The sequence below is a fragment of the Python bivittatus genome, unplaced genomic scaffold (assembly GCF_059951505.1).
Source record: "Python bivittatus isolate LINGU-HERP-01145 unplaced genomic scaffold, Pbiv_v1 ctg000480_np1212, whole genome shotgun sequence".
Lineage (NCBI taxonomy): Eukaryota > Metazoa > Chordata > Lepidosauria > Squamata > Pythonidae > Python > Python bivittatus.
In genome coordinates this window covers 75,152,216-75,274,000 of record NW_028277075.1, presented here as the reverse complement: position 1 = coordinate 75,274,000, position 121,785 = coordinate 75,152,216, and the positions used below count along the sequence as shown (strand labels likewise).

The 121,785-nt window shown below is 42.4% G+C and overlaps 4 protein-coding genes across 8 annotated transcripts; 2 read left to right on the top strand and 2 right to left on the bottom strand.

The window, feature by feature from the left end:
- The first annotated feature begins 7,098 nt into the window (after nt 1-7,098).
- On the top strand, nt 7,099-28,988 carry LOC103050266 (dnaJ homolog subfamily B member 2-like). Of its 2 annotated transcripts, none has more exons than XM_025168487.2 (9): nt 7,099-7,385; nt 10,935-11,026; nt 12,569-12,678; nt 13,132-13,191; nt 13,909-14,025; nt 20,042-20,146; nt 21,795-21,897; nt 22,695-22,765; nt 27,152-28,988. In XM_025168487.2, exons 2-9 carry the CDS (start codon nt 10,962-10,964, stop codon nt 27,661-27,663), a joined length of 1,143 nt encoding a protein of 380 aa, XP_025024255.1. In that variant the 5' UTR covers nt 7,099-7,385; nt 10,935-10,961; the 3' UTR covers nt 27,664-28,988. The 2 variants fall into 2 exon arrangements, with proteins under 2 accessions (XP_025024255.1, XP_007419858.2); XM_007419796.4 differs by lacking the exon at nt 7,099-7,385 and adding an exon at nt 8,867-9,216.
- A 9,882-nt stretch (nt 28,989-38,870) lies between these two features.
- Nucleotides 38,871-51,160, top strand: LOC103049852 (dnaJ homolog subfamily B member 2). 4 transcript variants are annotated; one of them, XM_088146347.1, is made up of 10 exons: nt 38,871-38,984; nt 40,818-40,927; nt 41,983-42,036; nt 42,993-43,109; nt 43,501-43,584; nt 43,835-43,940; nt 45,833-45,903; nt 46,873-47,115; nt 48,790-48,844; nt 50,204-51,157. In XM_088146347.1, the coding sequence occupies exons 1-9, from the start codon at nt 38,920-38,922 to the stop codon at nt 48,816-48,818; spliced, it is 879 nt and encodes a 292-aa protein (XP_088002473.1). In that variant the 5' UTR covers nt 38,871-38,919; the 3' UTR covers nt 48,819-48,844; nt 50,204-51,157. The 4 variants fall into 4 exon arrangements, 3 of the variants coding, with proteins under 3 accessions (XP_088002473.1, XP_088002474.1, XP_088002472.1); XR_015797162.1 differs by having other exon boundaries at nt 46,873-48,844; nt 50,204-51,160; XM_088146348.1 differs by lacking the exon at nt 48,790-48,844 and having other exon boundaries at nt 50,204-51,156.
- A 1,255-nt stretch (nt 51,161-52,415) lies between these two features.
- Nucleotides 52,416-92,485, bottom strand: PTPRN (protein tyrosine phosphatase receptor type N). The gene is made up of 23 exons (XM_088146345.1): nt 92,260-92,485; nt 76,790-76,840; nt 75,931-76,044; nt 75,194-75,299; nt 73,580-73,763; nt 72,101-72,416; nt 71,882-71,974; nt 71,343-71,380; nt 70,264-70,583; nt 69,546-69,632; nt 68,749-68,828; nt 68,121-68,185; nt 67,363-67,575; nt 66,573-66,788; nt 65,508-65,655; nt 64,826-64,899; nt 63,663-63,740; nt 62,928-63,047; nt 61,849-62,015; nt 57,048-57,101; nt 56,465-56,529; nt 53,783-53,856; nt 52,416-53,389 (listed from the first exon to the last, which is right to left on the bottom strand). Exons 1-23 carry the CDS (start codon nt 92,396-92,398, stop codon nt 53,318-53,320), a joined length of 2,874 nt encoding a protein of 957 aa, XP_088002471.1. The 5' UTR covers nt 92,399-92,485; the 3' UTR covers nt 52,416-53,317.
- Nucleotides 92,486-95,613: 3,128 nt separating this feature from the next.
- DNPEP (aspartyl aminopeptidase) lies at nt 95,614-118,201 on the bottom strand. The gene is made up of 15 exons (XM_007419793.4): nt 118,045-118,201; nt 117,809-117,887; nt 113,725-113,813; nt 113,437-113,550; nt 113,006-113,131; nt 109,271-109,401; nt 107,343-107,427; nt 107,068-107,172; nt 104,489-104,566; nt 99,862-99,945; nt 98,861-99,021; nt 97,930-97,969; nt 97,047-97,148; nt 96,280-96,447; nt 95,614-95,751 (listed from the first exon to the last, which is right to left on the bottom strand). The coding sequence occupies exons 1-15, from the start codon at nt 118,048-118,050 to the stop codon at nt 95,701-95,703; spliced, it is 1,419 nt and encodes a 472-aa protein (XP_007419855.1). The 5' UTR covers nt 118,051-118,201; the 3' UTR covers nt 95,614-95,700.
- Nucleotides 118,202-121,785: the final 3,584 nt, after the last annotated feature.

Below are 121,785 nucleotides of genomic sequence, written 5' to 3'. Positions count from 1 at the left end.
CCAATAGGTTCATAGCATATTCTGTCTTTCTGGTCTTTTTCTAACCATGCTCTAACTTGTATTCTGCTTTGTGGGGCAATAGCTCTGAAAAGCAGCTAGCTAATGCCTCAATTTTTGGTCTGAGAATAAGCCCTACATTGGCCAGAATGCTTATTTGCATTATAAATCTATCTTCTGCTGTTCTCTTCTTGCTGACCCAAGATTAGCATATTTTGCATGAGAAGGGCTGAACGGGTAATTTAGTTCCACATGTGAAAATGGTGTATGAGAAATTAATGAGAAATTAACAAATGCTATACAGGTAGGTTGCGATTAGCACGAGTTCGAATAGTGGGATATTCCATTTAGTGCAAATTATAAATTGATACCAGGTCATGTTTAATGTGAGCCAAAATTTAGTTAGTGTGAGGCTAACGTGCACACAGTTGAGACTAGCTCATGAGCAGTTGCCACTGGGGTTTTAGACGCTAATCATCAAGTTTGCAATATGGAGAAAAGGAAGGTTCCATTTGAGGAAAGCTCAAAAAAGAGGCTCATTTTGAAGAACTACAGCAGAATACAGGAGATAGTAGGTATGCTTTGGATATGAGTTTATCCCCTTTTCCTGTCGTACAGTATTTCATTCATAAACATATACAGATTTGTGTTTAAAAATTTTAATGGCCTATTTCTGTCAAGCTGGGAACAATTACCTGATGTTCTACAGAAATATCACGTTGAATAGTGCAAATTTGAATAATGCAGCCATTTCGTGGCATTCATGAACTGCACTAATCGAGGCCTACTTGTAAATTACCCACTGAATAAAAGCAAGAGATGCTTTAAGTATTATACTTGAGAGGACCCATTCAACTCAGCAACATAAAAAGTTAAAAGAAACATCTATTCGTTTAATCCACAAACATGGTGCAGCCATACTTTTCATATGACAAACGCTGCAAATCTAGATCCTTTAATTTTATAATTAATGCTGAGAAGTACCATTTGTACCCACTCGTATGTTTTTCAAGTAATATATTAGACTAAATCCCAGTTTCAAAAGAAATATTGTCTACCTAGTCATGAAATCCTTTTAAACACTGACCAACATTTTGAGCACTCCTATACTTACTGGAAAGATGACTCTGCTACACTGGTGAAACAACTGCCATAGCCAGTGTATGTTTGGCCTGGAAGGGAAGTAGAAAATAGAAAAATTATGCAAAAATCAGACAAGTGGACACTATGCCTGAAAATTCAGCCATAACCTAGCAGTCACGTAATAACAGTCCTATGTCCCTCCCGCCCTACAGTCATGCACAGAGAAAGTCAATGTATGCACAACCACAGGGTTATGCATAGTTGCCAAGGTTGAGAAACACTGCTCTAGCATCGCTACATAGTTGACCCCTAAGACCGCACTCTAGAAATGATCCTTCCTGGAAGGGGTTCAAACCCTTCTATCTTCCTCACAGCCAAAATAACATATGCAAAGAGAAGAAAGCACTCAACACATTACCCACTTTACTTATCTAACACTCTTGCCCGATACCTGCAGAATTTCAATAGACGTTCAAGACTTAGGAAGGGGAAGATTCTTGATAAGCACCCAAAGAAAGGGAAGGCACTAAAACATGTGATATATATTGATCTCACTCCAATGGAGATGGGATTGGGGAACAGGAGACTGGAGTTCTCCAGATCAGAAGAGGGGCAACAATCACCCCCCAGTCTGATTAATGACTGGCTAAAAAAACATATTGGGCCAAAACAAAGCACATTCCCAAGACTTCTACCCACACACTGCAAACTCTCCTTCCCTAGCCATTTGGCTTCAGGAAGAAGTAGCAGATAAGCAGATGCATCTTGTGGCTTTTTCTCCCCCTCTAACAGAGACACCAAGGTCCTATGGGTTGCAAAAGGAGTCCTGGTCTGTCTCTAGTTCAAGTCCAAACTGTTACTCTACATGGAGTCCTTGGGGTTCTCTGAGCTTGGTTGTTTTCTTGCAAATATTTCATTACCCAGCTAGGTAACATTTTCAGTGCTCGAATGGGATGGGGTTTGCTCTCTGTTTATATACTGTAGCTTGCCCTGTCAGTGTTGCTGGGGGTGCGTTTTTTCCCCCCTTGGTAGTTCCTTGATTTGGGTATTGTTTACTGCTTGATTGTTCACCTGGTGTTAAACTTGATGTTAATCTCTGCTTATCTTATAAACAGAGAGCAAACCCCACTCCATTCTATCACTGAAGATGTTACCTAGCCAGGTAACAAAATGTTTGCAAGAAAACAACCAAGCTCAGAGAACCCCAAGGACTCCATAGTTCAACTCTGAGCTACATATAGTCTCTTCTATTGTTACTCTACATCCCCACATCTGCCACACTTGAACCAACCAGGGGTAGTGATGTGCAGATCAGTAGACCGGCTCACTTCATCTCACTGGCAATCCCTGTGAGCTGTCTGTCCCTCATGCTCTCCGCTAACTTCTTCCTTCTGCTCTCTCGACCCACACAAACGTACAACTGTGCTCCATCCCTGTTTTGACCACAACTTTATCCCATTTCAGCCATTTTGCTACAGTTGAATGCCTGTGCAACTCGTCTGTCTTGGATTCGCTTGAAGAATGCTGGTAACATTTCTTGCCTTCTACTACTGGAATGAGGCTTCTGCCAAATCCTGGAGCGCTTTATACAACAGATTTTTCAGTCTAATATTGTGTCCCAACTTCTCATATGAAATCTATTTTTGCTTAATGCTGTTTCTGCTTTTTAAAAATGTTGACTTTTTAATGACATTAAAGTCATAACTTAGATGTACTGTATGTTCAGAGCATGTAGAAATTTATAATTTTTATTTTTGCAATTGCCTCATTTTTTAAAGGGAGGTTAAACATCATCTGGGGGTACAAAAAAGAATATAAACTGAGTGAATAAACAGAGTGTCTGTGTGACATTCTGTACGCAGAAGCAAAGCAAGGCAACTCTAGGACGTCTTTGTTAATTATGACTCTCATAGCTTCACTACCGAAATTAGTAGACAAGGCATACACCACCTATTCATTATATTCTCCTATTTATTACATGATACCATCACTTATTGAAGTCTACAATAGGTCTTGAGAATATTTATGGATTTTCCACCTAGACACAAACAAGAATAGAAAAGAAGGACTGTGTTTTGTCCTTGCTTAATTTATTGTGACATAAGCTGTAATCAGCACAAACAGGAAAGACGTGTACGATTCCAATCCAAACTTAGTTTTCTGTAGCTCACAATGATTCAATGTCTATATACACATTTTGGAAAACAGATATCCCTAAAGAAAGGCCGACAACTTCTGAACACATTTTACTACTTTCCCAAAGCAAGTATTTGCACATAAATGCACATTTCAGTACATTTATTAATTTATGAATGAAACTCTCCAGCTATTGTCAGAACATGCATAAAATATTCATTTAAAAATCCAGGTGGCACGGATCACAGCTGGCCTTGAAGCTGCTTGTTGGAAAGTCTTGCCCCACAATTCCAAGTGACAGTACCTCAGCTGAAAGAAAATAATACTTTGCACAGGCTCAGAGACAGCTTTATATGTTCTAGGTCCAAGTTAGGTCTAAGCTTACTGAATACTAGCAAGCTTGGCAAACAATGCACAAAACAGCATCGCTCAGTGGCACATAGTAATGTGCCACTGTTTTGACTGTTTTATAGTTTCATTCATTCCTTTTGTTATTTTGAATCACAGAGAACATCACATATTTCTAGTTCCATTTCTAGGTTGGTGATTAGGCCCTGAATGTAAACTCATGATTAATGCAAGTTTGAATAATGCAATATTCAATTTAGTGCTAATTGTAAATTGATACCAGGTCATGTTTAATGCAACTCAAAATTCAGTTTATGAGAGGCTAGCGTGTGCGCAGTTACAGTTTGGGTTTTAGATGCTGCTAGGGTTACTGTTAGTTAGGTTTATTGGCTGTTATATGTACTTGGCCTCCTGTGAATAGAAGGACTATAGAATATAGTTTCTCTATTCTAGAATTATTCTATTAAATATATATTCTAGAATTATTCTAGAATCTAGAATATTCTATTCTATTCTATTCTATTCTATTCTATTCTATTCTGTTCTGTTCTGTTCTGTTCTGTTCTATTCTATTCTATTCTATTCTATTCTATTCTATAGAACAGAAACAGAATAGAAGGACTTCTGGTGAGATGGTGACGCAAGAGGCTGCACGCATGTGAGCACCAACTGATAATTTTAAATTTTGTACCATAAACATCGAGGAGTTTTTTTTAACTGAAGCACATAGCATCAATATCAACCGTGGTTTGACTGTGACAAGCTAAGTTATTGCGGAAGTGATATGCCGAGAACAATGAATGTAAACTAAAGGTGGAACTCCAAGCCTCTTATCTCACAAAACCTATTTTAGCTCTCCCAACTATAATACAGGCAGCCAGTTAGTAAAGCTGAGAATACTTACTGCAGGAGGATGGAAGAATGACTGGGAACATAATGAGAAGGAGGGCTGTTATTATTATTTAAATACTTAAAATGGTCCTCACAAGAAGTGGCTATCATCAAGTAGGATTACAGCCAGAGACTGCAGTAGCAGAAGATTATAAAGAGGGAGGAAGCCAAGCCAAGATCTCATATTTTTTCCCCCGAACAAGACCCTCACCTAACTCTTCTTTGGACAATGGCTCCAATACCCCAAATGAAGGCCCTATAGTGAAGTCATTTCATGACTGGTCATTGGGCCTCACTGTATGTTTACAACGGAGCCAGTTGAAACTGGAGTAAACCTAGCCAAAGAATTTGCTCTCATGGATCAACAATCTTAGGCACTGACAATAAATGATACTCCTATAGAGAGGAATTGGACTATGCCGGGAGGTGAGGAGGCTGAGGATATAAATAACTCTCCAACTCCAGGCTTAACAATTGGAAATTCTAATGAATCATTAAGATTAGGTTTGCTAACATTAACAAACATATTTAGCAAACAACAACAGGATCTAAATAGCCTAGCCTACACTTGGGCGCAGGATATCTCCACAATGAAATCCTTTTTAGCAGAGTGTAAAGACCTACTACCGAGTTGATGGAATTGACACTTAAAACAATAAATGAAAAAGAACATAAACCAAAAGACACCCCCGTGGAATATCTACCAGCACAGTCGGCCATATTCTCAATCTTGAAGGAGAAGAGATAGAAATTATAACGGGGAAACAACAAATAAAAATACCAAGGGAGGCATTAAACTCAGGAAGAAGGCTAATACAAAGGGAAATCAAGTCAAGAAAAGTAAAAACATTAAAAGCCTGGAGTCTCGCAGATCAACAAACAAATTCAAGCTAAACAAGCTGCGGCATATCATGGAAACTGAATGCAAAAAGGGGAAACAATCAGAAAAGTCTCTGAATAGTTCAGGGAGAAAAAAGTGCAAATACAAGGAGAATAAAGAGAACCAGGTATCACAAAACAAATTAAATACAAAGAGTTGTAGGGGCAAACAAGTAAGCCCCGTCCAATTAGAAGCAGACAGTAAATGCATAGAATTTAATAAACACACAAGTTGATTCCAGCAAAGCTTCCTCTTTTAAGAACTATCCAATAAATATTGAGATTGAACAAAATACTTGGCATTTATAATTGATCCCCATTAAACTGACCTTTATTAACTATCCCAAACCTAGGGGTTTGCAGACCCAGTTTGATTGAAAAATACACGTTGTTCATCTGATGCAATCTTTAGATGTAATTGGCCTCTCAACAAAATATATAAATAAAGTTGAATATCTATTTTATAACTATATAAATGCCAGCGCAATCGTGACTTTTGAATCTATAGCAACGGCTAGTTTGGTGATGAAGAAAAAAAATGCATTAAATGTTCGATGGGGGTAATGAGAAACTTCCAAAATTACACACACTATGAAGTTTATAAAAACAACCTGAACCAATTAACAAATGGAGGATATTGAACATTACAACCTGGCTAAGGATAGTGAAAGAATGGAGCTGGGGAAAGGCTTAACTAGTGCAGAAGTAAACCTCCCAATAACACATGAATTGTCAAAAGAAAGATCTCTGGCAAAGCAACATACAGTAAACACTGTTAAGGATCATGAAGGGAGTTATACAAACTGACATAATCTGGAACAGCCGGTGATTCACTGAGCATCACGAAATCCCTCGCAAGCTGAGATGGGTAAAACAATGAAGATGAGTAGTGCAGGAGTTTATAAGACTCCTGCAGCAGTGCACAGAACAAAGCAGCCAGAATTAGAATTGAACTCAAGATACTTCAAGGAAGCCCAGGATGCAACATACAAGTTTATACCAAATATCCCTGGGTTAAAAATAATTGTGTTTACAAAGATACACAAGGAATGTAACACTTAATAGAACAAGTGAAATGGCCAGAGGATGATTCAAACACTTCAAAGAAAGGACCAGAGGCCAACAGATATGTCATACTCCAACACAACAACAATTTTGCAGGAGTAGTAGACAAAATAGTCATCAGATCCAAATCCAAATTGAGGTTAATAAACAGAGTTGACAAAAAACTAACACGAAGACATCTACAATCAAATGTACTGTATATCCTAGAACATTGCTGCATGGGCAGGTAAATGCACAGATGGGGATTTTTTTTCATTTTCTACAAGATTATGATACGATTTTTCTCCAAGAAACTTGGTTGATGGGAAATAATGTGATAGCATTACCTGGCTGTATGTGTTTTTATAAATGGGCCAAGAGGGACCAAAAGATGAGTCATGCTAAAGGGGGTTTAATGAGCCTAATTGCAGTACATCTTGATGTGCGAATAGAAGAAATTAATCCTGGAAATTATGATATAGATGAAATTCAGATACTGAGGCTGAAATTTAGAGGAGAATGTTAATGTGTGGTAACATCTACCGTATTTTTCCGTCAATAAGACGCCCCCATGTACAACACGCCCCCCACTTTTCCAACCCCAAATTAAATCAATATTTTAAAGACAGTGCAGAACACATTTTTATTTAGTAATTAGTTAACATTTACTTGATTCACTCGGTGGGAGGAGGTCCAAACCGTCTCTCTGCAGCTCTATTTCCAGGCTCTTTTGCATAACTGATTACATTCAAGCACGAGTGAAACTGCCGATAGCTTGTCTCTGCAAACAGCCTTCCTCTAATTGGTTTGTTCAGCATCAGCTGACATCAGTTACATCAGGCTCATGATTGGAGGAAGTCTGTTTGGGAGACAAGCTATTTCACTCGTGATCGGAGGCTAGCAATAGGAAGCAGCCTCTTTGCAGAAACAAAGTATGGGCAGTTTTGCAACCTCGCGGTTCTCTCCTTGGCTGACTTCCTTGAATAAGACGCCCTTCAATTTTTAGGGTAAGGATTTTAGAAAAAATATCGCCTTATAGTCGGAAAAATACGATATGTGCCACCTAGACAACAGGTAAATTGGGATAACCTGGAACAGGCATTAGTGGATATGTTACATCATCCCACGTGTAGATTTAATTATTTGCGGGGATTTTAATGCTAGAATCAGCCCAGGTTTGGAAATACTGAACTCAAAGGATAAAGGCTTTTTTTGAAATGGAGGCCATTTTCCCTCTGGGTCATATGTCACATGACAAAATCCAGAATAAGCGTGGATTAGAACTACTTAAATTAATATATAAATTACAAATGGTCAGTTTACATGGATCACAATGGGATCAATCTGGGGGTTCTTATATATCAGTCAGCCACAGAGGGGGGCTGTGATTAATTATATATTCATATTGCCCTCATTGATCCCATTAGTACAGTGTTTTGATATTATAGATAGACCAGAGAGTGATCACTTACCACTTGGTTTGGAAGCTTAAATTGGCCAAGTGGTATCGATCTTTTAAAGATGGACAAGGAATGTCATATTATTTACAGTCTCTTACATCCCATTCCCTGAGACAACCTTTCACAGAACTACGTTTTCAAACAATGCCAACAGCCTATTTGGATGGAAGATATAAAGGATGACCCACTATACACCATTTATACATTTGTATTAACTCACAGGTGGAAGATCTGATCCATTACTTATTACATTGCAAATTATATCAGGAACCTAGAGCTAGATTCATCATGCCTTTGTTAATCCAACTGAATCAGTCTAGTTTAGAAGAAAAAATCTATTTTCTGTTGACTGATGTAGACGAACGTGTAACAAAGCAAGTTGCATTGCTTGCAATGGCCACAAGGAAGATAGGAAAGCAGATGTTGACAAATAGTGCTGTTCATATTGGGGGGGGGTATTGAACTGATATGGATTGTTGTAATTTTATACGAATTTTGCTAAAACCTATGGTTGCAGATAAATGTATATATTATACTATAGATACTGCTATGTTTTGTGTATGCAGAATGGAGAAAAGCAAGATTCTGCCAGAGAAAAACAGTGACGCTCAAAAAAGAAGAGGTTCATTATTAATTAGAGCAAAAATTTGATGTAATTGAATGACATGAATGTGGTCATAGCAATGGTAAAATAGGAAAAGATATTGGAATGCCTGAATTTATGATGTGCAATATTATAAACTGTGCAGGGGAAATAAAAGAAAAAGGTAAAGTTGCATCAGCTTCTTGCGGTTTGCAAACATCTCCAAGGAGATTGAGAGACAATAAAGATGTTTTTGTCGGTGTAAGCTCACTTTTAGGAATGATATTTAGAAGCTTTTTATTTTTATTTCGCTTTCTATAACTATTCTGTGACTTTGTTAACAGTAAATGTAAATTATAAGTATATTCTTTTTTCTCCTTTACTGTCATATTTCATTAATATACATATACAAATTTATGTTTTAAAATTTTCATTGCCTATTTCCCTCGAGCTGGAACCAGTTACCCTGTTTTCCATAGAAATATCATTTCGAATAGTGTGAATTAGAATAACGCAGCCATTTCATGGGATTCATTAACCACACTAATGAAGACCTCGCCGTAAAACACTGTGGGAACCACTTCCTGGTCTGGAGTTCCCCTCTCTGCTCCCATCTCCCTTGACCATGACCAGAAGTCCCTGGATCACACCCCTGACATCACAATCTGCACATGCTTGCCATTGGCTGCAGCACCTGCTGATCAAAAGAAGATAAAGGTGAAAGGATGATGGAGTGCTCCCACTGTCCTTTCCTATACCCAAGGCAGCCAGAGGCAGAAACAGAGGCTTTTGCAGGTATGAAGAGCGCTGGTACTGAAGCGCAGTGCAGATAACATGCACACATTTTCACTTGTTCTTTCTCCTAAAGCAAATACATAAGTTGAATGAATGTAAGCCATGGCTTAAATATCCAGGGCGATAAGTGGAAAAAAAGTAGGAACTAGAGACATTAGAATACAGGGTTGAAAAGGAAGGTTTGGTTTGGTTTGGTTCTTAATAACTGCATTATTTCACCATATATTAGCAGTTCCATGAACGGTGACTGTGGCTAATAAATCCAGATATTTGCAAAGTAGTTGTACAGGTCTTCAAAGCATATCCTTGATATTGTAGCAACTGAACCTGCATATTTTTATGTAAAAGAAAACCTTACTGATTTTAGCAAAATTTACTTCACAGAAATACTTACAATCAGTGCATTAATTTCTAAGAACTCCTACCTGACTTTGCAGAGATTCTGAGCCTGTTATTGTATCCTGCTATTTCTCTAACAGCCTCCCTCTTTGACTCAGTTCTTTTAGCACAAAGCCATAGGGCAACTGATCTAGCTCAGCGATAGGTCCCATGTTTCAGTGGTAGGTCTCAGAGTCAGTCCTCAGTACTTCCAGGGATGGTTGGAGAAATTCCTGTCCTGGCAGCCAATCAGTGTTGTCAATACAGCGTTAGATGAATCAATCTGATTCAGGGTAAGACAGCTTCCTATGGCGTGTGAATTGCTTATTGCTGATTCTGGATATGGGGCAAAGGTAGGCTGGACGTGTGCTGCCAGCAAAATAGAATATGGAGGTCAACAAAGATATTCCCCCTACTTTGTAAAAGGTGGCAGCTTTCTTGCAGGTCTCATCTCCGTAAGCAGGGGGCAAACTATCACAGTGCACGAGGGCCATAAATTGGGCAAGCCCGTTCCCTTTTAGTGACTCACTGCCATAATTTTTGGGACTTTCTTTTTTGTTTTGTATGAAAAGAGGCCTCAGCTGGGGTTGGCAGTAGATGACAGAGGTGAATGACGCTAGGAATGCTTAACATGATGTTGGGAACTAGGAACAAACTTTCAGCATTGTATGCTTGCCAGCCACATACCTGCTTGTCTAAAATATAGCACGTAACAAGGAACTGAGAAGCAAAGATGCACTGTGACGATGTATGAAACATTTTCAAATCGGAGCACTTCAAGCTTGAAATAACCTGCCTCAAATTCAAAACAGTTATTATGAGTGTGCAGTGGGCTGTTCTGACCATTGCTGAGAATTCAAAACAGGGGTTCCTACAAGCTAAGAACACTTCCAGAATGGTCGGAGCAACTCATTCTGAACTCAAAGTAATTGTTTCAAACTCAAAAGGGAGCATTTTGAGTTTGAAATGTTTCAAATTCAAAATGTTCTCTCCACCCCTAGCGGAGCTTCAAGACAGTGGTGTGGTGCTTCATGATGGAAGGCTCCAAGAATTGTGGTGCCTGCCCTAATTTTGAAGCCGAAAATGAAAAGTAGTGCCCTGCCTTGAGAGTCTTTGCTGCAGAATTTTGTTACACCTTGGAATTGCTATCTGTTCTTCTATCAGCTCGATTTCCATTCCGTTTTCCTCAGGGAAAGGACTGGTGTTTTTGGCAAGGTCTCCCGGTACCAAAACCCATTTATTTAAAGTGTGAGTGTGTACTTGTATACCTGAACTGCCAGACAGCAGTGTAAATCTATGGCATATATCACAGCCCCCTCATTTTCTCTCCTGATTTACAGCTGGCCTCACCCAAAAGAAACAGCACCATGGTTGATTACTACCAAGCACTCAACGTCCCACAAACTGCCTCCTCAGATGATATTAAAAAGGCGTAAGTAGCCCTTGCTCCGAGCTCCCTTTGCCCGTCTGTAAGGCTACTGGATCTGCCTTCCCCAGTCAGATACCTTTCGTTTGAGTTGGGCTACACAATTACAGCCTTTGTTACCTAAAGCTAATACGCATCACTCTGTATGTTGTGTTTGTTGAGGGTGGTAGGAATCCAACACATCTGGGAGAGTTCCAGGTTGGAAAAGACTGCGCAAAACCTTTTCAGTTCTAAGCATTCTGAATTAAAAGCTTGAATATGCATCTATTCTGAATGTGCATCTATTTCAAGTGAATGGGTTGCTTTGAATGTTTTGGAAGTGTTTTGAGATTAAAACAGAGATGTCTCAAGCTCAAACACTTCCAAAGTGCTCTAAGTGGCCTGTCTGATACATGAAATAGCACTCATAGTGGGGCAGAGTGTTTCAAACTCAAAACAGTTCAGATTTAAAACAGTTTGCACACTCCTACTACATTGTATTGTATGAGACAGGAACTATAGCATACAGTTAAACATTCTTTACTGTTCAGATTGACATTTGGAGTGAGATACAAGGGAGGCTAATGTTTAATCTTGTCTTTTTGTGGGGATGCAGAAAACTTGATCTGTAAGCTCCAAGAAACAGTAATGTTATTTAGCCATACATATGAAATATGTACAATGTGATTATTTTTTGTAGTGACTCTGCTTGCTGTACTTTCTGTTCTGTTTCAAGGTTGCAGGCACACACACACAGACACAGTTACTAAGGAGCTGAAGTATTTACTACCATTTATGCAGATAACAGCAGACAGGATCATAATTCAAATGCCTAGCAAAGAGCACTTGCCTGAAAAGTGCCTATTACAATCCAAGAAGCAGGAGAGTAGTCCAGATACATTGTAAGAGTCACAGATTGCCAAATCAGGTAGCCAGCCGGTCCAAGGGTCACAAACAAGAAGCAGGCACAAGAGTCACAAGCTGGAATTCTGAACGGTTGTTTCCAACAAAGACCGAAAGCAAAGCAGCTACATAAATCTGTCTACAAACAGCTGGCTGCAATTACTCATGCCTCGCCCTTTGCCTAGTGAGGAACCTCACTGAAGAGCATTGCTCTGCTCGCTGCTGCCTGTGTCTAGATCTGGGGCTTGGGAGTTGTGCCTCATCATCTGACTGCTCCAGCTGAACAGGAGATGCCTGTGGCTGATCAGCCTCAAATGAACCCTGGCTTAATGATTCCTGAGGCTGACAATCCTGAGGCTCAACTGGAGCAACATCCTCAAAGTCAGGGTCAGAATCAGATTCTGAATTGTGGCTCATAACACTGTCATAGTAAGCATCCTTTAACAAATGTACGTATATATTCAGATGAAGTTGGACAATTAAAACCGGTGTAGTTATGAGCCATTAATACCTTCTGGGGAAGATTATTATCAGAGAAGCTCTTCAATTTTGGTTTATTTGGCTGCCAACTGATGGCTGTCACACTGTCTGAGACCAGAGAGTAAGCTCTTGGCTTAGCAATGAAATGGTTTATCATAATCAGCTTTCTCCCCTGGAATGTTGTAGGTACAGGAGGAATGCGCTGAAATGGCACCCAGATAAGAACCCAGGGAACAAGGAATATGCTGAAAGAAAATTCAAGGAGATAGCAGAAGCATATGAAGTGCTGTCAGACGGTAAGAAATCAGGAACCTTCTGTGTGCCCCATCCTGCTTTCAGTCCTTAGGATTGTTCTTTTCTGAACTGCTCCCTATATACTTTAGGATGGCTTCTAGCTTTCCTTCCTTGCATGACACAGTAGCCTCTGTATATATAGTAACTCATAACTCACTATGTTGCTGTGCAACCCCCATTCCTTGATCTTTCTTCTCCCAAGATACCCATGGAGCTATCCCTAGGTCTTCTGCCTTCCCTTTGTCTCTTGCTAAGGAAGGCCCAGAGATCTTTGCCAAGGAACCAGGAGTAGTTCCAGGTTTTCTGCTGCTGAATGTTGGCTGCTGGCTATAGCTGTTGGGCCTCAGCATTGTAGTGGGAAGGTTAGATACCCTGGTGGGACTGTGCAACTCGTATGGTGAAAGCTGAATGTGTTTAAAATAGAAATTGTGTCCCTTTGCATGTCTTTTTTCCAGATTATAAACGTGACCTTTATGATCTCTATGGATTGGAGGGCCTTCTAAATCTAAGTACAGGTAAGGATCCTATTCTGAATGTTTCAGAGATAGTTGACATGAGGCTATATTCTCTGTGCATGCATTGGATGTGTTTCGTGTGTTAGTGCTGGTGGTTGTCACAATTAGCCTCCTATGGAACCTATGCTTTCCCCTGCCACCCTGAAAACATGTGAGTTCATTTAGCACCCCAGGGCAGTATTCAAACTGTGCATGACATCCCATGTTTTTCCCATGATAGGATTTTCTATCCTATCAGAGATAGAATTTATACAGTTTCACAAACATTCCTCTGTCGAAAAGCCAAACTGTTCAAAATGACAAGGGATTTAGTATTTGATCAGTGCTTCTACAACTGTCCCCTTTGTGTGTGTATGTGTGTGTGCGTGTGTGTGTGTGTGATGCTCTTATTTTAGAGCATCTCTCCTGTCTTGTCTGGCATGACTCTGCAAGAGACACTGGCAGGAAAAATGCCCTTTTTTGAAGAGTGAATCATAAATGCTAGGAATTGTGATCTCTTAGAGTTACACTCCTTTATAGTCAGGGGTCTTCTTCCCACCGTCCAATTCAGCAGAGGACTCCCCGCTTCTTCTGGGTCTGCTGCAGACTTCTGTGGGCACAGGGATCATTCCCAGCCTCAGCTGTCTTAAGCAAATCTTAAGACTCCTTCCTCTTTCTTCCTCACTTTGGGAAAACTGCGATTTGTGACGGGCAGGTGTCTGATTTGTTTTCTGCAAGGAACGGGAATATTCCCCAGCACAACAGGGACCCCTGATCTCATGTTCACCTTTCGGGATGCAGATGAGGTCTTCAGAGAATTTTTCGAAGGACAAGATCCCTTCACTGAAATCCTTGGTAGGTACAGCTAGCACATAGGGGACGTGATGTAGAAATCAGCTGTCTTGGAGACTGCACTTTCAACTCAATGCTGTCAATACTGACAGCAGCAGATCTTCAATATTCCAGTGGTGAGGTCTTGGTCAGCCCTACCACTCAAGACCCTTGTTTATCTGGAGATGCCAAAGACTAAATTAAATGTGTTCTGTCAGAAAGGTATGTCCCCATTTTTATATATTAAAACTATTTATGCCATAGGCATCTAAGGTATGTAAGGGTAATTGGTAACTTGTGCATCATGATGTCATCATGCAAATGCCACCACTTAGATAATTGTGTCAGATGTCATGACACAAGTACATGACTGTAATATTTGTATGATGACATTATATACTTGTCATTTTGATGTCACTGGGATTTGTTATGGATGCCTTTTGTTTTCTTAAAAAAACAGGAAGCATCCCAAGCATTGAATGCTCTTCAGCCATTGTTCAATATTTTCCAAAAGAAGAAATAGAGAGGATTTAAAAGTGAGCATGCAAAATGAAGGTGATTAGGCAAAAGTCTTATTAATGAGGAAGTTGTTACCCAAGAGTCACATACTAAGTATAGATCAGTTGTCGAAACTTGGCCACTTTAAGATGAGTGGACTTCAACTCCCAGAATTCCCCAGCCAGCCATGCTGGCTGGGGAATTCTGGGAGTTGAAGTCCACTCATCTTAAAGTGGCCAAGTTTCGACAACACTGGTATAGATAGTCCTTTCATTAGTCAGGCGGTAGCTTCAGATAGCAGTTGCCAGGGCAGGGGGGAAATTTGTGGTGTGTAGAGATAGCCTGCTCTCTACTCAAGACCAAGTTCTGTTCTTGAATGCAGTGGGGTGGGGTGAGAGCTGCCTTGCCATCAGTTTTGAAGCAAAAGCTTGGTATGGTGATAACAGCCTCCTTCAACCTTGGTGCCAATTAGGCCAATTTTAATTTCCAGAATTCTTAGTATTGGCCATGCTGACTGGGAATTCTGGAAGTTGAGAGCCCCATTGAAGAAGTATTGGACTAACCCTGGAGAAATCCAGCTTAAAGTCCGGGTTTAGCCAAGGAAACTCATGAACTTGCAGCCCAATCTATCTTCCAAGGTTACTGTTGGGATAAAAATGAATGGAAAGAGTGTTTTGTGGGCCTCAAGCTCTGAAAGAAAGACGGGGTATAAATATAACAATTGAATAATAAATATATCAACAACCAGTCCAACTCTACCTAACTACATGGGGAAAAAATGGGAAGCTCCAATTTGTCCTTTGCTTTGGGAAGCAAAACATTTAGGGCTGGCCTTGGAACTCAAGCAAATAACAATCAACAAACAAATTGGAATTTTAGTGAAAACTAGACAACCCGCAACCCGTTGTGTCAATATTTTTAATGGAAAAATTGGATTTGACTTTTGTAAACTAAATGATGATTTGATTTTAAACTTGATATAGTATTGCAGCTTTGATTATAACTATCCCCTCTCCTGCTTTCTTGGATAATATCCAAAATATTTCACATCCAGCTTTTGACTTGTTTTTAATTTTCTCTTCAACTGAACATACAGAGGTACAAAGTGGTATGGTATATGATCTAAATTCATCAAGGCCTCACAATCCAGAATATTTGATCAGGCAAAACTTTAAGTATTATACTAAAGTGAGAGGAAGAGACTGAGATAGCAAGTGTGGACCCACACACAGATAGATATTGTTTTATTCATTTGCATTAAAATTAAATGTGTACATTAAAGCCCCCCAGAAAGCTTAAGGTAGTAATTTGTCTAATGTTTCTAATTAAATTCTATTGTAGAATTGAAACTTTTTTTTTAAATCCTGCTTTATTCCTCCAAAAATGAGAGTTGTTGAATGACTTATAAAACATCAGAAGCATATATAATAGCCAGTTCAATGAAGAAAAAATATATTAAATTTGCAGATTGGAATGTAGGATTTTGGGCACAGTGACATATTTGAAATGCATGTTCATTATACTTAGTTTAAATCCTGAATAGCAGAAATAAACTGCTAGAATTCATACAAACTGTTCCTACAAACACTGTCTGTATGATCTAATAAGCCTGTAACCACTTTTCCATAAATTCCATCAAATTCAGTGAAATCGACTGCTGAATACTTATTTATCTTGCTTATTGAAAACATTTTTATCATTCATGCTAATTTTTACAGAATTCCTGGAATGGCTTAATCCGCACACCCCTTTTTAAAGAAAAATGCTTTGATTTTGGCTTTTTTCAGCTTCTCTGACTGAAAAAAAAAGAGTTGCTGTTTACAGTACAGCAACTGAAAAATATGAAGGCTAAAACATTAGTTTTCCAGTTTTAATATTTTTGTTTTCTTAATTGTTGTTATAAACATGTAGTATATGCCATTAAGTGCCATTCCCTTTCTCTCTGACACATACAGTCACTTGTGTTGTAAATTATATTTGTATTCTGCCCCTGAGTTTGGCTTGGTGTGTTGTACAGATAACCCTGCTGCAGGGGTCCCACAGTGGAGGAAGCAGAGGAAGTCCCAGGCAGGGAGTGCGGGGGTGCCGCAGGGGGGTGGGGGGCCCTGGCAGGCTGTACGTGAGTTGGAGTGGGGTTGCTGCAGTGCATGTGGGGAAAGAGGACACGGGGTGTATGCAAATGGGTGGGTGCACATGTGTGTGCAAGCACAGGGATGTGTGTGTGTGGGGAGCCCAGAAAGAAGAGTGCTCGTCGGTGTGTGCGTGTGTGCGAGCACAGGAATGCCCAGGAAGGAGGGTGCTGGTGGGTGTGTGCATGTGTGTGTGTGTGGGAGCACAGGAAGGCGGGGAAAGAGGGCAGAGGGTGCATGTGAGCACAGAAGCCCAGAAAGGAGGGTGCTGTTGGGTGTGTGCATGTGTACAAGCCCAGGGAGACCCAGGGAGGAGAGCACTGGTGGGCACATGAGTACATGTGTGTGGGAGTGCAGGAGGGCCAGGGAAAGAGGGAGCAAGGTGCATATGAACACAGAGAGGCCCAGAAAGGAGGGTGCTGATGTGTGTGTGCGCACAAGCACAGGGGGGCCTGGGAAGGAGGGCCCTGCTGTTTGTGTGCGTGTGTGTGTGGGGGGGAGCGCAAGAAGGCTGGGGAAGGATGTGCGACCTTTCCTGCTGGCTTCTCCATTGACTTTCCTTGTGGGAAGCTGACAGGGAGCATTGGAAATGATGGTCATGTAACCATGGCTGAGTGTGGCGGCGCAGCAGCACTTAGGCAGCCACAACTTTCCCAAATTTCAATCCAAGGGGAGTCACGGGTCCTGGATTTTGGACACATTAGGTAAGCTAGCCCATTTGAGGTACTTTGGTTGAAAAACTGTTGCCCTATGATGCACAATTGAAGGTTACAGACACGAGAGTTTTAGTGGTATATAGATTAATCAGACAGCAGGAAATCTCCCTGCTGAACAGAACTGGGAGGATGCTATTCTTTTCCATCACACAAACCTTTGGACGATGCCCAGCCACTGCATGTGATTTCCAGCCTGGCACTTAAGAATAGTTACTTAAAAATGAAGAAAAATCAAATGGGAGAGAAGGCAGTGGCATTACTCTTTCATTTACCTTCTTCTTCCTTGCCTTGAAGAAAAGAAGCATGAATCTCTGCCTCTTCTCTACTGCAGGAAGAGGGAAAAGGGGGACAGAAGAATGGCAGGAAAAGAGTTGCTGCGCTTACCTTATTGTATAAAGAAAGGGAGGATTTGTGTGCCGTTTTCCACGTAGAGCAGGATTTCTCAACCTCAGCAGGTTTAAGATGTGTGGACTTCAATTCCCAGAATTCCCCAGCCAGAATTCTGCAGAGGTTGAGAAACCCCGATGTAGAGGCTCATAAACAAGAACAGCAACACAAAATCTGGGATTCATATCATTGCAATAAACAGTGCCAATTCAAAAATCATACAGCCGTTGAACCAACAAGCCATTCTGATTATAGCAGGGTTCCCCAAAGTGGTCAATATTCATTGTTGTTGTTATTATTGTTGTTACTATTATTATTATTCATAGTACTGTTATAGTAGTATTTATTAAATTATTTTCATATAATAAATGTTTGGGGGTTGATGAACATTTTGAAACTTCATGAAGGGATCAATGAGCTGAAGAGTTTGGGGACCCTTGGATTATAGTAGCACCCCATTATTTTGCATAGGTTACAATGAAGATAGCACCAGTAATTAAAATATAATATCAGTTGTTATTTACACATTATTGAAAAATACAAGACAAGGTTGGAAGCAACTTTATATAAGCAACTTTTTACTATAGTCAGCTATTAATAAGGAATGCAATTATTAAAGGCGCCAAGTGCAGGAAATTACAGCCAAATTAGTTACAACTACCAATATATCAAGTGTTATCAGTCATAAGGATAGCAAAAGAGTTATCTACATATCATATATGTAAGTTCATGGATCACACTAAACCACTGTAGCTTATCAATGATATTTTGTGAATCCAAGCAGTTATTTAGTGAGGCCAGCTTCTGTGGTTTGTAAATCATGTGCAAACTCACCCAAATTCTAGTTTATTTGATAGACCATGTGTGAACATAGTCATGGTTTGGGCTATTCCTGATGGAAGCTCACCTGAATGGGTTTTTACAGCCAATCTGGCCCCACCTTATCTGGGGTTCTGTCAGGCCTCCATTTAATTAACAGACACTCCCATGTTAGATGAAGACTTGTTGTATTGCAATGTATGTTGCAACTATTGTTAGAGCATCTGAAAACATAAAAAGGTCTTTGATGTATGTGATCTCATGCACTCTTGCAACAATCAAAATTGCCTTATTGTAGCTGAGAAACAGAAGCTTAGAGAACGCGCCTTGCCTAGGAACGGTATTCACTCTTTAACACATACTGTAACCTTAAAACCAGGTCTTTCATTTATTAGGCTGCTAAAGTTCAACTTTTCTATCACTGGAAATCTCTTTTTATGCAATGTATCTATTAAGGAAACTGGCCCTTCACACCAGGATTGTAAGTCTTGAGGGTTTTTTTAGGTGACTTCTCAATTTGTGCCAAATTATATATGAGTTCATGCCTTGATGTTACTTTGCATAAACCATGGGTGTGTTTTAGAACACACCCAACATACTTTAAGAAGTTGTATGCTGGAGTTGTAGTTTGATAAAAACAGACAAGCTGCTTTGGGGGCCATTTGATTATGGGTTGCTAGTTCTGTGAATCCAGATAGCGACATGTCATTCAAGCAGTTGCAGATAGTCAAGAGCTGGAAAAAAATGAAACTTTCTGGAAATATCCTTGATCAGTCCTTGCAAATATGGGATTACCTCTGTTACATAAATACTTCTGGATTTATTATTTTTATTTATTTAAAAGTTTTTGGATTTTGCATCATCAGTTATGAGTCTTCTCCTCTATCTAAAAGCCCTGTAGAGGCATATGGGAACCAGACAGATGGCATCCAAAAAACCTGATATCTAACAGCAGAAGCCTAAAGATTTCCCCCTTATTGTTCAGCTTTGTTAACCACAACTTATTTTACTTCTCTTTGGGTACAGTGCTTGATCTCCTTAGCTATAGGCTTCTTTCTTTTATGCCTATATCTGAGCCCCATTCCTTCTTTGAAGGATGCATTTTATAAACAACTTTCTTTCTCTGCTCAAGCTTATTTAATATCATTGCAGATTCTTATTATTTATATATCACCCAGAATCGTTGAGAGTTGGGTGACATACAATAATAATAATAATAATAATAATAATAATAATAGTCAATTGCAAAAGGCAGCTTTACTTGGAACAGCTTGTATCCTGCGACGATATCTTTAACACCATTAAATAACATCTGCCTATCTCAGGTCCTTGAGAAGGACTCAATAGTGGGTAAAAATGCCAAATCCAGTCTGGCTGACTGTGCAACCAACCATCATCATCATCATCATCATCATCACCACCTAAGCCTTTTGCTTGAAACAACCACATCTAGTATGTTCTTGTAAAATCTTCAACTTCTTCTCTTTACAGAAGACTTTTCCTCCTATAATGATCTACCAGGAGGGGTACCTACATGGACCATGCCAGGAAGTGGCACTTTCTCCTATTGCTCCTATAATGCTCCAGGCCAGACAGGTAAGGGTATGCATTCCCCCTTCTCTTGGTTTCTCAAACAGCAGAACAGTCCTCCTCTGTGCCCTGGTTGTTGCACATGGTAATTCCACAATTTGTCAGAAGCCATCATTGGAGGATGGGTTCATATATTGCACCGGGCCAGGGTTTGCTTAACTTGATTTGTTGAATAACTTACAGCTGATTGAGTTTATGTATCACACTAATCCATAAACCATGGTTTCAAAACCACAATGGCTGGGCTCATATAATATGCTGAGCCAAACCAGGCAAACCACATTATGGCAAAGAAACCAGTTTCTGCTTTTTAAAGCTCAGTCTGGCTCCATCTACCCTTAGGGACCTGAGTCCTGTTTTTCAATGCCTGAGATTCTCAATTCAAGTAAATTAAATTAAATTAAAAAACTAAATGTAATTCTCCCATTACATTTGTATTCCTCTTTGTCTTGTTCCTTGATTAGCAAAAGATATTTCCCATTGACTTGGGAAAGCTTCTATCAGCTCTTAGGGGATTATTCAACATTTTATTAATGACCTGGATGATGGGATTGATGGACTGCTTATCAAGTTATGGAGAATAAATAAGTGAGAGGTCTGGGTAGATGATAAAACAAGATTGCAATCCAATCTAGACATGATGGAAGATTGGGCTGAGAGGAATAAGATGTTGTTTAATAGGAAGAACTGTAAGGTGTTACATTTGGGGGGGAAAAATACGGTATACCTACATGATGGAGAATATATGGCTAGGAAACATATATTTGAGAAGGACTTGGGCATGGTTATTGACAACAAGCTGAATGTGAATCAGAAGTGTGAAGCAACTGCTAGGAGGGCTAATAATTCTGGACTGCATCAGAAGATGCATCATATCAAAGACAGGTGAAGTCATTACTCCTCAATACTCTAAAGTGTTGAAACCATACCTGGAGTACTGTGCATGATTCTGGGCACCACATTTCCAGAAAGATATAGACAGATAAGAGAGGGTTCAGAGGAAAGGCAGCAAGGATGATCCAGGAATGGAAGACTTAGCCAATGAGGATAAGTTGAAGAAACTTGGGATGTTCAGTCTGTAGAAAAGAAGGCTGAGAGGATACATGATGGTATGTATCCTATATTTTCCTCTGAACCCTCTCTTATCTGTCTATATCTTTCTGGAAATGTGGTGCCCAGAATCATGCACAGTACTCCAGGTATGGTTTCAGTACATCAGGTACATAAAGGGAAGCTACACAGAAGATGGACAAGAATTATTTTCCATAGCCACAGAAACTAGGACCACAAATAACAGATATAAGTAGCAGCTACCTACATTTTGTTTATAATATTTATTTCTTCTAAAGTATTTGTTTTCTTTGTTTATAAAGAAAAACTTTCTGACAGTAAGAGTGGAACAGTTTACTTATGGAGGTTGTAGGTTCTCCATCTCTGATGGTTTTTAAGAAGATGCTGGATAGCCACCTCCCATAGATGGTTAAATTGGTTTTCCTGCACATTGCAGAGGGCTGAACTAGACAATCTTTCTGGTCCCTTCCATCATGACAGTTCTATGATTCTATATCCTCCCTCTCCCTCTCTCTCTCTCTCTCTCCCCCCCACCCCCCCAGCAATAACGTTGATCCTCCTCCTCCTCCTCCTCCTTTTTCAGATTTCTACACTACTTTTGGGCCTGGTGCTGAATTGGGAATAGGATTCCGCTCCATCTCCACTTCTACAAAGTATATCAATGGCAAACGGATAACCACCAGGAGGTGAGGTAGTGAGGATGACCCTGTGATTCTTGGGATAGCCAATCATTTCTGCTAAGCATAAGTAACTTTTCAGAAAGAGTAGTAGTAGAAATAACGCTAAAGATTAGAAGCTCAAAGATACTTCTTACCCACAGGTAAGACATTTGTTCTACTGCTTCCTTCCAAAAGATAATTATTTTTGCCTTGCTTACTCCTATACCTTTTTTAAAAGGATGTTTTAAAAAAAATATTTAAAAGTTATCAGCATATTCAGGGAAGCTTTTTGTGTAGGTGAATATTCTCCCATTTCAACCTTTTATCTTCTTTTAGTTTATTTGAAGATTTCTGGATGTGGACTGTTTTCTGTAACAGCCAGCAGGAGGACTTTAGATGTTCAGATTTATCCTTGTTGATTTTCATGTTCTTTAAAAACAACTCAATAGAACTTATGTTTTTTTCCCCACAGTCAAATTATTTATTTAGATTACAGCCCCTCCATCCGTTCTTGGAATATTTATATAATAAGTATGAGGTATAAACATGAATTAAAACATTACATTTATATGTGATTATAAATACATTAAAACCATATAGACTGTGGCCACATAACTACTGTAGCCACATCAAACTAATAAGCTCTAGAACACTTCTGAAGAATGCTGAGAATTGGCTGATAGTTCTTAGACAGAAAAAGCTATAGATGAAATCACCAATATTGCCCTTCTGCATGGACAGCCAGGGGGCTCACAGTACTTGGCCAAAATATATTGGGGCCGATGTTTCAGTTCCTAAAAAGAGTAAACTGGGCTCTTTTGCAGGGTTCTTGAGCATGGACAGGAGAAAGTAGAAATTGATGAGGATGGGGAGCTCAAAGTGGCAGAAGTACAAGGTAATAAAACTGATTTGGGGGTAACCATGAACAGACATGTATTAGGAGGGAAAATGAAAGGGGTTTGGTGCAAATGCTTGTAACGGAGGAAGAGGAGTTGCATACTTCTCTCTAGACAAGCAAATCCATGGAGACAAGAGGGCACCCCATCTCATTATCTGGTGATAGCTATGCAGGGACTAGACCAGGAGTGGGCTGCATTCTCATCCCCTGGGGCCACATGCCACTCCATGCCCTCCTTCCTTTCTCCCTCTGGATCATCATATTTCTCACACTTTCATATCCCTGCCTGAATCTGGATACAAACACACACGGCTCATCCCTCACATTTTCCCCATAATAGTTGATACTGAAAAAGTAGGACAAACTGAAGCGCAACAAATAGACTTGAAAGCTATAGGTTACACATTTCTGGATTATATTGTCATGAGTCAGGTTCTCTTGATACATGTCTTTCCTGCAGCAGAGTCAGGGCATCCTGTAATGGTATGTGTATCCTTCCCACTTGCTTCAGATGCAGGTTTAGAGCCAGGGTGGGATAGAACGGATGAGATACAGATAGTTTTCTAAAATAAACAAACCTGTTTTAAAACCTATCTCTTTTAGTTATGTAATGTGTTCCTTCGTTCCTATGTTAACCAAGTATTTGTGCTATCTGATATCTTCTCCAAGTTCCACCTACTTACCTGAGAGACTTAAAGAATTTCTAGACCCTCAAAGGGTTTAGTGGTGTCAGAATAAAAGGATAATAAAGGAAAAGACCTCGCATACAAGGAAGATATGTGACAGAGGTATGGTAGTCAATGTGGTCATGAGGAGGGGTCTCTAATGGAAGCACTGGAACATGGACTCAGGGTCAGATTCAGTCCTCATATTAGGCCTATTCAAGGGTAGAAAACTGTTTGGAAAAGCCCCAGACAATATCTTAATACAGATATAGTATAAAAAGAAATCTCTATTCCAACCAACAAAAGATATGAAGGAAAGGGCAGCAGGCCATCAGGTTACAGTATGCCTATCCTGTGTCCAAACAGATCTTCAGATCACAAAGGAGATAGACCTTCTTGGAAGGGGCAGAGACTTCAAAACAAACCACACCAACCTCACCCCCAACCCATGGGGACACCTTCTCCCACCCATTAAAAGGAGACACAAACAGCAATGACTTTCTCAGGCTTCTTGTGGGAGGGAACTAGAAAAATTCCCTAACCTGCAGATCCACATGTTAGATACATGGGTTCTAAGGACATCTCAGTAGATTACACAATAGATTTGACATACGCACATGAGATTACTTCACCCCATTCCAGGTCATTGATTAGTCCTGAAGATTATAAATTACCTCCTGAGCATAACAGGCAATCAAACAGATCCCACAGCGCAAAGGGTTTTCAGGCTTATTCCCCACTCCATATTTTTCATTAGTCCTAAGAATGACAAATCCTGGCATGGCATTCTGCATCTGAATCAGTCACCTGCCACATCAAGTATCAGAGGTTCTAGATGGAAAGCTTGAGATCTATCATAGAATGCTTCCAGAAATAGGATACCCTGGTTTTACTAGACCTACCCAATTTACTCATTATGCAAGAAGTTCCTGAGATGCAAGTATCAAAGTTCTTGCTACTTTGACCTTCCAATAATAGACCTTCCATTTGGTCTATTATTGTCACTCAGAGAACTCATGAAGATAATGGTTATATCTTCATGAGTTATAATAGGTTATAATAGGTGGCTATTATAACCCACCTCAGATCCCAGGGAATATACATATACCCTACCTGGACAACCGACTGATTTGATCACCATCAATCAAACAACGAAAGGAGGATGTCTGGTTCATGATACAGATCCTCTAGGACATAAAATTCTTGGTCAACACAGATGAGCATAGCTTACAATACCTAGGTACAGTTCTGAAAGCTCTGATCTGCCCACCAAAGGAGAGAAAGGAGACCATCCAGCAACTAGTCCTTTCATTTCTATGGACCAACCTATTGGATCTCATGATATAGTCTCTAGAGCCAGATGATCACCTGCATCCATTCAAAATTATGGGCAAGATTCCGTTCATACTTCTTCAATGGAGACTTTTCTCTTTTCAAAACCTAATAACCCAAAGATTCCAGGTGTGCTTAATGGTCTCAGGGAAGGTAAGGGGTTCCTTTAATTAGTATATCTCAGAAGCCATCTCTAAGGGCAGGATCATGTGGCCCCTGCACCAATCTAACCCATCCAGATGCCAGCCTTTAGGGAAAGCAGGGAATTACCTTGCTTAGGCTGAGTAGATCAGGGAATCTGGATGAGAGATGAAGCAAAATACAGAATAAATTTCTTGGAGCTATGTACAGCAATGACTCACTCCCAGGAAGCTCCAGAACCTCTTAAAAGGCCAGTACACCTAGCTCCCAACAGACAATATGACCACCAGGCCCACATCCATAAGAAGGGGAACAGGAGAAAGAGGTGCAGAATTTGAATCTTGATTTCACTATAAAAAAGGCTTGCATTCAATACGCAGCAGACACTGGAACTCTTTCATAATGGCTTCATTAGATTTGCTACAATAAACCTACTTATCAGAACCTTGATGTCATTGGAACTCTATTCTTTGAGCTTCTCACCTAGCTGACCAAGGAAGTCTGACAATGCTCTGGTTACAGCTGTGGGACCTCCTCATCTGCTTAGGATGTGACAATGAATCCATACAGACCATCTTAGCTTTCTAGATTTTTATATGTGACTGAATGGTGAGCCTTTTGCAGATGGGTCAAAAAGAGAGAAATCTTGGTGTCAGCCTCAGCCTCCAAATTCTGGCCTTTTTACAGGAGGACTCAGCTTGCAGTCCACAACCATGCAGTCTCTGAAGATAATTTTCAGTCCTCTCATCAGTCTTAACACTAAGAAGCAGCAAGAGTCTACCAGTTCTTCCTGACATCAAGAGATTCCTAAGCGGGGGGGGGGGGATAGCTCCCTAAGAAACCCATTTTATATCAGTATCTATCATGGGACCACCAAATGGTGCTTCAAGCCCTAACCCCAGCCCCATTTGAGCCCTTCTGAGAATTATCCAAAGAGCTCCTAATATGGAAAATGGCATTCCTAGTCACCATGAGGTGGGTTTCAGAAACAGAACCACACTTTGCAAGGAAGGAGTTCTGCATCATCCAGCTGGGCACCGTAACTACTTCTACAGCACCACCCACTTCATGAGGTGAACTCCAGTTTTCCACTGTGGCAACAAGTTGTTCTTCTCTTCCTTCTCCAACTCCAAAATCTAGCTAGAGAAAGGATGACACAAGCTGGATGTCAGACAAGCTATTAAGATCTTGTAAGCAGGGCAGAAGTATTCATAGCCTCATGGTATATTTTCTGACAGAATAACCTGGGTGGCACAGCCTCGCTGATTATGATTTCCAAATGAATTAAGGCATACATCAAACTAGCCCAAAACCACAGGATAAATTTTCCTCACAAGGAATTGTGGCAAACTCCACTAGAAGCACAGCTCCTTTGGTGCTTTTGATACAGCTAATCTCCTGGGAGGCAGCCACATGGTCTTCTTTCATTAGACACTAGAAGTTTAACTCTTATACCTTGGCCAAACTATCCATCAGCAAGAGTGCTGCAGAAAATTGTCCCAGTAAGGACTAGCGGCCCTCCTGCTAGGAGGTTCCAGAGACAGCTCTGGTGTATGTCCCACTGCAGAATATCCTAACTACACTGTAGAAAACTGGTAGATTAGATTTACCATGAAAGTCCATATTCTATAACAGAGACAGGCCATCCAACCTACTCAAATAATACTAGAAAAGAGGATGGGAACATCTTGGGGCTGCAGCAATATATGCAGCTAATTATACATAGTTTTCACATGCCTCTCCTTCATTCTTACCTCTCTCAGGTATACTTTACAGTATTTAAGATGGGGAATAGCTTGTTATTCAAAAACTGGTGAAGGGGCTATTCACTCCCCCCATCAGAAGAATTCTAAGCCCAGCCTCTAGATTCTCTGTTTGTACTATAGAAAACAGACATATCATATTGGTTCAATAGAAAGATCCAATGGGAGCAGGATTGTTTGTTTACATTGTCTGAGTCCTCCTCGGGATCAAGAATGGATGGGCTACTGATTTGGTAATTGGAAAAAATCTTCTCTTGTTGCTCCAATTATAAATACTAAAAAGGAATCCCAGTTTCTCTCACTGTTATATAAATACTACTTCTGTAACCCTATATAGTTCACGAAATCCTTTTTTTCATTTAATACTGTACTGTAGAGTGCAGTATTAGGGGGAGAAGGGCTTCCTGAACCACATAGGATAAAACTGAAGGGAATATGAAGGGATACTGTTCTTTTCCTCCCTTTGTTTTTTTTTCCTTTAGACCCCACCAATGACTTGACAGCCACAGTAGAACCTATCCAGCAGGAGCAACCTGAGGTCTTAAGCTCTGCAGTAGACATCTGGGCCCTACCACGGCCACAGAGTGCTGGATCCTCTTTTGCCTACCCTGCCAGTGAAGACAAGCAATTGCATCGGGCCATGGCCTATAGTCTGTCTGAGATGGAGAACGTGGGGCAGTACTTAGCACTTGCCCATGGCTCCAAGAAGAGACGAGGTACCAATCGGCGAACACACACAAGAATTCTGGGACCCAGTGAGGAACTGGCTGCTGCTCCATTGGCAATCAAAGCCAAGAGTCCAGGTGCAGGAGACAACATTGAGAAAGAGAAGGAACACAAGCCACCTGAAGGGCCAAAGGTAGAAATCATTGCAGAGGTACCGAAGAGCCCAGCAGAGAAAGACCACACTGCCCTTAATGATGTGCAGTATATCTTTCCTGAGATTGTTCCTTCCCGCAGAGAGAGGGAATCTATCATGTGCACCATTCTCTGAACTCAAGAATGCAGGAAGGGAGCAACCTGTGTCCATTAAAGGTAACAATCTGGCTGTTGGTCTTCACAATTGCATTATTCCCTGGGGAACACTAGATGTTCCTCTGCTAAGGTCCTTCTAATTAGGAGGTACAGGAAATGCCCAAGCTCAGTGGAATGTATAAATTTAATCTGTGTAATTTGCCCAGAACATAGGAGTTAGCATTTCTCAGTACACAGATCTAAAGAATTCTCAGAAAAAATGGTTCAGAGGGAATTAAGTTAAATCAGGGAAGAGTTGAGGAGTCTGGTTTCCAGAAAATTTTGCTAACAAAAAATAGCTCTGCTGGATGGAACCAAAAGCCTGTCTAATAGAGCATTTTAATCACACTCCCCCCCAACTTATACAAGGAGAGGCATCATCCCTTGGCTGAAATGCTGTATTTACCACTGTAATGCATCTCTTGCATTTACCCCAAAGTACATTTCCCACCAATACTTTAAATAAAAAGGTTGTTTTAGATCCACAGAGAATATGGTAGTGAAAGCAGGGAATTCGTTTCCTGTATGATCTTCTCTTTTTTGCAGGGGTCTTTAATTCAGGGTCACCTCCTTTTTTCATGTAAATTCTGTAATTAAATGATGCAGAAAATATGCCTACTGGAAACAGGCTGAGTAAAAACTCAATGAAATTAAGGAGTCTAGCTGAATTTCTAATCTAGAGTCTGGCCTTCCACCGTTTTTTCACAAGTAAGTGCAGAGTCTATGGACCATCACAGACAGCAAGTATTGTGTCCAGGTGTACAACTGGGCAGAGTTTATGCTTTTTTAAGTAGCTGGATAGAAAAGGAAATAAAGTATGATAATTATGCCTGCTAAATTTCTTCCACACCACTATTGCAAATGCAGATTCTTTCTTTCTTTCTTTGTACATCTAGCCACTCTAGAAACAAATAGGATAAGTAATTTCAGATGAACTTGTGTATAAAAAACTCCCCTATAAAGCATAAGGTAGAACTGTGAATGCAAACCGAAAACAAAAAAACATCTGTGTAAAGATTGCATAAACTACCAAGTGTGGTTTCTATTGTGGCTGATGTGCTATAATGGGGAAATCTGATCTTTTATCCATCTGCTTAAAAGAAGGCAATAGCAAACCATTTCCATATTGTCAAAAACCCAGAAGTTGCAATCACCTTCATGGAATTTTTACTTTTTATCTACCTGTTAGAGACACCATAGTCCATTTAGCAAAGAACCATAATTAAAGGCTGAGAATAAAAATTACCTCACATTTATCTTGAATGCCATGAAATTTGTTCCTATAACTGTTTCAGGGAGATTGTTTTAAAAATAAAAAGAGGCATGTAAGTTTATATGCTGCTAAACTCCACATTCTTTTACTAAGTACATGGAAAAATTGTCAGTGATACAGGGCTTGATCCTGTACATGTGTAATTACTGTTCCATTCAAAATATAAATTCAAGGAAGGATTGTCCTTGCTGATATATGACACATCAGGTCAGGAAAAGATAAATTTGTTGAATGAGTTGATAACTTAATTGTGCTCAGGAATGAAAACAATAATGGAGTTAATACTCCATTGTATTCTGGAATGAAAACAATTGTAAAGGCAGTAGTCCAGCAGACTTGATAATTTCTAATTATGCTGCACTAGCCAACAAGGCTAGGGTATATATTGCAGATTGATTAATGTATCTGGCACTAACAACTGTGCATCATGAGGGATCTATCATTTATATGAGGCTTTCCAATTCTCTCAACATGCAGGTCAGACTGCTGATTGAATAAACCACAATTGACATGTGAACCATAGCTGGATTCGTTCAACATGTTAAACCTTCAAGAACTGAATTGTCTTATGATTGTCTGAATCCAGGCACTGGTTTTTCTCCTACCTCCCCAGTTTTCTGGGGCATCACATCTCAGCCCTTCTACTGCTGATTTCAGTCTTACTGTGGCACACGCTCCCATTTTCCATATCCATTTTTTAAAAAATTTCAAGATTGGCAACTCTGACACATCTCTGAGAACCTGACAATACTATCATCAAAAGCAGCAGCAGCTGCCGCCGCAGCAGCAGAGTAGTAACCTAAAATGCTGAGTCACTAGCTCACTTCTGCAGCCCAATCTACTACTGTACTCATATACTTGGCAACTAGCTCTTCATCTTGTTTTCACACAACCCTATATATGTTCTTAAGATAAAAGCTGAAGGAAAGAGTTTAAGGACTCTTTCAGACTATCCTGAAAATGTCGTTCTCTTGATTCAGAATATTAGACTTTGCAGGGCTGTTTGAATGTAGGGGGTACTATAAACATGCTCTAAACCCTGCTCTCTATTCCTACTTCGGATTAATGGAGTCCAGCCACCAGGCTTTGGCGCTGGGCAGCAAATTCAGAAGAAAAACTAAAACAGAGATCCGTGACCGCATTCCATCAGTTTGGGGGGGGGGGGGCACCTAATAAAAGCTTGACAAGCGTGCAGACAGTTTAATCGGGTTTTTTCTAAAGACATCGCGGCTTCCGACTGCAAATGTTTAGACACGGTGATGCAGCAGAGATGCCCGCGTGCGGCGCCAGGTGGGGCTTTGCGTGCCCAGTCGAGAGAGTTCTAGTGGGATCTTAACCAGCTGTTGTCTGTGTTGAGTTGCCTTACCTCACCAGTTCAAAGGGCAACGTCCTGACGTCACAATGGGCTGCGCGTTCTATTGGTGGCGAGCCCCGCCAATCCTCGGGCGGGCCCGGACAGGAGCCGGCCTCCCGCTCACTTGACAGCGGCAGATCGAGGCCAGCGCGTAGAAAAAATCGCGTTGGGGCGCGTGGGGCTGCTCGTGGCCATGGTGGAATCCGGACGGAGCCTCCTCCAGTGGTAAGGTGTGTCCCGGCGTTGATGCCTCCTGAAAGATGGGAAAGAATCCGCTGCCCCCCTCTCCCCCGCTGTGCAGTAGCGTTAGACAGAGCGCCCTCGAGACCTTAGCAGTATGGAGACCCCTGGAAATGCAGATCTGGTCCCCCTCCCCGAGATAGGAAAGCAATTGGAGCAGCAGCCCGGCCCCGAAGAGACGGCCACCAGCCAGTAGATGGGAGAAGCTGTTCCTCTTACGTGCAAATCTGCTGGCGGAATGACTCAAAATCACACATTCTGGATAACTGAAATGATGGCGCCCCGCCTTCCCCCCTTTCGGAACAAGGTAGTGGCAGGGGGTGGCTGGAATTCGGCTCCATTTGATGTGCTCGCCAGTGGGTGTTTACTATTCCGGGTGCACTAATTCGGAGTATGAGGAGCGTCACCCACTACGTACTAAAGGGGAAAATCCTAAGCGGGTGGAAAGGGGCTGTGGGCCCGGGTTTGCGTCCATCCCCAAACGCAAGGGCAAGAAGCCCCTGCGGCCCAAAGTAAATGCCCGGGTGTGCAGCGCCCGGCCTGGCTGGCGCGGAGAAAGGCGGGATCCATTAGAACCCTCGAGAAGCTGAAACGCGATCCGTCTCCGAGGCCGGATGTTGTGTCTTGGTCCGCTGAAGCAAAGCAGAGCAGAGCAAAACAAAAGGCGAAGTAAGACCCGCATCTCCCTTTTAAATATGCATTCGTCAATAGGGAAACTCCCTGCAGGAGGGCGCAGGGAGTCTCGGGTCTTTCCGTCCGAATGCAGCAGGTTGCTACTCCATATTGTAAACTGGCACGAGCACGATGGAGCTGCTGCGGAGTATTTGGGTTAAAAAATATACGCTCCCTGCAGTGAAGAGTTAATAAAAAAAAAAAACTTTCCACTGGGAGGAACTGGAAAGACTCTGTATTCTTACTTGATTTGGAACATAGGTTTGGTGAGATTGGTAGAAGGATTTAATTTCTGTTTAGCAATTTGATAAGATTTGCTTAGACCATGATGACTGGTGAAAAATGACATTTTAAAATTTACATCCCAAGAGGTGGCATTATGATCATGCCTTTCTGGGAAGGCAATGTACTTGGTTAGAGAAGCTGACAGTTCAGCATTTCCAGATGTCACATATTTGAGCCTGGAAAACCATTCCCTTGGTTCTAGAGGTAGATGTCCAGACTGTCATTAGAGCTAAAGTATCCATGGAAGGAGGCAAGACTGGATCCTAGTCATATTTCTTTGCACACTGCAGGATCCTGGTCATAAGCTCTGAAGCTCCACCTCAATTAGAGTGGCCCCTGTGGATCCTTGGTGTGTTAGGAGGTGTCATCAAGGTATTAATAGTGCAAAGGGATGCTGGAGGAGCAATAAAGGATGGCATTGTTTCTGCTTCTTTCCAGAGGAGAAAGCCCCCTTTCTGTTGTCGAAGCTGGTTCTGCCTCTGTTACCTCATCACAAGAGACAAGGTAAGGAAGGAAGCAAAGTTCTGGGGAAGATTGTTTGGTTATTGCCTACCAGTATCACCATCAAATAATGAAAGACTTCTATATCTTTGTATGTCATGGAGAAAAAGAGTTATATTCCTTTTTACCTAGACAGTTAATAAAAGTCCTGGAGCACAATCTGCTTTAAACCATTATGTTAGGCAGAGTGAAGTAAGAGAATGCAAAATCTAGGAATAGTCTGAAATATATAGATAAGATAAGGTAAGATAGGGTGGGAGCATTTTCTCTTGTCCCTTCCATCTGTCCAATTTTTACTTATTTTGTAGAAGACACATTGATGGAAGAGTGGGTAATCATAAAGGAAATACGAGCAAAGAAGAAACAACATATCTTGTGTCAGATGTATTAGCAAAGGTGCAAATGAGCTAACTCTGGTCAACTTTTTTAATCAAGAGATTGTCTTAGTAGCTGTACTGCAAGGAGTATGAAGTGAATATATATTCTGAACTCAGGAGTAATCAGTTGTGTCCACATGAGACTTTATTGCAGGGTGTAACTTGTTTGCACACTTCTGATTGTGAGTTTAAATGATGAGGCTGGAAGAGTCCAAACTGAGCTGAACTTCAGAACCAGGCTGCAACATTGCATAAACAGGTAGTCCTTGTTTAGCAACCCCAGTTGGGATCTTAAGCAAAGAAATTGTCTTGCAGCCCTCTAATCTCTTAAAGATCTAGGTATAGTCTCCTTCTCGTCCATAACATGATGTTATGGACACATCCATGTAGTAATTTTCTTCCAGAAGTTCTAGCTTCCCAATTTAGCCTGCAGCTCTGGGATTTCCTGGAAGCCTCCTATCCAAGTATTAAATAGGCCCAACCCTGCTTAGCTTCCAAGATCAGCCAGGTGCTGCCATCTGAGATTTTAAAAACATAATGATTGTTAAACCACTTAATGATACTTACTGCAGAAGATCTGAGCCACTCTGAAGATGCCGGTCACAGGTGCTGGCGAAACGTTAGGAAACAAAACTTCAAGAACACGGCCACACAGCCCGGAAGACCCACACCAGCCATCATCCTGAGTTCTTTGTTTTGCCTTTGAGTTAGAATGGGGTCACAATGAGATCTGGGATTCCCCATCTCTGAGGTCCAGGGCAGAATTTGACTGGGGAATGTGGGGCTGCAACTTCACATAACAAGCTGTTTTTTGGAAAGGAACTTTCATTTTAACTGAGGCAATTCTGTGGAGTAGATGTTAGATGGCAGTGGCTGAAGCAAACAGAAGCAGCTCCCCGGGTGGTGCTAGGTAACCCCATGTTGCTGGGTGTCAGGGAGCAACTGATTGTGTGTCTGAATTGGGCTCAAGGCACAAATTGCAGGTAGAAAGACCAGCTGCTAAATACAGGCACTTTTAGTGTGTCCAGTAGTATCAGAGAGGATTGTTATACCCTTCATTTTTGTAGGAGCTGAGACTGAAAAGTAGTTTTAGATCCTGATATAGGCCAAGCAGGAACCATTCAAAAGACCTTGTGATAAACTTCATTTTGCCGATATTCATTTGCATAGGTTTGTCAGAGCCATTTGTTCTGAAAATTAGGGCTGACCTGCACTTCCTCCTTGCCCCAGCGGAAGGCCAGGAGGGCAAGACAGGTGATGTGCCCTCAGCCTACCCCTGACTTGCTGGGAAGCAGCTTCCCCTTAAATGTCTTTTCTCCACATCGGAAGTAGTGTTTGCTCCTCCTGCTGATGCAAGCTGTGCAGTCCAGTCTACCTGCTGGGCTTCCTGCTCTCCTACACAGATCCCTCTATTCCTATTGGTTGCTGTGCCCTGTAGTGGGCATGCCCACCCCCCAGTCTCCACTGTCTGCCTTTGACATCCACTGCCTGCTGGGCTGCCTGCAATAAAAACCACTACTGATTGGTTGTTCAGTAGTGTTTTTTTCCTTTTTACCTGGTGGAAATTGACAAGAGTTGTGCCAAGTTTCCCCTTCTAGCCTGAGCGACAGGAAGAAATGAAAGTCGTGGTGTTTGTTTCTTCAGCTGATTTATGCACAGGATTCAAGCACTTGAAGGCTGCAGTGTGAAAAAAAAACCATCTTAAAAAAAGAGGAAGTGTCATATTATGACTAACTGGGGCAGAGTGGTATATTTTTCCTTTAGAAAAGCAACAACATTTGGGCCTCTGTAATTGGAGACTCCGTGTTATCCTCTACCTAAGCCATTAATCCCTTGTAGAGTGGCTTCTGGCCCTACAGGAAATTATGGTTCTTTCACTTTACTGGTCAGATCCAGATGGCATGAGAAGAGATCAAGAGTGGAGTTGCCCCAGGCTTGGTTTCATTTATGCATTTATGGTATTGTGTGAGGAATAGTTACTTACAAGTGTTATGTACTGTATTCAGTGAAGTCCAGATGCATGGATATTTATGGCTGGTGTAGGCAATGTGAAGGGGCGGGGAGGAATATGAGCTGCAACTGAACCATGGAGTCTTCTGAAGGGCTTCACAGGTCGCATGGTGACTGTGGCCTATCACCCAAAATGCATGGCTGACATTCAACAACTTCTGTTCCTGTTCTGAGGGTGGGGATTGGAATGTGCTTGGTTTGCCCTTTAAAGCCACTTCAACCCCTGAACCACAAGCTACTTTTCAGCTTTTGGGTGAGTTTTATGGGGAGGACGGAAAAGGGGGAAAACCCTTTTCGGAAAAGGGGGGAAACAAATTGTTCTCATTCCCACCCTTAAAATCACCACCAAATGCAAAAAAAAAAAAAGGACAAAAATTGTGCAGTTGAACTCAGTTGCTGTAGGAATTCAGCCATGCAGTCTCAGGATGATGGGAGAAAGTATGAATGGTACGAGGTGGTGATATGTGGCCTGTGGATTCTAGTTCCCTATACTTGTTGTATTGAATTATAATTGAGATCTTATACATCTGAAATAGGCAGTCTGGGGCATCACATTTTCCCTTTGTGCTGTATCCAAAGCATCATTACTGTAGCTTTTTGATTTAAAGGTTAAAAAATAAACAAGATCTACATCGTTAGGAGTCTGGAAAAAAAACCCTCTCCATTGGAACATATGTATGTTATGTAAACCTGAAGTTGTTTGGATCAAAGCTTACTGAGGTGGTTAAAAGATAAGTTTATACTGCAGCCCTATTTACCCAAGAAGAATTGCTGAACATAATAAGTCTTCTGGGTAAGCATGTATATTTGCTTTAAAACTGCTGAGTTGGAACTTCACCCCCCAAAGAATGGGAAAAGAGATCAAAACTCAAACATTTTTTGCAGTAGTGGAGAAGTTGCACCTGCTAAATTACACCTGCTGCAATTCTCTCTCCCTCACAGCTAGTAAAATTTCAGGGTTCCTGTCCTCTTGTATCTAATCACCTTATTTCATATGTGACAGGCTATTGAGCTGTTCTGTTTGCTTGTGTTTATCATGTGAAAGGAAATGAAAGAGACACATTGATGTAGAAATAAGCATCTCAGATATGCGGGTTTCATTTTCACTTTGCAAAGCAGTTGAGCTATTTTTTTTTTAAAAAAAGGTTCCTGTGAAAATAACCGAATACTGCCAGCTTACTTAATGGCCTTGGAACTGATCTGTTGGCCTGTGCCATCTTCCCCACATCGGGTGTCTGTCAGGCATATTAGACTATATCTTCTGTTACCTGTGAGATTTATGAGTTGTGACACTATCTGGGAGCTACTGGATTGGGGAATGTTAGCCAAAAGGAAAGAGTGCCATCACTGGGACAGCAAATCTCGCTTAAAGAGTATAGTTGGTAGTGTTGAATTGCTAACTTAAAATGAATGGATTACTGCCCTCTCCAGTGGATGACTAGAATATTTGCCTAATTTCATTCAGGTAGGTTAAGTATTGGGGATGTAACAGTTCTTAATATTTAAAAACCAGTTCATTAGAGAAAGAGGTGATGTGTACTATGTCCTGTTGGAATGGAATTGAGAATGATAGATGTCAGAGTTCAGTCTTGGAATTACTTGAAATCCTAATCTAAAGTTCTCCATTTATAAAGGTTTTTTTTAGGAAAATCTCAGATTTTTAGGTTAGAAAAAGAAGTAGTAGCTTGAGAACAGATAAATTGAATGACTTTTTCACATAGTGGGTAAACTGGAATTCACTATCATTTTAAAAATCCCTTTTATATTTAAATTTTGAATTTCCCCCTTGAAAACTAGGTTTTTCTCAGTTACTTATAATACGCTAACGTTATCAAATAAAATAAACAATTCTAATGCACAATAATTAAAAATACACTAAAACAATAAAATAATGAAAACAATCTGCATAATTAAAATGCTTCTAAGTAGTACAAATTAATAAATCAATTGATTAAGATGCCTGGGAGGATACAGGTAATTCTCGCTTACTGACTGCCTCGTTTAGCAACTGTTCAACATAGGACGCATTTGACAGCTATTATTTTTGCCAAAGGAGGAGTTACAGATGTTTCCACCAGCCATATTCACTATTTTCTTCTTTGAATCTGTAAGCAACTACACATACAGTGGGGCAAAAAAGTATTTAGTCAGCCACCAATTATGCAAGTTCTCCCACTTAAAAAGATGAGAGAGGCCTGTAATTTTCATCATAGGTATACCTCAACTATGAGAGACAAAATGGGGGAAAAAATCCAGAAAATCACATTGTCTGATTTTTAAAGAATTTATTTGCAAATCATGGTGGAAAATAAGTATTTGGTCAATATCAAAAGTTCATCCCAATACTTTGTTATATATCCTTTGTTGGCAATGACAGAGGTCAAACATTTTCTGTAAGTCTTCACAAGGTTTTCACACACTGTTGCTGGTATTTTGGCCCATTCCTCCATGCAGATCTCCTCTAGAGGAGTGATGTTTTGAGGCTGTCGCTGGGCAACACGGACTTTCAACTCCCTCCAAAGGTTTTCCATGGGGTTGAGATCTGGAGACTGGCTAGGCCACTCCAGGACCTTGAAATGCTTCTTACGAAGCCACTCCTTCGTTGCCCGGGCAGTGTGTTTGGGATCATTGTCATGCTGAAAGACCCAGCCACGTTTCATCTTCAATGCCCTTGGCTGATGGAAGGAGGTGTTCACTCAAAATCTCACGATACATGGCCCCATTCATTCTTTCCTTTACACGGATCAGTCGTCCTGGTCCCTTTGCAGAAAAACAGCCCCAAAGCATGATGTTTCCACCCCCATGCTTCACAGTAGGTATAGTGTTCTTTGGATGCAACTCAGCATTCTCTCTCCTCCAAACATGACGAGTTGAGTTTAGACCAAAACATTCTACTTTGGTTTCATCTGACCATATGACATTCTCCCAATCCTCTTCTGGGTCATCCAAATGCTCTCTAGCAAACTTCAGACAGGCCCAGACATGTACTGGCTTAAGCAGGGGGACACATCTGGCACTGCAGGATTTGAGTCCCTGGCAGCATAGTGTGTTACTGATGGTAGCCTTTGTTACTTTGGTCCCAGCTCTCTGCAGGTCATTCACTAGGTCCCCCCATGTGGTTCTGGGATTTTTGCTCACCGTTCTTGTGATCATTTTGACCCCACAGGGTGAGATCTTGCGTGGAGCCCCAGATCAAGGGAGATTATCAGTGGTCTTATATGACTTCCATTTTCTAATGATTGCTCCCACAGTTGATTTCTTCACACCAAGCTGCTTGCCTATTGCAGATTCAGTCTTCCCAGCCTGATGCAGGTCTACAATTTTGTTTCTGGTGTACCTTCAACAGCTCTTTGGTCTTGGCCATAGTGGAGTTTGGAGTGTGACTGTTTGAGGTTGTGGACAGGTGTCTTTTATACTGATAACAAGGTCAAACAGGTGCCATTACTACAGGTGCCATTACTACAGGGACAGAGGAGCCTCTTAAAGAAGTAGTTACAGGTCTGTGAGAGCCAGACATCTTGCTTGTTTGTAGGTGACCCAATACTTATTTTCCACCATGATTTGCAAATAAATTCTTTAAAAATCAGACAATGTGATTTTCTGGATTTTTTTTCTCATTTTGTCTCTCATAGTTGAGGTATACCTATGATGAAAATTACAGGCCTCTCTCATCTTTTTAAGTGGGAGAACTTGCACAATTGGTGGCTGACTAAATACTTTTTTGCCCCACTATAAATAGTAAATGTGCATTCATGTTTGCAGAAAAATGTTGTCTTTGTTTCATATGGAAGTTGTATCAGCTTCTGTTCACTTAGGGATTCATCGAAGCATGCAATTTCACCACAGCTGCCTAAACTTTTGCATACAACTGCATGTGGTGTGTGTACGCATACCTAAAATGGGAATAAGAACACAAGAGAGAAGTCTGGGTTTCACGGATCACAAAGAATATAACAGATATATGTAATACCAACTTATTTCCTAACTTGTGAAGAAGCTCTGAGATAAATTGGTTGAAGAGGAATACTGCAGTGCCAGAATGGGTATAACTCCGTGTGCTGCTTCTAGGTTATTCACAGAATTCCCTCTTGCGTGGCTTTCTGGTCCTCAGATGAGAGTTGCCAGTCCGTCTATATCAGTTTTGTCCAAACTTGGCCACTTTAAGATGAGTGGACTTCAAACTCCCAGAATTCCCCAGCCAGCCATGCTGGCTGGGGAATTCTGAGAGTTGAAGTCCACTCATCTTAAAGTGGCCAAATTTGGACAACACTGGTCTATATGAAGTGCAGAATCGACTGAGAGCTACATTGGGTGATACTATGTTAGGCAGAGATGTTAATTTGGGTATTTTATTGGGTTGGTGTGTTTCTAAAAGGCTCAGGCGGCTGTGATAACTCATTCTGCTTGGCTAGTTGCAAATTATAAATGTTATTCTTTGTGTTAGCCCACTGCAAACTGTAAGAAGTGCCTTGTATTCTCTTCTGTCTCCTAATCCAGTTTCTCCACCTAACATAAGTGGACACAATGGTGGATTACTATGAAGCACTGGGGGTGCCCCACAACGCCTCTCCGGATGACATAAAAAAGGCGTGAGTTGCATTCTTTCTATTTCTACCAGAGGCCATCCACACAAGTGCCAAGATAACACTTTTCATAACGTTGTGCCTGGTGACTGAGTCTGTTCCAGCATGGCCTTGATAAAATCTGATCACAAAGGCACAAGATAGCCAAACAGTAGATTATACCTTGTGTCAGCTATGAGGTTCACGCTGGAATCATAGCAGTGTGATGCTCTTAGATGGCATCCATTGATCTCCCAAATTACATTGCTGCTGTTGTTATATTAAAACTTCCCCATACCTGTGAGATTGCCAAATTTTGTAAAATCTCTGTGTTCCTACATGAGATTTCATGAAACCTTAGCTTTTAGATTTATGTATATACATTTATTCCCAACACATACACACACATGTACACACACGTAACCTTTTTAAAAAATGGCATAGTGATGCTGTGCAAAATCTTCACTCAGAAAGGTGGCTGACCTCTGCACTAGATTAGTAGACTGTGGGAAGCTAACCAGAATGAAAAGGGTTGGGAGGACCCTGGGAGGTTCCAGGGCCAGTAAAGAGAGATTCTGCCAATGAATGCCAGTGAACAGAGGAACTGTGCTGTGTTAGTTGCAATGCTAGAGTGTAACAAAAGCCTCTCTGGTTAGAAGGACAGATCTAACTGTTTCTCTTGGTACAGGTTGAAGGGTTCCTAAAGCAGCGCTAACAGGTTGGAGGTATCCCACCAACTGTTAAAGTAGATTATCAGATGAGCAAATAACCAGGCTGCTTGCCTATCCCCTGTATAGCCCTGTTCACCACAACCTTTGAGAAATGATGAGCAGCTCCTTCCCTCTCCTGGCTGCACAAGTGGTTGAAGTGAAGGCTGGTAGCAGGGTTATTTACAGAGATAATCCTTTGGATACATGCACATGCTTTTACATGGAAGTGATTGTGTGTAGAGCTAGGATGCCTACTGCAGAGAATTGTGATGTAAGGCTGGAGACCGGCTCTATGCTTATAGCACTGGGGCAACTAGGAAAGGGATAGGGAGAGGCTGCTCACTCTTGCTTGGATGTTGAATTGAACATATGAGTGGGTACCTGAATAGGACATATGAGAAGCCTTGATGGAGAACTGTGGCCCTTCAGCTGTTTCTGGACTGAGGTTTCTATGATCTCTGTCCTTGACCATATTATCAAGTGGATCCACTGGGAATTGGAGTCTTAATAGCATTTAGAGATTCATAGCTTCCCATCTCTGCCACAGAAGAGCTTTTATGAATCATCTCCGGAAGTGCTGTATTTAAGCAGTGGAAGGGGATGTAAATGGGAGTTTATTATCAAAGACTGGCAATGGAGTGTTAACTTTTTGTTCTCTTATGGAATGAAGTAACCTCTAATGAAAGACAATAGTGTAGTGATGGAGAGTTGGGCTGTTTGGACACCTCCCTCAGAAGAAAGGGTCCAAAGATGCTTCCAGACAGAAGTCTTCTGGCACTACCAATCAAAAGGCCCTGTGGAGCCATCTACTTCCTGAGTTTTTTGTGTCAAGAAAAGAGATGAAAGCAGCCATGGTAAAACTTGGGAGAGTTACAGACAGAAGACCGTTTTGATTTGACCCATTCTCAGCCTCAATAAAATGGCAGGTTTGAAGCAGAGCAGTTGCACAATATAAGCTTCAAACAAGCAAGGATCGGCTCATTCCACCTAAAGGGAATGTCATTCTCATACAAGTTGAATGCCCATGACTGCTAGCAGGAAGAAGTCACAGAGAGCTGCAGCTGGGATGGGATGATTTTCAAGCCATTTTGAGTCTCATGGAATGGGATCCCTCACAAGTATATACTACCCTCTGTCTTGTTATCAACAGGTACAGAAAGAAAGCCCTGCAATGGCACCCGGATAAAAACCCAGATAACAAGGAATATGCTGAGCAGAAGTTTAAGGAGATAGCAGAGGCCTATGAAGTGCTATCTGACAGTAAGCCAATGCTTTTTGCTCTCTTCCCTCATTCCTCAGCCATGTTGACTGCTTTGGTCCATCCAAGATATGTGGGACCATTTCTGCAGCATAAGGAGATCTTAATTTTAATTTTATCAGTGAAAAACAAGTTAGAAGTTAATAGAGCTTGTTCCCACATCTGGTTTGGGGACTCCCATTATTAAATGAAAGAAACAAGTGTGTGGAGATTTTGAAGGAGAAAAATTCCCCATGACTCAATTTACTAGTGGAGACATCGCAATCTGCTTGAGCCAAGTTTATTTGAACAGTGTTAGGGATAGACCACAAGGTTCTGCCCACTGAAGGAGGGCACAAACAACCTTTATATAGTCGTATAAAAGATGCTGGCCAGTAATGATGTCAATGGGTTAGATTTTCCGCTTATTGTGAGATAAGTAGAATAATAAAGTGGAGGTCGGCGCTAGTCAGTGTTTGTGGTTAGTTACTTCCTAGTTCCTGTTTAAAAATACAAATGCTGATTTAAGATAACGTGAGCCAGCATTTGCAAATGCCTAAGCAAGCTATTAAGGAGGCTTACTTGAGTTCAGGGACCTTGGTAGTTTGGAGGTCTTGGTCCAGGTATTTGTTTTACTCCTCCAGTTTTAAGTGTGCTCATACTCTAGAAGACCTTTGACTTTGGGCAACGTGACTGAACAAACGTGGGCTTTTTTTAATGGAATGCTTTTACATTTAAAGCTCCATCTGACCAACTTCTCTCGGTTTCACTTCTTGTCTGCACTATGGTTCTAACTATGCTGGCTTTTTCCAGGGTTTGATGTAAGCAGTAAGGTAGCATAAATTCTCTTAGCACTATGTGAAAAGACCATAATTACTTAAGACAACTCGGCTTCCTACTATTTCTTGAATGAATATCTTGGCTTTGGCAAGAGCTCAGCCAAGTTTAATCTCAGTAATATTCCTTGAGTTGAAAGTGATATGTTTGACCAGTGCTCATGTTAAGGGAAGAGACCCTTGTCCCAGCCCCACACCCTTCTACAGGAGTGATTGTTAACTCAACTGCTTTCTTCTTTCAGAGAGCAAGCGTGAAGTCTACGACCGATATGGCAAAGAAGGGCTCATGGGTGCAGGTAAGGACTGGGGTTTTGTTGGACTAAGACGAATGCAGTCTGGGTGCTTCAATCCCTGGTTGATTAAATAATAATAATAATAATCTGTACTGCCAAGAAGGTTAGAGATTGATGGGATGAGAGTTCAGCTAAAGTCGAAGTAAGAAAATTGTGCGCCTCTAGTGATTTGCAAAATCTTTCAAGTCCAGAATGTTTGGAACTCAAAACATCCTGTTTTAAGTTTGAAATGGGTTGTTTGGAGCTTATTGAAGGTGTCCAAATGCTGTTCTGACCATTCCGGAATGGCTGTTTTCTCCAAACGTATGCATACCCAGACAGTACACGTATGGCAAACAGTTATTCATGTGCACTCGTGGAGGCAACCGGGGAAAACCTTCAAAGCAGCTGCACTGAGCCTTCTGGTGGACGCAGATGCTCTAGCACTTCAAGGAAGAATCTTCATTTGTACAGCTATGTTTGCAAAAGCACGCCTTTCAAATGTCTTGCGTAGTTGTTCTACATGGACCTAGCGGGTTGGAGAACAATTTTCTCAAGCTGTGCCTGAGTCTGAGCCTTGGGAGCGTAATATGACAGAGATCTTGTTTGGCTGCTGGGACAAAACCAAAGCAGTTTGGTTGGCTTTGGAAAGTTTGGCTAACTAAAATCTCATTGTGCCCAAGTGGTTGCTGTGGGTTATTAGCTCTCCATTTTGTGTAAAATGGATTTGTCCAACACTAGGTTTTTGCCTTGCTCTTGGCCTACCAGCTACAGGTCACTGTTTTTACAAGCTATTTACCTGGGCCTACAAAAATGGCAGGCTGCAATCCACTGCTGGTAAACGTGTGGGCCATGGTGTAATGATCCTAGTTTTCTGATACTTCAGCATCTCTGCCTTGGTAAATATTACAGCTTTGTCATCATCTTTCTTTGCTTTTTAAACAGACGTTAATACTGTTTTCCACTTTCATTTTTTCCAGCTGGTTCCGGTGGTTCCAGGGCTCATCCAGGACCAGAATTCACTTTCACTTTCCGGAGCGCCCACGATGTCTTCCGGGAGTTCTTTGGAGGGCGAGATCCATTTGCTGACTTTTTTGGTAAGTGCTATTTGTAATTTTCAAGCTAGTATTGAATGAGAGAGAAAAAGCCTCCTATTTAATTTTCTCTTGACTACATGGCTGAGAGGACAAGAAGCCAGTTCTGAAAGAAGACAAGGGATTATAGCAAGAAAAGAAAAAGAAATTGACTGGATTACACCAAGAGCATTGAGAATACTTTTCTTGTTTCCTTCCTGGATCACTATTATATAGGTTACTTTTTCCTATAGCATGGAGGAATTCTCTCACTCACCTCAGCTCTCATAAAGCAGAGGGCTGAGCAGTTAATTCCAGGAAACAGAGGGTAGAGTTATGTATAGGTTGAGGAGGCTGCTCTGTTGTGGAATATCCTGGGAGCTATGGATGAGTCCACCTCTTTGTTTCATTCCAGATGATCCATTTGCAGACTTACGTGGATCTGGACCCCGGCATCCTGCAGCAGGGCCTTTCTTCTCCTCTTTTCCTGCATCATCGGGTAAGAAAGAACAGCTGGAATAGTTTCTTTCCCCTTCTCATCTCACTGGGTTCTCCAGTTGTCACTTAATGGCTCTAAGCCCCATTTGTCTCTGTAATAGCCCCAGCCTTCCTGTTTGCCTACCCTGGAATCTCAAAAGAAACCTTTGTGTATCATGTACCCAGAGTACTGGCTGGAGTGCTCTGTTTTCCCTGGTCCCAGTGACAGCTGTATCATCCCTTGCACGTTACTCTGGCGCTCTCTCTTGTAGAGTTCTTCTCTTCTTCGCTCGGACCGGGGCTTAATGCTGGAATGGGCTTCCGCTCTGTCTCCACTTCTACAAGGTTCATCAATGGCAAGCGCATCACTACCAAGAGGTAAGTTTAACTTGCCATGTATGTATGTGTGTATGTATGTATGTGTGTACGTGTCACACTGGTGGGCCACCCACTCTGGACAGTGAATCTCATCGTGTCCTAGAGTTTGTGGATGTTTTAATCTGGTTTGCTCTTTGTCTACCTTTCTGCCATCTTCTGATCTTGTAGGACAGATTTGGGGTCCTCTTCAAGGATGTTCAGGCCCATTGCTCCCATTATGTTCCCGGAGCCTAGCCATCTCTGCTTCATTTCTACTGTTTTGTATCTGTTTATCTGTTTTCTTTTTATAGAGTCTCACATTACATAACTCATCCTTTTTTCATAGTGGAGACTTACTGCTCATCCAGTATAGAAAATTAAACCTAAATTGTTGGGGGCCCAAACAAAACAAGCCACATTACGTTCACCCATTCTGCTAAGATGTAATGTGGCTTGTTTTGTTTGGGCCCCCAACAATTTAGGTTTAGGGTGCTATACTGGCCTATGACCATAATAAAGATTTGATTTGATTTGATTTGATTTGATTTGATTTGATTTGATTTGATAGACTTAGGGTACTTTGTGCATAATAGTTTACATTGTAAGTCATTAAATAAACCCTGACTTAGTGCAGTTGTGGAATCAGGTCATATTGTACATGTTTTTATTGACTTGGACCAATACTGTTGGATACTGGGATATACAGTAGCTGTATTTCAGAGATGGTGTGTGACACTTGCCTTGATCAAGAGCTGCCTGCAAATATCTTACTCTTTTACTGTCTCATGGCCTTTGTGTTCAAACATTTCAATATTTTGGAATTTAAAACATTATGGAGTGGAAGGAAAGGGGAGACAAGCAAAACAATGGGGACCTGAATTGTGCATAGCTTCTTTCTTACGTGCCTCAATTTATATGTAATGTATACTTAGAGGTGTGCAGCATTCAAATCCAAAATGACAAAAGTACTTGGATGTGGTGTGGGCCCACTCCTGTCTCGTTAGTTGCTCCATAAAAGAGCCATGCTGAAAATGCAGCTGCATGGGCTCAGGAAGAAATACATTTGAGTTGAGGCACTTGCCCTGTTTTAGATCTTAGTACTCCCATGTCTCTAATACAAGTGTGAAGTATTATGACTTTTTCCACATTGTGCCTGGGAATACCATTCTGTATTGGGCTGCAATTGCTCTTGAAAAAATTATGTTTACAATTTGGGTGTGCTCCTGGATGCTGACATGACAGCTGGGACCAGGAAGGCTTTTACTCAGCCCAGCTTTTCTCTTTAAAAACAACTGCATGGTCTCATTATATCAGAGGGCAGAAGGTAGGATTACAAATGATTACAAGGCATTCTAAGCTTCTGAGTAAGTTTTTCAGTTAAGACAATTGACCCTATTAGCCAGCTTTACAAGGCAAAGAAGAAAACATTTTCCAATGCTGTACAGTTTTGACCTCGGTCACATTTTTAACCAGCAATTAGGAGGCAATTAGGAGTTTTTGAATCTTGTAGGGTTTCAGTGGTGTGTTGTGCCACTGGTGTTACAAGTTCAAAGTTGCTTCTCTAATTTGAGCAGACAGGGAGGAGTAATCTCCTTGGGCGATTGTATCTCAAGATCTGTTTCCCAGGTCTGCTGTTGTGTGTTTAATTTTTGTGTTGGATAGATTGTATGTTTTTTCTGTGTAAGTTGCTGAGAGTCCATTTGATTGCGGCAGCACAGAGATATGGTTTATTTAACTTTATTACTAAAGTTTATTCATTAAAAGTGAAGTTACTTAATGAAGACAGCACATCAACCATTTTGCACCATGTTGAGTTTATTTGTTTATTACATAGACCCAACATGGTTCAGAGCAGGTTGATGTGCTGTCTTCATTAAGTAACTTCACTTTATAGCCTCTCCCCTATTTTCTAGGATCATTGAAAATGGACAAGAGAGGATAGAAGTGGAAGAAGATGGGGAGCTGAAATCCATCCAGATTAATGGTGAGTAGCTATAAAGGAAGAGAGCTCTGAGTATCTTAAGAATATGGAACCGCAGAATATTTCTGGCCTCCAGGGGCTACAGGAGATTGATTGATTTAAACAATTTATATGGCTACCCATTTCATAGCAGTGACTCTGGGTGGCATACAAAGTTAAAACAAAGTGATCCCAATAATAAATGTCTGAGGTTGCAAACAACAGTTCCAACTTACAGTAAAACAACATCAACCAGCAGAGCAAACTTAACCTCCTGGCCCAAATGCCTGGGGGAACAGCCAAGTCTTTAATGCGGTGTTTCTCAACCTTGGGAACTTTAAGACTTGTGGAATTCAACTCCCAGAATTCCCCAGCCAGCATGGTTGAAGTCCACACGTCTTAAAGTTCCCAAGGTTGAGAAACACTGCTTTAATGCCTTAGGAAAGGCTAACAGGGTTGTAGCTGATGACACGATACCACCAAAATGAGCAGGACTGGAATTGTCCTTTGGGGTAATTGTATGGGGCAAAAGGCTTCATGTTAATAAAAGTTTTATTAAGCTTTATGTTAATGTGCCTGTTTTGCCCCTTATTTTAGCCTCCCCCTTCCCCCCAAATCAGTATTTTTGCCTCTGAATCTGGAGGTGTGCTCTACTGGAGCTCTGGGGAGCGCAGCACAGGTGCTGGGGAAACTCCCTGGTTAGCTACGCATGTAGCAGCAGCAGCTTCTGCCGTTTCTGATTCTGCAGATCATAGAATTCAAGCCTGCCTCTTGCCCAAATCTGGGGCCTTTCTGACAGATTGGATGTCAGCTTCCATATCCTCACATAGCTATACTTGCTGGGGAATTTCAGGCATTGTAATCCAGCAAAGATTTCCTGGGCTTCTGGGCAATGCTGTGTCAAGGTGGGCACGTTCATGTCGTCATATACGGAGGGAAGGGGATCCTGGAAGGTGGCTTCCCCAACTGTTGACTGAAACACCTCCCTTGCAGGGATTCCAGACGACTTGGCACTAGGCTTGGAGCTGAGCCGGCGTGAGCAGCAAGCGCTACAGAACCGCACATCATCGGCATCTCCTCCAGTGACGCCACCTCAACACCCACCGCCCAAGCGCCCATCCCCGAGTTCCTCCCCTGTGATCTTGTACACAGACAGTGACGAGGAGGATGAAGATCTGCAGCTGGCTATGGCCTACAGCCTGTCTGAGATGGAGGCCAAGGGCCAGCACAGAGCAGGTGCGAGAAGCCCCACAAAAAAGCAATCCAAAGGAAAATCACAGTTGCCACAAGGGAGTCCTGTCACGGACAGCCAGGCGGGTGGCCCATCCAAAAGCCCTGCAGGGTCTGTGGGAGGGGATGGACGGGGAAGGGGCAAAACCAGAGACCCTTCACCTAAGAAGAAGAAGGACACGCAGTGCCACCTCCTGTGAGCCCATCAAGACTGCATTTCATTGGCTGGTACGCTCAGGACCTTGGCCAATGGAGGTGCGGGTGGGTTCGTGAGGATGGCTCTGATTTGTTGCTAACAGGATAGCCTGCAGACCCATCCAGTCACAGAGCTGGTACCGCTGAGTAAAGGGCAGGAGCAGATTCTGTAACTTGGTATGTGTAATTTGGCACCGAGGGGGATTGTCCAGGCAGCTCCTGGACTATAGAGCCCTGGTTCCTTGTGCAGATTCAGGTTGCACCCTCTGCTTTGCTGTTTTATCGCATGGCTTAACTGCATGGTCTAATTGCGTGGCCCTGCTGTTCTGCTGTACCACAGAGATTTGTCCTGGGGCGTTGTTATTGGCTGCTGCTGCTTGATTACTGGTATAGTTGATTCCTGGGCAACGTGGGAAGAGAATGTGGTGTTTCTGCCCCAGGGTTTTGTAAATTTGGTGGGAGTGACCCAGTTGGGGTCCATCCTAAATGAGGATTCTAGGGCATACTTAGGGGTTGGGGATTTTTTCTGCCACCTTCTCCTCACCCCTACTATCAATACTGTGCCTTCCTTAACTAACAACTGTGTGGTTGTGTTTGCACAAAATGCTTAACCAGGTCTGTTAAGGACCTAGTGGCTGCAGTAGCACATGGCAGACTTGATTAGTTCTAATTGTAGTTTCTTCAGTGCGTCATGTGCGAACCCAGCCCATTTCACTAGTTCATTGCGTGAATCCTGAAAATGGATTAAGTTTGTCATCATGTTAAGTGTGTTGTGCAGACAGAATTGTAAAGTACAGTATACAGGAGGTAGAAACTCAACAGAAGTTTGCTTCAAAGGCCATCAAGGATGTTATAAAATCAGAGCAAGCATTCTCTGCATGTTCTCTGCAGTCTCCCCATAGCCCAGTTTGTGCATATTTCTGCCTTGGACAACCAGAAGGTGTGGTGCTGGTGGGAGCCAAGGCAAGAAATTTGTCATGCAGATCCATTCAGGTTGCTGGTATCTCCCACTGCAGTTCACAGTCCCGTCTCTTCTTATTTGAACATGGGACAAGGAATCACAGAACCTTCACTGCTTGTGTGACCTTTCTCCTCAAATTGTAGTCTTCAAATCAAACCAGTAGTTGAGGAGGCTGTATTTCTTTTCTTTTATTGGCATGACATTTTCTCCTGCAGACACCAGTCAGTCACTGCTCTCTCTAACTCTGCTTGTACCCCAACTTGTACTCTAGCCTCCCATCTCCTCCTCCTCCCCATCATCTGTTGCATAAGGGTGCGGTGAGGACATGGGATCTGGTGGGTTTGCAGTCCTTTGCCTTTCTCTCTCCTTTTGTCTACCCTTGGTGGCAGGCCCTGGAAAAGGCTTCGGTGGATGCTTGATGTAGGAATGTAACTTGTTGGTGCCCTCTTTCTTTCTCTGCTGCTGCCGTCGCCGCTTGTCTGCTCACCTGCCCATCCCTCCCTTCTGTGCTTCCCATGCCACAGACCCTGAAGGACAGGCATATTCTGTCTGACACCCCTCCATGCTGCCTCCCTGCAGGTAACCCTCAAATGTTCATTTTACCTGATCAGTTGAAACAGCAGGGCTGTGTATATTTCTAATACCCTTGGCTTTGACCATGCACATAGGCCATGTGATCCTCTTCTCTCAAACATTTAAAGAAAATTTCAGGTTGCAGGACCTCTATGAACTTTCCTTCCATTCTTTTTTCACTTACCCCTGTTTATGATTTTAAAACCTGATTTTGAAAAATGCCTTGTAGAGGAAAGGAAAAAAAATACAAAAAGAACATTTGCAGAGTCATTTATTTGTATTATTCTGGTTGCAGATATTTGCTTGGGGAAAATATAAGAATATACACAACCCTGGTCTTTTTGATTTATGGGACTCAGCCTTGCTTGCCTCTGTGCAACTACCCTATGCATGTGTTCCCCTCTTCTTCGCTGTCACTCTGACAAAGAGGCAAGAGGTTGGGGGAGGATGACAGAGGGAGAACAAATGTTTATATTGGCCAGGGCTATCCTTTGCTATGTTAGGCCAGTTCACACAACCCAGACAATATGAAGGCAAGACTAGAATATATGTTTATGGCAAAATAAATATTTCATTAAATGTTTCTGATATACTCAGGGATGCACAGAAAGTAAATCAGGATCTAGCGAGTGATGTTAAGACATCTGCTGTAAATTGGGAAAGATTTCTGACCCTCTTCCAAAATAGCAACAAGAATGGCTCTTTTATTAAATGATATAGCTAAGATGAAAAACAAAAAAGCTTGAGGTCAGTAGTGAGTAAACAGGAGGGTGTGTGTAAACAAACTGTGAGCTCTGCAAAGGCAGATAAATATGGGTGGGTGGAGTGAGCCTGTTTCATTGGCACGCTCATTACAAGGCTCTATGCCACAAATGCAGCTCCAACCAGCATTCTTATTTCTATTTGTTGGGTAAATTGCATCTACAATTTCACTCATTTGGAGAACGCCAGTTGCAAGAATTGGAGGCCTTGCTGTCTTCCTCCCACTCCCATTGTAACAGAATCTTGGTAGAGCACTATTATAATCAATAATAGACAAGGATTAGTAGGAAGAGGTGGGAATGTTATTTACCACGAATAGCTCATTAATACGAGCTCTTCTGGTGTACACGTTCCCTGTTCTGCATGCTCCGGTGCACTCCTTCCTTGCCACACACAGGTTGAAGCACAGTGGTTCTTGCATGATGTTACGGGTTTGCAACAGCTGTCTTGATGCTAAAGTATCTGCCTCCCCTTCTTTGGGGAATACGTCACAGCTCAGGCACTGCTTGCTGCCCCCCACTTTTCACTGTTGTCTAATTCACGCGGTGTCTGTATTTTTCTCCACCCCTTCCCCCTATTCTGTCTCCGTGCTTGTCTCCCCAGGTGTGTTCTGATCTGGAAGAGCCATGGGGATTGCCTCTCCAGCATTCGTGCTCGATGAAGGCTGCTCAAGCCTGGACCTCACTTTCTGTTCTCTCCCTGAACCTGTGGGGGGGACCAGCAGGTGCTGAGTGTGTGTTTTTTCTCCCTTCTTTCTGCTGCGTAGCATGTAGCGCTCACTGGCTCGTGAGGCTCAGGCAGGCTACAGCCTCTTTGTTGTAGAAGTAGCTATCCTGCTGTTCCAGAGTTAACACTAGAGCCAAGGCCTTTTACACTTGTTAACCCCCTTCGTTGGTGCTCACTGCCCTCTTAAGAGAGCCTGGCTAAAGAGTGGGGTAGTCTTGTCTGTCAAGAGAGGTAGTGGTTGGTGGGTCAAGAAAGCCAGAAGCTCCTGGGCGGCATAGGCTGCAGCATCCTCTTTAACTGGCCAGGGACATATTGGTCTCAAGAAAAATACCATTTGCGTTTGGAGAGTTGTATCAATGGGAACAAAGGAGGAAAGTTTTGTTCAAGAGCCAGGGCAGACTCCCTTGTTGTGCAAAAGGCAGCCTTGGCACCTTCCCCATCCTGCAGTCATGTACAGCTGGGCTGAACTCCCAGAATTCCTAGCCAGCATGATGGCCGCTGTGAGAGAATTGGGAGAGTTGCAGTCCCAGCACGTGCGCAAGGCTGCTCTAGAGCCAGGGGATGGGCATCAGTTTCTCCCCTAGAGCAGCAGGGACTCTTCCAGACCAGTCACTGCAGAGAGAGTAAGTCAGACTCTCTTGGTAGCAAGGAGAGGGGCTCTAGGCCTGTGGCTCCAGTCCCCTCCCCCCCCCCCCAGCAGAATTCTCTTCTTGAAATAATGGCTACAGTAAACACAAACCTGTTCAACATGTCTGTAACTTGGAGTGGATCTGGTCTCTTTTGTAATGCAGAGTGCTGGCCTGGTATAAAATGGAAGACATTTATCAATAAACTTATTTGCAATTAATGCTGTCTCAGAAACGTCTGGAATGAGGTTAGGGAGGAATTATTTTGATCTTTCTCAAACTCTGTAAAAAGGCTGTCAAGAACAGGTAGTTCAAATTCTCCCATTTGGCAGAAATAATATCCTGCCTGCTTCCGCACAGGACGAGTGTTGTATTTCACCAAGTTGCAGTGGTATTGAGGCTGTTCTTTTTTACCTCCTCTAATTTATTATCCTCTGAACAGAGGAGAAAACCAAGCCTGGGTTGGATATTTTAAAATATCGTTTCCATGGTGTTTAGGGTTACTGTCTCCTATACGCTTACCTTTAGATAAATCTTACTGAGAGCTACTTACAGCTTCACGGTTGCAGAATAAAATTAACTAGCTGCAGGAACTGCCTTGTGAAAATACGTGGAACATGCTGAAGTCTATTAAAGAGTTTAGGTATATGATTTTTTAAAAAATCACTTCAACTGGTGGGATCTAGAGTGCTTGGAAAACTAAGTGGTATCCTTGAAAGGCATCGACCCGTAGCTGGCTATGGCAGAGGGACATTGATGGGTCATGGAGAGCCTGGTGACTCAAGGGCCAAGAGGAAACCCACTCCCATGTGCACACCCCCCAATCCTGACCACAAGCATCCTCCCCAAGATTATAATCCTATGGATGCATACGGGGGGCAAACCTGAATGAATTCAACACGACTGATTTCTCATGGGACCTACTTGAAATTATGCTGCGCTCCAGAGGGAGAAAAAAGTTCCCCTGTAAACTTAGATACATCACTATTTAGATCATGAGTGTCCATACCCATGCAGTCTGGGGGAAAAAAAATCAAGAGAAGGGGGAGGAAAAGATGGCAAGGCTAGTGCTTAGATGGGATAAAGGGTGAGCAGAAAAGGCTTAGGCACAGCCAGACTAATGCTTGTGTTCTCTCTGCTTGTGAAAGAGCAGCAGATAGAAGGGCAGGATGTATTGTATTTTTAAGCATTTTAAAATTAGCCTTGTAGATACAGACATGATAGATAGATAGATAGATAGATAGATAGATAGATAGATAGATAGATAGATAGATAGATAGCAAGGGGATTCTACCTCGGCACCACGAAGGCAACTCTGGATTCCTCTGTATGTAAGCCCTAAGCAGCTATTCTCCTACCTCCAGGAAAATACCTGGCATTCCATGTGGTTACCTATAAAGCTCTTGGCGTGAGCAGACAAGGCATTTTGCTGCCTGGTTATACACAAGATGGGGAGGCTGGGCTGCAGCTGCACAAACGCGACACAAAACCTTTATTCACATCAAATACAAAATTAGATTCTCTAGAAATGTCTCTTTGTGATAAGTAACACCCAGGAGAAAGTAGGGAGACAACACAGCAATTAGCAGCTGTAGGGCCATCTCCCTGTGACGTACCCTTCCTCCCTCTGGGGAAGGGAGCAAATGGCTGTGACTAGGCTTGGCTCCAGGCCTGCAGGGGACAGAGAAGGGGGACAGACGTGGGACGACAATGAGTGCAGAAGCAGTTTAAACTCTTCCCCTGCTGTGGGCACAGGATCAGGCAGTGAAATTTAGGGAAGAATGGAAGAAGGATGAAAACGCAGTTGACGTGACGTAGCTTCTGCTGAGGCATTACCATTTCTACTCATTCATTTGGGCACTAGGGCTAAGCAGGATACTGAGGAAAAAATAGACATGGGCCCACAGCCCTCCCACTGCAAATTCACTTGCTTTGACCAATGGCCATAAACATAAAGTAGGCACTTCAGAAAACTGGTCTTTAATGTATCTCACAAGGGGGCTGGCTCTTTTTTGCACTACAGCCCCGGTATTGCTCCGTGGCACATCCTCTCATGTTCGCACTCAAGGTGACTTGGCTGTCTAGAAAGGGACTCACTCTTGTATCCACCAAGGGCTGCTTCCAGAGAGACCAAGGTGGAGTAGGCCTAGCAGCATGAGGAGGGTTAGGATGTTGAATGGATGAGACCCAGTTGGGCAGGTGGGCAAGGGGCCAACGTTTCCACAGGGCAGTTAAATGCAGCCATGGTGAACAACATGGAGATGAGACATGGTGAAGGGAGAACACCCCAGGCAAGAACACGGCAACAGCAGAGCAAAGGGTCAGATTGGGGAATCACCACGTTGGGGTACACTGAATAAGGGCTTCATTGTGGCAGCGCCTTCAGGATGGCATTCACTTCCTCTGCCACAGCTGTCAGTGCAAACTCAAACTGGTCCTGGGAATACAAAAACAATTGTGTGAAGTAGCACGGGCATAGGCAAAAGTACTAAAGACATCTGTGTCCCTTTTTTTCTCTGCCACCCTGCTTCCCTTCTTAGAAGAGAGAAGCACTATCCCCTCTAGGAACTCGACTGTTCTAAAAAAGCCCAGCTTCTTTCTAACTTTAGTCTGAATCCTTTAGACTAAAAATGTAAGCACCCTCTCTCTTCTGACTGAGAGGCTCCCCCTCCCCCCAAAAATAGTATAATGCACTTAAAGACAATATCTGACATTTATAAGTAGCCAGGACATTGATTTGTTGTCTAAGACTACGTTCCCTTGAGTAGTCAGCTCTTCCATCAAGAGGACTGCACAGAATTCTTGTGAGCAAGGAAGCATCAAGAAATACCTTGGTCTGCACCACGCCTGGCCTCTGGTCTCTCACATGCTCCAAGGTGGCTGCAATATCTATCTCCTTCACACCTAGCATGGAGGTGAAGCGGTAAAAATCAGAAATTGGTGAATAAGAAGAACTCTTCTTTGTGTGCTTTGGGGGTACCTGTATCCGTGCATAAATTCCACATTCTCTTAAGCAAAGCAGTCAAATTGATCATTTAATAGGAAAATATCTGAGTAGACACAGAAGAGATTAAAACAAATGTAGAGTAGATGTGTGATGGAAGACATGAGCAGGGAGGATTCTGGAATGGAGCTTCCAGGTTGCCGGGAGTGGGAGGAGAGGTTTCAGGGAAAGCACCTCCTCAGCCCCCAGCCAGTGTGTGGGTAAGTCAAGAGAAGGAGACCAGCCCCTCCCTAAGGCATCATAGTTATAGTTGCTGTTGTTGGGGATTAGATTTAGTCTGGTGAGATTCTGTCCATTAGGTGTAAGCTAATAAAGGAGCTGAATTGATTCTGGACTGTCTCGCTGTTCTTGGGCTGAACCTGACAAGATGGCAGATGGAAAGGATGTAGCCTTCAAAGCATAATTTGAAGGGACGTGATCATTTAATGATGGTGTATAATATCACACTTGCACTCCTTTGGAATTGGCATGATAAACTCTTGTGAAAAAGAGTCACAGTAACAAGAAATTCAGCCTATATACAAGGCCTTCAGTTAGTAAATAATTTTTCAGCTACATAAACCAATAAATACCTACTTTATGAAGATAGAATGGTATAGGGGCTATCCAATATATTGAGTGGAGTGTTACATTGCCTGTTGGACACAAGTTATGCATGATCGCTAAGGAACAAGTTCATTTCTAACAAGATTGCTGACACCAAAAAGTTGAGAACAGCAGAGGGGTTTATGGCAGATGCCTTTCCAAGGTCTTTAGAAAGTTCATTTGCTGTTACAGAGAATTAGCCTCTTGTGAAAGAAAAATGTTAGTCTGAAAAAGAGGAAAATAATCAGAAGGAATCAATATCTTGGGAGATAAACTAAGAAAGGATTATTGAAGGAGGTGTTTCTATTTCAAGAACACTATATCAAAATAGACATTTCAAAAAGAGCAGATTCTTCCTAGGAATGAAGCTGGTGCGAATGCCAAAAATAATCTGGTATTGAAAGCACACTACTGTTTGGGTGCTCTTATATTTATTTTGTGTATTTATTAAAATTGGGAAATTTTTAAGGACATTGAAAACAAAAAGTTCTCTAGAGGAGCATGTTGAAGAGGTGACTTCAATTCTTTTCATATAGACTGAACAAACTATTCTGATTGTGACAAGTAGGTTATATTTCTGGATTTCCTAAATTGGGGGCGTACAATTTTCTTTGGGTTGAGGGTTTAGACTTGACCTTCAAATGGCACATCAGGAGCTGCACTCCAAAAAGTGGATGGGGCCAGGAAAAAAAATTAAATTGATGTAACTGAAATGTAAAGAATTAGGTGCAATAATATCACTCTGCAGTGTGACAGTTTTCCAATTCTGTCAAATTAAAAACGACATTTCCCAGGCAACTTTTGAAGGGCCAAAACTGTGAAAGGCACATGCAGAGTGTGGCTAGCTGGTCATAGAATCAATCAGTGGGAATGTAATCTTTCACTGTCGAAATAATACCTCTACTCAGGTACTAGAACATAACATTATGAATTTTTTAGACTTTATATGACTGTAATGCCCAGTATTAGAAAGAACATAAGAGGATTCAGAAAAATCTTATATAGCTACCCTAACCCTAATCCAACCTGAACATCTGTTTGGTAGTAAGCATTATTAAATGAAATATTATCAGAAACAGAGGAGGACCCAAGCTGAACAATATTCAACTTCTGAAATGGGAAACCCATTTTACTAACCTTTGAGAGGTCTTTCACAGTATGTGAATAGGGAGGAAGCAAATGAAGATTAATTGGATTTTCAAATGTTGTTGGTTTTTTGGTTTTTTGTCAACATTCCTCTCCAAATTCTCCTGAGCAAACTTAGCAATTAAAGAATAAGAGAATGTTCATAGTTATGGACCAGCAACTGGCTATGCAACATAAAATATAGAATAGAAATAAATGACCAGCTTTTGTGATTCAAGGATGTCAGCAATGGAACCACAAAGGATCTCCTGCTGGAGTTCATGTGGATTAGTCTTAAATAACCAAATGTGAGGGAACGAGCAGTGAGATTGTAAAGTTTTTTTTGACAACCACAGATTATTTAGGATGACTGAAACAAACAAACAAAAAGCTCTGGAATAATATTTTTATGATGTTAGTGAACGGAGATTTTAAACTTAGAAAAATGGAAACTATGATAGAAATATACATATATATGTGAGGAAAATACAGAGGGAAGCTTTTTGACTCTTATAATACTAGAATTTGGGATCAGCACTGAAGTTAAGTAATGGAAGGACAATTATTGGAAACATTTCTTTACATAATTAAACTATTATAGCCCATTAATTGGAGTAGCCCTAAAAAGAGCTGGAATTAGCAATCTTGCTTTGGACTTCTCAAAGGCATCAGGCTGGTTGCTATGGCAACAGGCTAGGTAGGCCATCTGCCTGCTGCACCAGCCTGGACCTTCTTAGGTTGAATGGACAAATTGTTTGCAAGAAATGGCCCTGTATGAGTCTCTTCTCACCATCTCACCTTTCGCCATTCGGTTTAGAACCATGTCAATAAGAATGTATGTTCCAGTTCTTCCTGCACCATCACTGTAAAAGATAAGGAAACACTCACACTTGAGGATTCAAACAACGCTGGGCTACATAATCTTCACTCAGTTCAACATAGGGAAGATCTGCTCACAAAAATCTGCTGATCTTTTGTAACTTCAGTTATCAGCCTTCAGTTTTGACAATGCCATTTAATTCTTGGGTGGGTGTCTGTGAAGCTGAATGACAGGTTAACCTGCTATCCCTTTCCTGACCAGATTTTTGAACTTCTGGAGCACACCTGGCTGTTTGCTACAAGGGACAAAATGCTGGCTCTTTGTCTTGCTCTTTCACAACTCTTGTCATAACTTATTTTACTTATTGATTTGAATTTATTAGCTGCCCAACGCCAATGGACTCTTATTCTTGTCACACTCCCCTGGCAAAAGATCTCACATTCCTCATCTGCTTGTAAAGTCAACCACCACCGCAGAGTACTTTTTCCCATGACACCTATTCAATCCTCTTCCATTGCTCCTAGATGCCTTTCCCATTATTCCCCCTGGACAGGTCATTACCTGCAGTGTACGACGATTGGGCACGAGCGGCCCCGGTAGCATTTGTTCACCTTCCTGCCGGAACAAGGAAAGGATGGGATCAGACAGGGTTTCAAGTTTGCTCTTAGGGAACAGCCACACAGATTAAGCCCCCTTTTTGTCCCTGAACAGCCAAGCAGGAACAAGTGGTAAGGAAGACATCCGGGAACTGAAAAGTATGTCATTTATAGCCGATGGCTGCAATCTAACATATGAAAGTTGCATGCATGTGGAACATTATAAAGTCACCTGGAAGACATTCCTGCATCACCCAGATGGAGCAACTGGAACAATATCTAAAATGGCCAGATAACGTATGGGGTGGAAATCCAACAGGAGGCTAAGGAACTAAGGCAAAATATCCCAGTCTTCAGCTCCTTTCCAAATATACCCAGTGTGGATTTTCAGTGCAGTTTATCACACAGGAGATCATGTTGTTCATATATAAGAAATACTTAAAAATGCCAAATTGTCTACTGAATCAGGGGTAAATGATCCATGTGTGAGCCAACCTTATTTTTGTGAACCCTCTGAAATTTGCCAACAAGCTGAATGGATGTGTGACTTCCCATTCATTCTCAGAGGAAAACAAAACAAAACAAAACATATCTAGGAAAAATGTGTGTGTGTGGTTGCATGCATACAAACTCTCTAAAGCAGAAAAAAGGGTTGATAATACCATCCCTTCCCTTGGGATGATTCATTATGTCACTTCTTGTTTGCAGGTTTTGGCTACCAACATCATATTAAAAAGAAAATATTGCTCTTGGCTACCAATATGTAACTTGCTCCTGTGCTAAATGACAGAATCTACAGTAAAAAACCCTGTTCTTTAGTCCACCTGTCAATCCACTACCAATCACCTTTTAAGTTCCTATTTTCAGGCATGGCAGCATGGTGTCCCCTAAAGAATTTGGTGAGCTGACTCCATGCCAAGAAGCTTGAAGAGGCAGAAGTCATATTTTATTTCCCTGAAAGCTGATCTGTTTAATTCTTTCTATTCAATAGCTTAACTGGTGAAACCTGACAATGCCTTCAACAGGGTGGGGAGGGGTTAAGCCACCAGATATTGGCATCAGAGATGGAATATTTTTGCTTGATTGACTGTTGCACTGCCCAACGTCCCAAAGAGAACCTCCACATTCTATAAAATTGGGAGCTGGAAGAGAGAAACAAGAAAAACCTGCCTATTAACGTTCAAACAGAAGCCTAATTTAATTAGGCTGCCTACACTAATTTTACTTGGGATTTGGTTTATATCATTGCTTGCTTTCCCTCATTTTTCTTGTACTCCCTCTCCTAATAACCTTCTTTTCCCTATCTAGAGAATTGGCTTCTTTAGTTGAAAAAGTTTCATTGGTTTCCCACTGAAAGCTTTCTTAAATGCAAGACCGCCTGGGGGGATAACTTTCTCTGCTTTTCATAATGTTCCCAAAATTATGTTAAGATCCAAACTAGACCTGTTTTCCTTGGAGTTGGACTGAATGGAGGCCCTTGGAGGAAGAGCTAAGAACCTACCTGCTGAACAGACTACAAAGCAATGCATCAGGAAGAGTTTAGTCTGACCAGTTACAGCCTATTGTAATTATTTTTTTGCAAAACATGATGTAATTATTTTGGAAGAGGTTTATTTACCATCCCTCCCAACAAATGTAGCAATATGAAAATTAATATGCTCCTTATTATAATTTATACAATTTGATACAACTCAGAGAACTATTAAAGCTGTTGGCATAAAATCATCTATTATAAATAACAAAAATGTTTTGTTTATGGACACAATTTAAGTGAATAGTGTTCCATTTCAATATCAGAGTGCCCATGATAGCGCTAATGATTTATTTGTGACATACTCTGCAGGCTGTCAGAATATCTAAAAACTCAGTGGGTGTAATCAGGCATGTGCAAAACCTTTTATAGTTGAATCACTTCCAGAACACTCAAAATTGCTTGTTCCAAGACCAGAATGGTCCATTGTGAAGTCAGAACATTCTCTGACAGAACATTCTGTTCACCCCAGGGGCGACTCTGCTGATACCACATGCCCTATATTCCTATCGTGTTCTTTGCTAGCAGGCTGAAAAATTCTTTACCTACTGAGAAGGATCTTCCACACATGCATCTGCTGGGAATTGTCAGCTCACCTTATCAAATCATATGAACAAGAAGGTATATATTAAATGAATCTCAGAAAAATATATGAAAGTGATATTTCAGTTGTTTGACTGCTGGTTATTCTGGGACAGTGGTGGCAGGGATGAGAAAGGGATGCTTAGTTCTACTGTACATTGTTTCAGCAGTTTGACATCTTTTGAGCAGTCTGATGTAAAAACAGCACTGACATTCTGGTGTAGCATGCCATATTTTAAATCCAGAGATGGTCTTCTGAGATATTTGTAGAACTATTATCCACAATAGCTGAAAATATATGCAAGCTTTTGAATTACCTACATTGCTGGTAGGTAGGCTATAAGAGCAATGGACCAACTCCATGTCACTTGCTTTTATAGGGATTCAGAGTTGGGTTGGTGGAGAGTCCAGGGTTCTTTGCCCACACAAACACACCCTAGGCTTCCAGGGCATCTGCTGCTTTATGGCTTTGAACCTTCTTTCACCCCCAACTGTTCTCCAGTGGAAATCTGCATGAGGGATAGTACCAGGATCTCCCCTTTGGGCCCTGGTGGACAAGGGAGGAGGTGGGGGACACAACAGCAACCTGGGCCCTCTCCTGTTCCATGCCGCTGGCACAGTGGCCAATGATCACTTTTGTGACTATGCAACTGGGCCAGGATTACTAGCTGCAAATCACAAAAATGACACTGGCAGCTGTGAGAGAGAGAAAAAAAAGAGAGGAAGAGGAGGAGAAGAGAGGAGGCGGTGAAGGGGAGAGAGCATGGTACAATGCAGGCAGAAAGAGCTAAGACTGCCCCACAGAGTATGTCCCACAAACCAAGACTTAAGAGGAAGAAGCACCAAGAACTTGTGGAGGAGGGATGTAAAAAAAGCAGCAGTTAAATGAAGATCCTCTGATTTCAACTTGCCAGGTATGTGCCCTGGGCTCCCCAAATGCTCAGAAGGAGCCGTTGCACCTCCCATGCCACAAGGTCCTCTCCAACCTATTATATCCAAACCTTGAAAGTCACACACACAGAGAGAGACACAGAGCATTTCTAACTTGTTGCAATGCCCAGAAGTGACATTATGTTCCAGAGGTACTTCTTTTAACAGCTGCCTGATAAAATAAAACAACCCTAATCCTCGCCCAATCCCAGCCTCTGCCCGCCTAGGTATCGAGCCAATTGCTGGCAGGAGGGTGGGGGGGAGAGGGAACAGGTGAATCCAAGAAGAGAAGGAGAGTACCTGGAAAGGACAAGATAGGGAATAAAAGAGATTAGAATAGTTTTGAAAACATAGGAAGCTAATGAGAGACCAACCCTCCGGCATTTTGTCCTAGGTAAAAAAAAGAACAAACCAGGTCTCCAATTCCTGATCGTGTTTTTTCTACCTTCTTGTCTTATATGCTTCTTGAAGGTAACACAATTAGAGGCTTCTTGGGCAATGGGGACCAAGATTGCTACTACTGTGATCTTGCAGGAATCCTCATTGGTATGTTACATAGCCCCTCACCTCACCATTCCCTGTCCTCCAGACTCTTGAACATTATATACAAAGTTCAAATTATACCTCCCCACATGAACATATTCTGAGGTTCCTTTTCTCTAGTATGACTGTGGTGGAATAGCATCTATATCACATTAAGAGTTGTGTTATTGAGTATGTTCTTTAGTGCCTTTGTTTAATATGGTGTTTTGTGAAGCCTAATAGCAATAGCATAAACACTGTTCAAGTGAGCAGTCAAGAGTTCTTCATCTGGGAGAAAAGCCAACACCAGCTCTGACCTCCCTGCAATAAAGCATGAGGGCAGTACATCTACCCACCCTGCAGGGGCTCCAGCCAGGAATTCACTCAGCTCTGTAGCAATTGCCACTTCTAAGCAGAACTAAATTAACCACAAGGCATGGTCCCAAGGGGCCTATATGTTCTGGCTATTACTGGGGCTTCCAGCAGAACTGATGATCGCCCAGTTGGTCGGAAGATTTTTTACAGCAAAGATCAAGCTGTTGCTTCAGCTGCTGATGGTTAAATGAAAATCACACCGCGAGCTTCAACAGCCATCCATGGTTGGATGAGACCTCAGAGATGGGAGTGAGGGCCTTCAAGGCTCTGGAAAGGTTAAACAATGCTAAAAGGGCCTTTGCAGCAGCCTCTGGGAAGCAAGGAGTGTTGGGGGGGGGGGGTAAAGCAAAATGGGCATCAAACTATGGTATTGCTGCGGATGGGGAGAACAAACCCTCACCTTATACTAGGGAAAGCCCCAAATTCATACCACCATGTTATCTCCAAACCTCACTGAGTCATGCCTGCATCAAAAGAAAGGACCCAGCTTCTCTTCCTGGCTACTTGTTTTCAATTACCCAGCCCCCCCCCCCCCCCCCCCGTTGCTGCCTATCACGGGCCAACCTTGGGATTTTCTGTCCCCGTGGCCAGCTCCTCCTTCATTTTACAGCAAGGCTCCCAATATTGCCTGGGACCCTTTCCCTGGTTATGTTTTGTAAAAGGAAATAAGTGATGGGGCCCGGGGTATCTTCCGAAACGCAGCCAAATCCTCTCCAACCTCTATCCCTTTTGCCAATCTGTACCAGAGCACTTGCTTTCCATCCCCGCCCCGCGCCGCCCCCGCAAATCGTGTCCCGGCTCCCAATAGGAGGACGACGTTCCGTACCTGCGGAAGTCAAGAAGAGGCCGAGTGGTGGTGGGGATGCCCTCTGCCGGCCAGCTCAGGAAGTGAAATTGCGTCAGAGTCCGTGTCTCCTGAGACTGCACATTCTTCAAGTAGAAGCTGCGCACCAGGAAATCCTCGCACCAGATGTGCTCTGAGACCAGGTTCACCTGAACGGAGATATCAGGGTTTGGAAAGGGAGAGAAGCAACATGGGAGACTTGCAGCCAGCCAGCCAGCCAGCCTCCTTCACATAATAATTCTTACCATCTGCACCACAAGCCATCCATTCCCCAGCTTGTTTTCCTGTTCTCCTCTAAACACTTGATCTTCCATTTGGTCAGTTAAAATGCCTTTTCTGCTTTTCTCTTCATAAGGCTAGAGAAAATAAGGCTTTGTACAGGCAGGAAAACAGCAAAATAGATGCAATGTGAGGCCATAATTATCCTGCCCACAACCAGGATTCACTGTGGCTTATCTATATCATCATCAGGATTCAGAGGCTGCTGCTTCTGAGGCTGCAGTTTTTCAACGAGGTGTGGCCATTCAGGGTGACACCTTGAATTCATCCTCCTCTTCTACAAAATGGGAGATTTTGGTCACTGGGATTCCATAATCATATAAGATGTCTAAGAATATAAACATCAGAACTCTTCCTGCTCTCTCCATATCACGAGGAGCACCTTCACAGTTTGATACATATCCCATTTCTGGCCCCCAACACTGAATATAAGAAAACAGCTATACTGCCCAGGAAAACTTTACAATTTGTATAGATGGCTGTGGGGGCTCAGGGAGGGGACTGTGGCTGCAAGAGAAAGGGGAAAAGAAATGTTTCCGTGGTTCTTTGTGGAGTGCCTGAAAGTGAAGTATTCACAGGAGCAAGGAGTTTTCATTAGTCTTCCACAGAGATTCAGCTTCCACACCCAGCTGAACTGCTCACATTGCTGGGAGATGCATGGGAAAGGACATCACTGCTACCTCAGATATGACACCCATCTCACTGACAACCCCACAATAAGAGAGGAGCAACCTTTGCTACTCTTTGCTGAGCATTGCAAAGACATAACTGGTCAGCCTTACCTCATAGATGTGGTAGAGTGAGGATCCCTCATCAGGCCAGTAGCGGTCACACTGCTTGACACCATCCTCCACTAGGGGGGTCAGCATGACAATGACTGTGCAGCCATTCTCCCATACCATCTGCATACAAGGGACAGGCAGGAGCAGAGCTCCCAGTCACAACACACACTCCGACTTCTTCTCTATATTGAAAGAAGTCCAAATGTCACCCCACATATGAAAAGAGGCACATGGGAAGAGAGGGAAGAGAACTTAGTCCATGGAATGTCTCTGCCTCCAATTAAAAACAAAGTAAATTTAAATTCCTCTGGGCTGCAAAGTCAGCTTGGGAACGTATGGGGTATGTCTAATAAATTCTGAAGAGAAGAACCCAGCAGCCTCTCAACATCAAGTGTGGCAACTTGTCTTTCTGCTTTCTTACTTCTTACCCATTCATAATAGAAATCAAATAAAACTGTACATTCAGACATGCATACATTGAGGAGTTTACTAACATACATCATCTAGCCATGGTATTTCATTCTGTTGATATGGAGTACAAACCTGCCCTTGTCTCTGAATGGGAAGATGCATTCCACGCTCTTTATTGCCTATCTGCCCCTCTTCTAAAGGCTTTGAATATAATGCCAGAGGTAGCAGAACCCCCCTGTGCAAAGAAATGTCAGTCAAAATGCTCTATCAGGCAGCACAGGAATGTGATCCCTTTAGGATAAACATCTCCCTGCCCCATTTTACCTGCCAAAAATCAGCAATGGTGTGGGACAATGGACCTTGTGTTGCAATGTATGCTGGCATCCGTGGATCATGGTCAATCTGCAAAGAAACAGAGCATGAATTAGAATAGCGTTCCTCATCCTGGTGCTCCCTGAAGGAATAGGGACTACAATTCCTAGTTGATCTATGCTAGCTGGGAATTCTGGAAGGGAGGGGACAGAAGAGAATTAGACTTGATAAAGTAGGCTGAAGGGGATGAGCTGTAGATGGATCCACACTGAAGATCTGTTATCAGCCCAGTACTCTCCAAATGTTTGGGCACACACCCAGTCATCTCTTAAGTGATATGGAAGTTGAGGTACAACACATCTGGTTGAGCAAAGTTGTTTGATTTTGCTTATCATGATCATTCTGGATAAAGATATTGGATCTTCAGAGCAACCAAACTTGGCTGTATGTTATTAGAAGTATAAAGTATTACTACAAAATGGCATTGCCTATGGTCAAATTATCCACAAGCAGCAAGTCAGGTGATCAAGATGAATCTAAATTAATTAGACTGAAGAATGAATAATCATGGCCATGTTGAAGAGGAGGGGGGGGAGAGTGAAAAAAATCTGAACCAGTGAAATAGATGCTGGCCTATTAGACCCAACTGTTGCACTTAACAGAACAGCACTTGGAGAGACACAATTTAAATACCCTATCCTTGATCTAAGATAGGAAGAAAGAGGCACAGAATAACTTTCTAAGGTGAGAAAATATGCAGACAGATTGAAAAAGGAAAGATTAATTTAATAGATCAGATGTCCAATTGGGAAGTGCAAGACTTCACACCAAGAAGTGAGAAAGTCTATCTGCGTCTAGAAGGCAGGTGAGAGACAACTGTGAGGCACTGCTGAGAAATAAGTCCTGTGAACAGAATGTAGATCTGATGGCTGAAGAACTCTGAGAGGAACAGATGGCCTTATACCTTAAAAAAAATGATGAGTGTGGCACGTGTAATCCAAAGTGGCAGGGCTGAGGGGACTTTGGGAGTGTCTTTTCTAGCTGAGCAATAGCTGCTACTAGACTTGGCAAGAAAGGTGGCAGAGGCAGCCTCTTAAAAATGGGCCAGTGGGACAGTATTTGGTGGGATACCAAGTGTAATAACAAGGACAAGAATATGGGTCTCCGTCACTCACAATGGGGCTGGCATTAATGAAGTCACTCCGCGATGGGTTGCTTTCCATTTTCAACTTGATGCGTGCGTGGTCATCTAGGAACAGCAGAAAAAACAAGGAGCCTTTGGTCTAGTCTGGCTGGAGCAGCCAGAAGCTGGAATTCTTGTGAAGCTACAGCCCCATCCCCCAAGGCCAAAAGACACCGAGTCATTGGTCACAGAGATGCATCTCTAGACCAGGGTCAGGGAACCCATGACCCCAGAACTTCATGTGACTGCAGATCCTCTCCAATCTGTTACTGAATTTCAGGGATGCGATTGCTAAAAAATCAGTAATACGACTGTGGCTTCCATCTATCTGTAGGTTGAAAGCTTATGAAAAGAGCATTACCCCTAAAATAGGCTGAACTTATTTAAGGAAGAAACAACCCACCCAAACTCAGAGAAAAGCAGAAAATACTGGTCCTATCCATCTTCTGATGTGACCCTACTCACTTTATGTACAGACCGTTTTGTACTGTTGTTCCACATACTGCAGCTTTGTTGCACCCCTCCCCCCTGCTGTTAAGTAGGTCCTATAGCCACCACTGCAGAACCATGCACTGGCCACACTCCACAGCCTCTGCTAAGCCAGCAAGGAGTAGGGGTAAATGGGAAAAGCTCCATCCCCTAGTGACCACAGGCAGTGCTTGTTATGGACTCACAGGGCACATAATCTGAATTGCGGTTCTTCTTGACATTGGCTTCGCACTGGGCAGCATCACAAGTGTTTGGTTCTGCTTGGTATGCACACAGTGCTTGCCACTCTTTAGCCAACCGATCACGATTACGCAGATGGTCCTCCATATATGCCTGTGGGGGCAACAGAGCAGTTATTACCTCCTGGAGCTATATGTTAAAATTATACCCCTCCCCCTCCCTCCCCCCAAAGAGATGATTGAGATCTGTTGAAAGCAATCTCTGACTTGATGCCTTCAAGATGTTTGGGCACTGAATTCCCAGAGATGACAATCTCAATACATCTGAGGAATGTCACGTTGCTGTTAAGATCTAGGACAATGTTTCTCAACCGCAGCCTTCTCAGTTGCTGTACGTCTTACACGTTGGCTGGGAAATTCTGGGAGCTGAAGTCCACGCATCTTAAAGTTGCTGAGGTTGAGAAACACTGACCTAGGAGAAGCAAGAAGAGCATGCGTAGCGCTGTTGTTTACTGCCTAAACTTTAGAGCAGTGTTGTCCAAACTTGGCCACTTTAAGATGAGTGGACTTCAACTCCCAGAATTCCCCACATCTTAAAGTGGCCAAGTTTGGACAACACTGCTTTAGAGGTATGATAAGATGCAGCACAGTCATTCCCCCTATGGGTTTACTTACCAGGTTTTAATTTCACTAAAAAAAAAAAAAAAAAGGAAAAAGGTAAATTCTCCTTGAAGTCAAGCTTGATTCCTGATGATCTCATGAACACAATCATGTGATCATCAGGCAGCACTATGGAAATACTTTGCCCTGGCTTTTGACTTCCCAGTCTAGCCTACAGCCTTAGAATTTCCTCATGGTCTCCAGTCAAAGCTGTCCCCAGGTGCAACCCTGTTTAGCTTTCGAGATCAGCCCCAGCTGGCTAAGTGAGGCTGTTTAGCTAGGCATTTCACCTCATAAATGACGCACACAACCATGCACCTATGCCTGCGGTAAGGCTCTGTCTGGCAAGCTTGCAAACCTCCATCAAGCCGTCCCATCAGCACAAATGTGCAGGGTGCCGGTGCTCCTCACCAGAATCATGTGCCCAGTGGAGATATCCATGTTGGACTGCACAGGCTCTTCACACCAAGATGGTGTGCTGCTGTGGGAGCTGGGGCTGGCCTGGGGTGCATCGCTGAACTGTGAGGAAACACTGCTGACGCGGGAGTTTTCGGCAGGAGCAGGGGGCGGAGGGGGTTCTGCACGGCCAAACAGGGACTTGGCAGCCATGTGCTGTCGGCAGAGCTCCTGTGGGAAAGAGGACCCGGCTACAATGACCATCCACACTGGTCACTGAGGCTGGACAACAGATAGGAAAAGCAGAGAGTTTGACCTAGCCCAAAGCATTCCTATCGTCCAAATGCCCTTAATTCTTCCATTCAGAAATGCTATGCAAAAAAAACAGGATAATGAGAAGACACAACGGACTTCACCTTGGTCCAATCCTCCCGAAGGAGCTAGGAGCCATGCCTGGCAGCCATCTATCCAGGACGCTTGAATTTGTATTCTGCCACTGAATGAGAGGCTGGAGCCTTTGAATGTTAGGAACGTGTTTGCCCAACACCCTTAACCAGGGCAGTTAAAGCCTTAGTGGCTACCGCTGCATAACATGCTAAGCTGGCTAGGGTTTGCTTGGGGCTCTTGTGCAATCTCAGTCAATTTTGGGGAACCCCAAAAATGGCTTCAGTAAGTAAACAGAGGGTGCCGGGCACCCCGGCCTAAGATTTCTGGTGAGCAGTGGCACTAAAAGTAGAGATGCCCAATGATCTTGGCAGACTCAGCGATGTTGAAATCTCCCCCCCGCCATCAGATCTGCTGGTACCTGGTATTCATAAGTGCTGTCGGTTGCTCCCTCTGGCCCCAGCCCTGCCAGCCGTTCTTTCTCCCGCTGCTTGGCATGCTGGCGCAGACAAAAGACCACAACAGCAGCAATGACGATGCCGGCCACACAGGCCAGTAACACAAAGGTGAGCAGCACTGAGCGGAAGGTGCTGCCGAAATGGGCGGGATGGGGGTAAGTTGCAGCCTCATTGCGCTGTGGAAAGACAGGCACAGAACAGGTGAGCTTATGATAAATAAGGAAGTGACCTCCACGACCCCTTCAGACGTGGCTGGGGTCTGGTTCCCAGCAGCCTCAGCCAGCATGGCCAATGGGGAAGGTTCTTCTGGACTTCTGAAGGGTCACGGCCGTCGCCAGTGTAAGCTGCGTACTTTGCTGTTAGTTGCCATTCCATCATCCTTGCATTATGGAGCCCTATCAAAATTGCCACTGCCCCACTGCTGTCTTCTGCCATTTCCCCATGCTCTGTCCCGCCCCGTTGCTAAAATCTGGAACCTTTGCTGAATTCTCATTCTATTCTTTCCCTATTGTGCAGCCAGTAGCTTTCTTTTTTCCTTCATGCTGGGAGCTGAATGGGCCCTCTCTTCTGCTGGTCCCAAGCCTTCCTTAACTCAAAAGCAGACTTTCCAAACAGGCAATCTGATGGCTTGGCTTATGAGTCAGAATTCTCAGGACTTCTCTCTTGGCCAAACACTATCAAAGCTTGAGGATGCCATGAGGCAATCACAGCCAAGTCTTACCTGTCCTACACCCATCTGTAGGATCTTTACTCCCACCTCCGATTCCAGCTCTGACTTCACCAGGGCTAGAGGAAGGATAGAAATGAACAAGCCACGCTGGAGGACTGAACTTGGGGACATGCAAAGCAGTAATTGAATGCAGAATAAACACAGAAACTGGGGAGAGCGTGACTTCAGGATTGGTCTTTTTTTCTGTTTGGCTTGGAGGGTTTACTACATGAGTAGAAAGGACAACACTGTGATAGAGGGAGCTCCCCTGCCCCCCCCCTTTTTTGTGGACCCTCAGAACCATCTTTTCAGACCATATTGATTTTTACCCAAAAAAAGGAAAATAAACACCGTAACAAACAAAATAAAGCAAAACTGACAAGCAAACTTTCTGCTAGGCTGCTCTTTTCCTAAAAAAGGGAAAATTCTAAAATAAAAATATTTGCAGTAATCGTGATACTGATAATAAAAGTAATAAAAATAGTAATAGTATGGCTCCAGGCTACAGAAAAGCATGTTCATTCCCACTATAGCATAGAGGGTATCCTGTACCTATTAAACAAGATAATTTAGTGTCTTGTTAGGTCTAGGAAACAGAATTTGTATAACTATTGTGACTATTAATTTGCTCTCGACTTACCAGCCCTACTGGCAACATCATTCAGAGACAAGTTCTGGTGGTTTTGACGGATGCGGAACGTGAGAGCTGGGCCCAACACACTGCACGGGGAGAGATCTGAACTTAGGATTCTGCTTTCACTAACCACATTGTTCACTCAACAAGCATGCCTTCTTTGCCCATCTTTGCAGGATGCCTGTTATAGCTATCCATCATCATTCTTTACAATGCTCCTTACATAGAGTTATCTGAAGACTCCTCTTCATTCAGAGGTTGACAGTTTTCACTGAACGTGAAAGATCTCCAAGCTGTGCCTTAAAGCCCAACCTAGTTCAAAATCCATTGCAAGCACATAGCTGCTGGAAAAGGGTTCCTGCTCATATGCGCAAGGGTTCCTTATTTAGGAAAAATAAGGAGTCCAATCCCATTGGGATAATTCCATCTATGTAACAAAGCAAAGACCTTGTGTCATCCACCCAACAATGAGAACTCGTCAGCATAGGAGATACAATTTATCCCCAAGCTGCCAATATCGGGCCCTGCCAGTATGTTGGGATAGCCACCTGGCTAAGAATTCTGGGAGTTGTAGTCCTAATGCATCGCGAAGCACTAAATTGGGGCAAGCTATCTCAACAGTACAAGGAAGACCCTGCAGACCTCCTCATTATGAAAACAGCATCACACTCTGGCTGGCTACGTTACCAGTACTTCCTTCAACTGTATCTCACTAGAGTCCTCCCCTTCCAGAACCACTCCAAATAACAGCACACTCCAGTTTCTTATGGATCCCCAGACCTCAACTATGCTACAGCACTTGCCTGATGTTGATGAAGCTGGCAGTAGATAAGTGAACACGTTCAGCCAGGATCTCAAGGAGACGAATGCCAGCAGCAAGACTTAATGGCCTGCAGGTTGTAAAAATGCAGTAGGTCAAGACCCATTGGAAAAGCGTAGAGGAGAAAGTTGGTTATCAGACAGCAGGTAAATAATACTATTAGGTGTACCCTCCTGAATATTAATCATCACCTGGCACATACATTAATCAACAGCTGCAATTAATAAGCCAAGAGACAACCAGGCCTTAATACTGCAGTGGACTACTCTATAACCAACCATAGTTTATTTACTGGTTCTCTCTTCCATGCCACACCAAACCATAAATAAACCAACCATTTTATGGCTGAACATGATGCATGAATCCAGCTATTGTGCGGATGCAAATGAGAATAACTATTATAAGTATCACCCTACTATCTACTGGAACTTGTCAATGTGTAGCTCAGCTTTCCCCAGTCTTGTTCACTCCAGATATGTTCATTTTAAAGTAGGCCCAGGCATCCTGGACAAGCAGCCAGCCTAGCATAGGCTATCTTTGGGGTGATGTAATATGCATTTGTCTGCTCCAAATCTGGATCTCATACAGGTATTATACAAGGGCATCCACATCTTGAATAAATCAAACAATATGACTTGCTCTTTGGCTCTGCCCATTTATCCCCCCCCCCCCCATTTCCTCAGACACACTCTTTCTCTTACTTCTGGTCAGTGACAATGTAGCCATATTCCTCGGCAGCCAATGGTGTCTCTTGCTGCTCCTCATCCCTGTTGAGTACACCTACTGCCATGCGGCTCTTCTTCACCATCACCACCTCAGGACTGCTGCTATCACCTTCCCCAGGGTGTAAGGGCTTGTGTGATTCTGGAGGAGATGTTGTCATTGCCACATGGGCTTCGGTCGAGCCAAGTGTCTCTCCCTGGGCCTGAATTTGCCCCTCTGTGGGAATAACACTGATGGAGTCTTCCTGAGAAGGGAGTGGCTCCAGTTCCTCCCCATGTTGCATTTCTGCTTCTGTCACCTAAATGAAAAATGAAAAGTCATTCATCAGCACTCAGTACTTCAAACCAGCAGCCCACAGCTATTTGGGATAACTCCTGCCTGTTACTACAGCCAATCTTGCAAATTCCCTTCTCAAACTATGCCTCTCCATTAACAGTCTCAGGTTGCTGGTTCCATCCTTATGTCTGAATTTGTAATGATCTGTTCCCTTCCTCTTGACAGGAGCCACCTATATAAAAATTGGCCGTGGAGGATTGCTGTCTGATGGTGTGGGCAACCAATGGCCTAAATGTGGCCCCAGAAAATCCTCAGAGCCCCTACTCCAAGTGGAGAGGGCCAAATGTTTGGCCTTATTTCAGGGGGAGGGAATGAATGGGGATTTTGATAGGTGTTTAGATCAAAAACATCTGTTGAGCTCTTTGAACTCTTCCCAACCCCCTACTAAATTAGGCAAGCCACCCACTCTGGTTATGTGCAGACATAATTGCCATCACCACATCTCCTGTGGCTTTTGGAGACCAAAAACCCCTCCCCCAACCCCAAAAAACCAGAAGTAACTCTGCCCCATGTCCATGGTAGTTGCCCAGTTGTGTATTACGACAAGAAAAAAATCAAGCGCGGCTTAGTGGAGTCTACTTCTCAAATCCAGATGTTGGTTCAACATCCAGGTATTGTGTATCCTCCAGTGACTAATAGGAAAGGACATTTCAGTGTTTTGGGATGAGGGATTTAGGAGTCCCAGAGTTTTCCACATATATCAAGAAGCAAGTGAACTTACCCGCTTGGACTCCAGAGCTTCTTGTTCAAGCCTACCAGCTAGGGAAAGAATTAGAGAAGGAAGGTGCTTACTTTCTAAGGTAAGAAATCTTAAAGCTTAATCTGTTTATTTACAAAGTAGTGAAGTAGAAGTTAACCATCTATAACTTTCCTCATGTTGTCAAAGTTTCATCAGCCCCAGCCAGCCTGGCCAATGGTCATGGCAGTCATAGTCCACCATGAGAGAGTTACTAGTTTCCTCCCCTTGCACTTAAGGGAAGACATTCTGTGTAGGCTCAAGCATGTTCTCTGGTTGCCATGTCATAGGCTCCAGAGCTAAAATACCAACAGAGGAAAAACACATTCTGGGGTGAAGCCAGCACAAATATAAGCCTGGATTGCATGAGCTAGCACAGGGACAGCACAGAATCTCCTCTCTCTTCAGATTCAGTCCATCCAGTTCCTATTTTACCTCCAGACACTAGCTTTCCTCCTATCTCTCTCCTCCAGCTACCACTGTCCCATCTGCCTCTTCTCTTCCAAGTCCTCATACCCACTCACCATGCTTATTGGGACCCTGAAGGAACTGGATCATGTCCTGTGGTCTAATCCCGTAGTTGGCAAGTATTGCTGTAAGCCTCTGAACAAGCCTATCTGTGGACAGAAGGGAGGGGACGGTGTTGCTTCTGTAGCCTAGTAATCATCAAGGCTTTGAAACCAAGATAAATAAGCTAAATGATTCTTAGAGGGCCACTGAAAAACAAATAAGAAAAGTCTCACCTGGCTCAGTCAAGTGCGTTTGAGACTCTGCTCTGTTTTCAGGGTTGTCACCATCATCCTGAAGAGGATAATCTATCTTGGAATCTTGCTTGTTCTGGGCCCTATTTCTGGATTTACCTGTCTGCTCCTGGGTTAAGTAAAGTGCCCCCAGGTCTTGGAAAAGTTGACCTCCATCCAGCCCCTGCTGTTCCCTATAGAAAGGAGCAGTGCTGGCACCCATCAGGACCTTGGAAGCAGCAGCTTGGTCTAAGAAAATGGGAGACTTCAGGTTGTGAGCAGTGGGATTGTCCTGGAAGGTGCCATCTGGGTAGCTGAACTGAAGCAGAAGTATACAGAAAGGCAATTTAGAAACACATGAAACCAGTTGCCTTATCCTGAGTCAGAATACTGGTCAATCTAGCTCATTGTTTCACTTGCAAGGGCTCTCCAGGTTTCTGATATGAAACTTCCCCAGACTTTCTTGGAGGTAGCAGGAGCTATGTTGGCAAATTAAAGTTCTTTTCACGGATCCTCAAGTCACCAATAAACTATATTGGCATAAGACTGTCACTCTATTCTTTCCCTACAGCCTCTCTTCTGGCTTTGTACCAGATGGTGGTGCACTGATTTAGCTTTGCAGGACATGTTAAGCAAAACCACTGCTGAAACCCTCTGGCTTTGCTGCCCTCCCCTTTGTCAATGTCACCACCCAGGAGGAAACCATCTGCCAATCACAACACTGCTGCGATTGGTAAATGGTTTTGACAGATAGCTAGACTTTAGCCATCTGTCAAAATCTGGTACTGAGACAGATGATCTATGAGGTGACAGAGGCTGCCTGTTAAAACAAGAGAGGCTTCACTGGGCAGCCCCCACAACCGCAGGGTGGCAGAGGCTGACACACTTCTCCTGCCTTCCTTGTCAGCCCTAGTTAGGTGCAAATAGGGAAAGGACCTGCCGCTGGCTTTTCAGGTTTCAGACAGGAATCTTTCTCAGTTTTCCTTGAGAATCCCAGGAACTGAAGTTGATTTGTTGGGGCACCATAGCTCAGTTACAGAGCGCATGCCTTGCATTTATAGGTCCTACATTCAATTCCTGTTATAAAGAAGGATCTTAGATAATACCTAATTAGAGCATACAGAACTATGAGATTGTCCAGTAGTAGCCTGGCTCTTTGTTCCTGTGTTCTTGTAGGAAACAGCTATTATTTTAATGGAACTGTTTTAAAAGGAAAAAAAGAAGTGGTAAGGAACCTATGGCCTTCCAGATGTTCATCTCCAACTCTTATCCACCCCACCCAGCCTGGCTAATGATCAGTGATTATGGGAATGATAATCCAACAACATCTGGAGGGCCACACACAATGTAAAATAAGCAAGTTCTGGAGCATCATTCCGTAACTCAATGCTCTCCATGCACATTGAATCCAATTCATTCACAGCCAGCAAGCGGGCGGAGGCTATTCTACTTGATGCTGAGCAGCTTTGTTGAAATACCCACCTGGTAATGAGGGTAAGAAGATAGAAATGCATTCTTGTGACCTAGCTCAGGCTGAGAGGCCAACAGCAACTCCAGATACCGTTGCAGGAGTGCTGGGGGGAGAGGAGGCTGGTGGGCTCCATGAGGGGAGGAGGGCTGAGATGACAAAGAGGATCTCCTGGGAACTAGGTGAAGAGCTGGGAACCTGTAAAGGGGACATTCCAAGGTAAAATGTCCATCCATCCACCATTTTGGAAGACTCTGAGCAGCTTGTTGTGATTATATATAAACTGGGGATCAAAAGTTCTTATTTCCAGTCCAACAAGTGACCATTTTTGCATGCTAACTTATGGTCATACCCAAAGCGCTAGCTGCTTGTTCCTGCTCTGCCAGTGTATCTTTTCACCCCATCGCACTCAGGGCCAGAGTATAATGGGGTCTGCCGAGTCATTCTGGCTGGAGGGCACAATTTTGTTCTGTTTTATAAGTAGCCAACAAAAGGACTTTGACGCAGGTGTGGGGATGTGAGCTGTAAAAGCTTTGCTCCTCCCTCACTGTAACACTGATTAGATTGTGGTCCAGGCACCAGCAATGTGTAGTTCAAACATCTGGTGAAACAAAACGATTATTTTCGGGCAGGTGCAGAACTGGGAGCACAATAGGGAACAAAGTAGGAGCTCCCCCTATTTTCCATCCAAGTCCTCACCCTGGCAATGTGTAAGAAAAGAAAAAAGAACAATCTCCCATAGGAGATCCGTCTGCCTCCGACATTCTCTGCTTTCTAGAAAAGTCTGAAGATGGAGCCTGGTGCTACGTATTTTGTCTGGGGTTTATTTGTCTCACCTTCATTGTAGTTTTATACCTCGTTAGCTGCCAAGAGTCTTATGATTGCAGCAGCATACAAATTCGATAAGTAAATAAAAAGGAAAACAATGTGCATCAAGGCCTGATAATATATAAGTCGATTCTTGATGTTCTTGTTTCAATGTTCACTTCTTGGATAGCCCAGAGAGAGCATAATGGGGGATCTTCCATTTTATAGCCCTTGTTCATTTTATATTCTGGAATTGCCTATTGTTTCTTAGTTCCTTTTTTTTTTATTGATTACAACCTCCCCCCTCACCTCCAGTTGATGTTTGCTTCACATCTTGGTTGCTTTAACAGTATAATCCAGTATAATCCTACCTTTGTTCAACAGTAAACTCTACTGACTTTGGTGGAACTTTCTCCCAGTTAAGTATACAGCAGCTTATCCCAAGCTGGATGCCCTTCAGATGTGTAGACTTCAACTCCCAGAATTCCCCAGCGAGCATTGATGGCCATTGATGAAAATTCTAGGATTTGAAGTCCAGGCATCTAGAGGGCACTAAGACTGGTGAAGGAAGGATATGGAGATGCCTGGTTCTTGGCTTGATGGTCAATACATTAGAGCAGTTTTTCAAACTATCTTTGCATATTGCTGCTTTTTTAAAGATCATTCTGCAGAACAGACAGGTGGTTGTAGAAAAGAAGACAAGGGAGTTGGTTTGCTGTTCAGTAGAGTGTAACCATTCTAATACTAATCAGCAGGTATTTACTAAGAGATAGCAGCAGCTATGTAGTGAAAGTACATCTCAAGGAAACTATTCTTCCTACCTATCCTCAGCTGCAGAATTCCATGAAGATGGAAGGTAAAGCCTAGGGATGTGTTCCATCTCCTGGGAAATCACATACTGCGTAAGGTCATCCTGCCACGATAAACCTGATATGAAAAATAGAAAATGAAAATAAATTAGTGCATGGCCACAAAAACCAAATATTGATTTGAATGCTGAAAGGATGCATAGAGGATATGCATAGAGGATATGCATAAACTCAGGAGCAGGCAAATCAATAACCTTGAGATGTCTTGGATTATACCTTCTATCTCTTGCTGTTCTCCATGCTGGCCAAGAGTTAAAAGTTCAACTCATCTGGGGGAAACTAAGTTGTCTAACCCTGCTGTAACTCAGCACTGAAGAAAGCTGAACTCTGGATATGGCAGACTAGCAGCTTGGAGTAAACTTTTTAATAAACGGCATACATTCAGACCCAAGCTTTACAATAAAAGAAGAGGGATTTCCAAAAATAGGTGGCAAAACAGGGACAGTTTTAGCATGTCAGAGACCTAACTCTGCAGCTCATGAAAGCATGTGCTTTTTGACAAAATTTGTTAGTTTGAAAAGGTGCCACCAGATTCCTCCTGGCCTTTGTGTTACGAATCTGATACAGAGAAAAAATGTTTCTGACTAGTATTAAAGGTATAAGAAGGCACCCATCATCTTGCCTGGTGCAGAGATAGCTCACTTCCCTATCCTGTCCTTAGCTCTTCTCCTCTAACTGCTGACATTCACCTTGTGCCATAAGATGCCGGAGAATATCTTGCAAACGCTGGAGCACTGGTGCAGTGACCTGAAAGTAGGGCTGGTCTCGCAATGAACTTTCCTGGCACTGGCCAAATAAACCATCTGGAAAGATAACAAGGTCACAGGATAGTTGTCTACATAGACCAGAATGGCAGGGGTGGGGTGGGGAGGTGAAGAAAGGAAGTGCACAATAATGCCAGGCAACTAGATATAATTTGCCTGTTGGGTTGTAGCTTCTGTATGTGGCCCTTCCCTGACAATCCACTAAAAAGCTAAAACGGGTTGAACAAATTACACAATTCCTCAAGCTGTAAAGACCTGAGGATGCAGACTTTTCCAGGAGTAAGCCCTCTTGCACTCATAGGGACAAACATTTAGGTCAATGTGCACAGTAATGAACCACTAAAAATGGAAAGCCTGGAGCTGAATTGCAACCCAGAGGAATGCTGGGATGAGTAGCTCAGCCATGTTGGGAGGAGCATAGATTCCCCACTCCAGGTATACTGTGAAACAGGAAAAGGGAAATCATGTCTTCAAAAGCTAAGCAGGCACTCTTGGCCCTTACCCAGGTAGACTGATATTTCCATATAGCTGTAACTAACTTAAAAGGTGGACGTAATATCAAAGGCATCCATCAACATTGAAAGAGGTTGGACCTAATCAATGGGTAGAAGACCAGACCCTACCAGTGACTTCCCCATCCATGCATAAAACATCAGTCTGTAGACTCAGGAAGGGCAGTTTACCTCTTTCCCCAGCAACAGGCAGGGGCTACCTTCCCTGCCACCATTTTAACACTTTTGATTGTCTTCTAGCCACCCCCCCTCCCTGCACTACATTAATTTACCTTGCACACAGACTTCCTGCTGAGAGCATAGCCTCCTGTCAAACAGGCAGCCTATGGAAAAAAATAGAAATAGACAGGAAAAGAAAGATATGAGATTTTCCCTAAAATGTGGATAGTTAATTCATAAACGAGATTATTTCAGATGACTGCCATGTCTTCAGTAAGGGCTGAGCTTGATTAAGTAAGTATCAATACTTAGTATTAATATTAATACTAAGAATGTGTTGAGCCTTGCTTTTGGCCCCAGTGGTACCTTAGAGCATTCAGTGTTGCAGTTTTCTGCAGTTTTGTAATAGAAGTACACAAAAAATCTAGTGTAACCCTAAGATCCCCAGTTATCTTCCAGAGTCCCCACCCGACTCTATTATTTAATTTTTTAAAGTTTAATTTTAGTTTAAAAAAGAAACTGGCATGTTGCAAGGCCAAACATCAGAATCATTTCCAAGAATATCCTTTAATTTCAGATAGGACTCATGGTATAATAAAATTGGCCAGTGTCTACAGGCCATCTGTTTGTTTGTATATGTGTTCACATGCCCATATAGTCAAACCTAAGCTGCAGAAGTAAAGAACATTCTAGAAGACTAGAGAGCAATAAGGAAGACATGGCATGTATGTGACTGGCCATTCTCACTGTGGCAGCTAATCTGTACATCCTCGTGGCAGCCATGGTCTCTGAGTACCCACATGTTTTCAAAATGTCAAAGGTGCCATTGGCCCTCCCAAAATGATATAAGCTCTAAACAGGTTGAACAGAATTAGAAAATCATAGAAAAATGCAACCTACTCCTAAACCCCTGGAAAGTCCTAGCTTGTCCATAAGTAGGACACAACACCGTCAACCTTGGACAACCCCTACGGAAGCTGTGGCCCTATCAAAGCTATCAAATGTTTGCCTAGCCTTACTTGAACCGATGGAGATTGCAGGACACCTATGAACCTCAGGGGGCTCCGCCCATTCTTTTCAACTCTGGAAATGCCCCTACTGCACAAACTCCTGTACATTTATCCAGTGAGAAGTGTGAGTTTCAAGCTGCCCTGTTCATTTTAATACTGAAGTACCTGGATGAAGTTCACCGAGACATAATCAAAGAGCTGCTTCTGCAAAATCTCAGCATTGGCAACAATCATTCAGAAAAAGAACTAGAAATTCACATCAATCTCTATTTCAGACGAAGTACTGCACGTTGCAGAAACTGACAGATGAAGCAAGCAGAAGAAATTGACTTGCACTCTCAGTTGATGGAAATATATTTCTTAATGGAGGAATAATGCAACAAAATAATAAATAAATAAATAAATAAACAAACAAATGTCTGCATGTGCACGCACACACTTTATTTTTTATATCAGCTTGATTTCTGGTCCACAAAGGGCAATATATCTATCAACCACACAAGGGTGATGAGCCACATTTAGTTAGCAATATATATTATTAGTATACAAAACAACTGACTTAGAAGAAAAAAAAAGGGCTAAAACATATGTTTCTTTTGAGGTTTGAAATGGAAGAAGAAGGAGTTAGAGTACACGATAAAATCGGTTAAGAATGTTGGTTATAATATACAGATGGATCAATGGGAAAGAATGTGGTTAAAAGGACTGAATTTCACATTGTGTTATAATTTAAGAGAAAATTTCTGCAAAATGATGTACTGCTGATACATGACACCAGAGAAATTATCTAGGATGTATAAAGGCACTTCTAAACATTCCTAGCAATGTGGAAAGCATGAAGGGGCATTTTACCATGCATGGTGGACTTGTGAAAGAGCAAAAAAAATACCGGATGCAAATACATATGATGATGCAGAGAATTTTAAAAATTAACATTCCGATGAAACCAGAATTTTTTCTATTAGGATAGCCAATTAGAAAAGACACATGGAAGATTGGTCTTATATATGGTAAGTGCAGCAAGGTTGCTGTATGCGCAAAGGTGGAAAAATACAGAACTACCCACTATGGAGGACTGGACTCTGAAGATGACAGAATTAATGGAAATGGCAAAAGTGACCTGTTTGATCAGGGATAAAACAATAAGTACTTTCTTAAAAGACTGGAAACCCTTTATGGACTTTTTGCTGAAAACAGATAAAAATGACTTGATGATTTCTGGATTTGCTGATTGAAAAGGGCTGAATGTGGGAAGAAGTTAAGCTATGTGATGTAACCTTGATGGGGGAGGAGTGACAATAAGTATGTTTGTAACTGTTGCAAGGAAGGTCAGAAGTCACTTCTTTAAATATTTCTTTTCTTTTTCTTCTCTCATCTACTGCACTTTTTCTTTATGTGTTCTCTTTTTCTTAATTTTGTTTTCTATTTTTTTCTACGTTTATCTTTTATCTGTTTAAAACATTTCTAATAAAAATGTTGATAAAAAAAGAAAAACAGAAATAAACGGCAAATAATTGCTTATTATTAATTTAAGGAATTTATCATCAGTTCAAACATCCTTTTTCTCTTGTTACTGAAAATACCCCCCAACCCTTAAAAAAACTCCATATATGGGGGGGAGGACTAATCTTGCAGAGAAAAGAATGTCAGGATAGAAGCATCTGAAGTAGCATATTAAAAATGATAAGAACTCAGAAACTAAGTTCAGTTTTTGAGTTTTATGGAATTTTAAAAGAGGGAACCAGCACAGTATCTATCTACAGTTCCTAATGAGATATTGAAATACAAAATGAGTCAACAAATACCTGACAGGCACAACCCAAAGCAACTTTGCTTTTAAGCTAAAGAAGAACAAGTAGGAACTATTCAGCTGTGCCTCCCTGGGATTATCCTGTTAATAAACCAGGATAACAATGTAAATCAATTTTAACAAACAGACTTTTAAAAATGGCCTCAATCATATGAGCAGACATCAGAGAGAATACAGCTTGGCTTGGTGCTTGAAAAATTACACCGTAATCGAAACTCTGGAGAATATTAAACATTCTTATGTTGTGCTGAAATCTATAGCCTAGATTTTAAGAAGGTTTTCACAGATTTCCCTTAAGTTTCCCATTTCCCCCACCCCTTAAAACTCTGCATTCCCTAAGATAGGAACAAGGCAGGATGGGACATCCAGTGAAAATTACTCAAAAAGCGGGGAGATGAGAAAGTTTTCCTTCCATTAACTTCCTAAATCAACTAATTTCACAATTCACACTGTATTTGTAATCATTTTCCCTTCCCTAATAGCATACCATCTTATCTCACGTAGGTCAGAGGTAACTTGGTCCCAACCTCCAGATAGGCCGGGAGGCACAGAGAACTGCAATGTGGACAAACCAAATTTCCCACATGACTCCCTATATCTCAATCCATTATACATACTACTAACTGGTTTGGATTTTACTTGAACTCTTAAATGGTTGATGGATCAGTTGTGCTGGCTCTCAAATGTGAAGCTTAAACCAACTTTTTCAAACCGGGGCTGTCCAGATGCATTTGGATTTCAATTTCAGAATTTTAGGGGGACACAGTTGGAAGGTCCCATTTTGGAGAAGAATGTTTATGAATTCAGCAAATTCCTTATGGCAACTGGATCTCTTTTAATCCATCAGGCACCTGGGGGAAGAGAAATCAGCCTCTCTGTACTTAGGTACTGGAGGTTTCCAATTCAGTAGTTCAAAGCAACCAGCCAAATACTAATTTAACACCGGTTCCTTGTGAGTTAGCTGCCTCCAAGCAGCATCAAAGGGTTCTGATTTGGGGGGAATATGGTCCATCTAAAGCAGTGTTTCTCAAACTTGGCAAGGTTAAGATGTGTGGCTGGCTAGGGAATTCTGGGAGTTGAAGTCCACACATCTTAACCTTGCCAAGTTTGAGAAACACTGATCTAAAGGAACTGTCCAGCCATTTGTGATTTCTGACAAATAATAAATTTTCATCTGCTCAAGTATTCAAATATCAAAAAGGAAAAAAAACAAAAGTGGCATCCTAAAATAACAAGGTGGGTAAATGGCATAGAAAATAGTCACAATATCCCCAGAGCAGTAAACCGATTTTGTATGCATTAATTCATGACCTCAGAGCAGGAGGCAGCACATATCACCTATAAACCACCAGTTCACCCAATTTTTTTAAAAAAACATGGAATTTAAGGATGCATGTGTAATAATATTTTAAATAAAGGTACACTATCTTTTGACCTTAAGGGATGCTTAAAGTCTACTTACATCAGGACAGTTATATTTTCAAAATGGTAACGTTACTCCTGCTTGGGAAACAATATGAAGCTGCATTAAAACTTGCAAATTCAGAATAAGGGGCAGCTATTTTAACAGCAGAATGAACAGGAATAAGAGCTAAAGCAATCAATGGCACAATCTCATCATCAGCTTGGAGTGTGCTCCAAAATGCCCAAAATGGTTACTGTGTTATATTGGGCCAGGTGTACATTTCTTTATATAGGCTGACCTTACAGCCTTGAATTATGTCTTGAGCACTTTCAGTAGTCTGGATAGATGTTGGAAACAATGCTACTTGGAAAAATTTAATTAAAATTACACTTTCCATAGCAGCTCTGAGTGGCATACAAAATTAACAACAGCAACAATAATCAGCACACTCTCAATATACAACACTTCTGTCAGAGTCTTATCACCCAACCTAACCCAAGGCCTGGGGGAAGAGCCAGTTTTTAAGGGCAGTTTGAATGAGGCCAGGCTAGGGGCCATCCAAATCTCTGGGAGGATACTATTTTATTTTATTTTATTTTATTTTAAACTTTTATTAAAGTGGGAGGATACTATTTTAGAAGGTAGGTGCACCCTGACACAACCCACCCCATCAGATGACTGGACACTATGTTTGCCCCAGCTAACCATTTCCAGTCTATCATAAAAGCAGCTTTACATTGGGACTATAAGCATATAAACTCCAGAAGACTGCCAGGAAAAAAGATGCGTCTATTGCATGAGAGAGGGAGATTTCTGCCATCCTCTGTTAAAATATCTTTAAAATGTATTGGATTAAAATTCCCAGCAGCTTCAGCCAGTGCAGTCAATAACTAATAATTAGGAAAGCTGAAGTCCAAAACATTTGAGTGGCACCACTGATGATGGTAAAGGATGAGGGGAGAGAAACAAACTCTTGAAACGTTATGTCAAGAAGGCTGGATCTAAACTATTTGGTTCATGGAGATAACAGAATATTAAATATGGATCCTGTATATTTATTATGAGAAGCTCTTCTTAGGTCAACCTTGGAAGTCTCAGACAGGTTGCTTCCCCACTAGAGGACTTCCACCCTGCTGAATGCAGAATTAAGATAATACCACACAGTTCTTAACATAGCCTCTGATCAAAATCTGGTAATCTCTTTCTCTATCTCCCCCTCCCTGCCCATAAGAATCCACAATAAATAACTGAGCAGTCATCCCAGTCTCCCTGCAAATGTTTTCTAATTAGTAGCTTCCCCTGATTTTTTTTCCTTTTTAAAGGAGGTAATTGTTTCTCATTCGAGTGATATGGAAATTCTGGATTGTCCTTGGTCAGTTCTTGTTCCCTTCAGGGACAAGAGGAGGAGATTATAATTACTGGTTTCCTCTCTGCAGTCAAAACAATTTCTAAACATTTCTTTACCTTGTAGGATCACAGTTTTCAATCTCATAAATACAATACAAATAATTTGGAGAAATTACTCTGGTTTATATAGAAATAGCCAAAATTTTATATCCCTTCCTCACAGGAAACAGGAACACATTAATTAAAAGCAATTTAGGAATACCAGAGCAACAATCACTAAGACTGAACATGAATTATTTACTATTTATTATTTAGTCTCTTTTTATGGGGAATAAGTAGAAGTTGGTGTTTTTAAGACAAATAAACCCTTGCAGAATAGATAGAAAAAAACAGAAAAATGGAAATGCCTTGAATGCAACATTTTGGCACTGATGTTACCTGTATTTCCTTTTAACACCGAGCAGAGAATAAAAACTTATCTCAGCTTAATTTACCAATAGTTGGGTGAAAAGCCAGCCACAAGATGACTGCCAGGAGCTAACCATGGTGCTGAAACCAATTCATAAAACGAGCCAGCAAAAGATGCTCAGTTACAAAGAAAGAGCAGATGCCCCATTCCTAATGATCTAAGAATAAGTCGAAAAAACAGCTCTGCAACAGCTAGTAAACCTGGGGCAACACTGACATCTTGGCTGGGCCTTATCACTTTTCTTTCAAAAGAAAAAAGAAAACAATAAGGGGTGTACACACGACAAGATATCTGTGCAAATTTTCTTGCAAACATCTCTGTTGAGAAGCATCAAGCCCACAGCCAAATTATTTTCATAGGGATGGAGAAAACAACTGTTGGTGAAGGTAAAGCCAGTTTTGGCTGCTGTGTCCTTCTCCTATGCTAACCTGGCAGTTTCCCACTTCTCTCCCCAAGATGGTGAAGAAAGGTGGAAGAAAACACAGACACAGAGAAAATTCATTTAAGGGTTAATGGATATTCCATGGAACAAATGTTTGCCGAGTGTGCACTGATGTCTTTCAAACAAATACCATAAAATGTAAAAAGGGCTCCCTCCCATCTATTCATGTTCTATTTGCATACCCACATTCTCTTCACAGTTTATTGCACTTAGAAGGGGAAAGGGTGCAATATAACTGACGTATATGTTTGCAACCTAAAATGTGAGCTAGTCCATGGAGGCCTCTGGATATGACACTGGGGCTGGGAGAGACTGCCATATGCATTGGTCATCCAGCAAAAAGTTCAAATACTACTATGCTAATAATCAAAAGCTAATGTCTCTAACCATTTAGCCTCGATCGGAAATTTAGTATAATTTCTGCTCCACTTTTATTCATTCCTTTTGATTCAAAGGACAGAATCTCCACAGTGATTGCTCCAAAGATCTATTCCCTAGAAAGCTTTCTTCATTTCTTGCTCCCTACATTCCCAAGACTGCTGAAAACCTTGCTAATTCTAAAGGTACACAGAGATGGGGATTTTTTCAAAAAAAGTATGAACAATTACTACTTGTGTTTTTGTTCTGCTGCTGATGCATCTCAACGTTGCAGGCAAAATCTTTTTGTTCGTTTAATTAGTTTCCTTATTTATTAATATACATATGCCTTTTAAATTTTGCAAGCTGCCTTGTTTTATTAAAGAACAAAAATGCTTTAAAACCTGCACATGTACATGACAGATATGATCAAAATACAAAATCAAACTCAATTCAACTGTAATACACAATATAATGAACCAACCAGCATAATGAGCAAAAAATCAAATTAATCAAGGACAACAGTCAAAAGAGAAAATTGCTTCAACTCTCAGAAAAGCAATTTCCCGGAAAAGCCAGCAAAACCAAGGGAACAAAATGGGTAGACTTCCATTGGAAGCATGGAGAAGTATGCTCAAAATACTTATAGCATCAAGGTCAAGTTGTGCTATGTGCTAGTCCCACTGCAGTTGTGGTTTTTCATCGCCAGGATGTTCCTTATCAATCAAATTAAATAAAAAAGATGACGTATAAGAAGCAGGCCCCAGGAACCAAAATAAAGCTTACAGAGCAACATATAAACAAATATTGTTTATTCAGATGCATGTACTCTGTTTCTCTAGATGGCAGGAATAAAACCAACAGGCGGAAACTTCAGAAGCATATTTTAGCTAAAGAACCAGAGTAAGAGTAAGAGCTATAGAACACTGGAACACTTTGTCTTAAAAGATGGTAAAGCAGTGTTCCTCAGCCTTCGCAACTTTAAGATATCTGGGCTTCAACTCCCAGAATTCCCCAGCCAGCATGGCTGGGTGGGGAATTCTGGGAGTTGAAGTCCACATATCGTAAAGTTGCAAAGGTTGAAGAACACTGTGGTAAAGGATTCTGCCTTGCTGGAGGAACATAAGGAGAGGCCAATCTGCTTTCTTCTTGGGATGTGGTAGTTGCAGTAATTCTTGCACTGAATGGGACATTTAAGAGTGAAGGGACCACTCACAGGGTTTCCACACATGGGTAGACCCTCCCCTTCTCAACTGATACAAATGGGGAAGGATTCCAGATTTAAACTCCTCCTTAAATTGCATTAAAAGGGAAAGAGTTCCAGACTGCCCCAAGAACCTTGTCCTTATATCTCAGATTTTAAAGTATTTATTTACTTCTGAGATTTAGAGGTTGCCTGACTCCAAAATGACTCCAGGTAGCTTGCACCAAATAAGAACAATAAAGAAAACAATTTAAAAACAGCAAGAAAACCCTGCGTGTCCAGACAACTCCACTCTCTCTAACACAAACATCGCCTACAAGGCTCCCAACCAAACACCCAACCCCAAGGCCTAAGAGAAAAATATGGAGAGGCAGTTCCCAAAAGGCCTCCCATTACACATACTTTGTATGGCTTGCATCCAGCTTTGCCAAGCATTGCTTACAGAAAGATCAAGCAATGTCTAAACAGCACTGGGCAACTAAAAAGCTCCGGTTCTGCCCAGCTTTCTTACAGGATTCCAAGAGCTGCTCTTCACATTGCAAAAATTAAGAGGGAACAATCCAAATATAGGACATATCCTGGCTTATAAAAGAGAAGGTAATCTCAGAAGCAGGCCAGGAATGTATGTTCATCTAAAATCCTGGACACATTTACTTAATGTAACTATTTCCCGTAATAAAATATGAACATCCAACTTATCAGATAGTAAATAAGAGAAAAGTTGTCCTATACTAAAAAGCAGCCCAACAGTAACATGGATTCATTAAGGCTGGCTTTGTAATGTGCTGTCCTTTGTAACATTGCTCCACCCCAGCAATGTGTTGCTACGCAATGCAGGCCTTTGCTTCCTGAATCTCTGTCCAGAAATATAATTGTGAATCCATGTTACTGTAATTATAACAGTTTATTCATACTGATGTTTTCCAAGCAGGTTATGACAATAGTTTCTTCCTCTCTCCACAGCAGTTTGACTTTTTTTCTGTTAGGAAAACGTCCCTATTTTTTCTTTTTAAAAGGCTTCTGCTGTTTTTAAGACTCTGACCCACCTTTTGTGCATTATTTCAGATTATCCGTGCATGTTTTGAGGTACGGTATAAATATCATCATTTCTATTGTGAGTTCAAGATTAATGCAGCCACAGCTTTTGCTGGCTGATACTTCCTCTTTGTTAAAAAAAAAAAAAAACTTTATTGAAAGTTTTAAAAAGAAGAATAAAAATTAATACAAACTGAAATAGAGTAAAAAGGAAACAAGAAAAAGGAAGAAATAAAGCAGAAGGCTGAAGTGCAAAAAGAAAAAAAAGGAAAAGAGGTAGAAGAAAAATAGGAAAGAAAAAATATATTAAAAAGTGGCTTCCAACTTCTTTACAGCAGTTATAAGTACAATTATAAATGTACTTCTTTCTCTAAAGTTACAACACGTGTCTCTTCTTTCTGTAATCTATCCTGTCTAATCATCAAAACCATAAATCATAAGTTCATTTTTTCTGTTTTCCGCAAAAAGTCCGCTGGCTGATACTTTCTCCATTTATGTGCTGTTAATATCGCAATATTGAAAAACTGTTGGTGGTATGTTCATGCGCACATTCAGTGTCACATGAAAACAGATTTAAGGTGCTAAATGGCTTCTAAAATAATCTAATCTTGATTTCCTAAATATACCCCACTCCCACACCACAAAGATTGATAACTTCAGAGTATAAATATGACAGTTTTATATTTAATTTTTAAATAAAGAACCACCTCTTTTAGCCTAGCTTTTACAGTTACTGTTGTAAACCACTTTGTGAAAGCTTGGCCTACAAGGCAGGGGAGAAACAATTAAAAAAATAATAAATAATTGCCCCAGAGGTATTGCCTCATAGCGAGAATGTAAGCTATTCCCATTTCTATTAAAAGCTATCCCAAAGGGAAACTGAAAACTATAAGCAATGTGATTTTATTCAGTTTTTTTCTAAGCATTTCTACCCTTCTTTCTTATCAAGAAATAATCAGAAGAGCTATGAGTCATATGCTGCAACTGCAAGAGTGGTTTGATCTTCCTGTCATTCCAATGTTTCAAAATCACGCAGCCCATATTAGCTGTCAAGACTGGAGAAAAATCTGAGGAATCATTGAATCTATCAGGGTGAAACCAGAATCTTCTCAGATTCAACATGTACAAAAGCAGCCTGCCTTGGCTGTGGAAGACCAGTTTACTGCTTCTCTAGGAAGCTGTGGCTCATGACAGCAGATACTTTCGGCCTACAGCCCCAAACACATATATGTAGCTCAAGGCATTTAACCCCGTGCATTTATTATTTCATAAAAAATCAGAAAAGGCAGACTAGAGAATGCCGGAGAATAAAAATAGTAGGTCTTTTCTCTTCAGCCACATCCATATGGAATATTGCTGTGATCCACTCTCTGAGTCAGAGTGGGCTAACATAACATACGTTGCACCTCCTCTGACGTCTTTATCAGTGACTCAGAGGTCTCCAGAGGAATAGTATTCTGCAGCCAACCATAGCAGCATCTGTGGCTATGTCAACTCACCTATGAGGCAAATTCTAGCAACATATTCAGCAAATCAGGTTAATCAGGATGCACCTGACAAAGCATCAGACATAGCAATGGCCACCACTTGCAGTTTAACCAAAAATACCAGAAGATGTTGGGCAATTGGGCAAAGGTTTCAAATGTTCAAGTGATTGATGGATGCCATGACCACCCTCAAAATCCATCTGCCCACCAGGAAGATTAATTTGGTCAGCCTGAACAAGGACTTGGCTGATTTTTAAAATTTATTATTTAATTTTATAGGGTTGCCCAATTGACTAGTGGCTCAAGACAGCTTATAAACAAGGACTGTTTTATTGATGGGAACTGGAGCATGCCAATCCTGTCAGATCTTATAGGATGGGCAGAGATAATGGACATCCACAATCCCACAAATACTAATGGCTATGAAGTTGACCACCAGCACTTTGAACTGCACTTGGAGGCTAACTGGCAACCAGTGCAGTGCGTGAGCATAGTTTTGGATAGAGCTACACTTGCCCCATAACTCTGTACCACCTACAGCTTTCAAGTGGTCTTCATGTGTAATCCCAGGCAGAGTGCATTGCAGTAATCTAAATGAGAGATGATTAAGGCCTAAGTGATGATAAGAAGGGCCTCCCAATCCAGAAATGGATGCAATTGGTGCACAAAGTGGATTTGTGCAAAAACCCTCCTACCTGTGGCTGTCACTGCTGTTTGAGCAGGAGCCAAGAGTCCAGGAGCCCCCCGCCCCCTCCAACTGCATGCCAATTCTGTCTGGACAAGTGTAGCTCTATCCAAAACTAAAGCTGGAGAGTCTCTAGTGCTGGGTAGTCCCAGATGCTTGATTCAGGGAAGGAAATCTCTAAGACTCTCTAAAGTTGATAAAATGGTAGGAGTCATTTCTCAATACAGTTTTGTTCCAATTAATCCCCATGATTTTCATCTGCCAATTGATCGTGCTGCTTTCAGTCATAAAATAAGGCTAAAAGACATTGATGTTTCAGTACAGTAAGGCAAGTATAAGTAAAATAGTCTCCAAGTTTCATGCAGCATCAGTCTTGTATTTTTCAACTGCCCCCCAAATTTCCTGTTTATTCACTAATTTCAATGGTGCCATAATTTCTCTCTTGGGATTCCAAGTGCCTGCAGCAAAGCTGTATAAATTCAAGCAAATGGGAATTGGTACATACTATTTTTGGTATCCCCAAATGCCCACAGGGAATAACCACGATCACGTTAAAGAACACGCTAAAGCCTTCCACCAATCAAGGTTGTGCTTTGTGGATCCCATTCACACTTTTAAAAATGAAGTTGCTCTGTACTGCCAATTATTAAATTAGCATCTTGGATGAATTTCGGCAGCTTGACCAGGTAATTGCCCCATATCAGATTTGCAGAAAAGAAATGGGCTATAAGAAAAGGTCCCCTAAAAAACGGATGGCTAAAATGAATGATGGAAAGAAGTCCAAACTTCTCAAGAGTCAAAAAAGCAAAGATGGAATAACTGCAATAATAACTCATTTGGGAGAATAACTCGCTTGGGAAAAACATCCTCTTCATTTTTGCTCACACCAATAAAATAGGATATCATAACAAAGGTTGGGTTTCCTCTTTGCAAATTCTGATATCCACTGGCACTGGGAGAACTCAGGGCTAGAGAAAAGAACCTCCATCTATAGAATGGTGAGAACTGGTAGAGTGCAGGAACTCCTGTTTACTGTATCCTCAGTTTCCCTCTGACTGCTGGAGCCTTCCAAATCACTAATGAAAATATTTATACACAGCAGGGTTTCAAGGCTCCTGAAGCCATGGATTGCTGCTTTATTTGGGCACTCCAGCCTGAGCTCTTTCCCTCCACACCTGCAAGACAGAGTAGCAAAAGGCTTTTAGGAACCCTTCAGTGGGTCTCCCACTATTAGAACCCTTTGCTAAAACCATGCACCCTTAAAAAGTAGACAGAATTTCTTGTTTTAAATCTAGTCCTTCTGCTAGATACACAATCCACTGTAAAGGAAAGGAAATCAAGGCAAGACACAGCATCAATGTAGCAGCATAATATTATAGCCAGCCTGCTGTTAATACATACATTAATACTCATATTCCTTAATGATAGTAGCATTTCATGCAACCACCATGTTGAAATGTAAATGCAATAGCATGTATGTGAATGTGTAGGTGTGACATTAACATAATTGCAGCCAATGGATTGGAAAAAGAGTATGGCTTGTAGTCAAAATGTTGAAGGTCATTACCAATGTTTGATTAAGGTATAAATACCTTTCCTTGGCACTAAAGAAAAACACTTGCTATTCAAGAACTAGTCATCACAGAAGAGAGGGAAACTGGCCTGGTTACAGAATAATAGTGCCACAAAGAATTAACATCAAGGTCCCATCAATGAGCCATTCCAAGAAAATTTACTCAGTAAGAGACCTGGCCTAAGGACAGCAAAAGTGTTTACTCTCTTCAGAAGAGTATAAAATAAGATTTAGAAAAGTAAAAAGTGTCTCAGCCATCTTAAGCTAGAATAATACTGTATGAATTCTGACCAGAAATCTTTCAACAGAAACAAAAGGTATGGCTCTGCCACATTCATGTCAAAACATTACTGGTTGCTGCCAAAAGTTCTTTCATGTATAACGTCCAATTTTTCTCCCCCAGCTATAGTAAGGTATGCAGAATGAGTTTGTAGTCAACCATGAAGGTTCATCATCAGTATTATTGTACTACTTTTAAGCCAACTATACACTCATTAGGCAGTAACATCAACAAATCTGCCAAAGGCAAAGAAATATAGCCCAATTCTTAGTTGTATTATTATTTTTCAATCTAGTTTTTGGCTGCTTTACTAACATCAAAAAGAAGAACTTCATTTCTGCAAGAGAGAGTTTGGACAGAAGCACAGGTCAGTTTCTCTGCAGAAAAATATAGCCATACACATTCACCCACGCTCCTGTATTGCACCAAAGCTGATGATTAAACTTCTGGATTTATGGGAGGGAAGAGACCAAACGGGACACAAATCTTCCCACAAGATCTATTCAGTATTTATATTAATGAAACACTTCAGCTCTTGTATATTTTACTTTTAGAAGCCTGGTCCTTTTATTTCTCATACTCGAGCCAACTTCTATAAGACTCTCATAGTGGTTCCTCTTGTATTACTGACCAAATAATTGGAATCTGTTTCATTAGATGCTGTGAGAAGAAACGTATTTGCTCTTCAACACTTCTCTCCATCAATACACAATTTCCAACATAGCCTTCTACAAAAAGGATTGTACTTAACATTGAAGTAGGACTTTAGGGTTAAGTATGTTTGATTTAGTACATCCTTCCTGAATATGAGCTTAAGCCCCATCTGCTAACATTTTCTTTTTTGGCAGATAAAACTTTGCCCTCTTGCTAATCCTAAAATTGGACTCATAATCAAAAAAGGTTTTGAAATGGTTTCTCAAGAGTCTGTACCAGTTTCATATAATGGTGCATCCATGCCTCTTCAGTCATAGTCACTTTAGCACCAAGGTAAGGGTAGAGCAACTTGGTCTCTCCAGAGATTTTGGGTTCCAGCTGCCACAATTCCTCCCCATTGTCTACATTGACTGGAGCTCATCACAGTTGACATTAGAAAACCCCTGGAGTGATGCTTTGCACTAGTGACCCAAACTGAAGAGCATGGATCTGCCTGCCCCACCACCTGCTGCAACCTCATGCAAGGATCCTGGGGATCCATTGTGGAAATAAGAAGCTATCAGTAAGGTGGCCAAGATCAACAATCAGACCTGGAAAAGGACCAGTGTCAAAATCCTTCAGTGTGCCATAGGCACTATGGCATACGTGGGGAAGGGAAGAGATGCAGAACTAATTCCAAGAAAGAATTCCCTCTCAGCAACTGAGCGATCTCAGCAGCAACAGCAAGAGCAGGAGGGAGGAAGCCCGGACAGCTGATATTTGCAACAGGCAGCTGGGCCAGGCTGGAAAAGGGGGGGGGGGGAATGAAGCGAGAGCCCATCAAGAATGACGTCAGTGAATTGACTGAGCAGGAAAACACGGCTGGGGGGGGGGGGGCGCCTTGGAAGGATCTGCTCTGTAACTGAATACAGAAAGCTGTGTGCGGAGGGGCTATGGGAGACACGCAGCTAGCCAAACCTGACAACGCTGTGACGCGAACATGACAAGCTGCCACGCAAAATGGTGACAATATCCCTTTGGGGGGGAGGGGGCTGAATCCGCACTTGGGAAAACTCGCCCCAAAAGCGGAGGGGAGGGGGAGAGTACTTGCCTATACAACAGCAAAAAGGAGAGGAGAGGTACGGGGGGGGGGGGGGAAGCTCCACCGTGCAAACTCGCCTAGCGGGAAAAAAATCCAGTATTCTGAGTCTTCAGGGGCAAAACAAGATAGAAAAGGGGTGGGGAGACAGCGTGGGGCTCAGTCCACCGGGACCGGCGAAGTGGCTCGGTTCCGTTTTCAAGGAGCCGGTGCCGGATCTTTTGACGGAGACATTTTTTTAACAGAAGGAAGGTGCCCGTTTGCCGCCGCCGCCGTCGCCGCTTCCAGGAACGCAGCCTGCGGAAAGGGGAAAGGTGGAAGCCTTCCCCGCCCTTCTGCCCAGCGAACCCCTTTTCCCCAAATCCCCACCATCTTTAGCGCTCGAAAGCGCTTTCATCCCGCCCAAGAAAAGATGCTTCCCTAGCCCCCCAGGAGGAAGAAACCCCCCCACCAAGTTTATTTTGGGGACACAGAGAGAGGGGGAGGGAAAAAACACCTCTGTCCGGCGTGCAATAGATAAGGGCGTGCAACTCCATCCGACCATATGGTAGGAAAGGAGCCCTGGCCAGCCGCTAGAAAGGGCGAGAAGCGGAGACATTGACCGGGCAATTGCAGATAGCCCAAGGCCCCACGATTCACCCCGCCGATTCCAGCTCCAAGCATCCCAACGAAGTCGATCCGTTCCCCTTTCGGCATCCTCCCTCCCGCCGGCCCCTTTCAATACGCATCCTCGTCCTCGGTTCTCACCGTGCAGCACTTGCAACGGGCGGTCTCCAGCAGCGCCGGCCGCAAACGACGGAGGCGGCGGCGGCGGCAGCAGCAGCAGCAGCAGCAGCAGGAGGAAGAAACCGTCCAGCGCCCGAAGCAGACTCCGCCACCGCCCCATGCCGGCTGGTGCCCCAGCTCAGAGCCCGGGCAGCCGCCACTTCCACGGCCGCTGCACCATCCCTGATCAGCGCCCCCTCCAGACGAACACCGGGACAACACCTCCCCGCAAGCCAACCAATCTCAAGACCCATGCAAAATGGATTCTCGGCCCCATCAGCCTATCACAACCCAGAAGCAGGACACGCCTGAATTCGAAACGCTGAGCTTCACTATCCCTGGCCACGCCCGACTTTTAGGGTTACGCCCCCACATTAAAAATGAGGCCTCACCTCTCCCACCTGCTGTTATACCTACTGCGTTCCCGAATCCTCGCTGTGCCTCCTCCAATCAGTTGTATTAACATTCTAAGTGGACGCCCCTCTGGCTAAGGATGCTTCAGCTTTGCATCAATCACAATGCAGGGAGATGGTTAAATTATACCTCCTGCAGACAGGCGTTAAGCACAGCCTAGGTTTTGCCTACCTACTGAAGCCTCCACATACCTGCTACAAACCTGCAGCTCTTCTAAGCTTATGCAGCCCTGAAGGTCAACAGTATCTGTCACTTCTCACACTGCACACAGCTAGAAGGTGAACGTCTTGGTCTCAGGCCCTAATACTGGAGCAATGCCAGAGCAGTATCCTTATTTCTTTGCTCACATCTGGCAGACAAACCTGGTAAGTACATAAAGCAAATCCAACCTTTGAGCTATAGCATCACTTCTTGGAGAAGACATCCCAGTGACAACTACATCACACCTGGAAACTGCTGTCTTACAGCACCCATTCTTATCCTCCTGTCAAAAAGGGTGCTAATGAATTACTACCACAACAGTAAAGCAGAAAGCCAGTAATACTCAGTGGTGCTTCATGGTTCCTCCTTTGCTCTGCAATTACTTTTAAAAAAATTGTTAAAATCATAAGGGGTGACTTTCACGATGACACTTCTACAACAGTTATGACTAGTGCAGCTGGCTTTCTCCAGCCCAAAAGGGTGCAATTTTAAGGCTCTTCATAAGGGACACAGGAAAGGATGTACAGAAACAGGAAGGAGGTGCACTTGTAGGGTTCATGGTCTGTTATTTCAGCCCTTTTTTACTTCAAATGAAAGAGCTAGGCAGGCTGAACGCAGTCACCTTGTTAATCTGCTAGAGAAGCCAACACAACAGCCTACCCAGCCTTCACTCAAGAGGCACATTCAGATTCTGCTTTTAGCTTTCAATAACATCCACATTAAATGCACTAGGTCTTAAGGTGCTGCATCCTGAGACAGTGACAGATACTGAAATACAAGGATGCATGTTTTAACATTTTGCCTACATGTAATCCTTGATAGGTTCCCTTGTGAATCTGCTTCCTTTTAAAACAACTGCTCCTTTATCTATTATTTTATCTTTATCCATTTAGTTTTACAGGTTAATTTAGTGATTGAGAGGCAGCTGGAGGGAAGTTTTGTTATCTTCAGATGGTCCATCTTATATGATGCAGGAATAAAGCTATTCTCCTCAGTTCTGTAGGTCAGTTTTGCCATGCCCTCAATTTATGTTGGATGATAACCAATTGCAGACATGTCTTTAAAAAGCACCCATGTTTCTCATTTAAACACACACACACACTTAACAAAATGATAGAAAACAATTGGTGGCATTGGACAAGAAGGTCTTTTGGTTCCTTCCAACTGAAACTTCAACCATAGCAGAGATTTTCCCGATCTAGTCAGTCTTGAAGCCAAGACGACAAATCCCAGTTCAATGTCAGGAGACTCATTCTAACTCTAAGAGGAATTCTAACAGTGGAATCAATTACTGAGGACAATAGTGGAATCCTTGGGGTTCTCTAAGCTTGGTTGTTTTCTTGCAGACATTTTGTTACCCAGCTAGGTAACATCTTCGGTGCTAGAAGGGAGTGGGGTTTGCTCTCTGTTTATATATAGTATATAAACCCCACTCCCTTCTAACACCGAAGATGTTACCTAACTGGGTAACAAAATGTCTGCAAGAGAACCACCAAGCTCAGAGAACCCCAAGGACTCCACAATTCAACCCTGAGCTACATATATTCTCTTCTATTGGTACAATAATCAGTAATTATTGGGACTAGATGGCCACATGACTCCTTCCAGCTCTGTGATTCTAAAAGCTTGATAAGCAGCTATCAAAACAAGGTTTCCATACAAACTGATTTCACTTTGAAAGGCAACAAAGCCAGGGGTTAAGAAATCCTCATAAATCCTGAAAAGAGTTGATGTCTAGTCCCATGCACATGTGGATCATTTATTCTTGTGGCTGTGAATTCTAATGGCGCTAATCTGAAATAGTGACTGAAAGTAGACAGACTCATCCAAGTAAAAATGTAATGTAGTGCCTGCAATATTTGCTTTTTACTCTGTGGTGGAAAAATAAAAAAACAGAAAGGCCACACATCACCTTTTCAGCAATCGTCCTGCAATCTTGTATGCCACTTAATGCCTTCTAAACATAATTTTGTTCTGCAGGACCAATTATAAACTGGTTGTAATGCCACTACTTTGTCAGCAAAACTGTAACTTTGCTGGCTAGAGATCTCCAACACATCTCAAGGGTATGAGGCTGGGGAATGCTCATCTGTGGTGGCAGATGACAGCAATGTGGTGACGGGGAGGAAATGTTCTGCCAGCATCTTTGCAGCATTACTTCTGCTAGTATCAGGCAGACTTGCGACTCTGGACTGCTCCTTTCCCCATATACTGTATTTTAAAATCCTTGAGATATGCAAAGAAGTACAATATGCAACAGCCCACCCTCCCATTATGATCTGATTGCAGACTGAAAATGGTCCTATAAGAACATAATCTATGTGAAGCGCTTCTGCATGTGTGACCTTTGTATGTTACTTGATGAACCAGCATCGCCTTGCTATCTCACACAGCCTGGTAACCAAGCCGAGCCCAACTGCTGTGCAAGCAAGGGATGTGGGAGTGGAAGGAGAAATTGAGGTTTGCATCATTTGGCATTTACCAACATCAGAATGTCATCTGTAATTTTACTTCCCACTTGAAGTACTAAGATTATTCTGGGGCCACTGTTTAAATTTCACTGTCTTACTGGTGACAGAAAAAAGGGTTCAAAGGTTATTTTAAGGCACTGCCTCTGAGGCTTAGCCATAATAGTGTAAATATGCCTAAGAGGTAACTTCTGTTCTGAAGCTAGTTGATGAGAGACGGGGGGGAAAAAAAAAACTCAGCAAGCCCCTGAACTGCACAGAGGTCACTGGATTAAAGCTGCTTTAATTATTATCCAGCCTAAGGAAAAGGGAGAGCCTCTTTCAGCATTCAGGCTGCCCATCAGCTGCTCAGAAGTGTGTGATCCAAGGTGGGAAACAGCTTGAAGAAGCCCTGGGAAGGAGACAAGAGAGAAGTCAGGGTCAGAGGGGAGGCAGAGAACAGCCCTCAGAGGGAAAAAAGCAGGCAGCTGTCAATACACACAATGGCGTCACCATGGCAGCCAGAGAATCGTGAGGCACAATGTTACCATAGAAACCCATCACTGACTCAAGGCCACCATCGTTGTCATGGCAACATAGAGACAAGATTACAAAGAAGAGCTAGAGAGTTGAAAGAACCAGAGCCCAAACCTCAACCCAGGAAGTGGGAGTGGAGGAAGGCCAGGGATTAGGACCTGCTCCTATCTCCCAATGACCCCTTTCGTTTCTTCCAAATCTGCTAGCCAAGACCTAATCAGAGGGTACTTATTTGCAAAAGGGCTGTGCTTCCCTACCTAGGTACTTAAACTCAGTATATATGCTTAGCTCAACCAACCTTCACTAGGAGGTGAAGGGTAGAGGGGAAGAAGAGGCAGGCTATGACTTTGCATGCCATCTTCAGCCCCATTCCCAGTGCAGAAGCACCCAAGCTGCTGCCTACCTTGAAAAGAGTGATGGTCTGAAGAACCCCTGAGGTGCAGCACATCTCACGAATGGAGTGCATAGCTAGCTGGGGGCAACCCATATCCAGCACACGCAACCCAAGACGGGAAGCCAGGATGGGCCCAATGGTTGTGCCACAAGGAGAATCATTTCGAACCATGAATTCCTGCAACCAATATGAGGAAAAAAAAGGGGGGGGCAGTCATTGCTTGCTCTTTGATAGCAGTGAAGCAGGGATGGAGGGAACCAGATATGGAACTGAATCCTTTAAGGGGAGGTCTCTGGGTTTCTCAGGTCCTTGGCACTGGCCAGTCCAACTCAACTATCAAACATCAGCTGCAGAGCTGAAGTTTCTAATGTGGATTGAACCATTATATGAACATGGAGAGGGGAACATCTTTGGAGGGAGAAGCCCTTTATTTAGTATTTAACTTTAAAGCCCCAGTATCCCTGGTCTCATCTCCCTGGCTCCTAGGAGGTAGGATGATTTGCCCCCAGTGGACTGTACAGTGATGCAGCACAGTGGCATTTCCTAATGGTTGCAGCACAGTGCAGCACTGGCACCATCCAGTCAACCTTCTTTAAGCTTGGAAGTTAAGTGGGGTCAGGTCTGATTAGTACTTGGACAGGAAACACCAGGGCATACCAGAGATACAGGACAGACTGGGAGTCCACCTCTGTATTGCTGCCCAAAAATGTGCAGGGATGCATCCATGAAGTCAAGCTTACTTGAAGGGAGCCTTTACTTTTTAAAATAATGCTTACTTGTAGAGGAACATTCACACGACTGGCAATCTCATGAATCAATGCCTCTGTGACAGCAGTAGAGGCATAGCGTTGATTGCTGTTTACTTTCAGAGCAGGTCCCTGCACAGAAAATCACCAGACTGAAGAGAAGATTCCCCACACTGAAAACCAGAGGAATTTGTCCCATCCATCATGGGAAGCAGGCCTTGTTCTTGGAGGTAAGAAATGAACCCACAAAAACCAAAAAAAAAAAAAAAAAGCCACTAGAAGGACGAAGCCGCTGCTATTTCTGCCATCTTTCACAAATTAATTTGTTAATTCTGCCTGGAATTTCTTGCGATGTGCAATTGCTCCACCCTAACAGGAAGGGCTGGACTTACGCTTCCCACCAGATTCCAAAGTTTTAAAATGATACATCTCTTCACATGAATAATTTACTGACGTAAGATACAAAGTCTATAAAAAAAGAGCTTCCATCCTAGAATGCGTGTGCTTTTCTCAAATTCTCCCCCATCTCTTTATCTGAGCTAAGCACAATTGCTTTGTCCTGTATGTGCTCAACAGGAAGTAAGATATAGCTCCCGATAATCAAAATAATTACCTTTAGCATACTTTCTCATATCTAGGCCACCAAAGCAACAGCGTAATCTCCAGAAAGTGCTTTTCCACAAGTCATGTGCCATATGGAATATCTCCCCTGAGCCCACCCGTTCTGAATCTACTCAAAACTGTTATCACCGAGAGCACTCCCACAACTGGCTCTTAAACAAGAAAAAGAAATCTCCATTTCAAGAATGAGTTTTGCATCTGCCATCTTCTCTCAGTGAGTTGTTCCTGTGCTGCTTGCTGAGACTCCTAGTTTTCAAAAACACGGTGTGGTCAAGTAGTCCACGTTACCTACCATGTGAAACTGTGGCCGGTGGTTCTTATCGTGCTTGTCCCTGCAAAAAGAACAACCTTCTGTGAGTGTGCATTTGCTTGTGCCTGAATTTCGAAGATCAGAGGACTGAAGAAAAGAGGTGCTATTGCTGTAATGCATTCAAGTCATTTTTTTAAAAGATGAGACAGAGTAGCACTTTTAACAGAACCAACAAGGAAGCCTGTGTGCAGGGATCTTTCATCAGAACAGAAAGTCCGACTTGGAGAGAGAAATGCTTTAATGATTAGAATAAAATTGCTTTATTCTGTAGCACATCAGCAAGATGAGGAAGGAGACCATCTCAACGGCACTTCTGAAAGATGCTTCGAGCTTGAAAGCACATTGTATGTAGGTCTGCATAGACCCACTTGCACATTCACTTGATTTTTTATCATACCCTGCTTTTTGGCAACTTCAAGGCTTTGGAAGACAGATGGCTTGCTCAGAATAGCCCAGGACTCTGCCCCAAATCCTGGCCCTGTCCTTTACAAAATAATAAATCAGTTCTAAAGTGTTAGCAACTTTCAGAGGGACCAAAGCTCAGGAACAAACTCAACTATATTGGGGAATCATCTATAATTTGGGGAGGAGTATCAGTCAACTAACCTGTGATTTACAAGTAACCTCAAAGTAACAGGGAGATCTTTGAAAATCCCTTCAGCTTTTCAGACAGGGGAAACAGTACAACAGACAGCTTACAGGAGTCTGATGGTTTTATTGTTCAAGCAACTTTCCCTGTTAGATTCATACAATCTGAAGGATGGAGTTGTGGGTAACATTTTAAATGAAAATAAATTCTTTGAAAGCAGCAGCCCCCTTGTGGTGAGGTATATATAAGGATGTCCAATATTTAATGACATGCTTGCCAAGCCCTGGTACACTATCTCGTGCTGTCCATTGGCAACATACTCACGCATAATTGGGGTGCACTGCATGAGCCATATCTGCACTAATCATGCAGGATTTGGGCACCGCTTCCTCAAAAGCTGTAAGGTTCTGGGGTGAAGCTGAGATGCGGCGAAGAATTAGCTCCGTGAGGAGCGATGCAGCCCCTTGAGCACTTTCTGAACCAACCTGCCAGAGAGGTACATTCAAAAGGTGAACTATCAAGAAGCCTTTTATTACTAATAGAATTTTAACTAATAGAAGAGAATAAGTGTAGCTCAGGGTTGAACTGTGGAGTCCTCGGGGTTCTCTGAGCTTGGTTGTTTTCTTGCAAATCTTTCGTTATCCAGCTAGGTAACATCTTCAGTGCTAGAATGGGATGGGGTTTGCTCTCTGTTTATATACTGTGGCATGCCGTGCCAGTACCCCCCCACCAACACTGGCAGGGTAATGAAACATTTGCAAGGAAACCACCAAGCTCAGAGAACCCCAAGGACTCCACAGAATTTTAATTGCCATCTCATTTTGGAGAGCAGCTTCAGTTATCCCCTCTTACCACTTCCAATTCTGCTGCTACTTCTTATCTAGTTTATTTTGCCCACAATCCCCCAACCTTGTGATTGGTAAGTTACTGTGGGCAACATGCCACTCTTTTCTGACCTCCACTTTTACCTTTTTTCAGGATAGGTGACTTCAGACCTTTTTAAATGCCCCCCATCCTCCAAATCGGGACAACCTGGGAATGGCTTAAGAGACGAGACTTAAAGGAATCCATTTCATTCCTTAAACTTCTACTCCCCACCTCAATGCCACTCGGGCTAAAATTTTGGCCCCACTCTAGTTATCTCATAGCATCACCAGCCAGGACCTCTATCATCTTTGGACGTCTAAACATTTAAAGGATGGCCTTCAGCCTCAAAAAAATCTCCCAACCCATGTTATCAGATTTAACCACGCTAAGTATTCCTTCAGATCAGAATAGGATATGGTCTTTCCACTTCCCATCCAGAAAAAGAGCTTACCACTAACCTCTTCATTGTCATAGAGTGCGACCAGGCGCACATTTGGCTCTTCGGTAAGAGCTCCAGGCCCATCAGTAGATTCAATCAAAGCCTGAAGGGACAGACAAGGGACCAAGGTGAATTGAGAAGATTGGTAATGCCTAAGGATTTTCAAAAATACTTTCTGCTGGCTTTCTCCCTGGCATATGAGTTAGTATTAGTAAACAGACCGCCGGATCTTCTAGGAGCTTGAAGCCTAGGACAGGAAGGATCTGCAACCACGTTCATAGCTAGATCATTCATACAAGAAGAAACTTGAATTATACCTCCCACTCAACAAGGAAGTCTATTTGTAAGCCCTGACTAAGTGTTCCCCCAAAATATCCATCTGGAAAAATATACCAGCCTAGGAAATACAAGGTTTTGATTTCTTTCCAGTTCCTCTATGCCCTTTGTAGTCACAGCACAGGAACAGCTCCTGTAAGCCCAATTCTTAACACTATCCCCTTCTGTGTCAGAAATCCATTGTACTCGTAGAAGTAAGAGGGTAACAGAACTGATAAGAGGTACTAATAGCTAAACATGCTAAGCTGTATCTAAGTTGGCCAACTAGTTTTGTTCCCTTCCTATCCTTCTCCAAGATGCTGTAATGCTGCATATGTACATGCAAACACTTCCACTTCCACATGTAAAATGGCAAGACCATTCCCTTTTTTGTGCTGTTTCCCAGAGTAACATGTTTTTAATATCTGTTCAGTCAATCAACCTTTGTGGGATACTCTGATGGTCTCTAAATATTCAACCCTTGTGGATTTCGTGGACATCAAGAATGTGTTTTTGACAGGAGTGCATTCCATAATTTGGGAGGGACACTGGAGAATGTTTGCCAGATAAGCGAGCCTCTTGATTGCACCAACATCTTCAGGAGGGGGTCTCCTGAAGAACTGAATGGCTGGATAGGTTCATAATAGGACAGGCAGTCCCTCAGGTGAATCTTACTTTTTTTAGGGCTTTAAAGATTAACGTTGTCACTTTAACTGGTGTTTGGCAAACAACTGGAGCAGCAGAGCCTTTCTCAGAGTGTCAGCAGGGACATGATTGAGGGTGACTCTGTTGACATTGTCTATTTAGATTTTCAAAAAGCCTTTGAAAGAATTCTTCATCAAAGGCTGTGTGTAAATTTAGTGGCCATGGGTTAAGTGGACCTGTCCTTTCAGATTGCTAATTAGTTAAAAAAGAGAAAGCAAAAAGTAGAAATGCATCAACATTTTCTTAGTGTAACTTGATAAGAAATGGAATCCCTCCCTCAAGGATCTGTATTGGAACCATTAGTTTTTAACCTAATAATCAATCATGACTTTGAGATAAGCAGTGAGTGGCCAAGTTTGGAGGCAATGCTAAACTGTTTACAGTGGTAAAAAACAAGTACCTGTGAACAGCTCCAGAACATTTCTTTACACTGGCTGAACGGTCAACCAAATGGTAAAACAATTCAAGTTAGAGTAAAACGATACACAATGGGGGAAAACCCCACTAACCTCCCATATACACTGATGGGGCTTGAGTGGTCTGTAACTAATCATGCAAAAGATCTTGGGGACATAGTGGACAGTCCAATGGAGATGTCAACTCAGTGTGTGGCAGCTGTGAAAAAGGGAAATTTTATGCCCTGGATCATTAGGAAAGAGCCCAAAAATAAAAATGTGAACATCTATAGAAAACTGTAGTACATCCAAGTTAGCAGTAGTGAATACAGCTGACTCCCACACTTGAAAAACGGTGTAACAGAGCTAGAAATAGCACTGTACAGAAAAGGGCAGCCAAATTATCAAGGGGCTTGAATATCTTTCCTAACGGTATAGGTTAGAATATTGGAAGCTTCTTAGCTTGGGAAAAAAAGCAACGGGGGGCAACATGCTGGGGCTTATAAAAAACATGGGCAGGGAGAAGACAGGGACCGTGTCCTTCCCGCCTTCATCAAAACACCAGGACCAGGGGCCATCTGTTAAAGCTGACTGGAAGCACTTCTTCACACAATACATAATTAGCACAGAATTCATTACCACAACGCATATGGCCACTAACTTGTTTTTTAAAAAGCAGGATTGGAAACATCCATTGGGGAAGGTCAATTGGACTGGGAGGCTCAATTCCACCCCCAGGTTGGGGGCAGCATTCCTCCAAATATCAGTTGTAGGAATACAACAATGAAGAGGGCCATGTTTCCATCTCCTGCTTAAAAGCAAGGCAGAGAAAAAAGATGCTGGAGTAAGATGAGCCTTGCCCTGACCCAGGAAGGCTACGCGGATCAGGAAGCGCGTGATGAGCCACCCCTGGACCCAGCCACGTTTCCTCCATGCACAGACCTAGCACAGGGTATTTGGTCCATGCATGGATCTGAAGCTCTAGAACAGGCAAAATAGGTGATCCAAGGCCATTCCAGAGTTCCTTCCTGTCAGAAAGAGACTGTGGGAAGTAAAGCAAATGTATACTAATAACATGCATAAACTGTCCTGGCCATCCAAAGCAGCAGCATGCATTCAAAACCAGCTATCTGTTCTGAGGAGCAGGGGATCCTGTAGATGTTGACATTTCTTGCTGTCAGGTCCCAGCCTACTACACCATGGAGACAAAGCTGGGCGAAAGGAGTTCAGCCAGGCTTCAGTGAGACACGCTGGATGTTAGATGTTTTATCAGCAACTGACCTGGCATTGAGGAGCAGGACCTTTTGGTTGGAGGGGTCATCTTCACTGTCACCTTGACTTCCTTCATTAAACTCAGTCTGAAGGAACTTGATAGGGAGGCCAATTGGTGGCTTATCCTTCCTTGTGCCATTTCTCCCCTTCTAAGTTTGTTTGCAGGACATTTTCCACTCTGCATTCCCCTGCACCTATTCGCCTGGCCTGTCTTTAAGCATCAAGTCCGGTTAGAAACAGCAGTCCAGATTCCTCCCCCATTACAAGCCCTTCCTGGCACTCAGATGTACAAAACGGAGCGAGTTGATCTCAGCTCCAAGGCTTTCCTAAAAGGCTTCAAGAGCAGCAACCTCCTTCCGAGTGGCCCTTTGGCAAGGAACCCCCAGCCCCAGCTAGAGATCAAATTGCCAACATTCGCTGGATCATGGATAAAGCACGAGAGTTCCAGGAAAAGCATCTACTTCTGCTTCACTGACTATGCAAAAGCCTTCAACTGTGTGGATCACAACAAACTCTGGCAAATTCTTAAAGAGATGGGGGTACCAAACCATCTTACCTGTCTCCTGAGAAATCTGTATGCGGGCCAAGAAGCAACAGTTAGAACCAGTCATGGAACAACCAATTGGTTCAAAATAGGGAAAGGAGTACGACAAGGCTGTATACTGCCACCCTGCTTATTTAACCTACATGCAGAGTACATCATGAGAAACGCCAGGCTGGAAGAATCACAAGCCAGAATTAAGATTGCAGGGAGAATCATCAATAAGCTCAGATATGCAGACGATACCACCCTAATGGCAGAAAATGAAGAAGAACTAAAGAGCCTCTTGATGAGGGTGAAAGAGGAGAGGGCGAAAGCTGGCTTGAAACTCAACATTAAAAAAACTAAGATCATGGCATCTGGACCCGTCAATTCCTGGCAAACAGAAGGGGTAGAAATGGAAGCAGTAACAGACTTCATTTATTTGGGCTCCAAGATCACCGCAGACGGAGACTGCAGCCATGAAATTAAGAGACGCTTGCTCCTTGGGAGGAAAGCTATGGCAAATCTAGATAGCATATTAAAAAGCAGAGACGTCACCTTGCCGACAAAGATCCGCATAATCAAAGCTATGGTTTTTCCAGTAGTAATGTATGGCTGTGAGAGCTGGACCATAAAGAAGGCTGAGCGCCGAAGAATTGATGCCTTTGAACTGTGATGGTGGAGAAGACTCTTAAGAGTCCCCTGGACTGCTAGGAGGTCAAACCAGTCAATCTTAAAGGAAATCAACCCTGATTGCTCATTGGAAGAATTGATAATGAAGCTCAAGCTCAGATACTTTGGTTACCTAATACGAAGAGAGGACTCCTTGGAAAAGACCCTGATACTGGGAAAGATTGAAGGCAAAAGGAAAAGAGGACGGCCGAGGATGAGATGGTTGGATAGTATCACTAAAGCAATGAGCATGAAACTGAGCAAACTCAGGGAGGCAGTGAAGGACAGGAAGGCCTGGCGCGATACGGTTCATGGGGTCACGGAGAATCAGACATGACTTAACGACTGAACAACAACAACCGCCCCAGCCCCATTCTTTTAAAGCTCTGGGAAGCTGATCCGCTCTTGAGCTGAGATCTCTGCCAGGAGCACAAAGTGAAGGACACATAGCTCTCTTGAGCACCAGGAACTTTTGGGAGACCAGCAGAAAAGTCGAGAGGGTGTGGCTCACGATCCCTACCTTTCCTGTGGAGTTCAACCTGCAGGAAGGTGCTGGTGTGTACGGGCCTGCAGGGCAACGTTCTTTTAAAGCCGGATGCAATGCATAGCAAAAGGCCAGACAATGCACAGAGAGCAAATAGCATCTAAGTAACATGCAGAAACACAGAGCATATTACAGCATAGCCCTTTCCTGGCACCGAGGAAGCACCACAGCACAAGAAAACAGCACTGCCTCCTGATACCCCCTCACTTGAGTAACTCACCTGCAGGGCACAGTAGCAGCTGTGGAGGTTATCCAGGCGAGGGGAGAATATGAATTCATTGAAGGCACCACCTAGTGTCTGTTGGGAAGTCACGGGGAGCAAAAATAGAATAATAGAATTGGTTGGGACCTTGGAGGTCATCTAGTCCAATGTTCTGTTTGTAGGATCTACTAAAGCACTTTGGTCTAATGGCTATCTAGCCGCTGTCTGAAGACCTCCAGTGAAGGGGAACAGACCACTTTATGAGGTAGCCTATCCCACTGGCCAACTGCTGTTACTGTAGGAGATTCCTCTGAATATCTAACTTGAGCCTATGTCCCTACAGGTTCAACCCAATGGTTCTAGTCCTGCCCTCAGAGGTGACAAAGAAGTCCACTTGTTCCTGTATATGGCAACCCTATGGACTATTATATCTCCTCTCAATTTTCTCTTAGGCCAGTTCTGTAAGCTGTCTAGAATCTGGTAGGTTTTAGACAGTGGACAAATCTCATAAACAAACAAGCATTCCTCATAGGACTTGGTTTCCAATCCCCTCACTTTCTTCTCTGAACTTGTTCCAGATGACTATGGTGCTCAGAACTGGAAACACCACCCTAAATGGGGCATAACTAAGGCAGAGTAAAGTACAAGGATTATTTCCCATAATCTGGACTCTATGTTCTTGTCAATACTTTACAAAAAATGAGTTACCTTTTTAGCAGCTGCATCACCGTATTTTGGGAAGTGTTTTTGTCCTTCCCAGTGTGCACCCATCTACAGTGCATTTGGAAAGTATTTAGACCCCGTTCGCTTTTTTCAATTTTGTTATGTTGCGGCCTGATACTACAATTGTTCAAATTCATTTTTTTTCTCATTAATTACACTCAGTACCCCATAATGACAAAGTGAAAACAGAATTTTAGAAATGTCTGTAAATTTATTAAAAAGGAAAAACTGAAATATCACTTGTACTTAAGTATTCAGACCTTTTACTCAGTACTTTGTTGAAGCACCTCTGGCAGCAATTACAGCCTTGAGTCTTTTTCGGTATGATGCAACAAGCTTTGCACACCTGGATTGGGGGATTTTCTGCCATTCTTCTTTGCAAATCCTCTCAAGCTCAATCAGGTTGGATGGGGACTGTCGGTGGACAGCCATTTTCAGGTCTCTCCAGAGATGTTCAATTCACAGAGTTGTCCCTAAGCCATTCCTGTGTTGTCTTGGCTGTGTGCTTAGGATCGTTATGTTGGAAGGTGAACCTTCGGCCCAGTCTGAGGTCCTGAGTGCTGTGGAACAGGTTTTCATTGAGGATATCTCTGTACTTTGCTCCATTCAGCTTTCCCTCAACCCTGACCAGTCTCCCAGTCCCTGCTGCTGAAAAACACCCCCACAGCATGATGCTGCCACCACGCTTCACTATTGGGATGGTATTGGGCAGGTGATGAGTGGTGCCTGGTTTCCTCCAGACATAACATTTAGAATTGAGGCCAAACAGTTCAATCTTGGTTTCATCAGATCAGAGATTCTTGTTCCTCACAGTTTGAGTCCTTCAGGTGCTTTTTTGCAAACTCCAAGCGGGCTTTCATGTGTTGGACACTGAGAAGAGGCTTCCGTCTAGCCACTCTGGGATAAAGCCCAGATCGGTGGAGGGCTGCAGTGATGGTTGTCCTTCTGGAACTTTGTCCCATCTCCACACAGGATCTCTGGAGCTCAGTCAGAGTGACCATCAGGTGCTTGGTCACCTCTTTTACTAAGGCTCTTCTCCCCTGATTGCTCAGTTTGGCCGGGTGACCAGCTCTTGGAAGAGTCCTGGTTGTGCCAAATTCTTTCATTTGAGAATTATGGAGGCCACTGTGCTCTTGGGAACCTTCAGTGCAGCAGAATTTTTTTTGTAGCCTTCCTCAGATCTGTGCCTTGCAATAATCCTGTCTCTGATCTCTGCAGGGAGTTCCTTTGAACTCATGGTTTTTGCTCTGACACAGTATGCGTTGTCAGCTGTAAGGCCTTCTATAGAGAGGTGTGTGCCTTTCCAAATCATGTCCAATCAATTTAATTTACCACAGGTAGACTCCAAGCAAGGTGTAGAAACCACTCAGCAATGATCAAGAAGCACCTGAACTAAATTTCAAGTGTTGTTGCAAAGAGTCTGAATACTTATGCCAATGGGATATTTCAGTTTTTCCTTTTTAATAAATTTACAGACATTTCTAAAATTCTGTTTTCACTTTGTCATTATGGGGTCCTGAGTGTAGATTAATGAGAAAAAAAATGAACAATTGTAGTATCAGGCTGCAACATAACAAAACTGAAAAAAGTGAAGGGGGTCTGAATACTTTCCAAATGCACTGTATGTATCTCTCATACTGCCTGTGTGTGAGCAAATAAGTGGAAACAAAGTAGCAGAATATGAAGCTGGGGTAAGTCTCCCCTTCTTTACAGATCTCACTTAAGGACATTTCTATAAAATCAAGCTATACTACAGAAGAACATAATTTCATCTCTCTTTCAACCTACCCTCCAAAATGTAGGATTGTCTAAAAACAAGCCACCAGAGCCTCCAACCTACTGAGTAGCAGTGCAAAAACTGAAACTGTGCTTACTGGGGGCTGGGTATCTACTAGACACAGTTCCATCCCCACCAGTTGCTCAGGTTTCACTTCCAATTCAGAGCAGAGAAGGGACAGCAGAGCTGGAGCATGGCGATTCTGTCAGAAAGAGAGAGGTTAGAAATGTGCAGCACCCTGGAGAACACTCTACAGTGAGAGAGTCTTTCTCCCATTTGTTCCCTCTTGCAACCCTCTTGCTCTCAGCCCACACAGCCTATGACTGATGCAGACTGATCAACCTACTGCACCCCCTATCCAATCTATCTTACCTGGAAAGATGAGATGCAACTGGCTTCTACCATGGGAACTTCCTTCTCCAGTGTCTCCTGGGCTTTTGTGGCCAAAATTGGGACCCTGTGGAAAGCCAGCAAGTTGCCTGTTATAGTTACTCCTTGGAGAATCTTAGAAGTGAGAACCACAGAGCCAGCAGAACTCAGAGCTGAGAAAGCAAGTGGAAAATCCTTACTCCTGTATGTAGCTAATGAATCCTACACCTGTCACCTCCAAGCAGATAATGTCCAGAAATGCTGGACTACATCATTTATTATTTTCAATCTGCAAAATACTTGGGAGACATGGGAATCTATTCCAACCCACCTGAAGGGTGTGTAGTTTAGAAAACTGCCCTAGATATTTCTCTTATTTTTCTCAGGATGTTCTCCCACCACTTCATTACGTTTAGAGTACTGCTGAAGCACCCAAAAGCTAGAGAACAGCCTGGGTAACATAAGAGGTCTTGTTCACCATCTCTAGTCAGAACAAGGCTCCTTTGTGCTCAGATGCAGCTTTTCTGAAAGAAAACTTGAGTGTGGATGTTTTCCTCCATCATTGTGAGATGAACTATTCTCCTGACAGACTCCATCCTTCTATTCAGTTACTACAAATGCAAACAGAGCCCTCATCAATGTCAAGTAAAAGACAGAAGATCATGGTCAGGTCCTGAATCTGCTTAGACAAAAGAGCTCCATCCCTTTGTGAGAGGTTTCCAAGCCAGAGGAGGAAGGCTGCTGACTGACTGGAGGAAGAGACAATCTTCATCACATTTCCCCTGTCCTTGTAGTCTTCTATACCCACCTCAGTATCTGTTCCAAGGGACTGTAGGCCCTCTAGTACAGTGGGAGAGGTTGCAAGGCAGGGAGATGAGAAATCACTAAAAATCGCTTCCATCAGTGGGAGCATTCTGAGCCAAAAATCAGCAGAAAAGTAGTATTCAACCCATGCAACCAATTGCCAAGAAAGGAGCCAGCCCTCCCCCCACTCCTTTTTAGAAGTCTTTTAGCTGGGTGCTCTTGAATGAGGACCGAGCTAAAAGACTGGGCCAGTATTTCCTGCATCAAGCAGGGCCTCGGAGAGAACGGCTTCACTTGTCCTCCACTGATTTCAAGGAATCTGCTCTGAGTAAATCTGGACCAACCTTACAGTTTTACATAAGTTTATTTTAAGGTGAACTCTACTTTAATAGCAACTACCTTAGTAAAGAGAAATCGAAGTGGCTCACAATAAAAGCAAACTCAGCGTTCTAACAGAGTATCATATATATTGAAAGCAGAGAATTCATACTTCATTTGCCAGATTATGTTTTTTTTTAATTAAAAGAGAAAGGAAAGGATGGAAGGGACAGTCTTAAGGCAGATCTCTTGAAAAAGAATTTACCAAGTCAGAATGCCACACTGGCAAAGGCCCTCCCTGAATCCCACTTAAGAACTTTGATATAACCTACATCTTTTCTCCAGAATCTTACGCAGTAAAAGATTAGTTAGTGTGTGAGTGTGTGTAACCAGTACATCTGAAAGATGGCAGATTCAGGACAATCAGAAGAATTTCTGCCCACAGCATACAGTTAATCTATGGAATTCACTGCTGCAAGACATAGCAAAGGCCTCCTCCACAAGAGGAGAGTACACCTACAAATTTGAGAAACAAATAAACAAGGATGTCAATACCAGTTGCTGGGGAACAGTAGGGAGACTGGGCTATTACGCTTGTGCCCTGATTTTTGTGAACTTCTCAGACCCACTTAGTGCAGGATCAACATGGTCCTTGGCAGCACTGCAGCCCTTGCTAGAAAGGAACTAGATAAGCACGGCTCATGGGATCGCTTTTCCTAAAGACTGACTAGCTAGACCCCAACATCACAGCTTTACAGAAAGGCTTCTAGTTCGAGACAGTGCAGGGAAAGGACTGTTTACACTCTCACAGGTGTTGCTCAGTATTTGGTCCAAAGCTCTCATTTATATTGCGCTGGAGATGAATGGCCAAATGTGGGATGCGGAGAATGGGCCGTTCCACCCTCACTAGCTGTTGCTCCAGACGCCCCGTGAACAGCTCCTGCAATGAAAAGAAAGGGAAAGCAATATAAAACCATTATTGTTCGATCTCAATTATTAAACCTCATGATGGTCATAATGAAAAAAAGGACAGCATAGAGGAAAGCTACAAAGTGTCTTCAGGAAACAGCTCCAGTGAGTAATTCTGCCTTAGTGGTTGTCAAAAGAAAATCAGCTCCAATGGCCTAAACAAATGGATCTTTCAACTTTAATTTAGAATAGATGGGGAATTTCAGGTGCAAGATGACTCTGATTTTTATCAGAACAGGGTTTTTTTTAAAAATTCCCCAGCCCCACAAGGTTTAGTATGGCTGCTAAAGAGGAAATGTAACAATCCTTTTCTTAACAGTGCTGCCAAATAAGAAACTGGGTGATTTGATGACAGATCCTTTGTATTACATCTATTTCAGCCTCAAGTGCTTTTCAAGATGAACTTTTCATTGACTGATATTGACCAATGAAGCTACAAAAATTCCATGGGATTCTATTTTTGTTCAACACACTTTATTCCTCAGAGGAGGTCAATGGTCTGTTTAAGGAGAAATACTCAAGATGGCACATAATGAAATGTACGCTGGCTTTCAGCACAGGTAGAAATATCAAGTTTAGAACCAATCTTTATCCATCTCCATTCAGCAAGAACATTACCATATTTTTTGCACCTTCAGCTCATCTGGAGGACATCAACTGTTTAAAAAACTCTCCTTATAAACCAGTTTCCCATTTGGTAATCCAGAAATACTGGGAATAGAGTTCCCACAATTTTCAGCCATCTTGATGGCAGGAAATTCTGGGAATCACATCTGGAGAATACAAGGCAGAGAAGGCTGATACAGATTATAGCTTACACTCGCAGGCTTTTTATCTGCATATATTTATAACTGGCACGCTATGTGCTAAGTTGTAACAGGGCTTCTTTGGGTTTTGCTTATCATGTTGCATGAACTCAACCATTATGGTTTGCAAACCATAATTTATGGCTCATCATCATGTGTGAACCATGTTTTTCAATATATCCTGATTCAAATAACGTGATGCATAAACCTACCGAACTCTGTATGTTTGCTTCTGCTAAGCGTGAAGTCCAAAAGACTTGGTTCAGTATCTTCTCCTTCTCCACATTCCTTATACATATCAAAAACCTGGAGGTTTCAAGAGTCCCCTTCTCCCACAGCAGACCCAAAGAAATAAGAATCCAGTATGTACCTGGGAAACTACATACCAAGTACCACAGGGACAAGTGCTGGCACATGGAGACTACTAGCTCACTGAAGACATCCTTGCCCACTGCTGAAATCTGCTCTTCTCCCATCCTAGCCTTTTAGTGTTTTGGGGAAAGCTATGGGTGTGCAGCACTTTAAATCTGAAGCAGAAAAAAGTGTTTGGAAGGGCCAAAGGGGCTCATACACAATATACACACCCATGCCCCCTTCTGCTTCCCATCCAAAGCCCTGCACATCCTTAGTGTAAACTGTGAACGTATTTTCCGATGTATTCAAACCATGAGAATGAGGAACTTTTGTGAATAAAGAAGCCAAATTCATTTCATAGTCTGGGAAAGTTGCCAATGTGTGCAAGTCTTCTCAGGAGTAGTCTGTTTATAATCAACAGGTTTTGGCTACAATTTTGTTTTCCCTATGATACTCATAAGAGAGATCTGATAGGACATGGGCAACTTTATGCAATCTATCATTAGACTTTGTACAGTGTGGATGGAATGTTCTAATATTAAACACACAAATGTGAGTCAAATTATATTTTTGAAAACTCCCAGTCTCTTCTGTTGCAGACAAACCACAGATATTTTAACAATAATTTGTTAAATAAATTGTTGATAATATTTTTATTTTTGTAATTACTTTTTATCTTTTTATAATTATTGTTTGTTATCTATTTGCTGTTTTTTTAAATTGTTGTATGCTGCCCAGAGTTGCTTTATGGGAGATGGGCAGCTATATAAATGTGACAAATAAATAAAATGTGTAATTTCCTGTACTGACTTTTCAAACCTAAATAGATAAAATTAACTTCCCACCAATCCTCCAAGAGCAATCAAATGCAGCCTTGCTGAACTTGTTTTTAAGATGCAATAAGGAGATTTCCTTCTCCTTTTCCTCTTGAGATTTGAAATCCAAGCAACATTTGACACTTCAGAAGCATTTCTCAAGGCAGAATATATGTTTTGCCTATCTGAATAACATGGGAAACCTAATTTTGGAAACTAAAGTGGGAAGCTAGAACTAGAGAGAGGGCACTAAGTGGCAAACACTTTAAACTTTAAGTTTAAATCATTAGTTTTAATTAATTCCCAGAGTATTCTTAAGACTTTTTTCGATGTCACATACTAGTTTCAGAACTATACCTGACAGTTACAGCAGTTTTGCAACTTTAAGTACACAAATTTACCTATCTGCAGGTATTATGGATTTATTAAGTATGCAGATTTTATTTTTAGAACACCCCTTTTAAAAAATAGAATCTTTAAAATCGTAAGTTTAAAAATGGGCATTCCGAGAAACAGGAATTTTTTTAAAGAAAAAAAAAAGTATCTGGCACCTGATTTCTATTTTAATATAACTTCAGAAGAACAATTTTCTCATCCCACTCAGACAGAAAAGGAACAGCCATACTTTTAATTCTGTCACCTCTCCATATATTCTAAATTGCAAACAGCAGCAGAAGCCATTTTCATTTCCAAGCACATCAAATAAGAAAGAGAACATTAACCAAGGATCTCTGAACATGTGCAAATACCATGTTCCAGGACATTAGTAATTATACCTATATCTTCCCTCCCTCGTATCAGCATGTCTTACTAATGCAGTTCTATACAAAAGTAAAATCTACTTTGTTTGAAAGCTCTGCGCTCAGGTAGAGGTGGACAGATCTGCAACACTATAAGAAGTAACATCAGATTTTTAATTTCTTAGCCACTTTGGTTTTCAGTCCTATTCAAACAATATTACAGTTTGGCCTTGCATCATAAATACTTAAGGCCAGAAGCAAAATGCTGCATAGCACACTTCGAATGATTCTCTAATCATTTACAAACAAGGTTAAGCAGCCAGGTCCTCTGAGCATACTCAGATTTACCAGGATTGAAAGCCTGATCCAATAATTCATAAAAGTGCCACGGCTTAATCCCATTCTTATGGGCTGTCTCTGTAATATTAAATGCTTCTACTATAGCACTTCCAATTAAAGAAATGCATATAACACTATTCTACATCACAAGACACTGGAAAATCGATTCTATAACACAAACACTGAAGTTTTGACAGAGGTTTAAATGCCAACACACTGTACATGTTGGCATTTAATCCTCCATCAACTTCAGTCCAAAAGAACAGTGACTGTTTCCCAAAGCAAATGGTAAAAAATAAGAAAAATCATGTTCTTATTCTGGAAAGCCAGATTACCTAACATATAGCATCCCAAGGCACCTGTAGACGGGAAAATTGCCCCATTACCTTTTCCCCATGGGATATCTGGTTTTTGTTTTGTTTTTTGAGGTGAGGGCTATGGGAAGAAGCCCACTATAGGTGTTGCCATGCTGTTGAGGTAATCTAAGAATATAAAGAGAGAGTAATTCAGGCAGGACCAACCTTGAAAATTATTCTTCCAGCAACAGAGAGGTCACGGTCAAACCAGGTGTTCCAGATGCCACCTCCATATGTTTCCACAGCCACCTGGACTGTACCTTCCTGGTTACATGCTGAAGACCGTTTCACCTGGAAGAGACACAACCATATTTTCATGTCTCCCCAAGAGTCATATCCAAATATCATGTGGCATCTTAGTGTTATTTTCAAAAGAAATAGGCTATGAATACAAAGCAGAAATCCTTCCAACAATGATCAGAGGTAGTGCGGCCATACAAAAAATCGTAGCTGTGAAGAGGGGAAGGAGATGAAGCTGTACTGGTTGAAGCACGCTTAAGGACGTGATGGCGGGGAAAACTGAGATGATCAGAAGAAGTAGGAAAAAAATCCAGCCAAGAGCAAAAATCTCAGATAAGGATTAGGTGATTGCTTACCCGCAGACAGGGACTGTCAGTGTGAGCTCCAATCAAGGTGAAGCCATTACCTGGCTGGAACTGCCCCCCCACAGCAAAAGCAACCAATGTTGAGAAGTTTCGGGTCACAAAATACTGAGGTGGAGAAAGAGAAGAGAAAGGGATAGAGACATCAATATTTTGCTTAGTCCCTCGGGAAATTATCTGGAGGGCCTTCCACCCCGCCCTCCACCCCTTTCAAAATAAAGGCAACACAACCACAAATCAGAAGCAAGGTACAGAAAAGTAGATATGCCCATCCTTCCGCACCTTTCTGTCAGGCTGAATATCCCAGTGTTCGGTTTCTTTCAGTTCTTGGAAACCAGCCTGAAGCAGGCGGTTCCGACATTCAGCAACCACTGCAGGAAGGAAGAGCAGAAGCAGTCACAAGAGGAAACAACAAAGGCAGCTGACAATAAAGCCTGTGTAAAACTCCTCCAGAGATGCACAACTCTGAGTGACCTCCAAATTAGCAAGATGCAATGCAACTCTACAGGTGCTGATCAGGCTATGAGAACCGTTTGACCCAGTTTAGGGTCAGACGGCAATTGTTGTGATCGCCACCTGGCCACCCTCAGGCAGCCTTACCCCACTTGGGCTGGGACTGCAATTCCCAAACTGTCACCCAGCTTTTGGCCAGGCTAGTTGAGAATTCTGAAAGCTGCAGTCCCAACAAAATCGGAGGTCAGTAAGACCGGAGGGCTCCTTTAGGGTTATAATTATTAGGAAGGTCGTCCTGAGACTGTCAACACAGTCTTGGCCCTAAGTCCTCCAGATGTGATCTTCCTCTGCAAGTCTACAGAACTTACTTTGGTTTATTGCCCTTTGGATTCCACATCCAGACAGAATGTACAAGGTAATTATGAAAGGAAATGGGATAATTACTTAAGAAACAAAGAAGCTACACAGAAACAAAGCTGTTACATAAGAAATATGTGTGTGTACACAGAGATGCTTATACATACAGTACAAACACAATGTATTCTGCACCTTGGATTTCTAAATGCATTTCTCATCAGTGTGGAACCCCAAAATTTACTCTGGGCCTTGGATTAGAGAATTTACTGCTAGAAGTTCTTCCTCAATTTCCCCCCGCCCCAGAATCTCAGTGCCCTAATCCAAGATTTAAAAAAAAAAAAAACTAAGAACTGAGCCTTTTACAGTCAGGTCCAGAAATATTGGGACATCGACACAATTCTAACATCTTTGGCTCTATACACCACCACAATGGATTTGGAATGAAACAAACACAATGTGCGTTAACTGCAGACTGTCAGCTTTAATTTGAGGGTATGTACATCCAACTCAGGTGAACGGTGTAGGAATTACAACAGTTTGCATATGTGCCTCCCACTTGTTAAGGGACCAAAAGTAATGGGACAATTGGCTTCTCAGCTGTTCCATGGCCAGGTGTGTCATATTCCCTCAGTACCCCAATTACAATGTGCAGATAAAAGGCCCAGAGTTCATTTCAAGTGTGCTATTTGCATGTGGAATCTGTTGCTGTCAACTCTCAAGATGAGATTCAAAGAGCTGTCACTATCAGTGAAGCAAGCCATCATTAGGCTGAAGAAACAAAACAAACCCATCAGAGAGATAGCAAGAACATTAGGCGTGGCCAAAACAACTGTTTGGAACATTCTCAAAAAGAAGGAACGCACCGGTGAGCTCAGCAATACCAAAAGACCCGGGAGACAACGGACAACAACTGTGGTGGATGACCAAAGAATCCTTTCTCTGGTGAAGAAAACACCCTTCACAACAGTTGGCCAGATCAAGAACACTCCTCAGGAGGTAGGTGTATGTGTGTCAAAGTCAACAATCAAAAGAAGACTTCACCAGAGTGAATACAGAGGGTTCACCACAATATGTAAACCACTGGTGAGCCTCAAAAACAGGAAGGCCAGATTAGTTTGCCAAACGACATCTAAAAAAGCCTTCACAGTTCTGGAACAACATCCTATGGACAGATGAGACCAAGATCAACTTGTACCAGAGTGATGGGAAGAGAAGAGTATGGAGAAGGAAAGGAACGGCTCATGATCCTAAGCATACCACCTCATCAGTGAAGCATGGTGGTGGTAGTGTCATGGCGTGGGCATGTATGGCTGCCAATGGAACTGGTTCTCTTGTATTTATTGATGATGTGACTGCTGACAAAAGCAGCAGGATGAATTCTGCAGTGTTTCGGGCAATATTATCTGCTCACATTCAGCCAAATGCTGCAGAACTCATTGGACGGCGCTTCACAGTACAGATGGACAATGACCCAAAGCATACTGCAAAAGCAACCAAAGAGTTTTTGAAGGGACAGAAGTGGAATGTTATGCAATGGCCAAGTCAATCACCTGACCTGAATCCCATTGAGCATGCATTTCACTTGCTGAAGACAAAACTGAAGGGAAAATGCCCAAGAACAAGCAGGAACTGAAGACAGTTGCAGTAGAGGCCTGGCAGAGCATCACCAGGGATGAAAGCCAGCGTCTGGTGATGTCTGTGCGTTCCAGACTTCAGGCTGTGATTGACTGCAGCGGATTTGCAACCAAGTATTAAAAAGGGAAAGTTTGATGTATGATTATTATTCTGTCCCATTACTTTTGGTCCCTTAACAAGTGGGAGACACATATGCAAACTGTTGTAATTCCTACACCGTTCATCTGAGTTGGATGTACATACCCTCAAATTAAAGCTGACAGTCTGCAGTTAACGCACATTGTGTTTGTTTCATCCCAAATCCATTGTAGTGGTGTATAGAGTCAAAGATGTTAGAATTGTGTCGATGTCCCAATATTTCTGGACCTGACTGTATATTCCAATGACTCTCTGAAGTCATACTTTAAAAAGGTAAGGATTATTTTAATGCAAGAGAGAGGATCTTAACCAATACCACTGGATGCCTTTACACAACATGCTAAATCACTCTGGGTATTTAATATGAACATCTACAGTGCCATTTCCACATAATTCCTTAATCCCAATTGGTGGTTTTTCTGTTAAGCTTCCTATCTATTTTGAAGCAAATGCCATTTCTGGTTAACATCAATTGGAATTTGTATCCATGGCACACTCATGTTAAAACCGTCTGAGTAACTTGGTGTGTTGTGTGAATGTGCCTACAGTCAGAGCTGTCTGCAGAATCTGATATGTTTGTCAAAATGATGAAAGCAGGGATCGTACTGCAAGCTTCACCCTTTTCATACGTTGTGATGGCACAATGCACATACAAAAGGGGGGGTACACGCAGCATGACGCTTTTATCAGCTGATCCTTTTGACCTCCCTTGCAGATGCTCCAGCCCACAGTACCTGTATAATATTCATCTTATGTTTGGCTAATGGAAGTGGTGTTATTTTCCTTCAGAGGTTACAGTTCTGTAATTCTGTGATGCAGGTACAAAAATTAATGTTAAAAGAGAACATTCCACCAGCAACTCATAAAATACAGGAATAATAACATCTGTCAGCAAAACACACATATAATTTCTAAACTTTTTTTTTAAAAAAGGAAGGAGAGAAAAAAACAGCAATGAAAGAGAGTTGGCAAAATTAGGAATTTTGTTTAAATAGTCAAGAGAATTTGTTGTTTATCATCAAGGTGGACTCTGATAAACCTACTATCAAATTATAGTAAATGCTATGGGCATATGGAAGGGAAGATTAAGGATATTAAAAAATTGTCTTTACTGTCTCTGTATATTAAAAGAAGTGTGAGTTTCTGCTTTGCAAAAGTAATTAAGGTGCGCTTAATGATTAAACAACATCAAATTATGCTCAGTTTGGCTCGCAGATAAGACAAGGAGCAAAGTTCTGCAAAAAAATTTTATGAAGGCTCAAGAAGAAATAGGAACATTAACCTTTAGTCTACCCATGCTCACCATAGTATGATAAAAGACAAGTTAATACAATTTCTCAGTGCAGTGGAACAGAGGAGTTGGGACACTAAAAAAAACAGTATTTTGGGGGGGGTGGAGAAAGGCAACAGTAGGAAGAATACACAGGAGTAAGAAAAAAGTAATTGTGTCAGTACTGGCAAATCACGTGGGAACTTCCTCAATCAATTTGCTTCTAATAAATTTTTAAAAAATGAACTTTCATTGCACTGTGTGCCTGCGTGAAAATTCCAATGCTGGATAGAAATCTGAACAGGGGCCATTTTTAAAAATCAAGTCTATACAGGGGTTTTACATTTGAACTGTGCGACCATGCCTAAGATGCAAGAAAATCCGGGCAGAATCCCGGGCAAGGGCGCGCAACCACCTCGACAAGGCCTCTGCTCGAGCTCCCAATTGGTGACACCGGAGCCAGGTCCTTCCCGGCGACAAAGCTCCCGATGTCTCCGAGATCCCCTTTCTTACCATGGTAGGGGGACGGGCTGCGGCTCACAAACTTCAGCAGCTCTTGTGCCGCCGCCTGCACCGCCTGCTTGGAGCTGGTCTGGAAACCAAAGCGGAGCCGGATTAGGCGGGGAACCCCCTCCCTCCAAACGGGCCTCTCCGCCCCCCGAGGTCTTCCGAGCGCCTACGGTTTCCCGCAGCGAACGGCCTGACGCCGGAGCTGCGGGCGCAAAAAGCGCCTCCCGCTTCTCCTGTACCTGCATGGTCCCCCGGCTCCGCACCCCCGAACGAGCGAGGCGCCGCTGCTTCGGCCACGCCTGCCTTGGAAAGAGCGCGATCGGCTCCACCCCGCACCGCTCGGCCTGCTGGGGCCTCCGGCGGGGAAGCTGTGGGTCGGAGCCCCCTGCGGGTGTGCCTTGGTACGACCGATGGCTGTTACAGTTGATCAAGGAAGGAGGTTCCCGAACCTAGGCCCGTCTACTTCTTCTGAGTGCATCTGAACGTGTGATTCCTGATGCAGGACTGGTTTCAATTCAAGGTTATCGAAGCTGGCCGACCTTGGCTGATTTCAAACAAGCTAAGCAGGTCAGACCTAGTGCGAATTTGGATGGGAGACCACCAGGATATCCCAGGGCTGTAGAAGGCAGTGGCAGACCACTGCAGTATTGCTGCTCCAAAAGCTATATGAAGTCATGAGGAATTAAGCTTGGCTCAACAGACATTTACAGTATAGCCTGTTTTCACCTCCGTCCCATGGTGGATCATGAAACAGCGCCTTCTGAGTTCCCTAGAGGCCTCTAAGTCATGTACAGACTAAGCCTAGCTTAGTTTCGGTAGCACTGCATTCCTTCAAATCAAGGGTAGGCAACATATTATCCGTGGCCCAAACACCTCCCTTGGTCCCTACCAGTCTCCCTGCCCTATCTGATCTTTATAAAGACTATTTTAATTTTTTAAATTGAGTAGGAAGCTGCAAAGCTGCAAAGCAGAGCACCAGCCTCTAGGGTCATATTTAATATCAGCAATGCCATGGGAAAAAGTGTTACGGAGGGCTACTTCACCTTCCAATTTAAGCAAGTGTTTTGAAAGTGCTCACCGTGGTTAGGGTTCACCATGGTAAAAGACTTGCTTGTCCTCCAAATGCCTGTGGCGGCCATTTTCATAGTTTGCCCACCGCACGTTGTCTGGCCCCAAAGACTGCTTATTCCTACTTCCAAAACTTTTTCTGTATCTGCTCTGGTCATCACATTTGCCACTGTGTTAACATTTATTATGTATTCTCACCAAGGACTTTTAGGAGCATCTATAATGCTTGATTCCAGCACTTGTGAATTTTAGTGCCACTGTAATACCCCCTCACCACAGGGTCTGTCTCGCCCAAATAGGAAGGCCCGAGGTGAAATAGCAGTTATTGTCTTCTACAGGTATTCACTGCCCCCACCAGCTTCTTTTCTTCTCCGCATCCAGGGTTATAGTGGCAAGTCCAAAAGAAGAAAAATTCTTTCCCCTTTCTGTTGAGGCTTAAGCCTTCTAAGGCATGTTATCAGTTTACAACACTCAAAGACACAAAATGGCACCAAAATTGTCTTTTGAAACAAAATGGACAAAATTTGGGACTATCTCCTCCAAAAAACAAAAAATCAAACTTCTAATGATTGATGATAGACTTCAACTAGGAATCTGAGTGTGTGGAATTCCTGAATCCTGGATGACTTCACCTTAATTGGAGTGGGCTTAAATCCTTTTCTTCCTCATAGTCAGCTACAGCTCCTGGAAGAATTAAAAGGGGAAAGTGCCTAACAAATTCTTCCCTTGCTATTTAGAGAAATAGGAGACTACCAGCCCACGGCTGATCCAAAGCTTGCACTGCTAGAGGTATCAGACATGGTTTAAGAAGACCATAACCAAGCTAGGTTGCTGAATCGAATCGATCAGCACCTGGATTGGATTGCCAGTGCCTTGGTGGGACCTTCTCTAACCCTCTCCCTTTTCCCAACTGAAAAAAAAAGTAATAATAACTGTTTTATGATACCTTATTGACTAAGCATATGGTCTTATGCATTATAAATGGTTAAACCTTCACAGTGCTACAAGATTATGCTTCCTGCAGTAGATTAATATGACTACCCTTCTGGAATTAAAAAAAAAAAAAGTTTATGTTATTTACATTGAGTCAGAATGTAGGCAATTGTAAAAACCTACGTTACCCAAGATGATAATTTCTATTAGAAATGTTCTTAACCTTTAATAAAGGTTGCATATTCACATAAAAAGGAAGGAGGGGGTAAAAAAATGCCGTTCACTAATAAAAAGAGTTAATGTGTTTAAATTTCAGGCTAAAAATAGAAGAAGTGGCTGTCTTGGTATACAGTAATTAAATCAGAACAGATAGTAATTTTTTCTAGGCAATGCAGGTTTTACCTCCATATTCATAAGTCATAATGACTTGATTTTGGCATTTTCTGCACCTAAAAAGCAGTTGTTTTCCTTCAGAGGAATCTGTCCACCCACATGCCCCAAATCTATGATCTAGGTCAGTGTGTTCACTCCTGTGTGCTAATACCATATAAGGAGGAACTGGCTCATGGCACGTGTGCTCTTATGTGGTGGGTGGGCAGAGTATGGACACACTTGAGCAGTCAAACCCATCCAGGGCTTGTGCCTCAGTTTTCTGCAGCAAATCAGCACTTTCCCCTCTGTAGACATGATAGAAACAGGTCATTGGCTTCATTTGCTGTAAGGCTCATACTTGAAATCAGAGTAGTCAGTCCCATTCTTGTCAAATGGAATGAACAAGTTAAGAATACAATAATACTTCCGGGCCCCAAGTCTGTAGGCCGAGGGAGCAAGAATACCTGTTGGGTGGAGGAAACATCTGAATTTCCTCTTATGAAGGCTTAATCATAGTAGCACTTTTTCTTCTTATTTATTTATTTCATTAGATTTAGACACTGCCCCACTCCAGAGTGACTCTGGGCAGGCCATAGTTTGAAATAAACAACAATATACAAAATACAGTATGCAAAACCCAACATATATCCGGGAAACACATCTTGAGCCGCTTCATATGTGATTTGTTAAAAGCATACTATGTCACTACTCAATAGCTTAGGGAAAACACTACAGTGGCAGCATATTTCAGGGAAATCTGGAGTAGAGACACAGATAAAAAGATGAAAGCCATCCTATACAGAATCGCATTGGGGAGAGAAACACACGGCTATGCCATTCACAGCTGAGTCTGCCAGAGAATTAATTGATCCATCTATGGGATCTTTTCTTCTCCAGCTGCCCAAATATTTCTTCTGCCCAAATTCTAACTTGTAACCAGCCGTGGGGATTCTTATACATTTAGCTTTCAAGGTTTTCACACTTGGCTGATTCACGTGATATCCATAAAATGTAGCTTTAGGGGCCAGGCAATTAACATACAGTAGTTCTTAGAATCCTTCCACCCATCTAGCATTCTTCTCCACCCGTAGTCTCAGCTTATACTATGCTTATCTGTCTCATGCAGTGGGCCTGACTCAATCAAAGCATGCAACATCTATCTTAATTTAATCCTGGCTTGTTTTTTATACAATCAGAAGTACTTGGTGCTGTATATATTCACTCTGGAAATAAGGATTATAGATCAAGACAACAAAAAATTCCCACCATCAATGGAATTTGCCTTACTTTCCATTCACAGTTAACTGAGCATGAAGCATCAAACTGTGTTTAAATAGAGCTTGGAATATGCAATAAAGCAGGCCCCAAAGGCCTCCCCAATTAGTACAGATTGGAAAGGGTCCTCCCATGGGGTGGGGGCCGAGCAGCTAGAATGCCACTTGTTGGCAGAAGATCTTTAGAGAAGGCATACAGCCCTCTGCGGAAGACAGGGTTTTAAGGCTATTAGGGCTGGACTGCAGGCAGCAGCCTGAAACAAGCCAAGAACCATGAGCTCTGGGATAGCCAGAAGTTAAGAGCATGTCAGGAGGCAAGGCCAAAGAGCAAGC

Excerpts from the sequence above, each read along its gene's own strand:
- LOC103050266 (XM_025168487.2), top strand. The coding sequence starts at position 10,962 with ATGGTTGATTACTACCAAGCACTCAACGTCCCACAAACTGCCTCCTCA. Across the intron at positions 11,027-12,568 it reads TCAGATGATATTAAAAAGGC|GTACAGGAGGAATGCGCTGA; the intron begins GTAAGTAGCCCT and ends GGAATGTTGTAG. Across the intron at positions 21,898-22,694 it reads AAACGGATAACCACCAGGAG|GGTTCTTGAGCATGGACAGG; the intron begins GTGAGGTAGTGA and ends GCTCTTTTGCAG.
- LOC103049852 (XM_088146346.1), top strand. The coding sequence starts at position 38,920 with ATGGTGGATTACTATGAAGCACTGGGGGTGCCCCACAACGCCTCTCCG. Across the intron at positions 42,037-42,992 it reads AGAAGGGCTCATGGGTGCAG|CTGGTTCCGGTGGTTCCAGG; the intron begins GTAAGGACTGGG and ends CATTTTTTCCAG. Across the intron at positions 43,585-43,834 it reads CTCTTTTCCTGCATCATCGG|AGTTCTTCTCTTCTTCGCTC; the intron begins GTAAGAAAGAAC and ends TCTCTCTTGTAG.
- PTPRN (XM_088146345.1), bottom strand. The coding sequence starts at position 92,398 with ATGGGGCGGTGGCGGAGTCTGCTTCGGGCGCTGGACGGTTTCTTCCTC. Across the intron at positions 68,829-69,545 it reads GCCAGCTTCATCAACATCAG|TGTGTTGGGCCCAGCTCTCA; the intron begins GCAAGTGCTGTA and ends CTCCCCGTGCAG. Across the intron at positions 56,530-57,047 it reads CCAATCGTCGTACACTGCAG|TGATGGTGCAGGAAGAACTG; the intron begins GTAATGACCTGT and ends TATCTTTTACAG.
- DNPEP (XM_007419793.4), bottom strand. Across the intron at positions 113,551-113,724 it reads ATATTCAGCCTGACAGAAAG|TATTTTGTGACCCGAAACTT; the intron begins GTGCGGAAGGAT and ends TCTCCACCTCAG. Across the intron at positions 107,173-107,342 it reads GTTGCATCTCATCTTTCCAG|AATCGCCATGCTCCAGCTCT; the intron begins GTAAGATAGATT and ends TCTTTCTGACAG.